The sequence below is a fragment of the Xyrauchen texanus genome, chromosome 39, assembly GCF_025860055.1.
Source record: "Xyrauchen texanus isolate HMW12.3.18 chromosome 39, RBS_HiC_50CHRs, whole genome shotgun sequence".
NCBI lineage: Eukaryota > Metazoa > Chordata > Actinopteri > Cypriniformes > Catostomidae > Xyrauchen > Xyrauchen texanus.
Genome location: NC_068314.1, coordinates 34,529,678 through 34,647,191, shown reverse-complemented (window position 1 = coordinate 34,647,191; position 117,514 = coordinate 34,529,678). Strand labels below are relative to the sequence as shown.

Sequence of the window (117,514 nt, the reverse complement as noted above, 5' to 3'; positions counted from 1 at the left end):
CCGGTCTTCCCGTGAAAGAAAAAAAGGATAAACGACCAAATGTTATATTTTTGGCCCATCTTAAATCACCACAGGAATCCCAAAAAGGAATATTTGCCCACTTTGGATTGAATTATTAATTTACAAAGCAGCAATCAGTCTTCTGTTGTGCAGGATGAATGTTCAGTAGGCCTAAATGTTGCATTTCCAACACACCTCAGTTATGTTTTTGTGATTTTAATGAAACTAATTTCATTTTAAAGAGTCGGGAATTGTTTGAATTACCGTTCTACATATGCATTATGAATATGTGCATGGTTCGCCTAAATTGCTGTTTTATCACTAGATATGAATTCACCTCTGCTCCTGTTCTCACACCTAATATGAGAACAAAGGGGACATTTATTTTTCACATTGGCTTACATCATAAATGCATTTAAAAGAAATATGTGTGACAAAGGCAACAAATACAATTTGCCTTTAAAGACCTCATTAAAGGAGTAATAAATGCTCCAATAATTATGCAACCAACAAATACACCACTGGAGATGAAAGAGTATTGGGTGCCAAAATTAAAGTCAGAATTTTGACCGATTCACTAAATGATGCTGTGATTTTAATTGTATTTCGTTTTTTTTTTAATGCATAGATTAGAGGCATATTTATATAAAATATTATTAAACATATCTCAACCTAAACCTATACATCTCAATGTTAAATCAAAACTTAAGACTTTGGATCCTCAGTTTAAATCTAAATATTTACTTATTATTAAGTTATAAATAAGCTCTACTGTGATATGGATACGATTATTTATTATTCATCTCATTTTTACATTCGGTGCTGATAACGTGAATAACCCCCCCAATCTCCCTCCTCGTCCTCCGCCTCCCTCTGTCCTCCTCCCCGCCTCTATGTTAATGAGATGTACCCCGAGCAGGGCTCCACCGGCACGGGCTTTGTCATGCGCTTCTGCCGCTGCGGCTGCTGCTGAAACCGGCCGGAAAAGTGCGCGCTAGCCCCGACTGTCCTTCTCGCATTTAAAACGGACCGTATCGACTCGTCGAAACATATAAACAGGATTCGTTGGTGCACAACGCAAATATTGTTGAAAGTTGGCTTTTAGGTGAGTTCCTCTCTGGCGTGTTTTCGAGGCTTTTGTCTCTGATGTCTGTTGCTTTGTTTTAGTGGCTTGTGCATTGAGGTCACATGAGTTTATTTTGAGTTTCTCTTCGCTAATCTTTTCTTCCTGATGCGATCATTTCAGGTTTTGCTGATGCACTTTTACTTTTATGTCTCTCTCTCTCTCTCTCTCTTTTTTCTTTTGGTAAAACGTTGATTTGAGCTGAGCTCAAAGAGTAAATATTTTTTTATTTTTGTTTTTTTTATAAAAAAATAAAAATAAAAATAAAAAGGTAGGTTGGTCTTTATAGATGGTAGGTAGACTATTTAAATTGTGCATGAACTAAAAAGTGCATTAACTGAAAAGTTGTATGTTTTGTGCTATGTTGAAATGTGTCATTTTGTTTCAGGAAGGACTGATTTAATATATGCATTACGTGCACAATCTTTGCCATTCACAATATTGATAAGATCTCACCATTCCCCATTAGAATGAATGAAAAATCCAGCTTTGAGAGGAGTTGCAAAGGAAAAGCTCAGACTGCTGTGAAGTATTTAACAGAACAGAAGCTGCACAAGCTTTTGTTGAAGTGCTGTTACTGTTTTGACCTCGGTTCCTCTAACAGATTGCATTGTTTCATTAAATCGCCTGGGGCTCAGGGAACCCTATATTCCCTCTTAACATACACACACACACACACACACACACACACTTTTTTGCCGTTACTCCCCCCACAACATGTGGTTCTAGTTCCTGCTGAGATGAAGCCGCAGTCAGCGTAGACTGATTGCTCAGGCGTTCAGGTCTGGTGTAGGGCGAAATGTAAATATTGTGTATGAGATGGAGTAATTAGACTAGTTTTCCCCAAAACGCCTTCTTTCCACATCAGTCGCAAACTCTCCCGTGGCCCAACGCCCCTTAGGTCCTGCACTCAGAGTCAGCGCTCGCAGGTCACCGGGTCACACCGCAGTAGGGAGTGGATCGCTCGCCTGTGTTTGTGATTCAGCCGTTGAGAAACTGTAGAAATGTGCTTCACTTTTAAACACAGTATTTGCTGACTGATTAGGGTGGGGAACGTTTGCACAGTTGTGGAGTGCTTTTGAAAATGCATCTGTTTTTCACGCCCATAGCGTGCATGTGTGTTTGTTCAATACGTTTGATTGCTCATGTGCCCACTCATAGTTGTAAGTCATTTGAATGAGAATCACCCACTCCCCAACCCTCCAATGAAAGAAAACACTTGTCCATTCCTAATACGCTTGTATTCTTCTCCTCATTAAACATCGGCGTGGCTTGGGCTTCATTTCTCTTCTCGATGCCCAGAGCAGCTGCCCGTACGACTCTGTGAAAGCTCCCAGATGTACTTAGCAAAGTCGACTTCTGTTGACCGCCTATCAGCAACCCTGTAACACAAGATGTTTATCTGATCGGACAGAGATGGCCCGGCCCATACAGTGACAATTATAAGGGGAATTTGGTGGCATTGGTGGGGTGCCCTCAAAGCGTTGGCTTGTGCTATTATACACCTTCAATGATGGATTGGTTGGCATTGAATTGCAGGTTTCTGATACTCTGTTAAAGGATTAGTTCACCCAAAAATCTAATCTTTTACTCACCCTCAGGCAATCCCAGATGTGTATGACTATCTTTCTTCAGCAGAACACAAATGAAGATTTTTCAAAGAATATCTCAGCTCTGTAGTCCTCACAATACTAGTGAATGGTGGCCAGAACTTTGAAGCACAAAAAGCACATAAAGGCAGCATGAAAGTAATCCAGTACGACTCCAGTATTTAAGTCCTCAAATCAATATTTAAGTCTGTTTTTATATACTATAAATCTCCATTTTCACTTTCACTTCCAAATTCCACACATGTATTTTTTTGGCTTCTGGTCAGGGCTGGTAAAATTTGGAGATTCATAGTAAAAAAGGACTTAAATATTGATCTGTTTCTCTCACAAACACACACCTATCTTATCACTTCTGAAAACAAGTATTAAACCACTGTAGTCGTATTGGATTACTTTTATGCCGCCTTTATGTGCTTTTTGGAGCTTCAACGTTCTGGTTACCATATATTTGCATTGTAAGGACCTACAGAGTGGAGATATTCTTCTAAAAATCTTCATTTGTGTTCTTTAAAACACATCTGCGATGAGGGTGAATAAATTATGAGAGAATTTTCATTTTTGGGTGAACTATCCCTTTAAGGGTTGGTTTTAAGGAGAGGGTAAGGATTTCCAAACATTAAAAATGTTGGATTGTGAGACATGGTGATAAATATTTTATTAGCACACTCTCATGGATGTATTTGATGAAATTACAGTGAATCTAAATATCTGATTTTCCGCTCCTCTTTTTGTTTATGTGCCATTTCCTTTAATATCTGCTGGTCATATCAAATATTATTTTTAGTGTTTTACAGCTGATACTTTTAACACTGCCTGAAAATACCTTTTTAAGAACATACAAAGCACTCTAATGATGTTGAATGCTACAAAAGAAATACAATAAGGTGCTCTTTTAAATGAGATTATGAAGTAGGCACTGCATTAAGGTCTGTGTTTTGAGCCAGCAACAAAATGAATAATACATTAACTTGCACACTCAAAAATGATTATGGGGAATTCTTTGTTGCTCTGAATGTGATAAAACAGACTTGGAAGGGAACCAGGAGAGAGACGCACACTGCAAATGTTTTATCTTTTTCAAAAATTTAGATGTGTTGATACAGATTTCCTGATTCGAGTTCATTTCAGTCATAATGTCCATTTTGCTTACATATTAACACAATTTAAATACATAATATATATGGATGGAATACATGGAATTTGTACATAAAAAAATTTAATAAAATAAAAAGCTAAATTGTGACCAAAACGATGAACAACTAATGTTTTTCTAAAATTGTAATAATTTATTTTTGCAAGCTATTATGTCCGTATGTCTGTATAATTTACAGCAAGCTGAAAATGTATTTAAATATTCAAAATTCCAATTCTAAAAAATTTCAGCTTGCTGTAAATCATACGGACATAATAACTGAAATTTTAGAAAAACATTAGTTTTTCATCATTTTGGTCACATTTTTGCTTTTTATTTTATTAAAATGTTTTATGTATAAATTCCATGTATTCCATCCATACATATTATGTATTTAAATTGTGTTATTATATTATATAAGAGGTTGCATATTGTTTACATGCATATTTCACACTATATGCAATAATTTTTATTGATATGCAGAACAAATGTTAAAATGGTGCTGTCGCTTTAAGAATAGTGGCAGTTCAGCGAGTGTCTCGCAGAAGTGTTTTGGTTGAGCTCACATTAACAAGAGTGGAGTCGCACGGTTACCACATCCGTGCTATGTGTGATTAAAATTTAAGGTTTGTTTTTTGTTGCTTTTAAACAACAGACTGTAAAGATCCGAAAGGATAATAAAAGAGTCATTATTCAATGACAAATGGATTTCGTGGATCTAGTATTTGGACACATTAAACAGAACGAATCACACTAAACTTGTACTCTTAGCATGCAGTGCGCTTTATTGCCAATATGTCACTCAAACACTGGTGAGTGAAATCTGAGCATTTACCATCAAGTGGCTTATCACAGACATTTTTAGTTGCATAGTGTGATATTTGTTTGCATGTGTAGTCCGTGGGTTCACAAGAGAGTCAAGTTTACATTTACATTTACATTTATGCATTTGGCAGACGCTGTTATCCAAAGCGACTTACAGTGCACTTATTACAGGGACAATCCCCCCGGAGCAACCTGGAGTTAAGTGCCTTACTCAAGGACACAATGGTGGTGGCTGTGGGGATCAAACCAGCAACTTTCTGATTACCAGTTTACCAGTTATGTGCATTAGACCACTACACCACTACCACTCCAGAGGAAGAGAATAGAGGAAGCCAGTGAACATCCAGACAGCCATTACCGGAAGCCAGTGATTATAGTTTATAAAGTTATAAATATGGATATTTTTCTTACAAAAATGCATCGCTTTGCTTCAGAAAGCCTTTATTAACCCCCTGGAGCTGAATGGATTACTTTTTTGAAGGATGGATGCCCTTTTTTGGGCTTCAAAATCTAAGGTACCATTCACTCCCATTATAAAGCTTGGAAGAGCCAGGATATTTTTAATATAATTCCAGTTGTGTTTGGCTGAAAAAGAAAGTCATATACAGCTAGGATGGTTTGAGGCTGAGTTAGTTATGGGATCATTTTCATTTTTGGGTGAATCGAGATCAAGATGAAGATCATGATTAGTTGGAAAATCTATATTTTACCCAGACTTATATGCAAAACTACATGTGCTGTTAAAGGAGTATTTCATTTAAAAAAAAAAAAAAGAAAATTGTCATGATTTACTCACTTTCAGGTTGTTCCAAACCCATTTGACTTTTTCTCTACCACGGAACTCAAAAAGTATCCTCAGTCACCATTCACTTTCAATACATCTTTATTTTTTCTCTCCATACAATGGTGACTGAGATTGTCCATATTTTGTCCTACTGCACAGGATGACTTTTTCCACATCTGAAATCTCCCATTGCCACAAAACAAAAAACTATTATATTCTCTGAAAATAAGTTTTAGTCTTGCAGTTTGTCTTATCAGATAAACAGGTCTTGTTTTAAGGATCTTTAGGTATTTTACTGGAAAACCAGACAAAGACACCCATTAAAGATGCCATTTTCTCTCTTTTTATTCTTTTGGTAATACAATAGCACTTTTTAGTTGTATCACGAGTATCATGATCAAATGTATTGTTTCCTTTTGATGATAAAATGCATAATTGCTCAATGTTATTTGTCGTTTATATTAAAGGTAGATGGATATATTGGTTTTACCAATTAATCTGTTAAAAACAATTTGGCAGATTAATCGGTTCTCTGCCTTTTCCACCACCTTAGTTATCAGTATCGGCAAAATCCACTAACGGTCGACCACTAGTTTATATGACCTGGACGCATGTTTCTCTCAGTGTTTTGTAACTTTTCCCATTTGTCCCTCTCTAGTCACCTTCCTGAAGACTTTTATTCCGAGATTGGGCCAGTCCAGTCTGCCCCGGCGCTCCATGCAGTCCCCGTACCGCCTGCCGCACCCCTTGCCACCTCTGCCCGTGCGCAAGGGGGTGCGAGGGAGGAGACCCAAGAGTCAGACCATCGCCATGCTGAAAGCAGCAGCCGAAGCTGCCGCAACTGCAGCCGCCATGTCACAGGACGGCCAAACGCAGTCTAACCAAGCCAAGAGTCACATGACCTCACTGCTCTCACCCAAACTTTATAAAAAGAGAGGACCCAAACCCGGCAGCAAGGTACAACTTGTCTTTTTGAAATTCTGCCGTGCTAATTCGTTTAAACGGGGATTATTATTTAATGTATTTATTTAGAACAGTGTTCCTCAACTGGTTTTGCTTAAGGACCCAGCCAGACTTTTACATCAGTTGGACATCGGTTGCGACCCTACATATTATTAAAATTAAGTGCACAACAGTAAACACAGATGTCCGCAAACATTAAAGGCCCTCCTCATACTTCCTACAAATCGAAGGACCAATGGGTGTGACGTCTTTTAGAACAAAATCTGGCCAAAACAAAAGTGTTTTTGCATATCGGTGGCTCGTAACAGCTCGCCAGTGCGAACGCTTAGGAAAACTTCTTGCCGGCTGCTGAACGCCTTTTTACTGTCATCGGTAGGTGTGACCTGGAGCTCCACCTACTTTGAGGCCAACAGCTGATTCCCGTTCAATCAGTTAAGATCTGTTAACAAACACATCGCCCTGCATTTATTAGCGAACTGGTGCAAATGTACCTACATCTGTACTATTGTTGCATAGACACATTTTCCAAGAACATATTGCATGTTTTTGTTTGTTTGTTTGTTTGTTTAATTAGGCTACTTCAAATCTAATCAAATAAATGTGCATTCACTCATGTGCCTACTGCAGCTAAAGCCATTCAGATATCTGTCCATTGTATGGTATGTCATCATACATATCATTATTCTTTTGCCTGTATTTTACACCCATCTTTGCAGTAGTATCAGTGCCATCATAAATGATAATAACAGAGTGTATTCACCGAATAGTATGGCTGTGTATAGTGTATTAGCGCATTAGCATCATGTATTCAGAATGTAAACAAGATACATTACACATTATCTTCTGCATATACATCATCAAGTGGTTAAAACAGCTTATTTACTTATCTCGTGTGAATTCTACACATAGAATGAGGCATTAAATCATTAATAACACATTTGAATTTCATATTAGTTGATGTTTTTCAAGTAGTCTCGAGTGTCCTCATATTTACGTAAATGTACCTCCCACAGTGGTGGGTTGAGTGTCTGAATGATGGAAAACAGTATGTCGTTGCTCAGATGTTTTGAACTTTTTGCCTTTGAACAAAGAACGAAGAAGCACTTTGTAAGTTTGCTTTGGCGAATCCTTTAGGGGCGAATACACTAAACAGTTGTGCCACATTTGCGTGTGATATTTCAGTACTAACCCCCAGCGAAGTAATTTAAGCGGGTGCAATCAGCACTGTAATAGCAGTGCGTCTTTACTATTTAAACTAAGTCATTGACATTTCTTTTTTCAAACACTCCTCCCTTCTATGGCTGGGTTTTATATGCACATTTTGAGAAATTCCATAAAAAGTCTGGATCGAAACACGAAGATGCACAAAGTTTCCAAAATGCACATGAAATGGTATATGATCTGCACTTATATAGCGCTTTTTTTAACCTTAGAGGTTACCAAAGCGCTTTACACTGTGTCCCATTCACCCACACATTCACACTCACACTCACACTCATACACCAATGGCAGCAGAGCTGCCATGCTAGGCGCTAGCCTGCCATTGGGAGCAACTTGGGGTTCAGTGTCTTGCCCAAGGACACTTCGGCATGTGAAGTCATGCGGGCCGGGAATCAAACCGCCAACCCTGCGATCAGTGGCCAACCCGCTCCACCACCTGAGCCACAGCCGCCCATATCCTCCCTTTTAAACGTTGACAAGCCTATTTATTTTACTATCCGATCAATACATGGTGATATTCCTTGTTGCATTTGCAGATCACTATGCAGCTTTTGTTTGATTTGAGGGTGGGTCATAAGCAATAATTCAAATGAAACACTGACACTTTCTCTTCCCCATGAACGGTACGTTAAGCATGCTGGATTGTTCTCGAGTCTGTCACAGTCAAGAGAAGGCCTTTGGAGTCATTGTTTCAGACTTAAAATGAAGGTGAATGATAGCGGGGTTGTTTATTCGTGTTTTATCTCTCATTCTCCATCTTCCTCCTCCACAGAGGAAACCGAAGTTTCCTCATTCACTCTCAAGCCCCACATTGTCCTCTTCAGTGTCAGATGGGAGACTGTCTAGTCTGCAGACGACAAGAGACTCGGGTGTCGTCTCCACCGGTAGGGCTTTATTTTACTGCTATTCAATGGAGTTAAATGTATTATGGGGTGATCCTCACAAAAACTGTCAAGAAAATGTTCTGGTCCTATATTGCTCCAAAATCAAAAGGAACAAATAATACGATTATATTCTGTATAAAGAAAATGAAACCTATTTTATGACCATTAAGATTTTTTTATATTGTGACATTGTTTTCGCAACACGTGGAGATCGAGAAAAGAAAACAGCGTTGAAGAATATTAGAAACACTTCATAAACGATTAAATTTTTACTGCTGGAGAAGTTGACTGGCAGTATTATCACATATACACAGTCTGAGGAGTGATTAGAAAGAATCGAGTGTTATTATCATTAAGAACAGGAGTGATTATATGCCACTGCCACACAAACTGTATAAACTTGAATGTTTAAAATCACTGCGTAGTGCACACTCATAATGACTGTTAAAACAAATGTTTAAAATACACTGGCAGCCAAAAGTTTGGAATAATGTTCAGATTTTGCTGTTATGGAAAGAAATTTGTACTTCTATTCATCAAAGCGGCATTCAACTGATCACAATGTATAGTCAGGACATTAATAACATGAAAAATTACTATTACAATTTGATACAAATGTTCAGATTAACTACTTCAAAGCATTCTAATTAAAAAATCCTCCATGTGCAGCAATGACAGCTTTGCAGATCCTAGTTATTCTAGCTGTCAGTTTGTCCAGATACTCAGGTGACCTTTCACCCCACACTTCCTGTAGCACTTGCCATAGATGTGACAGTCTTGTCGGACACTTCTCACGCACCTTACAGTCTAACTGATCCCACAAAAGCTCAATGTGGTTAAGATCCGTAACACTCTTTTCCAATTATCTATTGTCCAATGTCTGTGTTTCTTTGCCCACTCGAAACTTTTCTTTTAGGTCTTCTGTTTCAAAAGTTCATAAGTCCTCCTGAGTCTTCTCTTTACTGTTGTACATGAAACTGGTGTTGAGCGGGTAGAATTCAATGAAGCTGTCAGCGGAGGACATGTGAGGCGTCCATTCTCAAACTAGAGACTCTATTTTAGTTGCACATCTAGTCTTCCACATCTCTTCTGGCCTTGTTAGAGACAGTTGTGCTTTGACTTTGAAGACAGTAGTTACACCTTTGTATGAAATCTCCAGTTTGTTGGCAATCTCAAGCATTGTATCGCCTTCATTCCTCAAAACAATGATTGACTGATGAGTTTCTAGAGAAAGCTGTTTATTGATTTTTTTTGCCATTTTTGACCTAATATTGACCTTAAGACATGCCAGTCTATTGCATACTGTGGCAACTCAAAAACAAACACAAAGACAATGTTAAACTTCATTTAATGAACCAAATAGCGTTCAGCTGTGTTTGATGTAATGGCTTATAAGTGATCAATTCAGCATGATTACTCAAGGATAAGGTGTTGGAGTGATGGCTGCTCAAAAATGACTTTTTTCAGATAGTGTTGATGTTGTTTTTTTTACATAGTAATGTCCTGACTATACTTTGATCAGTTGAATGTCACTTTGGTGAATTAAAATCCCAATTTCCTTCTGAAACAGCAAAATCTGTACATTATTCCAAACTTTTGGCCACCAGTGTAAATGTTTGATTGTATCTTATTGTCGTGTACATCTACTTGTGTTATACATTTGTTCAAATGTATTGTTGCATGTTACGAATTGAAAGTGACGAGATCGAAACGCTCCAAGGGTCGATATAATGCATTGCACACAATAAAGCACAGATCCTAACCAACAAATCCCCTCTTCAGTCTAAACCATTATCAGATACTTTAAAACTTAACTGCTGTCAATGAGCACAGTAATAACAATTACGCAATTTGTTTGGGGGTGGGGGTGGGGTGGGGGTGGGGGGGGGGCACCACCACCACCACCACCACCACCACTACTACAAAGGCATATTGACACAAAGACATTTATACAGAATGCACTGCAAGTCACAGCAATAGTATTAATATTATTAATATTTGGCCAAAAAAAAATACAAAAAAACGTAAAATCCGTAATGTTGGTTAATATCATTTACATGTTAAGAGAACCCGTATAAGAAAATAATTTTCCGTTTTTAAGGCATTTGATGCTATTAAAATGCACATCCTCACTGCTGGTTCAGAATTTCTTCCTTCAATGTTTATTTCAGTTGCCAAATCAGCTTTCTGTGCTTTAGCGCCACCTGGCTTTGGTAACTGCTATGGCTTCTGACACGCGATCTAAAGCTCTTATTTTATTGGTCAGGGCATTTCATCACCTGGCGAAAATAAATAAATCTGCATGTGAATGATCGCTCCAGGTCTGAATGGCTTCTTACGAATCCATTGATTCAATTAAAAATGTTAACTGTGGTGAGAAATCACAGCGGAAATTTGCATTTGGTGTACAAAGGCCTTGAGTATCCTTAAAATAACGTCACAATGCTAAAAGTCTTAATGTTTTTAAACGTAGGCTTTATTCATTAATTATTCAACCTCATTCGTTAGCTTGAGAAAATGACCAGAGTGTAAATAAAATAAACTAAAGAGTTTTTTGTTGTGATGATTTACTATTATTACAACATATGGAAAATTGCAATTATATAGAGTGCCATGTAATATGTATATGTAATATGTGTTATGTTCTGATGTATTTGCGTTGTGTTGTACACTTTACCTCAACATCCACCCTCTCATCCGCCTCTCTAGTTTGCGTGTACGTAAATAAACACGGAGAGTCGGGACCGCACCTGGATCGCAAGCTGTTGTTGCAGCTGCCGGATCATTTTGGACCGGGCCCAGTGAACACGGTTCTGCAGCATGCGGTCCAAGCCTGCGTGGACTGTGCGTTTCAGCCCAAAGCTCTGTTCAGCTTCCTGCAGTCTCAGTCTGACGGCGGGGAGATCATCAGAGGTTCGTTTGAAATGTTTATGCAAACTGCTTTTCTTATAATCAAACACGTTTTAAGAAATGGATTTCATATTGACATAAGAGCTTTATTTGAATAAATATAATTGAATGATACTTCAATAGAGCGCAACTGGTTCTGGAAGTAAAAGTCCCATTACTTTTTTTTTCTCCATAGGCAAATTAATTATTAATGATAAATTAAAACATTTACATTTATGCATTTAGCAGACACTTTTATCCAAAGCGACTTACAGAGCACATATTACAGGGACAATCCCCCCGGAGCAACCTGGAATTAAGTGCCTTGCTCAAGGACACAATGGTGGTGACTGTGGGGCTCGAACCAGTGTCCTTCTGATTACCAGATTACCAGTTATGTGCTTAGACCACTACACCACCACCACTCCAAAACAGACCTAAAATCAGGGAACAATATAATAATTCTAGATACTAAAATATTATGCATTGGTAAATAAAATATAAATAATAATAATAATTCAATGAAATAGTGATAATTAGTATACAACAATAACATTATAACCTGTCACATAATTACACCAGTGGGTTATCATTTTGACTTTTGACCCATGTATACTAACATAGAGGATATTGTGTGTATATAACATTGTCTATAACATATATATATAATATTGTTTATTCTGGTCTTGTTTTATGTCTAATGACTTTTTCTTAATATTTATTGCTCTTTTATTTTTCTTCTAAGTTTATAAAAAGTGTTAAAATCAAGACAGGTCTACTTTGCACAATTTGATAAGAATTTAAATATCATATTTGCAATTTATTTAGTATTTTTCAGTGCAGTTTCGCTGTATATCAATCCTGCTGTGATAACCCCCACTGCAAGCATAATAGAGGACAATTGAGTTTTTATAAACTGTTATAGAAATAAAAAAAGTTTAGACATTTAGAGAAGAATGACTTGTACAGAGTTCGGTTCATTAGGTGTCATTACCAAAAACAGTTATTATTAAAATATGAATATAGTTGTAAATGTATATTAAATTGAAAGTTCTCTTGTGTTAACAAGATTAAAGCTTACACAACTTTTTTCAGAAAAAAAAAATTAAGTGAAAAAAAGTGAGAAGTGAAAGCATGGGTGTGTATGACCTGAAAAGAGAAGTGTTGTGTGTGTGTGTGTGTGTGTGTGTGTGCAGAGCTGATGTCATCAGACTGCGAGTAATAAGGGATGACATCTGTGTGTAACCTGGTTTTGGAGCATTTGATTGGGACGCTCCCCGGGGATGTAAGCGGGTTTTGTGTATGCGGGTCTATGTTTGTGTGTGCAGTTGGGGGTGGAGCCCACGCTGGGTCTGTGGGGCCATCTGCCGCGACACCCTGGCCCCTTAATCGGCACATGTTTAGCCAGATCAACACCCCCCCCACCTCACTTTAAAAATACTGTTTTGGTAAAATGCCAGCGTTTTGGGGGGAAGGGAAGTGGTTTTGTTTTTTTGTATAGCGTATGTTTGGTAATCATGTAGATGAAAAGTGACAGGGGAAGTAATATCGCCCAGAGTGAGAGTTTAAATATCAAAATTTTAAGATTTGTGATCTGTTACATGGATATATTCATGAAACGCTTACAACAGTATAATAAGCAATTTTCATTCCAAGTGGCATGTTTACAAGTATTGCAGTTACTTTTATAAAACAGATCGTTCTGACGAGTTCAGTGTTAATCTCGTCAATTAAATTACTGATGAAAATGTTCATTGTTCATTTTTGAAGAGATTGAAAATATGCATCACGACTAGAATCAAGCAGATTGAATCAAAACAGATTTTAACAATACTTGTAACGCATGGCCTTTGTTGCTTTTAATTAATTGCTCCTTTTTTGCTTTCTCAGTTCGCTCTGATGGAGGAATCCACTACGTCAAGCTCCCCACGGCCTCCAGTGCATCGTTTGTTCTGCGCTTTCTAGAAACTCTGTGTCACCACCTGCAGTGTGACAACCTGTTCAGCAGCCAGCCCTTTAGTCCACTTACTAACACACAAACGTCCTACGACAGGAGCAAGTCAGGTATGTGTAGTGTTTGAAGTATGAAATCCAGCGGTCTGCTATTGTCCAAGACAAACCCATAGACCACCTACAGTCTGAACTCTGACTGTTTAAAGCAAATTGTACGTACGCAAAACTGGAAAGCACTTTCTTGATCTTGCAAGCTCTGAACCGATTGACTGGCTTTATGCAATTTCTTATAGCAAGGGCACAAAGAGTTTTATTTTGGTACAGTGAGCATTTTTGAGGATGAATTAATCACTGTATTTGACAAAATTTGCCAGGTTAGTTGCACTTAGTAGCAAGTTAACTAGATAGCCACGAGCATAACAGTATGTTTTCAATGTCTGATAATCAATCAGAACTTTTGCATTGAAATTATCATCCAATTGTATACACATCCTAAATATTCACCTGTTTTTTTTTGTCTGTAGAAACCCAAAATAAGAATCCGAAATAGATCTCAGAGAAAAAATAACCCAAAATAATTGCAAGGGATGCAAACCGTTGTGATGGAATGCAAAATATTTTGCGAGAGAATGCAAACTATTTAAAGGGGAAACAAACTATTGCAAAATAATGCAAAATTCACTTTGAGGGAGTGCAAAACAAACTGCAAGGAATGCAAAAATTTGTGAGAGAACCTGATACTTATTGCAAAGAACGCCAAACCTATTGAGAGGGAACATAAAACCAATGCGAGGGAACGCAAAACCAATGCAAGGGAATGCAAAACAAATGCAAGGGAACGCAAAACTAATGCAAGGGAATGCAAAACAAATGCAAGGGAACGCAAAACAAATGCAAGGGAACTCAAAACTAATGCAAGGGAATGCAAAAGAAATGCAAGGGAACGTAAAACAAATGCAAGGGAACGTAAAACAAATGCAAGGGAACGCAAAACCAATGCAAGGGAACACAAAACCAATGCAAGGGAACGCAAAACTAATGCAAGGGAACGCAAAACCAATGCAAGGAAACGCAAAACTAATGCAAGGGAACGCAAAACCAATTCAAGGGAATGCAAAACCAATTCAAGGAATGCAAAACTAATGCAAGGTACGCAAAACCAATGCAAGGAAACGCAAAACTAATGCAAGGGAACGCAAAACCAATGCAAGGGAACGCAAAACTAATGCAAGGGAACGCAAAGGTTATTGCAAGGAAACAAAACGACTCGGTTACTAACGTAACCTCGGTTCCCTGAGAGGAGGGAACGAGTATTGCGTAAGTAGCTTACGCTATGGGAAAACTCCGTTTCTCGAGAAATATTGAAGTCTTTATGTAAAACGCATTGCAGCTGCACAGCAGACAGCAATGAGCGAGGCAGCTCGGTCATTGGCTGTGCTGCGGCAACTTGCTCGAACCAATGACGGGGCAACTCTGAACGGCGTGACCAATGAGCCGCTTCACGCCCAGCGCTCAGAGCCCGCCAATATTGGCGTGGCTAAGGCTATATATTAGGCGCCCGTCATGAGAGTTCTTTAGGTTCAATCGACTGAAGCGACTGACCAAGCACAAGCACGGCAGCTTACGCAATACTCGTTCCCTCCTCTCAGGGAACCGAGGTTACGTTAGTAACCGAGTCGTTCCCTCTCGAGAGGTCTCTCCTATTGCGTAAGTAGCTTACGCTATGGGAACACCATGCAAAACGCCGTGCGTGATGACTTCGCTCTATAAAGCCAGAGGCAGATGCCTGAGCCTTAAAGCAAAGTGATTATTCAACGAGCCGGCCAACGGCGAGCAATATAATGGGATAATACAGAGTGCCTTTGCCCCAAGGTGGCCCATGGTGGGGCGCTCATTGTAAAAACACACGCACATATCTTATGTACTGATTTTTCTTTTTACTGATATGCATAAAAAACTCCCTAAGTCAGTCAGAGACGGACCTTATAAGGGAGGAGATAATGCTCAGCATATATGTACTCCAGTCCATACTACAGTCAGGCTGCTAGAATGTTGGAATGCAATGAGGGGACCTGTAGGTTATAAAACCTGATAAATGTCGAAGGCGAGGCCCAGCCTGCCGAGGCACAAATATCCTAAATGGGTATCCCACTCGACCACGCCCACGAGGAGGCCATGCTCCTCGTAGAGTGAGCTCTGACGCCTAAGGGGCATTGAAGGCCCTTGGCTTCATAAGCCAGCGCTATAGCATCTACTATCCAGCGCGATATTCTTTGCTTTGAAACTGCGAGACCTTTCGTGCGGCCGCCAAAGCATACGAATAATTGTTCCGTCTGTCTGAACGGGGCAGAATGTTCCAAGTATACTCTGAGCGCCCTGACCGGGCAGAGAAAATTAACGTCGCTTTCGTCTGCTGAAGACGATAGCGCTGCCAGAGATATCACCTGTACTCTGAAGGGTGTGGAGAGCACTTTAGGAATATACCCGTGCTTTGGCCTAAGGACAACTCTGCAGTCGTTAGGTCCAAATTCCAGGCAAGCAGCGCTTGATGACAGCGCGTGCAGGTCGCCCACTCTCTTGACTGAGGCGAGTGCCAGCAAGAGCGCAGTTTTGAGCGAGGCACTCTTGAGTGTGTCCAGGACCGATGCCAGGTCCCAGATCGGTACCGAGGGGGGGCGAGGAGGGTTCATCCTCCTAGCGCCTCTTAGGAAACGAATGATTAGGTCGTTTTTCCCTAATGATCGTCCTTTATCAGGATTGTGTGACGCCGCTATGGCAGCCACATAGACTTTGAGCGTGGAGGGTGTGCGGTCCGCCTCCAGCAGCTCTTGCAAAAAGGCGAGTACACTTGGTATCTCGCACGATTTCGGGTTCAAGCTCTTGGTATCACACCAGTCACTGAACACTTTCCACTTTTGGGCATATAAGCGCCTCGTAGAGGGCACTCGCGCCTCAGTGATGGTTCTCAACACTCCGCTGGGGAGGTTATCCGGAACCCGTTGAGGGGCCATGCATGAAGGGCCCACAGATCGGGGCGGGGATGAAGAATCATTCCGTTGGCCCGCCTGAGGAGGTCCAGCCTCAACGGAATCGGCCATGGGGCAGATTGCATCATCTGCATCAGTTCTGGAAAACACGTCTGGTTCTTCCAGAGTGGGGCTACCAGGAGCACTGCACATTTCACCTCCCTGATCCGACTGATGACCTGAGGTAGCATCGCGATCGGGGGAAAAGCATACAAGGGGCGGCTCGGCCAGACTTGGGCGAGCGCGTCCGTGCTCTTTGAGAAGAAAAGAGGGCAGTGCGCATTTTCCCTGGAGGCGAAGAGGTCGACCTCTGCTTCGCCCAAGGTTTGCCATAACCACTGGACCGTCAGGGGTTCTCCTGGGAGAACCTTGTCTCTGGATAGCATGTCCGCTCCCTGGTTCAGGATGCCTGGCACATGCGCTGCTCTCAGCGAGCGCAGGTTGTGCTGTGACCATAAGATGAGCTCCCTGGCCATAGAGTGCAGGGAGCTCGACCTGAGTCCACCCTGGCGATTTATATATGACACTACCGTCATGTTGTCCGTTCGGACCAGGACGTGTTCGTTTTTCAGGTACGGAAGCAGGGCTCTGAGAGCCAAGGCGACCGCTTTCATTTCCAGACAGTTCGTAGGCGCTTTTCCGGGTTTGTCCAAAAACCGGAGACAGGCCTGCCCTCGTAAAGGGCCCCCCATCCTATTTTGGAGGCATCTGTCGTGATCATTTTTCTCTGCGTGTTCACGCCCAGACTCACGCCGGTTTGATACCAGTCAACGGCCTTCCAGGGCGTCAGGGCTTTTATACAGCCGTGATTCGCTCTGATTAAAAAGTGGCCCGAGCGCCACGCATGAGTGGGGACACGGCTCTTGAGCCAGCGTTGGAGAGGACGCATGTGCAACAATCCTAGCTGGAGTACAGCTGATGCCGAGGCCATGAGACCGAGCATCCTTTGAAATCGTTTGATGGGGGCGTGCGCGCCCACTCTGAATGATGTTGCAAGGCACCGAATAGTGAGCGTGCGCTCTGATGAGAGGTGCGCCGTCATCTGCACTGAGACTAGCACTATTCCAAGAAAAGAGATATTCTGGCTGGGGGATAGCACGCTCTTTGCAAAATTGATTCTCAGACCCAGACATTCTAGATGACTGATAATCCAAGATCTGTGCGTCATTAACTGACTCTCTGATTGTGCTAGGATTAGCCAATCGTCGAGGTAATTCAGTATTCGCACTCCCCGCTGTCTCAGGGGGGAAAGTGCTGCGTCCATACATTTCGTGAATGTACGAGGGGCCAATGATAGGCCGAATGGTAGTACTGTGTACTGGTATGACTGTCCCTCGAAAGCGAATCTCAGAAATGGCCTGTGATGATGCGCTATCGGAATGTGAAAGTAAGCGTCTTTCAAATCCACTGATAGAAACCAATCCCCGGGGCGAACTTGCGCGAGGATATGTTTGGTCGTTAACATTCTGAACGAGCGAATCATTAAAGCTTTGTTCAGATGTCTGAGATCTAGGATGGGGCGGAGGCCACCGTCCTTTATCGGGACGAGAAAGTAGCGGCTGTAAAAACCCGCCTCGCTCTTCTCTATCAGTTTGAGCACCTCGGTGCGTAGAACATGTGAAACATCTTTCCTCACTTTCGTCTTGACCACCGCTGAAAAGCGGGGTGGTCTGTGAACGAATTGAAGCGAGTAACCGTGTCTTATTATGTTCAAAACCCATTTCGGCATGTCGGGGATTTTTTTCCCCGGCTTTTGCTCGCACAGATATGGGCTGAATGCTGGCTGGGGGCGTGTCGCAGTGACGTATGGACCCTGCCGGCGAATTGCCTTGTGCTAACACTGAGCTTACAGCTCTCAGAGGCGTGGGAGCGCGCTGAGCAGCTTTGTTGAGTGCCGAGTGCAGGGGTGCGTGTGAGATTACAGGCATGCACGCTATCTCCGTAATTCTCGCAGCATGAGCTGGAGAAATGTTTGAAACTGTATAGACAGTGTTTACGGGTGGGGGTGCATACAATGTGATAGGCACCCGTGCCACTTTCATAAAGCTTCCCGTTCTTAGCGGGGAGTTTCTTGGCTCGCGCGCCGCATCTGTGATGCTCGCGGCATGGGCCAGAGAACTGTTTGAAACTGTATGGGCAGCTAAAAAAAAAGCCTCCCGCTCGCGGCGGGGGGTTTTTGGGCATGCATACAGTGTTTGTGTGTAGGGGTGCATGCATGACAATAGGCACACGATCTACATTTATGGGGCGTCCAGCTTGAGCTGGGGAAGTATTCGGCACTGTTTGGACAGTATTGATATGTGGGAATGCGCACTTTAGTGTGGACACGTGACCCCTTAGTGACACAGGCAGAAAATGACTCTTTTTGTGATTTCTGCGTGTTGCCGTTAAAACGGCGTTTGATTGCAGGTGACTGGCCCACTGACTGCTGTACAGACATTTCCAGCCGCTTGTAAGGGGACTGGGTAATGTTTTACACGTTTTGGAGAGAGTGGTCCGGCTTTTGCGAGACACGCACTCTCTCTCTTTCTTCCTATGGCTAGGAAGGCTTACGAGGCTCCGGGTTCAGCACGATCTTGGCCTGAGGTCCCCATCGTTCAGGCAGCTGCTTTCGGTTAGCGGAACGCGAGCGGCGTCGAGCGTCCGTTTCAGGTCTGGGCTGGGAGACGGGAGGCGCCGCCCTGGCTCGCTGCTGCAGCTGAGGCGGTCTCTGGTGGCTCTGTGACGAGCTGGAGCGCTTAGGCAGGAAGTGACGCATAGCCTGTGAATTCTTCTGGGCTTCAGTGAAGCGTTCAGCGAACTCTTTTACCGCCGGTCCGAACAGGCCGCTTGGGGCGATAGGCACGTCGAGGAATGGCGCCTTATCTGCGTCCTTCATTTCTGTTAGCGTCAGCCACAGATGGCACTCAAGGACAGACAGGTTAGCCATGGCCCAGCCGATGGATTGGGCAGTGGCCTTTGTGGCTCGCAGGGCTACATCAGTGGCGCTGCGCAGGTCCTTGAAAGCCTCAGGTTCAGGTCCAGATTCGTCCATGGTGTGGAGAAGTTTGGCCTGATAGACCTGCAGAACAGCCATGGAATGAAGCGCTGATGCAGCTTGGCCGGCGGCGGCATATGCGCGACCGGCGAGAGCTGAGGTAGATCTGCAGGGCTTCGAGGGATGAGAAGCTTTGACTTTCCATCCAGCGGTGGAGGGTGGGCACATTTGGTTGGCCATAGCCTCCTTGAGGGGCGGGGTTCCCTCGTAGCCTCTTTCTCTCGCGCCGTCCACCGAGGAGAGCGAGGAAGAGAAAGAAGGCTTCAGGTGAGCAGAGTGCGGGGCTTTCCACGACTTTGTGAGTTCGTCGTGAACTTCCGGGAAGAAAGGGGAGGGTCTCTGTCGAGGGGCCTGCCGGCGCCCTTGCAGGAACCACTCGTCTAGCCGGCTGCGGGCGGGTTCTTCCGGAGAAGACCAGTCGAGCCCGAGGTCTTCCACAGCTTTGGACAGTATGCGGACGATTTCTGAGTCCATGCTGGTGCCCCTGCTCGTGTCCGCTAGTGTCGACGACGCGGGGTCGAAGGCCGAGCCCGGCCAGTCGTCGGATGCAGCGTCAATGGAAAGGCTGTCATCCTTTTCACCGTCGTCCCCTGACGCGCCGAACGAGACGAGACGAGACCCAGCGCTCCAGAGGGGTGCTGGTCTCCCTGCGTGAATAGAACTGGCGGCAGGGAGTCCTCGGGTGGTGGTGAAGCACGCGGAGACTGGCCCGGCGTGACGTCACTGAAGTCCGCGTGCTCTGGCGGCCTCCGTGAGCGGCGCTTTTTCTTGCGTGGCTCGAACAGAGGGGATGGCAGCATGGTGGTAGCAGGCTCGTTCGCGGCGAAGGCGGCAAAGCGAGCACGCAGCTCGGTGAGGCCCAGGGAGTCACATTCGGGGCATCCGCCTCGAGTGAGAGCAGCTTCTGCGTGGTCAGGTCCCAGGCAGCGAGCGCAGATAATGTGACGGTCCCCGTCAGGAAGAGGGCCTCTGCACGAGGCGCAGGTCGAAGGCATTTTAAACAACGCCTCGAATTTGCTCTTTACTAAGGACAAAAAAGCGTCGCAGAGGCGAACACTTGAAAAGTTATTGCTTAGTAAAGGATATTAGGTGATGCGCGCCGGATGGCGTAGCAGAAGGCTTTGAAGGCGGCTGAAGGCGCCAGCGTCCTCGTAGCAGTCCTGCTGTAGGCTTGTCGACGGCGGGCGAAAAGACTCCAATAATCCAGAGGATCCAGCGAAGAGAAGGTCTTTGCTGAAGGAGATTAAATCTAAAGAACTCTCATGACGGGGCGCCTAAGATATAGCCTTAGCCACGCCAATCTTGGCGGGCTCTGAGCACGCGGCGTGAAGCGCACTCATTGGTCGCGCGTTCAGAGTCGCCCCGTCATTAGTTCGAGCAAGTTGCCGCAGCACAGCCAATGACCGAGCTGCCTCGCTCATTGCTGTCTGCTGTGCAGCTGCAAGCGTTTTACATAAAGACTTCAATATTTCTCGAGAAACGGAGTTTTCCCATAGCGTAAGCTACTTACGCAATAGGAAAGACCTCTCGAGAGGGAACCTGTTGAGGGGGAGCACAAACTGTTTTCAAGGGAACACGAAACTTAATGAGAGGGAACAAACGGTTTTTGAGGGAATGCAAAACTTTTTGCAAGGGAATATAAAACCTATTGAGTGGGAGCGCAAACTGTTTTCGGGGAAACACAAAACTATTGCAAGGGAACACAAAACTTCTTGTGAGGGTTTGCAAAATGATGTGAGGGAACGCAAAACCTATTGTGAGCACACAACTTTGCAATGGAACGTAAAACTTTTTGTAATGCAAAACCTATTAATGGTTTTCCAGTGGTGATTAATAACTATATCTACTATTTTCTTGTGTTTTCATTGGCAGTGAAAGAGGAGACATCAGAAGGTTTGTCCGTAGCGAGGGGTACGAGACGATTCAACAGAGATTCAGCTTCCTACACCGCCGCTCTGTCACAGAAACTACACAGAACAGAAGCCGTACCCTCAGAAGGTACGACCCGTTCGGCTATTCCGAGTAGAATATGTTTTTATTCCTGTCTGTGAGTGAATGATACAAATAGACTGTTTATGGCACACTTGCTGCAGCAGGTTCAGGCCGGTTGTGATTGGTTCAGTCGAAACAGAATGGAAGATGTGGCTTCCTTCGGGTGAAAGAGGCGTGTATTCTCTCATTAACAACCCTGCTACTGCACTTAATAAAACTCTAATGCAGACAGACTCCTTATTAAATCACCCATGTTGTTAACTAATTAAGTGTCTGATTTTTTTCAGAGGGTGATAATGAATATGTCACTTCAGGTTATTTTTACACCGGTGTGGGCGTTGCATCACGATTATAATTTGGCACGTGGGCGTCACAAAGTGAAGATAGAAATGTTTAATAATAAGAGTAGTGTTGCCATCATTATAGAATTACATTTCAGGTGTTATCACATTAATGAGAGGAAGATTATAGAAGATTAGAGGTCCAATCAGAGGCATGTTCCTACATGTTATATCAGATTTATATTCATGCAGAACATAGGACTCCTGTTCTACAGTTTATTTTGGTGTGGTTTTATGTGTTGGTTTAATACTGAATGTGTGTGTGGACTTTTTGTCTTGGGTATGCAAGCTTGTTATTCAGATAAGACTGCTATAAACCTCCTGCTAGTTGTCTCACTTTTTACTCTAGTGAATATTTCGCAGGGTCGGTTCATTTTTGAAAATCAATTTCTTCACTGACACATACCTTTAAGTCTTGGCTACATAAAGCTTTGAAAATGTTCACACTTTTTGCCCAGGAAAAGATAGAGTCACTATCGAAGTTGCCACTTAATCAGTACAGTAGATTTATTTGGGAGGTGGCGAGGGCACGTGTCACCACCATAACAACCACCAAAACAAAATCTACTCCTCTTAAAATCTGCATAAATAGCCTATTTAAAAAAAGTCAATCAGTTATGAAGCACAAAACTATTAATTATACAACAAATATAAATTTTAGACATTACATTTTAAATCACAGTTGACAACCTGCCCTTATAAAATCGTTACAGCATGCCCCAACCTGACTTTCATGAAAGCATGAATGTATGCCAAGGTGGTTTGATTATGTTCGCTTTTTGACACTTTGAAACTTATCCTTACAGAGATATAGCCATTGTGACAAATTGCCCCGGCCCCCGCTGCGTTTATGCAACTTCAGACTTTCCTGTGCTTTATGTTGTTTTACTTACCAAACCATTGCAATTACTAATAAAAATTGTGACCTTAAGGAGGAACTTAAAACCCTTACATTTACTCTTTGCAACAGACACTGTGGTACATGCTGAAAATGGTGCCATCACAGACAAGCAGTTCTCAGAGGAGACGATGGATTCTACCTCTAATTCTGTCGCCCCACGACCCTCTGCGCTACGGAGCACGTCTGAATACCACAACCCAGCCGGGAGCAGTCAGCACTACCCCGCTCACCCTCCACCACTCCGCAGATTCAGCTTCAACCCCTCTGAGCTGGGCTCCCGCACGCACGAACAGACGAGTGGAAGGTAGGCTATGTAAGAAATCTTTGTTTTAACACCTTCACATACGCTATTACTAACCATTTCAGATGCTTGTATATGAGCACTTTAGATAACTAACTTTCATTAGTAATCTAAATATGTCAAAGCTAATATGTGAAAGTTTTTTTAGATTTTTTTAGTCTCAGCTTAATAAACACATCCATTTGTTGGTTAATTTCCCTGCAAAGTGTAAAAAACATTGCTCTGTTTTTTTAGCATTCCAACCAGCCTGACTCAGCAACACCGAGCTCCTTAACATGGACACAAGAAAGTTGTTTATCGCGAGAAAGCTGCTTAAGACATGAGTTTGTGTTTACATGCACTGCCTTAGTGGTTTACTCTTCAAGTTTTTTCGTGTTCTGGATCGGCTCGCACCTGGTCGACCATGTTGCCTTTGTGAATATTCTCTTCTGACCGCGAGCGGATACAAATGCGTTTCATGCATGCCCACTGCAACTTCTTTGTGATACACTTCTATGATACAGTCAATGGCCGGCAAATGCGTTGACGATGCGCAGACGATGGCCGTGTCCGCGAGTCAAGAAAGCCTGGCCACACGGACTGGATTATGATGAAATTGACGTCACGAATACTATAGGCGGAGCGATCCGCAACGCAGACGTGCAAAGTATACTTTGATGTAGATAAGTAACATGGCATCTGGGGAAGACCATTTTTTGTTGCTTTGCTTCCACATGTCCCCACATTTGCTGCTGTTTTTGCTTTCTTAACTTTCCATCCCATTCCATTGCACTGCAGTCATGGAGTTTCCTTCTTATGTCAAATTCCGGGATTCCCCCGGCACATTTGAGCACATACTCACTCTTTAAAAACCTATAAGAACGCCGTTCATGCATTTGCATGGCTACGCAAGCTGCATTCTGTAGCAGAAATCTAGGTTTGTTAAGCCGCTCTCTCTAAATCCCTCTTAAACGGCATTCTTGTTTACATTACATTTACATTTATGCATTTGGTAGATGCTTTTATCCAAAGCGACTTACAGTGCACTTATTACAGGGACAATCCCCCCGGAGCAACCTGGAGTTAAGTGCCTTGCTCAAGGACACAATGGTGGTGGGGATCGAACCAGCAACGCTCTAATTAACAGTTATGTGCTTTAGCCCAATATGCCACCACCACTTCACATACATGACATTCTGCAAAAACTCTGGAATAAGTCTTTTAAGTGCATGAAAATGGGGTCATTTGCTCAAGCTGGGAAAGCATAATTTGGTGACACTAGTGTCACAGAAATTACACACTCTAGTTTAAAAATGAAATGTGTGTATTTCTGCAGCATTGCACCAGATTGAATGGTAAAAATTATTGTTTTCAGATATATTCCTCCAACATCTGCCATTGATTGATAAAACAAATAGTCCTTCCCCCAAAACTCATAAGCTGAGCCAGCTTATTTAAATGCACATTTAAATTGTTAGAAACAGGGACAACATTACAATTTGGTTTGTTCCAAGAAGAAACAGTATTTTTTCGTTCCTGTTCCGCTGCCTCCTTTCCAAATTGTAACTGGTTCGAACAAAATAAAAGAATGGTTAATTTTTTTTACTGGAACTGATATACAAGTTATAGTGTTCCCCGATCACACAAGAGACACAAGGCACCTGTTTTGGAAAAACAAGCTTAAAATAAGGGACATTTCCCAACCAAAATATTGGGTGATTTTTATTTTTGTTTTCCCATGTGGGGAAATTATCAGCATTGAAATCATAACAAGCATAGCATACAGTAGCCTATATAAAGTAATGTGTTTTCAATAAATGTATTCTTAATATTAAAAATATCCCCAAAAATATTTCAAATATTAATTTGGCCACCTAAATCTCTCTCTCCTGCATTTGGACTAAATGTCACCTTTTGCGGGCCGAATTATTTTGATTCTTTTAACATTGGTTTTTAAACAAGCGATGTCCTTCAGAATCAAAGCACTTGCTTCTGTCCTACTAAAAACAGAGAAAACATTTTCGGAACGAAATTACCACAATTTAGATTTAGAATTTGGCTTCCATTTACAGGCACGTTTTGCCAAAAATGTCATCCATTTTCGAGGACCGTACGGGTTCGGGTGGACCCGTGAAGACCTCTACCAGGGACTAAAATCGGTTAAAAAAACTAATTTTCCATATTTTAAACGGTCAGCCGGGTCCGGGTCGGGTCCCATTCTTGTACTTCGGGCCCCGGGTCTGTTAAACATCTGCAGTGACGCGATGACTTTAACAGTTGACGATTGGCTCTTTTATTTAGAAGGCGGGACTTATTCCGCCATATCGGTGTTTGACAGATGACGTAAACCAAAGTATATTATTGGCGTCGGTGCGATTTTTGAGATATTGTGGTTGGAGTTTGTTCGCTTTGTATATCTATAATCTATGGTCAGACACGTCTCAAAGAGCACAGATGTAAGCAAATTAGGGATGCTAACGTCAGCGGCTGTGGCACTGAATGAGCAACCGTTGTTATAGTTCAAAAGGGCAAACAGTGGAAGTTATTGTATTATGCGAGATACAAATTGCCCCATTGACTTCCATTGTAAGTGCCTCACTGTAACCTCCATTTTTGCTTATTTTTTAAAGAAAAGGAGGGACAAGTTGAAATTATTTTTGTGGTAATAAACATTAAGCCACAAATGCTGTTGATTGATTTCAACTTGTATTGAATGAAGGTTAATACCTCATTATAGCTATCATAAAGTTTCACTATTTTATACAATCTGAAATTTTTGGTAATTTATAGGGTTTGAGTTTTATTGTCCCCAATGTTTTAGTGTTGGTTGTCATTACACTGTGATTCAGTTATAAAAGCAGACCGAAAATAATTCTGTGATCGCTGCTTCTGTGATGTGGGAGTTTTGTTTTATTTTCCACCTTATAGAGTCCAAAGACAGTCAATGAGTGAATGAACCTCCTAGACCAGCGCTCCCATTCAGTGATACCTAATGCGCACATGTATATTTTGGGACATTAAACATCAGTTGATGCAGGCAGAGAATAGGACGAACCAAGACTTAATTACTGTAATTATGAAACATGCAGTGCTTCTTTACTGTGCAATTCCTCATAGACACTGCAGCATTCAGAAGGTTTTTGGCATCTAGGATGTCCTACTTTTAGTCTTGGTTTTGGAATAGCATTTCCAGTGTGATAAATTTACTGGAAAGAGCAACAGATGTGATTTGTATAATATTTATTCGTTCATTAATGAATTGGACTACCAAAAGATAGTACCCTTTCACACATATTTGGCTTAGGAATTCAAAACAATGCAAAAATGACCATCTCAGTCCTCATTATACTTCTTATTGCACAACTTCTTGCCAATTAAATAAGTAAAAGGACTGAAACATCAATTTGAGTTTATATTATTTTATTAGCTTACATTTAAAGATAAGAGTGATACCATTTTGGAGCTCGACCTGCAGCTATATCCTTCTCGTATATCATCCAAATGAATCCAAATCTGCCTAATCTTCCTAGAGCTCCATAACGTTTACCTGTGTTACCTATTTATTGAAGAACATCCTTGACTTTCAGTTTATATTTAATTATTCTTTGTTAGTTTGGTGCTGCATTGATATCACTCGTGTATCTTATGTAGTGTGTTGTTGTATCATCCAGCTGCTAGCTCAACCACTGGTCCAGATCATCAGGTCGTGGAGAGGGATATATCCAGATCGTCCAGTAAGAGTCCGTCATCTTGGAATATAGAGGAAGTGATGCAGTTTGTGCATGATGCCGATCCTCAGGCGCTGGGCCCGCATGCAGAGCTCTTCAGGAAACACGTGAGATCGATTTTTCGATTCAATCTCTTCTTAACACAAGCCGTTTGAATGCTAGTTTCCATTGAAAGTTTACATCTATGATGATTTCCTTCTCAATATTTTGTGATTGATGTTTCCTCAGGAGATTGACGGCAAAGCCTTGATGCTTTTAAGGAGTGACATGATTATGAAGTACATGGGGCTGAAACTAGGCCCTGCCCTCAAGCTCTGCCATCACATTGAGAGACTCAAACAAGTGAAATAGTAGTTGGAACTCCACCAGGGGGAAACACAGCAAAAACGCTGGTTACTCCATTTTTGAGTTGATACCAGAGACTTTACTGGAGATACATGGATATTTATTACTAGTGCTGCGGGTCGAGGGTCCAACGTGCTTACACACTTTACGTGTAGTCCTGTATTCCCATTGGTCGATACAGTGAAAAAGCTGACCTGATCTTTATTGTAGCCAAAACAACTTTTAACATTGTGAGATCTGATGGACTCTAAATTTGCTTGGACATTGTGTACAAGATTTAGGCATGATCACTGACTCTCTTCTAGAAGTCATCTCTGATACAAGTACAGTGTAAAACTGCAGCTACAGACCTCAGTACCTCAACTCATCGGCAGGCTCTACGAAGTTCTGCGTTGACAGACAATGGTGGAAAGCAGAATCCAAAGGATTACACTGTGTTGTTTATATATTGTCTTACATGCACAGACAACATCACAAATTATGGGAATACATTTGAATAGAGGTTTTTTGGAAATTAACTACAAATTGTTTTGGTGCCGTTCAATTAAATTTCATCATTCACCATTTGGCATAGTTCATTCATTTGATTCATTGGGTTGATTTAAAATCAAAGGTCATCTTTTTTTCTGTGGTGTCTATATTAGATTTGAAATTCATAATCATATTCGTATCAAAATGCCCTGCTGTTCCATAACATTCAACAAAATAATACAAATGTTCTTTTTAAGTGCTATAAACCAACAGCGGTTTTGTTATGGTCTATAATAGGCACCTATTTTAAAAGCACAAACCTGTTTCTGACTCTTGAAAATTACCTTTGCTGTTTAGCTCTCAAGATGAAAATTACTCAGGACACATGTGTACTTCATTTTCATTTATTAATGTTAAAACTGATTCATTGGAGCGACCCCCAGGAACATCCAGCAGTCCCACATGTGTACTGTATGTAGTTCTTTTTATTTGTGTATCATATAAATGTGCAACTTTTTGGTTCAGTATTCTATCATTCAGTGCATTTTGTTTATTTTTCTTATGATTAGAAACTGCCTTTTTGTAAGCACATTTAGTCTGTTGTTTATTTAATTGATAATATTCACAGATTTTGTTACTGTGGAGGATGGAGTCTTTTTTGATGTATACATCCATTTTTAGCTCCTAGATACACTGTATTTGCTTTGCTCTTTTACTCAGGTTAACATATATTTTTTGTACTTATTTGAACACTTTTCTACAATTGAATAAATAATTGCATTTATAAAATTGTAATTTTCGCTGCATTTTTTTTCAATGAAATTTGTGTGCAATTTCTGCTTCTCTGTTGCATTATATGGTGTCAGGTGGCGGTAACAAACCTCAAGGGGGCGATAGTTACCTTCAAAAGTTTGTGCCATTAATCTGGATGTGTTATTATAAAAGTACTGTAAGTTGCTGTAAATATACCTACTTCAACTTGCTCATTAATTTTCTCTTTGCATTGTTCCTCCGCCATCACCGTAGTTGAATTAAAAGGGAAAACTCACCGTAGAAGCGGATAGTTCACACTAATGTCTGCTACAGCATCCCTTGTGGCAGCGTTGAGAATACAACGTGTACTTGCTTGTGTTATAAATTACTTTGACCTTTTTTTGAAATGCAACAATGCACAAAATTGAGACTGCTTAGCGAGAAGCGCCTGCGTTCACATACATGCGTAGAGTATGCTTACGTCTAAAGATGTTCTCTCATTCGTCCAGATTCAATGTAAGACATGACCAAACAAATGTGCGAACCACTGGTTTACATGATTGATTGTAATATTCTTAAATTGCTAAGTTCGAAATTATCCTAATATTTGTGCAATAGATTCCATGTATTTTGCCTTAAATTAGAATTTTTTTCTGACCTCTGTCCATAATTAAATGTTGAGAGCACTATTATTGTTTTAAGCTGAAAGCAGGGACTTTTGCAAAATGTCCTTGTAAAGTGATAAGTGTTCATAATGGTAATCTGTGATCACAAATTCATTCAACAAAGTTTCACAAACATTAAGATGCATTCTTTTTTGCAGCTAGTTGCTGGGCAGAAATTAAGCCAGATGCTTCTGCTTGGATTGAGTTTGGGTTGCCTTCTGTGACAGCTCAAGCACCTCATCCTGGGAGTCCAATGGGGTAGGGGGTAACATTTGTGGATTAGCTACCAAAATAAGAGATAGTAGGCAAGTATTCATTGGTGGTCTGACTACTTTGTTCATCGTGGAACCAGTTCTGTGGTTTTGAACAGAAGCTTTTGAATCTGGGCTCTGGGGAGTATGGATAGGGATGAGAAATGGAATTGGTAATGACACTGGAAGTGGGACCACAATGGGTTTGACTGCACTGATTGTATTTTTCAGGATGCAGCCACAGACCTGGATGACCTCACAGACACTGTGATATTAGTTTCTGTGAGGAAATGTGCATTCCTACTAGGAAATTTGTATCATTCAATAATGATAAACCATGATTTACAGGAAAACTCAGACAGCTTTGTCATGCCAATGAGAATGCTTATAGAAGTGGGGATAAAATATTGAACAACCAGGCCAGGAACACACTTACTAAGGAAATCAGATTGGCTAAAAGAAGCTATTCTGAAAAGCTGAAGAAAAAAAAAATATTCAGCCAACGATCCAGCATCTGTGTGAAAAGGCCTGAAAAGCATTTCGAAGTACAAGACACCCCCCCCTTGCTCTGTAGATAGTCAACTGATGGACTCAATGTGTTTTACTGCAGGTTGAAAAGACCAATCTCACACCCCTCACTGCTCTGATATTCACTTCACACATATACACAAACACGTCCTAGAACCCCCCTCCTTACCCTCCTGCTAAGCAATTTGCACTTATGATCTTTTCCCTGCTGCTTCAAATGCTTGACCATCATTGCTGTCCCCTAAAAACACAAAATCACAGGACTTAATGACTACAGACCTGTCACTCTCACATCTGTGGTCATGACGTCGTTTGAGAGACTGGTTTTGGCCAACCTGAAGGACATCTCTGGACCCCTGCAGGACCCCCTTCAGTTTGCTTACCGAGCAAACAGGTCTGTGGGTGATGCTGTCAATATGGGACCGCATTATATCCAGCAACACCTTGGACTTATGCAAGGATCCTATTTGTGGACTTCAGTTCAGCCTTCAATACAATCATGCCTGATCTTCTCTCAACCAAACTGACCCAGCTCTTCATGCCCACCCCAATCTGTCGATGGATCACAAGCTTTCTGACAGATTGGCAGCATCTTGTGAGACTGGGGAAACTCACACCGAGACCCTCACTATTAGCACTGGTGCTCCTCAAGGATGTGTTCTTTCTGCACTGCTCTTCTTCCTGTACATGAATGACTGCACTGCAAAGGACCCCACTATCAAGCTCCTTAAGATTGCAGACGACTCCATGGCCATCTGCCTCATTTGCGATGGTTATGAGTCTGCATACAGACGGGAGGTTGGTCTGGCTGTCTGGTGCAGTCACAACAACCTTGAGCTGAACACGCTCAAAACAGTGGAGATGATAGTGGACTTCAGGAGAAATCAAACCATCACACAATGCTGAACAGCACTATGGCAGCAGTGGAGTCATTCAGGTTCCTGTGATCTACCATGTCTCAGGACCTGAAGTGGGACACCCACATAGACTCCATTGTGAAGAAGGCTCAGCAAAGGTTGTACTTTGCCAGCTGAGGAAGTTCAACCTGCCACAGGAGCTGCTGACACAGTTCTACTCCGCCGTCATTGAGTCTTTCCTGTGTACATCTATAACTGTCTGGTTTGGTTCAGCCACTAAATCAGACAAAGAACCTACAACGGACAGTCAGGAATGCTGAGAGGATTATTGGTGCCCCCCGCCACCCTCCAAGACCTGTATGTCTCCAGAGTGAGGAAATGTGCAGGTAGAATCACTCTAGACCCCACACACCCTGCCCATGCCCTCTTTGAACTGTTGCTCTCTGGCAGGTGCTACAGAGCACTGAGCGCCAGGACATCTAGGCACAAGAACAGTTTTTACCCTTAGGCTATTTTCCTCTTGAACAATTAAACTGCCTCAGGACTCCCCCATAGAGCAATAATGTAAATACATATCTCATTTACATGTAAATTCACTCATATTTAATTAAATAATGGTACATACCCCTACCTTGCACATAAACCACCACTTGCACATGTACATAGGCCAATCTGTTATATGGCCTATTATGTGTATGTCTATTTATACTCTTACCTTGTTTTATATTCTGTATCTCACTGTAATGTTCTGTGTGCATTTGCTTGTTTCTCCTATCACCAAAAAAAAATTCCTTGTGTATGTGAGAACACTTGGCAATAAAGCTCATTCTGATTCTGAAATTCACAATTGCATGCTAAAAATTTGCAATTCGTAATTGCAATTTTTTTTACCATGCTATTGCGATTATAGCCTGCACATGCAACTATTCATTTCAATTTAGACTTAAAACAATCTCTCTCTCAATTTTATTTCTCACAAAATCCCACTTAGTTGAGATGACAAGAAATGGTTGTAATTACGAAAAAAATAAATAAAACATTTAGAGATATAATTAAGTTGTAATTGCGTGATAAAACTTTATTTCTCACAATTTGAGTTTGTCACGCAACTGCAAGACTATATCATGCAATTGTACTTTAGATCTTGCAATTGCGATAAATAATGAGTGGTTGAGTGGTCATGGCGTAGTGGTCTAAAGCACTGAACTGCTAAGCAGTAGGTTGTATGTTCGATCCCCACAGCCACCACCATTGTGTCCTTGAGTAAAGCACTTAACTCCAGGTTGCTCCGGGGGGATTGTCCCTGTAATAAGTGGTGTAAGTCTCTTTGGATAAAAGCGTCTGCCAAATGCATAAATGTAAATGTAGATATAAAGTTGAATAACCTCTTGTATTTTTTTTATAAAAAACCTCCATTTTGAACATGTCTGTATGGGCTTGTGGTCAAAATTTAAAGGCTGAGCATTCAACCATGTGCGAGACCAACCAGCATGCTGAAAAACGAAAGATAGGCTTCCCTAGTCTCAGAATTACACCTCTTACCACATTTTTAACATCAAAAAAAATCTACGGATGCTGCTTTTGTTTAAAAGGTGATCTGAAGGACAATAACAAAGCAATTTTCTTCACGCAGATTTTTTTTCTCTCAGTATAATGACTCATATTGACTCACCATTTACATGCGTAACAGGAGCTAGCTGGTATGTAATAGCTGTGCGGTATGTGTAAACCTCACTCCCCTAGCCTCAAGAGGCACACTAGTGTCTGATGCTAGAGGCTATAGTCTTTGCCTCCTCAATAGTGTGCCTGCCTCCCATGCTGGAAACACCGTTACACAAGGATGACTGTTAATCTATTTAAAATAAGAAATCCCTTTACAATGAGATGCTGTTATGCATGTACATAAACTTAGAAATATCCTAGACTCTTACAGACTAGAGTTCTATGGATAGCATTTGCAGCTAAAGCTAAATTACTCTGAACCACCCTGATCCACATTGATTCAACTCCTCATTTTTTGTCTCTAGTGAACAGTGTACAGTTTCCATGCTGGAAACCCTCTCGGCCTCTCCTCTCCTTAAATGGAATCTGAGGAGGTTAAGCCCAAGATCCATATGGCACCGTATAAAGGAAATCTGCAGTACTGTAGTGGCAGAAGAGCTCGGAGTACATTTGCCTCTGGAGAACATATGTAAAAATATTCACACACAGGCAAAATAATGTACCAAAATAAGTGGGCTCCATGAATCCAGTATAATGCTCTAAAAAACAAACAAACAGGGATTTTGAGCAGGAAAGGCGACTGATACACTAACCAATGGCCGACTGATTAAACTTCAGAGACAGAACCTTACATACACATTAAAGTAAATAAATAAAATCCAATTGGAATCAGCATTTCCACACACGGCAGAAAATCTTTCTTATCAAGAATATTTTATGATTTTTTTCCTCTAAGAGACAGAGGTTGTTTCAAACATCTTATGACCTCTCAGTAGTTACGATCCTTTTTGTTATTATAATCTATGGGGGAGATCATACTCAACACTTATTACATATATATGATGCATTACTGTTATAAAAAATAATGCAATTCTGTCTCTTCTGATAATCTATATTTTACCATGACATTATGTCCTGTTTTAAAAATCAGTTCAGCAGATGCAAATGGAGCCACATAAATGCAAATATTGGAAAGGGTGTCCATATAACTTAAAACCATATAATAAAACAGTGTTTGAGAAACATCAAATCAGCAGATTTAGGATGTCCCTAGGCAGTGAATACTGAGAAATGTAATCCAGATTAGCACTAATATTATTGACTAACATTGACCAGAAGTGTTAAATTGCAGTGAACAAATCCACATGATTGCAAACTGTTGTGCAAGTCTTTAAACCTCTGTGCAATGGGAATTAATGCTATCATAATGAAAATTTTCCTTTATTTTCAATAGAAAATGGGTGTTTCCCTGTAGACTATAATGTCACATTCTACATTACATTTAAGTACGTTACTGACAATTACAAACTTTTACACTTTAAAATGCTCCCAAAATGACAATTTTCATATATGTAATACAGATTTTCCCAAATGCACACATACTGTACCTGACACATGCACTTTATGAAGTCCTACATATAATGTAAGTTGAAAACCATGTTCTTCGCTTCATGTTTGCCCATGTGCTTTAGAATCAAAATGTCACAAACGAATAGAGTAGTTATGTACATACAGTATACAGCTATCAGCCACAACATTAAAACCACCTGCCTAATATTGTGTAGGTACCCCTCGTGCCACCAAACCAGTGCCAACCCACATCTCAGAACAGCATTCAGACATGATATTCTTCTCAGCACAATTGTACAGAGTGGTTATCTGAGTTAGACTTCGTCAATTCGAACCAGTCTGGCCATTCTCTGTTGATGTCTCTCATCAACAAGACATTTCTGTCCACAGACCTGCCACTCGCTGGATCTTTTTAGTTTTTGGCACCATTCGGAGTAAATTCTAGAGACTACTGTGTGTGAAAATCCCAGAAATACTCAAAACAGCCCGTTTGACACCAACAATCATGCCACGATCCAAATAATTGAGATCAAAATTTTCCCCCATTCTGATGGTTAATGTGAACATTAACTGAAGCTCCTGACCAGTATCTGCATGATTTTATGCACTGCACTGCTGCCACCTGATTGGCTGATTAGATAATCGCATGGATGATTGTTGGTGCCAGATGAGCTGGTTTGAGTATTTCTGTAACTGCTGATCTCCTGGGATATTCACACACAACAGTCTCTAGAATTTATGCTATTTTTAGATGTTTTGGTGGCACGAGGTGGACCAACACAATATTAGGCAGGAGGTTTTAATGTTTTGGCTGATCGGTGTATGCTCACACATATGAACTATATTCTGATATTTGGCCATATATCAATTTCTGTATGGGTGTGATGGAATCGTTACCTAAAAGTGATCCCGTTGTCAAACCAAAGTGGATTAAACTACTATTTGGAATTTAATAGTCTCCATGTGTCAGGTTAAATGACACATTGAAACTCAATGATGTTTTGGGGTGAAAATGCTCCACAGATGTTTTAAGACCTTAATTATGTTATTATTATTATTATTATATTATATAGATAAGTGCAGGAGATTGCATAAAATTTAAGTGTGCCTTTTTTTTCTTCTTTTAAAATGAGATAGAGAAAGGTATATTGTGGATATGTTTGTGGATGAACAGATACAGTAAATTCCACTCTTTGTGCCATAATGGCTTCCATACAGTTCTCCAGCCTCAGTCAAGCCCACATCCAGTACAACCAAAAAACATTTTACCCGAACCACTGGGATAAATAGCTCATTTGTGGTCCCAAACAAATTTGCACTAAAGTGAAACACATGATATGATTGTAGTATTTTCATACTAAGCGAAAGACGCACTTTTAGACACTTTCTTAAGAGGAATAAAATGCCAGAGGACATTGTAAATACTTTGAAGTAAGAATGACAGGCTCTTTAAATTTCTATATGGTCATTTACGTTCACACGAAGGTGACATATGTCTGATGATGTATGACAACTGTATTTATCTCACACAGTTCAAGCAAATAATAATTTTGTTGAGAGAATTACAACTAAAAGAATGAAACTTCATATAATGACCGTTCTGCATTTACTCTCAGTTTAATAATTATCGATGCATTTAGATCCAATAAGAAAACATTAACCTTCAAGTTTAAATATTGATAAGGTCTTCTATGAGCATGTAAACCTTTCAGTTTTAAAGTTCTTTCAAACAATGAGACATTTCTACAAGATGTAACTGAACTAATGCGAATGCTTGATGTGAACAACATGGAAAAATGCATCAAATAATCTCTAGACGAGTTAAATAGATAAAAGTTAAATAAAGAGATTAAAATATATTATTAAGATATAGGACTATATATAAAAAGCTATTTTTACTCAACTAACACAATTTATATAAAAAACCATGAACTCTAGACAGAAACACTCTTACTTTGTGTTGTTTCCAACACCAGTTTAGATACTTTCAACATTGGTGTTGTCAAATGTTATTTTAATAGGCTTCAGTATAGTTTTTAAGTTCACAACTTGACAGAAAAGCACAGTCTTGCAGTCTGGTTGCTGCAGATATGTGACCTAGCAGCTTGATCTCAGTGAATTAAACTTTAGAACTGCCCCTTCTGCTGTTGTCCAGCTGAACATTATTGATTTGATTTCAAGTATCCCTGTTAAACATGACAAATGAAATTTAAAAATATGCCAACTGATTGTCATGATTTATTCCATAGTAGAGTGTTTAACAAAGCCAGTGGTGCACACAGCTTTTAATGTTTCTTTAATTACATTAAGGATCTAGGAGTGTTATATAGGAACAAGGACTTTGTCAGAAGTGATGGTGGTCTATTGCATCATGCCTTCTTTGGCCTCCTGGCTCTGAAAGACCCATTGTTCCATATTTATCCTCAAATACTGCCATGACCTTCTAAAACACTGAGCGCTAACCTCTGGGGCCAGAAGGTCTACCTCTGACTAACGGCCTCAGGTCATATCTGTCTGGCGCTTAATCACTTATCAATGGCTCCTGTCTAATCTCTTATGGAGGGTTCTGAAAAGCCTCACGCATCATGAGGGTTTTGTTTTCTTTGTTTCTGTGACATCTCACTAAGTTAGTGACAGATGGATACAAATATGTAGCTGAGAGTTTTTAATGGTAAATTCAAAAACAGTTCTTTGACTATACTTTAGCTGAAATCTGTCTGTGTTTACTGAAATTCGAAACACGACTCCCAGAGGCCAAAGCGGTAAGTGTTGTTGGGTGCATGGGCACGTGTGAGCTCCATATTCAGGGTAAACAGGGCCGGACTGGCAATCTGGCATACTGGGCATTTTCCGGGTGGGCCGACACACTTTGGGGGCGATAATGGGTGGACTGGCCAGCGGGAGAACCGAGCGAGCCGGTGGTGCGTCCGCGAAACGTGCCGAATGGGCCGCGATAGGCAAAAATGAGCCACCGTGTTATGCAGAACGAACCACAAAACGGCACCTCGATATGCAGAAAAGGACAGCGAGTTGCATGGCCAGTTGCCATGTAAAATCCTGGGCCGATTTCTCTTCCCAGTCCAGCCCTGGGGTGAAATGTCCACAGAGGGGCACCAAAAGCTGTACAGACTGTAATACAGTGAAGAGGAATGCTTCAAGTCCAAACCCCAAACCTAAACCTAACCATCAGGAGTTAAAATGTAATGAATATATAAAAATTCTACCTCCGAAATGCACTTGTCACTGATTATGCAAATGCAATAACTTCCTTGTCTCAAGGCAGTATTTGAAACTGTGTCCAAAATCATTCAGTCATTCACTATTTCCTATATAGCTAACGACAGTGAATGCACTATATCTCAGCAGTGAGTGAACAAAATGAGTGAGTGAATTCAGATGCTGACGTTTACACCGAGAGCTCTGGGGCTGTCGCAGAAACAACGTCACATATGAACGTTTAAAATATTGGGCCTTACTTGTTATTCTTATTAAATAATATATGAATACAATAAATCTTCATTCTGTTTGCCATTTTTAATATATATGTTAATATAAAGAGTAAACACATTTTAACAAATGTGCATTATTGTATTTATTTGTTATACTTAGTATATTTTAACTACAAGCTGGGTAGCATTTCTGGGTGCATTGTGCCCTCATCCGACCAAATTATCATAAACCGAATATTTAAATCATCCACAGAATTATTATTAACATTGTGTTTAGCTCTCCTGAGTTAAAATAATATCACCTCCGTGAGTTATTTAGTAAATAAAGAATTCTTCAGCTTAATGGCAAAATTCTGTATAAAATATAAATAAAGAGTGCATTTTAAAATGTATCTGTATGTTTGTTCTCACTATATTTTGTGTTATTTTAATAAAGTAATAATATGTCAAAAAGTTATTTAATACATTCAGCATTAAGTAAAACATTGCAGGAGTGAAGGAAGCAGTAAACTGGTGCCTCTTTCTCGCTGCTTGTTCTCCCAGCTCCTACGTTTTCTCCCGTGGGGTATTATGGGCAATTAATCGTTGTTGAGTGTACATCTAATGCACACTTGAAATTAGAGTGCATTGTGGGTAAGAATGAGTGAACAAAAGTAAGGAACGAGTGGCACACTGGGAATTCAAACACTCCTTCAAAATAGTAAACGCCTAAAATAGTGCACTACATAGTGGATAGGGGGCAGTTTCAGACACAGCGCTACGCCGCTTATAGAGCGTGCATTCCATCGCCCCACAGAGGAAAGCAAGAACACTAGAGCTGATGCACTTGTCAGTGAGTCAGCATAATGTGGATGATTCAAGGTTATTGGAACAATACTTCAAGGGGCGTCCCAAACCGCACACTTCTACACTATTTTACGTTAGGGCTGCACGATTTAGACTGAGATGCTGCTACCGCAGATAATAATAAAAAAACGCTTCACGCAGGACGCGCCAGTTTAGTGTAAATAAAGCGTTTAGTGCACGTAAGCAAACGGAACTGAACTCCAGTGTTGCCAACTTGGCGACTTTGTCGCTAGATTTAGCGACTTTTCGGACCTCTTTAGCGACTTTTATTCAAAAAAAGTGACTAGCGACAAATCTAGCAACTTTTTGGAGAAACCTTAACTACTTCCGTAGAAGAGACTTCATGGTCTTGCTTTCCTGCCCGGACTCGGAGACACACCTCTCTCTACGTCTACTCCGTTCGGTGAGAGTGGTGAGCTGGCGAGAAGGTGGAGCAGCACAAAGTTGACCGCACGGCAGCTGACACAGACGTGAATGAGCTGCGCATGTGCAAACAGCGTAGTCAAGGACCAATCACGAATCTGTATTGTTAGCTCCCCTTTAGTTTTACATTTAAAGAGTTTAATTTGACCGTTTATTTTTATTATTTTCATGCACTTAATGACGGGAGATTTTTAGACGGTTGTTCATTCCTGTTTCTGAACTCTCTGAATTCAGACACTTAGACAACTCTGTACAATGTACTTTATTCAAAGACGTAACAAACTTGACATTTTGCTACATTTGTATATAGGGAATTAATAGGGTATTGTATGTACGGTAAGCACAGGGAAGCAAACACATGTAAAGGGCGGACACTATGCAAAATGCAAATGAGACGCGGTGACGTCATGAATATGTTAATTAGCATATGACGTCATCTAGTGACATTTAGCGACTTTTCGAGCAGGCTTTAGCTACTTTCCATTGAAACTAGTTGGCAACACTGCTGAACTCAGACTACTTCTGTTACTCATGAGGGAGTTGTGGACCAAAGAACCGCTCTGAAAACACTGGAACAATGCGCTAATTTAATATAGACTGGACAGAGCAGCTCAAATAAACTTTGAAGGGAGCAGACTATTTATTTATTTAATTAAACCTTTGCAATTTAATAATCACACAAGGTCATATCGCGGTTTCGATTTTATTTCGATTAATCGTGCAGCCCTATTCTACGTAATTTTGAAGTGTGAGTAGTGCGATTAGTATGTTTACACTGAATATGCTACAAAAATAAGTTTATTACCAGTACCCGGATGAAGCACTTTTTCAACCGTCAAAACAGAGTGTGTCCCAAACGACACACTATGCACATATAAAATGTACTAGCCTATGCACTAAGTCATGTAGTGTAGGAATTTTCAAAGTGTAGTATCATCCCAAATGGAACACTTTTTGTTGTTGTTGTTGTTGTTGTTTTTTACTATATGGAACTAATATGTTTACATTTGACGGAAGTGAATCTGATGGAAGTGACATTTCAAACTGTGTTGCCGCTAGCTTTAGCACGCTATCATGCTCAGTTCAACACCTATATCTCAATAATATAAATATTCACACAGCATGGTATTATGGTAACATGTATAACTCACTTTTGTAAGGTACTGTGTTCACAGAAATTTCGCTAGTTGTCATCTTCTGCATTATTTACAATTGTTTTGCCGGTAACTCCGCCCCTTCCACTATGTACGGCAAGCCGCGAGCGCTGAGTGCACGAAGTGTCCAACATTCCACCCTCAGTTTTGACGGTTGGAAAAGTGCATCAACCGGTTCTCGTAGTACACTTCTTTTTGTTGCATTTTCAGTGTTAACATACTACTCGCACAACTTACACTTCAAAATGACGTAAAATAGTGCAGAAATGTGCGGTTTGGGACGCACCTTTGGATACATTGTGCACTGAGCGCACGCGGCTGGCCGTACATAGTGGAAGGGGCGGAGTTACCGGTAGCAAATGACGATCAGTCAAAACAATTGTAAATAATGGAGAATATGACAACTAGCGAAATTTCTGTGAATATAACACCTTACAAAAGTGAGTTAAATGCTTTATCATCATACCATGCTGTGTGAATATATATATTATTTAGATATAAGTGTTGAACAGAGGGTGATAGTGCGCTAAAGCGTATAGTTTAGAGATAAAGATTACATTTGAATACTACTAATAATATTTAGAATATTTAGAATTCATTCAACACTGAAATAGTTATTTAGAATTCATTCAACACTGAAATAGTTATAAAAAGTATATAAAAAGTTATGCACATTAAAGTATCGCTTCGTTCCTCGTGCATCTGTATTGATAGAGCACTACACCTAGGTTCCGGAAGTATTTTTTCCATTCATTTCATAAAATCCTCCATAAAAGAGTTGTAAGCCAAGAACCAATTAACCAGCTCCTAAGGGAATCACGATATCACAAACTTTGTTTTGAGGCAAAAAAGTATTTGAAAATCAGACAAAAAGTCCAAGGTACAAGACTGTGTACTTACCATCTTTATGAGGGATTAAGCTACAATCCCATAAAGCATTGTGTTTGACGTATTCAAATTAAAAATTATGGTAATATATAAATCTACAGATTCAGGTTGTTGATTATACATTTTACATTTACTGCTACATTTTCTGATGTGTCCAAATAAATAAGTAGTTTAAGGTGTGAAGGGAGATTAAATCGATTGTGTCATTCACAGTGTGTCATGCGAGTGGGCGGTCGCTCCTGGGCTGGTTTTGTGGGCTTTGTTGGCCGCTGTTCACTGATTGGTCAAACTTTCTCTGCTGGACCAAGGGTAATGTTTTTGTTCACCAGGAATTACGCTATCAAACACAATTTCTAAACAATGAAGTTGAAAAACACAGACTAATGGTTTCAATGGAAGCATATACCATCAACGAGCAACCTCTGAGGTCATGATCGGTCTTTCTTTAAATGTTATCAGTTATAGGATTGTTTATTAAACAAAGGAAAAAAAATGATGGTATTTTTACTTCTGGAACCAGACTGTTGCACTGTATTGCATATGTCAAGTCTCTTGTGCACTGATGACTATAAAGAGCATGCTAAATTGCTACCAAATTAGACTGCATTTCAGTTTCTATGGATTCTGCCAGAGAAGACAGCTGCCCTTGTAGGCAACTCAGTAGGTTTGGATCAGATCCACACTGGCCCCAACAAGTTGGCTATTTGGAGGTTTTGGACAATTTAGTCACTCTTGAAAATGTCTGAATGCCACCGAATTAGATAAAAAATAACAAAGCAAGTGGCAACTGCACACAAATGATGCAATACGTTTTTATAACTGTTTAAAGAAGTTTTTAACTACTTTAATAATAATTTTAATGGATGCATGACTTTAGTTTCATGCGTTGTTCATCACTTTTCTCTATGGACATGTTCCATCAACGTTTAACAACAAGTGTCCAAATACTTTCAGGGTCATTTTATGTTATTAAACATCTTTAATAACGACATAAAATATAACGCAATATGAGTTTTTGAGAGAGAAAGAAATAAAATCTCAGATCCCACCAGTATAAAGGTCTACTAGACTGCCATCTGGTGGATAAAATGATTAACACATTGACTTTCATTTTTTATTTTTTATTTTACTGGGGTCAGGAAAGGGGAACCCCAAGGGGGTGATATGGGGTCCTTGAAATAATTTTCAATATATAAATAGATACAAGTTTACAGTATTTGAAATTATTTGCATTTCATTTTAAACCAATGAAATTAATCAAAATTATTTCATTCTATTGGCAGACATATTTTGAAACCATAAGAAATAAAAACAAATCTGCATACAATTTTTATATATATATATATATATATATATATATATATATATATATATATATATATATATACTATAATCATATTTAGGAGTCATTTGCATCAAAAAGTTAAGCAGTACAGAATGGCATCAGATAGAATTTGTATTATCTGTGACTTTTTGAGTCTACTAAAACTGTAAGAGGGTTGACATGCTGTTTATGAAAATATAGATCATATTTCAACCACCAAGAGTTACTTTTCAATGCAGTCACATTTATTGGCTTTCTCTATGCACAGTTACTAAGCAGTCACTTGAGCTGGCAAGAAATGGTTCAAATTTACAATGGAATTCCCACAATGTTTACAAAAAAAATAAATACAGGACTGAGAGTGCACAGCTCAAAAATATACAAAGGCTTGGAATTAATGTAAACTTTTAAATCATTTTACAAAATGAAACATTTGTGTCATTCCTCTCTTTCTCTCTCTTTTTTTTACTTTAAAAAGATCATATGTACAAGTTTATACAAAAATACAAAATGGATTATAATATCGGAGCCTGGATGCGGAGTGAGATTTATTTCCTATTTATTGTAACTGAGTGAGATGCATCTTGTTCCAAGACATTTTTCCACTTTTACTATTTGTAATATTTGTTCATCAACAGACTTAATTATAATTTGTAATTATATCACACCAGTACACACCTGAAACCCTTTGGCAAATACAGACTGTGCTTCTCCATTAATGTAGGGTAATTAAACAACAACAATGTATCCATATAAAAAAAGAAATCAAACACAGAATCAGTCCAAGATGAATTATGACACTTCAGTTACAACAAAGGAAGAAAAAAAAAAATACCCTTCAACGGAGTGTCTTTTTTGTTTCTTGTTTTACAAATGATATTTCTTTCTTCATTGATATGATCGGTAAGTACCTTACATGTTTAAGACACTCCAAAGCTGAGTTGAGGTAAAATACCTATAACAAATGACCCTTTTTGTGATTTCCCTTCATTAATATTTAGACTAAACAGAAGGCCTAAACTGACTGGTCAGCTTCACTACAGGTAACACTAGGTGATGCCTCAGTAGTGTATGAAAGCTGAAATAAAAACAGAAAGACATTTACTGTACATTGCTACATATCTGAATTTTTGAGTTGTCACGAGTGTTGTGTAATGGTAATATTTTCTGAATGGCAACAATAACAGAATATGGCCTGGGTATAGAATCCAAAGCACCAACATTTAACTATAGTCACATAACCTAGTAGCTTATTTGTTAAGAATGCAACTTTACAGCTAATTAGAAAGGTTTACAAGTTCAGTATCTTCACCGTTGGCCAATATACAACCCTGATATGAAATATGTTCAAACATATTTTTCTTCTTATTTTACTTAAATAAAGCTTTATTATTATTCTTTTCCAAATTTATTAACAAAATATTTCTCTGGATAAAATATCCCATAATTAAAAATATTTTTTTTTCTTTATTAAATGTTGATGCAATCTAAAAGAAGACTTCATAGATTTAGTTCTAGTACATGGACACAAGAGGGGGGAAAAAGGAGGGAAAGTTTGCACGTCCAAAAGTCGTTAGTTATAAAGCAAAGTTAATTGCGACAACCATTAGACAGGGTTATATTAAAGGAGAAATAATGAAAGAATAGACGTAACCCTGATGCATTGCAACCCCTAAATTTCATGAGAAAATATCTGACAATGTCTCTTCTCGTAAAACAAAAATAATAAAAATTCAATTCTCGTGCCTCTTGGATAAACAGTTCCTCCACTTTAGGGATAAAGCTCAAACTGCGTATGCAATGATGTAAAACTGCTCATTTGAACAAATCTTATACATTTTGTACATTTACTGAACATAGATTTAACTATATAACATACTTAACAAATTTAACTGAAAGTGGAAATACATTTTTAGGTGGAGATGCCTATTTGGCATGTTCTAGTGTTGTATTGCATGCTGTACAAAGGATGAAGCAACTCAATTACGAAAAAGCGTTCATCAGAAACGGATGATCTTTTCACAGCTTGTCACCTTCCCTTTAGTGGCACAGTGTAGACTTGACAAATCTAGCTAATTCCAAGGAGTTTCCCAAAAAAAATTCCATTCTTCTTCAGTTGAACAGTATGTTTGATTGTAATGGTATTCATAGAATACATTGAGATCAAAGTTTCTCTGAAGTCCTCATTTCTTCTCAAGCACAAAATTCTTCCATGTTGGATGCTGGCTGTGAAAAACATGACAGAAATATACAACCCAATTTGGGTCTTTGAAGAAAAGGTAAACTAAACACAGGTAAAAGGGTATAGTTAGTTCTCATAACAATTGTTGGAATGCTGCAGGCTAGTGCAAGATAAAATAAACACACACGTGACAGATGCTCCATTTATCTAATCTGAACGCTAGAAATGGATTACTTACTGTTTGCCTTGATTTCTAGTGGTGAATCAATAACAGTATTCCATGCCAGGTTGTATATTTAAGGTATTATATTTAAGTGCAAAAAGAATTTAAGGTTTCTGCAAACCAGTCTACTTCTAGACTTACGTATGTTCATAACATCTCTGGCTTCATATTGTCTAAAAACCCTTCCCATTGTACACTTTGACACCATTCTAAGAAAGGCCATGGTGCGATTGTCCTCAGTAAAGCTGGCGTCACACTAGACGACTCCAAACAACTTGACTTTGGCGGAGGGTGTTACACTAACCAACTATTTTCGTGAGATCTCACACTCTTCATTTGGATTCAAAATGGTGGATGTAAATAGATTGCTGAAATAACAACAGGTGCACTGCATGAACATAAAAAATTATAATAGAGAGATTTAGGATGCGATCGAGTAGCAATACCTTGTAAATGTGTGTAATTGTGTATTTATCCCCTCGAGGTTCACCGTAGAACGCGCATGCGTAACTGGTCCAGCTCGAACCGCTCAGAGCAGGATTTGAACTGGCGTCAGCCGGCATGGGAGGCGGTGCGCTAACAAGGAGGATAAAGGCTGCAGCCTCTAGTGTCAGTGGCTAGTGTGCCTATTGAGGCCAGGGAAGTGAGGCTTACACAAACCACACAGCTATCACGTACCAGCTAGCTCCTGTTACACATGTCCATATTAAGCTTTGTTCAACATGTTTTGCCTCCACTTTCTTATTTTATTAGTCATTTTAGTGTAGGAGAACTCCAGAAAAATGCTTGAAGACAGAAGCACTATGGATTACAATGTGTTTGAGGGGATGTGCTGATGTAAATGCGATCACAGATGAAAATGTTCAGATCATCTTATCAGTCCTTCAGTAAAGAAAGCTATTTAGTCTTCTGACGAAACCGCCAGACCCTGGACAAGCAACAGAATAATTTTTTCTAACAAGGTTGTTCTAGTTTTTCAGTTCTCAGAGCTATTAACTCAGCAGAGTCCAGACTGTAAAGGGATTAATGACCTCCCGCTGGTAGATGCTAATCCATACTGTGTCTTTCACTGATTGGCCGGTGATTATGTAAATAAAGGTTATGCCTGAAAAATCGCTGAAAATATCGTCTAGTTTGACGCCGGCTAAATCCTAACTCCTACTGATGTATACCTATGAACTAGACTGTATATTGACTTTGTGGGTACCACAAAACTCTGCACTGGATCATAAAATACAATTCAAACAGTCTTTTTGTAACAGGATGATGGAAAATGATTTTCTATTATATTAAATAAACAATAAGTTAACTCTTTACAATAAAAAAAAAAAAAAGACTGTCATACATTTGATTTCACCTTTTTGGGATTATGATGAAAATAATTGTTCAATGACAATGCCAACAATTCACACAATTCATTAATGCAATTAATCTCTGTCCAAGATTTCAGTTGACCTCTAGAGTACAAAAGTAGTTAAAAGAAATCAAGTTTTTTTTTCAATGCAACACACATTTTAGATTGAAAACTAAGGTAGACCATAATAGATGTACAGCACTTTCATACAGTTCAAATAGAACTTCCAAAAGTTTATATATTATTAAAGATTTATCATTTTGCTAAGTGATTAAAAAATGGTTATGCAACTAAGAGGAGCGGTCATCATGTGGACTTCCATCCGAGTTCTCAGTCTCTCCTTCTGATATGGCCTGCATTGGGGCCGTGTAGAGCCGACTCCGCGTGCTATAGCGGCTGCTGTTTGCCGCAGGTGGAATTCTGGATCTTCCCTGTCTGGAGGCAGCTGACATGGTAAGTGTTTTTGGGGAGAATCCTTCACTGTTGGCTTTAGGGAATGGAGTCGGAAAGGGATCCCCACTGCAAGGAGAATCTTGTAAGGTTGAGGGGGGCTCTTCTAATTGCCTTACATCCTCTAATAGCAGCTCTCCTTGAGACTTGGGTGTGATGGGGCTCTTGAGGATCTCTATAGCAGACATGCGATAACTCGAATCTGAGCGACTACCCTTCTTCAGAAGCAAGAGTTTGAACTCCTCACTGGATGTGCTGGACTTTTTGGCACATCTGTAGATGGGTCCTGAGGCTCGTTGGGAGATGTTTGGAGGGACTGAGGCAGTAGGGGTGACCGGACAAAAAGGAGGATTACTGACAGTGGCTGTTGCAGGTACTACACCAGGCCGACTTTTTACACTCAGCTCTCCCGAATCTTTACGTCCGAGAACTTTCCGTTTAGATCTGAAATAATTTGGTTGATATGATATTTAGATGACATAAGGCCGAAACATACTCTATACAAGTACATGAATGCAGACACTTCTAGCTATGCAAGCTTGATGTGTCAGACCATAATTCATAACACAACATGAGTACGCATTGCATTATCAAGGTTGCCATAAGGGGCGCTATTGTGTACATTAGCATAACCTGTCCACTTCTAAAAAATAACGTTACTGACTTTATAGTTCAAACCTTTGTTTTTTAATCACCACATTAACACAAGAACACACGTTTTACCAGACCGTGCGTTGCCAAGCACTCACATCTGCGTACTTGCGTCAAGTATTCTGCCCATATTTCTAGCCATATTTTACTAGAGCATGTCAGAATTCGTTTCCATGGTTTATGCCATGCATGCATTATCAACCAAACTTTTAGCATCAAAACCATAAGACACAAGATTCAGCATTGACCTACATAATAAAACAATCAGGTTTACCTGTGTATCATAGCAAACAGATCTTCAGTTGTGCGTAGTTTGTTGGGGGATGGGAAAACACTATCATCATCATCAGGTTTTGAGTCATCAGTCAAAGGAGATGTTGAATTGTCACTTGGAGTTGACTCTGTTGAAGCATAAGCAAACCTCCAAAAGCTTTAATATACAATATGATAACAGTCTATTTAGAAATAATGCATGTGTATTAGCAATTAGACCTAGATCTGAATTTCAAATTCTGCTTGGTAAGACTAGAGGATTTTTGTTTACCCTTGCTAAAGTAGTCCTCTGTTTCTGGGGTTGACCCTTCCTCCCTTATGTCCTGTGAGGCACTTCTGGTTGTGACACCTGATGTCTCATAATCCTCCTCTCTGCCTTGTACATCGCTGATAGTGTAAGTGTGAGATGCCTCTTGAGTAGAAACAGGCACTTTGACAGGACTGTTGCACAGTACAAAATTGCTTCTCGGAATCTCACTGTAAGCTGGGGGTGGCATTGTGCTGGCCAAACACAAGGGCTCTGCTGAAGGGTCTGGCTGCGTTAGTTGACGAAGTACTTGTTTAAGTCTCTCTGGTGAAAATGCCAGTTGCTCATCTTGATACCTTCTGCTGTCTTGTTCTTGCTGAGAGTTGTGCATCTCAGAACCTAGAGACGATATGGTTGAAGGTTCATCTTTTTCAGGAGTAGGGTCTGCAGGTGTTCTGAAGGCAGTCATCGCCCAGTACGTACCAGGACCAAGCCTCTCCTGTCTCACTCTCACCTCCTCCTTCGGAAGAACAATGTTGTCTACCAGTGGAACCTGCGACTCACAAAGCTGCACCACTGGGGGTTTGTAGGCTGGCGGTTTCCTATTATGCCTGTTCCCAGAGGATAGGGGATCAATTACCATGGGATACTTGGTACGAGTTGCTTGATTAACACTGACCAGATCACACGCTCGGTTTCCTTCAACTTGTCTACAAATAGATCGCAATTGAACGGACCTAAGAACAGTCGGAGTGATGGTCAAATGGGATGAACCAGATTCTGCACTTGCTGCTTTTTCTGTAGAAGATGTGGCAGCTGAATTTCGAGCTTCTGCAGCAGCAGCTGCAGCTATTGCAGCTTTCTGCTTGTTCTGGTGGAGGATGTGCATTTGATTCCTGTGAGGAAAGTGCTTGCTTTGAAGAGCACTAAGGTCAAGGTGACTGGGCGGTATGGCCTGGAAGTCAGTTTCTCTCCTGCCTGGATCTCTGACAGAGAACTGTGGCTGTTGGAGGGAACAAAGTGAAGATTTCCTTTCTGGGACCTTGGGTTTCCTCTTACCACTGTTTGGAGACAATGGTCCCGGGAAGAATGCAGAGGGGAAGGAAGATGTAGGGGTCTCAGATTGGCTAGAATATCCACTGGAAGGGGATGCCAAGCCTGCCAGCTTTTCAGGGGAACTCAGCTTGAATTCACCCTCAGGTGGAGGAAGAGTTGGGGAAGTAGTTCTGGACCTGGATTGACGGGCATCTGCACTTTCTGGCGACTTGATGCATTCAATAATAGTTGTTCCCATAGCAGCACTAGAGTTAGACAGAGACCTGTAAGGGTCATTCGATTTCATGTCATTGTGGAGCCAGAGGTCTGCATAGTCTGCTTGCACAGCACCTTCATCCTTGAAGGAATGCGTATCAGAGGAACTAAACGGAGAGGAGCAGTCGAGTATATCTCTAACGTTCTCCACTCCCCATGCACCAAGTGACTCGAGACCTGCTGTCTCAAGATGCCCTGCAGAACCAGCCAAGTCCAGCTGCAATTTCATCTCTCTGGAAGACAAGGGCAGTGGCAGCTCGCTAGTAATCTTTGGTTCGTTCTGCTCTAGAACGTTCACACTGCTGCTTGTTTCCTTTAATGAAGAGCTACGTTTTGGTGGGGGTGGCTTGGCCTTTGGTTTTCTTAAAGAGAGACACGGTCTCCCCAGTGTCCTGGTGGTTCTGTATTCTGACTGAGCATATTCACCCATGCCAGGTACTATATTCCCACTTCGGCCACAGTCAGGGTCAATGGCTGCATAGTTGTAGTAGCTTCTGCTACCCTTAAGACCACAATCAAAGTGCATGGAGGAATAGAATCCTTCAGTGTCAACGATGTAACGTGTCTCTGATTTCCCCATGGATGGTTGTTCACTGAAGCTCTCATACGTTTCCCCACTGGAATAACTGGGGCAGCTGACACCACTCTCATCTTCTCTTGAATGCTTTGGGCTGAAATCTTTGGGGCAGAGCTGATCCTGTGTGTCCTGAGTGAAATTCCACTCACCATCACTTGCAGTGCTGACTCCTGCATCATCCATCTGATCAGTCGCTGATGAGGTAAAAGAATTGGACCTGTGCCCCTGTCCTTGTGGCTTGTCCAAGTGGTAGAGGTCAATTATAAAGCCAGTTGTGTCATCAATAACATGGGAGCCAGTATTGAGGGAAAGTTCTGAATCACAGTGTGAGGATCCAGTCAGGGGAGGCGAGGCAGCAGGCGGGATAGTCTCGGATGTCTGCGATGGGCATGTGGAGCTGCTTCCACTCCAGTTGCCACTTGAGGACTGGTGGTCCTCTTTATGGTCGATCTGGCTACCTAGCACTCCTTTAGTGGAGGCAGAGTGGATGGGGCTGCTGAAAGTATCTGAGCTGGAGGAAATCTCACAGCTACCCATGTCAACTTTTCGTGGGAGCCTGGATCTGCCTCTCTCGATCCATGTGTGGTCAGGGCTCCCGGAGTGCTGCATATGCTTAAGACTTCCAAACTGGAGCTCTGGCATGGCCTGGTCGTCGGTACTCTCCTCCTCATCTTTTAGAATTCTTTGTCCTGGGCCTGGCAGGAAGTCTTCAGCCTCATAAGGAGAGAGCTCCTCATCTTCATCTTCGTCATCATCATCGTCATCACTGTCATCTTGGTCCTCATCTAGAAGCCGGCCACCTTCACGGGGTAAGCTCCTAGAACGGACTCGCATCACTGATGCTGCAGCATACACCGCATCAGAGTGATCCGGCAGGGAGGTGATGTTTCCTGTGGAGTGTGAAAGAGAGGCTGGAATTCCTTGACCTCTCTGGGCACGAATACGCCTTCGGGATGGGGCAGCAATCAGGAAGTCGTCTGTCTGACAGCCAGAGTCCTTGGTGTGCAATACTCGGCCGCTCAGAGAGTGCTCCTCATGCCACAGTGACTTGTGTGGGTTGGCATGGATGATAACTGTTCTCTCTCTAGCCACAGGTGATTCATCAGAGTCTACAGGTAAATCAGAAAAAACAATTATTACCCAATAAACTTTACGAAAAGTCTTTAAACTTGAATTAATTAGAATTTACAGCTGTTGATGGACTGAAACTTTAGACGGAAATTATCAGTTGGCCATACCCATGTCTTGCTGAACTCGTTTGGGGATGCCAGTTATCGTTTTTCGCCTCCTGAGTTTCCGACGCCTCTGTAGAACTGACTGCGAGTGAACAAGTGAACAGCGAGCATTGGCTTCTCTGTCAAATCCAACACCTGTGGAGAATGAGCATATATACTCCCTCAGAACTAGGTTAGTATCTGTCATGTCATAACTGTATCAGTGAGACTTCAATAGTGAGCGGTGACTGCACAGAGATAAAATCCTGAATCTGCTTAGTATATTAATATCACATTCTCTTAAAAAGCTTTAGTATATTTCAAGTCTTTCAGTCCTTGATTTATTGTTTTGTTACAAGGAATAGTTCACACAAAAATGAAAATACTCTCATAATTTACTCCCCTTTATGCCAGATCCCAGATGTGTATGACTTTATTTGTTCTGCTGAACACAAACAAAGGCTTTTAGAAGAATATCTCAGCTGTGTAGGTCCAAACAATGCAAGTGAAAGGTGACCAAAACGTTGGAGCTCCAAAAAGCACATAAAGGCAGCATAAAAGTTATCCATGTGACTCCAGAGGTTCAACCCATGTCTTCTTTTGGATGAGAAAAGATCAAAATGTAAATATTTAAATAATATCTGTATAACTAAATATCCTGACATCAGCAGTCTCATTGGCGATCATGATTTAAAGCTCACACCTCCTAGCACCATGTAGCACTCGGAATTGTTATCGAGCTTGAAATATTCATGATCGTACCTAGAGACAAAAAGCAGTTACATTTTGGTCTGTTATCGCCAAAAACAGATTAGAACGCTTCAGAAGACTTTTATGGATTATGTTTATGCTGCCTTTGAGTGCTTTTTGAAGTTTACATTTTTGGGTTATTGTATGGTCCTGCACAGCTGAGATATTCTTCTAAAAATCTTTGTTCTGCAGAAGAAAGTCAGTTGTACACACCTGGAATGAGTAATTGTTTAGATAATTTTTATTTTAGGTTGAACAATTCCTTTAAGTGAAATTAGCATTTAATCATTTTTTTTTTTGTACTCTGTATTTCTTAAAGGTATATTTCACCGAAAAAATGAAAATGTCATCATCTACTTACCCCTCATGTAGTTCCAAACAGGTACAGCTTTCTTTCTTTCTGAACCTCAGTCACCGTTCACTTTCATTGTATAGAATAAAAAGATGCAATAAAAGTGAATGGTGACTTTGGCCAACTTACTATCTAACATGATGACAGCAGTTTCATTTTGTGCGAACTATACCTTTAAGTGTGGACAGAATCTGATGCACTGTTTCTTTACCAGAGACATTGATGGGAATGATACAGGATGAAATCACTTGAGAGTCATTCTTCATTCTCTCTTCTGGTGAGGGAAGAGGAAGGGCTTTGGGCCAGTTGGTCTGTTTGTCCAAGGTGGTAGGGACGTTGGGAACTGGACATTTAGGCCTGTGGCTTGGCACTGGCATTTCTCCATCTGTCTCCGTGTTGGTGCCCGCCTAATATGGAACGATGTTAGGACTGTTAGCTATATTCACAATACGACTGATGAATAAGTAAATCAATCTAAGCACATATAATGTAAATAATTAAATGTAAGAATAAATTGTTATCTACAGGATAAGAAATCTATACATGCAATGGCAAAGAAATTCGTATTTTCTGTATTGATAAGAAATGCAGAACGAGGCAGAAGGGACAGAGAGATGAGAGGAGCTGCACAAGTGGCAACTTTGGGGGTGTGTTGAAGCCTGTTTCGCCCAGGGCGCAAAACAAGCTAGAACCGCTACTGACTAGAGGAAGTCTCGCTCAAAATATGTTAAAACAGAAAGGAAATACAGAAACTGTTAGTAAAGTTTTAAATGAGGAGAAGGTGAATCTTGCATTATTAATCTGCAGATTTTAAGGTGACAAAATACCTTTCTAATCCAGGGTATGAAGAAACAACACTGAATAGGGTAGGATGAACACAAGCGCTGGTGCTAAATGAAACATGGAAAATACAATAACAACTAAAAGATGTATGAAAAAAAAAAGTAATTGATGTCATAAATCACATATGGAAAGTCTGATGTGATGTCTCTAATACATTTATAGATTGTGCATGATGGGAACAGGGACAACACACACAAAATAGACATAACTCCCCCTAGGACGCCCGCTTAGGATAAACAGATAGGATTTCTATGAATAAACTTTGCAAAGACATGTCTTTGCTTAATGTCTAATACACATATTTTGAAACAGAAAGGGCTAGTTTCACTGGAGAAGGAATTTACTGAATTTGATTGTTGGATTGTTATAGAGGGATTCGATCTGATCTGACATCCAACCGATGTTCTTGAAGAAGTCTGTACTTTAGAAAACAAAGAACGAGGTCATGAGACCTGCTTTCACATTCTCTGTGATTACCTTTCTGAGGACTGGCTTGAATTCAGCCTCCTTGGCTGGCCTCTCCTGCAGCAGTTAAATGAACGGAAAACTCTTTTAAACAACCAGCTGATTGAAATATTAAAAACAAACACACATTTCAAATGGCCACAATTAAAATCACATGCAGCGTTTGCACATTTAAAGAAACAGTTCACCCAAATATGTCAATTCTGCCATTATTTACTCCCCCTCATGTTTTTTGCACATTTTCCCTTACAATTAACGTAAATGGTGACTGAGCAGGGCTGGACTGGGAAGAGAAATCGGCCCGGGATTTTACATGGCAACTGGCCCAATTGTTGAGCGGGGGGGGGGGTTATTGCTGCTTATCGCGGCCCATTCGGCACGATTCGCGGCCAAACCACCAGCCCGATTGGTTCTCCCAATGGACATTCCGCACAGGATCGGCCCAAAAGTGCATCAGCCCACCGAGAAAATGCCCGGTATGCCAGATTACCAGTCCAGCCCTGTGACTGAGGCTAACATTCTCCCTAGCATCATTTTTTATTTTTGTTCCACAGAAGAAGAGAAGTCATACGGGTTTGGAACGACATCATGGTGAAAATTTGAAATTGAAAACTTTTAACTGTTACTTTAGCCCTTGTCACCTTATGAACATTTATAACATGAATTCTTTACAATGTATATAAAAAAAGAACGGATGTTCAAAAAGATTGAAACAAAGCCAGAAATACAAAATATATTATAATGGAAACGTAAACACAGAGGATGTTTGACGCCACACTGTTTAAGCAAACACAAAGTCTTTACCTTCCTCTGAATCGTCTGCGCATCACTCTCTCTCACGCTCCTCTCCTGGTGTGCATGGCAGGAGAGAGTGAACTAGTTTAAGCCAAAATGAATGTCACTTTGAACCCCTCTGAGAAGCCACTATATGTCTGTCTTCTATGTACGTAACGTATTCTTGATTTGTGAAATGGAAGGCGGATAGTCAGGGATTGTAGAACTACATTTGGGTTGATGACAAATAAGGTTGTCCGAAATGTGTAAAATGCTAAATCTTTAAAAAATATAGTTTTATCAAGTTTGTAGAAATGGATCTGTGTAACTACTATCGAGTGTGCACTACTTAATTCATTAAAAAAAGTTTCAAACATATTTAAATTTTTTTTTGAAGGTATTTGTATTTATTTATTTACAAACAATTGTGAATTTTTGAGTCACAAATTACCTGAACAAAATGTGCACACTTTCATAAAAATGTCAAAATATCAGATCATTTTTAAAAACGTTGCGCACAGAGTAAAGGGGTCATTTTTTCTCACGACAACTGAATAGCTACCTGAAAATTGGTTACACCACCTGACTTTGATTAGATTTGAAGCTTTTCAAGAATTAACAACATTTTAATATTCATAAAAAATAATGAATATCATATGAATAACATTTTAATAAACAATATATTTTTTTTATTAAATAATAATAATTACAAAAATTAAACTACATATACCAAACCCCCCCCCAATAATTTCAGCTTTTATAACACTTACACATTAATCCTTAGAAAATATCAAAACAACGTTTTGAACTCATAAATGGAAAACATGTTCATCATAGTCATTTTAAATAACCTGAAATATCACATCATTGATCCATTTATAGATTTACAATTAGTAAGCAGCAGTTATAATATAATGCAGCAGACAGAAGTGGTATACCTAACAGTTAAAACTTGATTGATGCTTTAAATCAATCATCAACAAGTATGTAACTGAGATAATCTTGTTGCATCATCCCTCAGCTCTTAAATCTTAAAGTAGCAGTACTGGGCTCTTATAGCCCACTATTGTTTTTCCCATCAGTTATGGACCTGCTTTACATATATAGACGTTTATGGGGATTAAAGGTTGTATGTCTTACCAGACGTGAGTGTCGGCCCTTCTGCTCACGTCTTCTGAGTTTGTGAGTTGAGGGGTAGGTTGGCATGGGCGGAGCCACAGATATTGATATGGTGACCCGGCCACGCTCTCTGCTGGTTGAACGCTGATGCTGCTGCTGGTCTGTAAGACACACAGACACACTCTTCAGTTCACATAGCTTTTATTGTAAGTATCAATTGTAGTTTGAAGTATAACTGCTATGTAATAGCATTTAAAGACTGCCAACTGGCTGGTAAAAAATCTGTAGTAGGCCTCTAAATGATTTGTTGCATACTGACAATGTCTAATCAATGTTCTGGTCGTATTCTGTGTAGTTGGTGGAAGTAAAATTGATTCAAGAGGAAACTATAAATTATACTTTGATGTTACACTTGAAGTATTGCCTCAATTTCATCAGTTAAACACAAGGAGGCAGCATGAATCAGATATTCAACAACATGCACTATTTACATTCTTTAGCTTCTGTGAGCACTCAACTTCAAACTGACTTATTTAGTACTCAGTTAGTGTCTATGCTTTTTAAAGGTCTGGCTGTGGGAAAATGGCATGCGTTTGGTTGTTATGTAAATGTGGTTGAGAATGAAATGTCTTCACAGGCAAAGACTTTCAATATATACTGAGAAATGAAAAGATCTCAAAGGCTAAATCCAGCTAGACACTACTGACTATGATGATGGTAACTACAACTTTAGATGACTTGCATACACATATATAAAGCACACGTAAAAAATAATTTTTTAAAAACGTTTATGGTGCTTTTTTGTCCTTTTTGAGACTTGAAAGTTCCAGTCCCCTTCCATGTAATTGCATTAAGAAAAAAGAAAGAAACAAACAAACAAACATTTATTGTCCCATGGAAGAACGAAAGTCATATGGATTTGGAACTCAGCATGAGGGTCAGTAAATGATGACTGAATGTATTTTTGGTGGAAGTATTCCTTTAAGATATATATATTTTTTTTTTTGTAATTTTTTTTTTTTAATGAAAAGTATGTTAAACAAATCAAATGACCATTCTGACACATCATGGTCTTGAACAAAAAATGCAGTCCAAGAGAGCGTCAGTACCTCTGTGCAATGCCCGCAGGTTGAGCTTGGCATGTCGGTGTAACTCCTCCAGGCATGGTGGCCGTGTACACGAGTGGAACAGATTGTGCTGCTGATGCCATGGAGCCTGATAGTGCGACGTTAGTTTACTCTCAAGGTCCAGATTTGATACAGCTAGAGAGAAAGACAGAAATAAGAGAAATGGTGAGGTTAAAATTCTGTTTTGGAGAGATTGAGCAGGCAGAATGTCCTAAGAATAAATGGAAATCTCCATATTCATAATGTGGCAGGGCGGAGGGCGGGGCCGGGTCGTGATCCTACACACCCGGTCCCGTATTAGGCTAATCAAGCCTTCGAGAGGGATAAAGGTCGACTGCAGAGGATTGTGCGGGAGAGAGAGATCGTTAACGGACATGTCCGTCATGTGTGTGTTTATCTTTTAAGTTTATCATTAAAACTATTATTTATATTATCAAGCCCCACACAAGCCCATTATTAAGGGGGCACTACAGAGTCCCCATACACCCCCCACCACAACTTTGCCCAGCCTTAATGCCCAACGACTCTAATGTGTGCGCAATCTTTCAAGAGAGTTTCCATGCATGTTAAGTGCCCCAAAGGTACCGAAAACCTTGAAAAGAAGAATAATCTTTAGAAGATCTATAGGGTCTCCACACTTTTAGTACTTAGGCCCTAATAATAATAATATTAGTCCTTAGAAGAACAATAGGGTCTCTGTACTTTCAGTGCTTATTCCCAATAATGAAGCAATATCTCAAAAGCAAGAATGTTGTTAGAATGTAAACAGGGTCCTATAAAATGCATACATGCAAATATACAAATACACAAATACACATTGTATGTTTGTAAATAAAATATATACAAATATACAAATACACATTGTATGTTTGTAAATAAAATATATACAAATATACGTGTGTGTGTGTATATATATATATATATATATATATTATCTGGTTCTCACTGATATAAAAAAACATGTCACATACTTAATTTCATAAAATGTAATTGTATATATTTTTTTTACAAATTTAAATTAATAAAGCTTTTCAATACAATTTTAAAACAATTCAATTTTATAGAATGAATTTATAAAATTCTTTAAATATTGATTTTTAATGTGTAGAAAACATGTCACATATCATGAAAATATTACAAACATATTTAAAAAAAAAACAAAAAAAAAAAATGTTGGAATGGAATGTACTGTATGCATGCATGTATATGCTATATGGCCACATTTAAATACCAATATTTGTTTTTGAAAAGTAAAAAAGAAAAAAATATTGCATGTATGCACAAATGTGAAATCAGTGAAAACCATAAACACGTATTATAAATGTCCATGTATGCATTTAACATACAGTACTTTGCCTAACATATATCAGACTTCTATATGAGTAAAAGGTGAATCAAAAGACAGCTTCATCAATATCTTTCCCTTCATCTCTTATTCCCAGCTTCCTGTCTCCTCCTCTCCTTTACAAAAGGAGCATCTGCCCATCAGTATTCAATGTGCAGTGGTCCTCTTGAACTACCCAGAGTCATCTGTATCCAAGCAACCCTTCATATCTAATTTACAATGAATTAGCAGATCCTTATCAGGCTGTGATCAGCAGAATAATAGCAGAAATGCTATTTCTTGCCTTAGAAGACCAGGGCCTGTATTCACAAAGATTTGTATCTTACCACTAGGCGTTCTCCAAAGAGTTCCTAGCTAAGAGTCTTTGCTTAAAAGTTTTCCTAGGGAAATCTTAATTTAAGAGTAAGTCAGAGTTCACCTTGTTGCTATGGATGATGTCACGATTTATGAGCGTGATCTTTTAAAACGGCCAAAGTGATTGGTTGATAGGAAATAATATTTAACAAATATTAGATAAATAGATAGACAGACAGACAGACAGACAGACACTGTCTCCTCCCCCTTTAGGTTATGTTGATATAGGACTCGTTTTGCTGTGGATATAGATACTTCTCTACCTTTTTCCTCCAGCATCTTCACAAGGTCCTTTGCTGTTGTTCTGGGATTGATTTGCACTTTTCGCACCAAACTATGTTCATCTCTAGGAGACAGAATGCGTCTCCTTCCTGAGCGGTATGACGGCTGTGTGGTCTCATGGTGTTTATACTTGTGTACTATTGTTTGTACAGATGAACATGGTATCTTCAGGCATTTAGAAATTGCTCCCAAGGATGAACCAGACTCGTGGAGGACCACAATTGTTTTGAGGTCTTGGCTTATTTATTTTGATTTTCCCATGATGTCAAGCAAAGAGGCACTGAGTTTGAAGGTAGGTTTTAAAATACATCCACAGGTACACCTCTAATTCAGTACACCTCCTATCAGACGCTAACTGGCTAATTGTCTTAAGGCTTGGCATCATTTACTGGAATTTTCCATGCTGCTTAAAGGCACAGTTAGCTTAGTGTATGTAAACTTCTAACCCACTGGAATTGTGATAGTCAATAAGAAGTGAAACAATCAGTCTGTAATTGTTGGAAAAATGACTTGTGTCATGACAATGTAGATGTCCTAAACGACTTGCCTAAACTATAGTTTGCTAACATTAAATCAGAGAAGTGGTTAAATCTTTTTTTTAATTTCAACCTAAGTGTATGAAAACTTCTGACTTCAACTGTGGATGGATGGACAGACGGACGGATGGATGGATGGACGGACAGAGAGATATTTTTTCAGTTGATAAATATTGCTTCATCATGTGTTGGTGCAATTAAACAAGCGTGCGTCCCAAACCTTGTAGCCCAGCAATGACTGTGAATGCCGCCTTTTCTCTCTGCAACAAGCGCGCATCCACAATAAAACATATACAATGAATTGTCGGACGATGTGCTGTCTGGAGAGGGCATATATAGTTTGATAGATGATGCTGCTGACATACAGAAAATCACTATTCATCCACACTTCACAGTTTAATTTTGCTTGTGGCCAGACAGCGCAGAGCTTTATCTCCAGGGCAATTGGGTTGTTTCAGTTTGTGGGCGCGCTAACTGAGTCTCTAACTAACTTTGCAATAATGAAAACAACCTCGGTTTCAGAATATACTCTTTTTTTTTTTTAAATCTCAATGTTAATATTATAATGTTTAGAATATTATAATGTTATATTATGAAAATTATTGGACTCAATTGTGATTCAGGCAATATCTTTCTAAATTGATGACAGCAGGCACGCTTCGGATCATTTGTGAGTCTCTCTTAGGGATTTAGGAGTCCTCAGGACGACTTCTAAGCTGTGGTGGGTTTAGGAGTTACTTTTAGCTGTAAAATAGTTCATGAATTACTCTTAAATGAAAATTAGGAGTGACATGCCTTAAGATTTTTTGTGAAATTGTGCCCAGAGAGACAGAGTAAAGAGCTGATGACGATGATGGATGCTTGAAAAACAGAGAATTTTAAAGCAACACACCTCTATTGTGTGTTTGGAACAAAATCCATATGGACAAAATTATCAAATCCTATATAGGAATATGATGCAGAACAGAAATGGCTTTTTAAAGCAGAAGTATGGCTTTACTAAGTATTATCGGGAAACCTGATTTAATGTAACCCCCTTTCATAACCTGAACTCTGACCACAACCAGACATGGGGCGTGGGAGACCACTTCTGTTTCCCGAGAAAGCGGTGGGGCGTTCCATCCACTAGGGGCTGGAAGACTGGCTCCGATCCATCCGGGGAGGCATGGCTGTCGTCCGTTGGAGATTGGAGGAGTGGCAGAGGACCAAGCTACGGCATATAGGAGAACCGGCGAGTAAGTGATTTCTCTCTCTCTCTCTCTCTCTCTCTCTCTCTCTCCCACTGCCGCTCCGTGTTGGCCTTTCCCTCTCTTTTTTAAAATGTTTTGTTGATTTGGCATGATCGGCGTTACGGGGTATAGGTGCCACATTTGTTGTTTCCCTCCCCTTGTCCCCTCCCTTATCCAGGTAGACAGGAATGACCTGCTGGCAGATAGGGCATTAGGCATGCCCTATCTGCCGTGATGCCGGGTGCTCCCCGGCCTGAGAGAACAAGGGAGGAATGTAACAGGGTGGAGGGCGGGCCGGGTTGTGATTCCACATACCACTGGCCCCTAATCAGGCTAATTAAGCCTCAGAGAGGGATAAAGGCCGAATGGAGACTGCAGTAGGACAGAGAGAGAGAGATTTACGGACAGCTGTCCGACACCTGGTTCTCGCCGCCTCCTTTCCATTAACCCCTTTACAGAAGATCTCTGTTTTTATGTTAAGCTTTCATGTATTTGGCTCTTGGGAATCAAGTTCACTTAAGAAGTAATACATTATAGAACACATTTTCTATTTAGTTACCCAGTGGCAACATAATCATTGTATTATTTATAGATTTACATGTCATCTTAATTTTTCAGACAGGCTTCAACTACAAGGCTCTTTGAAGATATCTGATTGACACATTAGTGATGGGTCCAGACCTGAGTCAGTGTGAGGAATTTAAAACTGCATTAAGTGCATGCATGCTTCAAATCAAACTTTAAATCCCACTTACAGTAAATCTACAAATTGGTCCTATATGTTGTATTTGGAGACCTTTTGGATGTCTTTATTTCAGTTACATGAGTTAAAAATAACTTGCATGTTATGAGTGCTTAAAACTATGGCTTAAAATAAAAAGTCCAGATTGTGGAAATGCTGAGAACTATGTATTGGTTTCTAAACAAATATGGGTAGTTGTCACATGCTATACGCCATCTAAAACAATTTAACAACATTATATATCTACACATTTCTGAAAGGCATAAACTAGACATGGGTATCTAACTGAAGAGCCATATGTGCTGCTTATTCTTAATAATGGTGTATTTTTGGACACTTTGACACAATCAACATTTTGACTATTGCTTTTATGAGAAAAAATAAAGGTGTATTTCTAGTTTCAACATTATTTGTAATTCAGACATTTGTTGAACAAGAAAAACTAGCTTGTGTGACCAACATTTGGTTTTCGCCCATTGAAAAGGGTCATAATTTGGCCATTTCTTCATGGAGCCACATTGACAGCCCCATATGTCTGGGATTTAACCATATAGGGCCTTAAAAATTAAGACACAAAAAGTAAACTTTGCTCTGAACCAGAATCTAAATGGATATTAAGATATCCTTAATACGTCTGGAGTTGCAGGAACTTCAACTTTGTAAAAACAACACAAAAAAGTGTTTTTTTCCCCATTTTGGACTCACACCATTGGCATATACTGCAACATGGGGTGTTGAAGTCAACTGAGTTTAGTAATAGACCTAGCTATCTTTGTGTAAAAATAAAATAATGACGTTACCACCTTTCTAAAGTTATTTTTTCTCCCAAATCATAGGCGAAAATAACCATGTTGACCCTGCTCTACAAAATAATGGATTACTCTGCAAATTCTGATCCTAGGTATTTAATATTTTGATTATTTGAATTTCATTTCTGTTTATCTTTATTCAGAAAAAAATTGCAACTCATTCCTCTGTTTGGACGGTGCTGTAACACGGTGTGAATGCCATGAACAGACTATATTGCTCAGCTCTGCTGTTCCTCTCCTTTCTGGCCCACAACATCAAGAACTGATGCTCATGTGGCTCATACATACTGCACATACATACCGTATGTGACCTCTACCGTGCACACTGACATGTCATTCCATTGTATGTCGTTCTGCCAAAGACGACGTGTTATGCATGTAACACGTTTTTCTTCCATTCACAAAAATCTGAAATTTTCACCATTTCAACGCTATTCAAATTCCAATTACAGACGATTTCTATTCACCTAAGGAGCTTGACGCTTGTGAGACAGCGGGATATTGCAATATAATTGCACCAAAATTTAAAGCGATGACCGTCATCTACATTCTAGTTCCCGCACAGCGGTTGCAAGTACTGTTATTTTCACCTCTGCAGGGAACCTAGATTACTACTCTTGTCTGAAATCTAGTTTTCTTACCTGCTGTGCTTGCTCTCTGGCCTGCATTTTGACTAGCCCTCTTTATCCTCTTTCTCTCTATCAAGCCGCAGTCAGGTATCTTCTGATGGGAGTTACCCATCTCTCCCTGGATGGCTCTTTCAGAATGAGGGAGTGACGCATATACTGATATTAAAGCTAAACTGAACTGAGGGAGCAGCTCTCTCTCACTTTATTTCATTCTGTCTCCAGCAGGTGCATAGCCAGCAAAATGAGTCAGACTGTGCCAGCAGCAAGGCAAAGACATGTACTGGCCAATTTCTAATAACTACTACAGAAAGGTAATACATCTATCTAATTATAGTAACTATGTGGATCTACGTTCACACCGGACGCGAATAGCGCGTCAAATTCGCGCCTACCGCGTCTAGTTATACGCTTGACCACTTTGAATCCATTTGCGCGTCAAGAGCGAAATTGACGCGCGTAAAAAACAAAAGTTTGAAGCAAAATAGTGACGCGCGTCGGAGGCGAAATCCGATGACGGCCATCTTTTTACAAGATGGCTGATTTTGATCGAGCATTCGTGGAGAGAGTCACCGCTCTGTATTTGCTCTGGAGAGCAGAACAGCGGCGTATGGGTCGTCGTCGCCGTACTTGGGTCCACCAGCGAGGGGCGCGGGACATGCTGGAGAGGAGCCACTGCCAGGTCTGGGTTGGGTTGCGGCCAACAACTCCTCCAGAGAGGCACTTCGGGTGAGGGATGTCTTCATGGCACACTTCTCGGCGGAGGGAGCAGTACCATGGCAGCCGACGGAGTAGCGTTTGAAGTCCTCCTCATGACTTCCCCACAACGGCTCTTTTAAGAGCCACCCACAAACCTATAAAGAGCTAAACTATCTAAAAAATAGTCCATTATTATTATATTTTGTATTTTTTTTCCCAGGTTGTCAGCCCCAGTTCCAGGATGTCAGGTCCACAACATGCACATTTATTAAGTTGAGACTTTTTAAAAATGTCAGGTTTTCCATGGTAGTATATCAGGTTAAATTATTTATTTATTTTTGTTTTGATGATAAATGGAGCCAGCCTCCAAAAGTAATTAACCTGTCCTGTGTTTTTTTCCTTATTCAACACTGTCCAGACACTAATGTTGGTTGTCTTTACATTACAATAATAATGAAAGTTTATGTCACTTTACCTCCTGAGTGACAGCAGGCAGCTAGGCTCCTGATTGGTTAACGCGGCGCGAATTGACGCCAAAGTTCAGATTTTTCAACTTCGGGCGGCAGACGCGAATTCGCGTCAAACGGCGTGAATGCACAAAATGCACCATTCGCTAGCGTCAGACGCGCTATTCGCGAACTTGACGCGCGAATGAGTCGCGTCTACCGCGCCGCGCTCTACGCCTCATTCGCGCCGCAGGAATTTTTTTACACGCGTAACGCGTCTTTGCATTGACTTAACATTGAAATCACTCGCGCCTGACGCGCTATTCGCGTCCGGTGTGAACGCAGCATTAGAATCTTACAAATGTATTGTAAGATCTCAACAATTCATACACAACATCCTTACGTACAGTTTTGAACAATTGGGTAGACTCGTACAATATTAAAGGTGCAGTATGTAAGATTCAGAAACCCTTATTACTAGTGACACCTGTGGCCGTTAAGTGAACTGCAGCCAGCTACCTGTTGCTCGCGCTCGTGCACACACTCCGTTTGGACACGAGCGAGCGAGCATCGACCAAAACAATGATGTAACGTACAAAGAGACTGAATGTGATTCACCGGCATCATGCTGACAGATGAGGTAGCATAATTAAAATGACACAGTTATGATTGTTTAATTACAAACTTTGAGACTTTATAGAATCTATTATTATAAAACAATAGCGCATCGTTATATGACAATGACAGTTGTGATGGAATCACATCAATACTGAATTGTGTCAACTTATTTATAATGTACAGTCTATTTTATTAACGGCTACTGTCATCATCCATCAAATTTAGCTAACAGCTATCGATAAAGCTGGCTAGCTAGCTAACGCCGACATAGGCTATTGTCTAAATGCAGTCAATGTATCATGCAAAGAAAAGTGATTATTTCAAACTACAGTCTTGCAGAGTCAAACCTATATCCACACTTTGTTTTAGCCCTGTTCCAGCACTGGAGATTCTTTTATTATATTTTATATATTTGACAAACAGTGTGTGTGTGTGTGTGTGTGTGTGTGTGTGTGTGAGTGAGTGAGTGAGTGAGAGAGAGAGAGAGAGATATGGAGCATGTGTGATCACCTGTTGCTGTTGTATGTTGGTCAAATTTCTGCAGATAATGTAATTTTGGTGAAATTCATCCTATTTTTTCAGTGGAAAAAAAGCCATCCAAATGGGGGTATTCCTCCCTATTTTGCTGTAGCTGGTGCGCAAGAGTCTTTCACTATAGAAACCACAATGTTCTCCATCATTTTGAAAAGTATGTCCACTAATGTGTAAACTCCAGTAAGAGGTAAGCGCCTTCAGTTCGTGTAATTAATCAGTCTGTTGTGTCTCTTAGCTGTGATGAGCCTTAATGCTGAAGTTGTTCGTTTAAAGCAGTTTAAAGCCATTTCCTAGCTTTACTAGTACAGTAGTAATCCAAGCGATCACATAGTGCTGATGAATGGAAACACTGAGTGACACTGACTCACTTCACATCACCAACTGGCTCAAATTACACAAACAAAATGGTTGGCTAAACCACCTGTTGGCTAAAATATGTAATGTTACAATATTAAATGTAAAGAGGCAGATAGTTCTTAACACATCTGCACTGCTCTTACACTTTAGTTTAGAATGGCATGAACACAAGTGGTGTGACACACACACAGTGAAGCATCCGAGTGCTGATATTGTGAGACCACCAGTGCTCATGGTACGTCTCTCGTCCAATCAGATTCGAGGATATCACCTCAGACAACCTTATTTATCAAAGACCCACTCATTGACAATAAATACGATAACATGAAATGACTAATTCCATGAATTCAGTTTATAAACATTTATATGTCTCTAAAGTTGTTCATTCCTAAAATCATTACATTTTAGATGCTGTCAACAAGGTAATATTTTATGTTTCGGTGTCTATGCAAGCATAAGCAAATGTAGAACCACTCTTTATGTAAAAATACATACGAATACTCAAGAGGCGACTATAAGTTAGCCATTTGTCGGTTGATTTCCAAGTGCTTACCATCTCCATATTAGTGCAGCCATTAGGAACATTTTATGCTGGCATTTACTGATGTATAATTTAAAACCTGAATCAAATCAAAATCACTTTATTGTCACACTACCATGTACACAAGTGCAACAGTAGGTGAAATTCTTGTGTGCAGTTCTGAGCAACATAGCAGTCATGACAGTGACGAGACATTTACCAATTACAGTAAACAACATACTTACACAACACAATAATTATATACAATGTACAGTAAACAATACACACAATATACAATACAATAAGTAAGGAGTATATGAAATATATATATATATATGAAGTAGTATATTGAGGAGAATATGTTGACAGTCCAGTGTGAGATATAAGATTAATAAAGTGCAGTGCTAATTATTGATCCTGATAGATCAAGTGTTCAAAAGTCTGATTGCTTGGGGGAAGAAGCTGTCATGTAGTCGGCTGGTGTGGGTCCTGATGCTGCGATACTGCCTGCCTGATGGTAGCAGTGAGAGCAACCCATGACTCGGGTGGCTGGAGTCTCTGATGATCCTCCGAGCTTTTTTCACACCGCCTTGTATATATGTCCTGGATGGAGGGAAGCTCACCTCTGATGATGTTTCTGGCAGTTCGCACCACCCTTTGCAGGGCTTTGCAGTTGTGGGCGGTGCTATTGCCGTACCAGGCAGTGATGCAGCCAGTCAGGATGCTCTCTACAGTACTGGTGTAGAACCGTGTGAGGATGTGGTGGTTCATTCCAAACTTCCTCAGCCGTCTCAGGAAGAAGAGGTGCTGGTGAGCCTTCTTCACAACGGCCTCAGTGTGGATGGACCATGTGAGTTCCTCAGTAATGTGGACACCGAAGAACTTGAAACTGCTGACTCTCTCTACCGGTGCTCCATTGATGGTGATGGGGCTGTGTTCTCCGTCTTTCTTCCTGAAGTCCACAACAAGCTCCTTGGTTTTACTGACGTTGAGGGAGAGGTTGTGCTCCTGACACCAGCGTGTCAGAGTGTGCACCTCCTCTCTGTAGGCTCTTTCATCATTGTCAGTGATCAGACCTACCACCGTCGTATCGTCAGCAAACTTAATGATGGTATTGGAGCTATGTGTTGCCACACAGTCATGTGTGTACAGGGAATACAGGAGTGGGCTGAGAACATAGCCCTGTGGGGCTTCAGTGTTGAGGGTCAGTGATGAGATGTTGCTGCCCATTCTAACCACCTGACGTCTGCCTGACAGGAAATCCAGGATCCAGCTGCACAGTGAGCTGTTTAAGCCCAGAGCCCGGAGTTTCACATCAAGCTTGGAGGGCACTATGGTGTTGAATGCTGAGCTGTAGTCTACAAACAGCATTCTCACATATGTGTTCCTTTTGTCCAGATGGGAGAGAGCAGTGTGTTGTGTAGATGCAATGGCATCATCAGTGGAGCGGTTGTTGCGGTAGGCAAACTGCAATGGGTCCAAAGAGGTGGGCAGATCACAGCAGATGTAATCTCTGATTAACCTCTCAAAGCATTTGCTGATTTTGGGGGTCAGAGCAACAGGACGCCAGTCATTTAAGCAACTCATTGTGGCTCGCTTCGGTACAGGCACAATGGTTGACGTTTTAAAGCATGTGGGGACTACATACAGGGAGAGGGACAGATTGAAAATGTCATGAAAAACACAACATTCTAGAAAAAATTAAATAAACAATTTTATAGCACAATTAGACTGGGACCATTCAAAGATGTCTTAATAAAGAGGAAGTGTTTTGTACCAAAAATTCTGGTTTCATTAATACAAATGTACAAGTCATTAGCAGTCAGAGCGCTAGCATAGCTAAATCTACTGCAAGTTGCTGAGAACTTGTTGGTTAAAAATAAATCAAATTTTTTATAGAACTACTTGGAATTAATTAATTAATTAATTATAAAGCAAATAAACAGCATTAAATGCGAAACATGGCAAACCCTGGTGCACTGGATATGGATAATGTGTAGTAACTGATCGATATATTTGTTGCCTAAATAGAGAGGTACAGATGAAGACTCTCTCTCTCTCTCTCTCTCTCTCACAGATGGGAACTGGGGACTCTGTCTCACAGCTGATCCCTCTGCAGCAGTGCTCAATACCCACTGATATACACACCACTATAATGATTGACTGTGCATTTGAAGTCTAGGCATTCGATTTGACTCATGCTCTTAAGAAAACACAGTTTCACAATTAATATGTCATGCTTTGTATGTCATAAAATACAGTGTCTTACGTCACATCCAATATTGCAACAATGCTCACAAACTAAGACACGAAAGCCACCAACAGAAACATAACATAATATTCAATGCAGAAGTTTAATAAACTAAAATATTGTAAGAAATCGAAAACTAAAAACAAAACAAAAATGCTTGCTCTCCTGTCCTTTTAATACATTCGGAATGGTCATGCATCTCTTGCACTGATGTGAACTTCTAATTACAAACAACAATTCATGCAGCATGATCACACAAGAAATCAGCACGTTGCTTCCGAATGTACTTGTACCCTGAAATTAACCACATTCAGCCGATTCACTGTCAAGCATTATCCCCTATCAGACATTTTTTCATCAATTCAAACGCATTAGGCTTTTTGCACAAACAGCCACTGGGGGCAGTGCTTTTAATTTCAGTAAGCACGGACCGATTTCAGCTGAGGAACTTTCGATCGACTGTCACTGAATTCACAGTGTTATAATTCTGCTTCATGCAAGCTGGCATATAAATTACACACTTTAGCTCCAACTTGCTCACTTATACTATAAATACTTGTTTTATTTATATCTCAATGGTGAATGTTAGTCTTGGGATCGATACATTTTGCACGCATTGATAATCAGAAAATGTTCCTGATGATTATCGATCTACATCTGCAGTTTTTTTTAATCAGATATAAATAGGGGTAATCGTTGCACAGCAGTTTTTTAATCTATTTCTCAGCATTGGTAAAGTGTGGGCGGCAGAGTAACTAAAAGGGGGTCATGTATCAGTAAGAAAATGTTTAAATAAGTCGTAGCACACTATCCAGCTACGACTTCGGAGGCTGCTCAAAATTCTGCAGTGCCGCGGTGTACAACTCATTCACTGAGGTTCACAAAACCTTTTCAAGGCTACATGCAGAGAAATTGCATGATAAATGTCGCCATTTCTAATCGTTCAGTTTGCGCAGTTAAACCGGTTTCATACACTAACCTTCAAACTCATCAATGTCACTGTTCATTCTTGTAGAAGCACAATAACCTTCGTAACTTTTGTGTGTATGTGACTAGATTTAGAACTCTGAACTGCCACCTGAACCACAGTAAATGTTTTATCGCCCCCTTGTGGTCTCCCAAAGCTATTACGCCAGACTACATTACACGGAAGGCCAACTCACTGTGAATTGAAAAGCACACAAATTAGGCTTATCATTTAAATGTCTGCTAATATAAATATATTGATGCCTCAAAAACTTATCAAGAAAATAATGTGCTGATCAATAATTGATGTATCAATATTTTAACATTCCTAGTAAATGTTGATGCGATGCTGGCTTTTCCTAAACTCTTGAAAGCCTAACACCACCCTCCTTGTATGGGGGGTCTCTGATGAGATAAGCCTGATTTAAGGGAACTGTGGGTGGCTGGAGTGTGAAGAACGTTGGGACCTGTTGAGACTTGACTTTTAGACCTTTACAAATGAGCCGTAGCAGAATCACTCAAGCATGACGACTGACTGTACTGCTGACCACTGAACTGATCTGACACACACACACGCACACACACACACACACACACACACACACGAAAACATTGTTGAATGGGGATCAAGCATCGTTTTTGGAATACTACTTATTCATCAAGCACCATTATTCTGAGCCCTTTTCTCCTCAAACAATCGAGGAGAGTAATACACACAGAGTTCAGATAGAGGATAAGCAGATCAAATGGGTTGTTGAGTTCAGATGTAGGGCAGCCATGTCTCTTCTCTCTCAGACACACAGATGAAACCCTTTAATAAACTGTTCCGGCATTTCAGAGATTAATAACGGATTGGTTGAACCTTTACGTTGTGTTCCTTTTTGACCATTTCCACACACACACACACACACACACACACACACACACACACACACACACACACACACACACACACACACACACTGTGTTGAACACCCTTTTGTGCATCATCTTTCCATGTACACTCTTTGAGGAATATTTCAAGATCTACTGATCATATTATGTTGTGTTTGGTCTCGTTTGAATCAGGATAGTCGGCTGTAAGTTACGATACATCACTATCTAGGTAATATGTATGTTTCGGGAAGTAATAAGGAAAAACATGGCAAAAAGCCACTTCGGTTTATTACAATTATGTGTGTCTGTGGGAAGTTCACACTAAAACTAGTTGATTTTACCAACTCTGTATATAATTGTTGTGATAACAAATTTGCAAATGACAAGAACGAAACAGTTCTGATTTGTCAGCAAATTAAAAAGCATTATTGAAGAATTGGTAGGATCAGCTATAAGCATTGTAAAGACCAGATTATAGGCTTTAAAGTTACACATATTTTGTTCAGATCAAGCAAGAGGTTATTAATTATGTAATTATTATTATGTATTTTTTTCCGCATGGAGTGCCGCCAACTGACCCGGTAATGAGCTCAGTTCAATGAATCATTCTGTCAATAAAATAGAATGCAAAAAAGTACAAAAAGTTGATAATAAGATCTAATGTAATAAATTGTGATAATATATGCAATATGAGAGATTTATAAACAATCTTATTAACAAACACAAAATGTGTTGGCATGAAAAGAACACAACACAACGGTTAAAGGGACATTTAACCCCCTCTCCAACTCGATCTAAAATAAACACTTGGTAAGCAGCAAATGTAAAAATGGCCTTTTGTGAGTAAATAAAATCAACTTGGTCACCATACATACATTTTTGTGAAACAGCTACATTTGCAATCATGTTTCAGCATGATCAAGATGCAAGGAAGCTCAACTGATAGAGGGTTGCACTTGTGATGCAAAGACGAGGTACGAGTCCTGAAGAGTACACCAGACGAGACGTGAGTCTAAAGTGTCAAAGCAGCAGCACAAAATGACGCCGTTGCTTCAGCAATTATGTTTTTCCATCTCAAATGAGCTTTTACGGACACTATCGGTTAGGTTTAGGTTTAATGTTTAGAATAGGATAGAATTTGTATTTTTTTTTAAACCTGATAAGAGTATTAACCTTAAAAACCTCATATGTTTGGGAAAACATTTAACTCACTTTTAGCGCCACACAGTGGACATTTCACCTCAGAACTGTCGCCATACAAATAATGAAACGTGTAATGTCCGAATGGTGGAACTGTACAGCCAAAAGTAACTTTCTTTTTGTAATAGCTTTTTTGTTGAAGGAGATAGAGGCACGAAACTAACGTCATTCAATAGAGAAGGACAGTGCACGACTTCTACAACCATTCGTTGTACCCCTAGTGGATGAATAGGGAACTGCAAGCCCAAAATTAACTTTCTTTTTGTAATAGCTTTTTTGTTGAAGGAGATAAAGGCACAAAACCAACGTCATTCAATAGAGAAGGACTGTGCACAACTTTCAAAACTGTTCATTTTACCCCTACTGGTTGAATATGGAATGGCATGCCCAAAATTCTTCTTCTTTTTGTAATAGCTTCTTTGTTGAAGGAGATAGACACATTAAACCAATATCATTCAATAGAGAAGGACAGTGCACGACTTTTACAACCATTCGTTTGCAAAATAAATTTCACCACGTTCACATGATTTTCATGAGATCAGCCTGAATAAAATGGATAGAATGGTTAAAATAAAACAGTAACTCCCATTTGGTCAGTAACTTTAATCACAAGAACTACAGTCTGACCCTCACTGTTTTTTAAAATCTGACGCAAGTGACATGAGATCAGTGTCTTTTAGCAAATTTAACTTCCAAACTCCATGTGACGATATGAGCAAACAAACATGTTTTTGCTACAGCCACTTTCACTGCAAGACTATATATGATGCTGCAGGTCCCACAATGACCGCCGCTTTTTGTCACAAATATGAAATGGACAAAACCAGCTAAATAATCCTGATGAGATCGGCACAAAAATAAAAAGACAATTTTAATAAAAAAAATTTAAAAAAGCTAAATACTGTTCAAGGCTGAAATATTTATGGCTGATAACTGTTCTCAATTAACCCGCCATTGGCAGGATTGGTAAAACGTTCATTTTGGACAACATGGGGAGTGACCATGCTACACAGATTGCAGAATTTCTGCGACTACTGCAGGAGTTTGGATAGAACAGAGGGACTGAACACCAGCTGTCAGTAGACGGCAACTAAAGCTTCAATGACAAAGTAGGGAAACAGTCAATCATTGTCGCTAACACTGTAATTCAGCATGCAACAACACAGCGCTTTACAGATTTAACAACCGCGTGCTCCAACATGTCACACAGGCAGACCAAACAAAGCCAGCCTGTGACAGAGACATCATCATCACTATGGCAGGCTTAGCTTTTCTAGTGCTGTGAGATTAGATGCAAATATCATTCACTTATATTAAGACTTAAGCATGCTATCTGCTGAGATTGACTGTATGCTCTGAATGAATGCTTGAAAGTTACATTTATATAGCGCTTTTCTGACACCACACTCAAAGCGCTTTACACAGTGAACGGGGGACTTTCCTCAACCAACACCAGTGTGCAGCATCCACCTGGATGATGCAACGGCAGCCATAGTGTGCCAGAACGCCCACCACACACCAGCTATTGGTGGAGAGGAGAGAGTAGAGTGATATAGCCAATTAATGGATGGGGATTATCAGGAGGCCACGATTGAGAAAGGTCAATGGTGGGAATTTGGCTTGGGATTTTTAATGACCAAAGAGAGTCAGGACCTCGGTTTAATGTCTCATCTGAAGGACGGTGCCTTTTTACAGTATAGTGTGCCCTTCACTATACTGGGGCATTAGGACCCACACAGACCGCAGGGGGATCACCCCAACTGCCTCCCTAATACCTCTTCCAGCAGCAACCTTAGTTTCCCCAGGAGGTCCATAATACAGGTAATGACCAGCCTCAACCCTGCTTAGCTTCAGTGGGCATCCGGTCTTGAGCTACAGGGTGAAATGGCTGCTGGCAGAGCAACAAGTAAGTGTTTATGAATTGAAAATCCGCAGTAACTATGAACTAAATTAACACTTTTACTATAGCACGACTTTGTAAGCCAGGCTGGACCGGGAAGAGAAATCGGCCCGGGATTTTACATAGCAATTGGGGGTTGTTCGCTGTCCTTTTCTGTTGCGCCTCATTTTAGATTATCATGGCCCATTCGGCACGTTTCGCGGCCGAACCACCGGTCCACTCGGTTCTCCCTATGGCCAGTCCGCATCTGATCGGCCCCAAAGTGTGTCGGCCCACCGGGAAATTGCCCGGCATGCCATATTACCAGTCCAGCCCTGCTTGTAAGGCAATACATTTACAAGCTTATATGGGTGTGATGGTAGAACAGATAGAGCCTTCCTCTTATAAGATTAAATTCAATTTGAACCATAAGAACACACTTGCAGGATAATGGCATTCCTGATCGGATGAATTTAAAGGAATGTTCAGTGCGGTCCTCTGGATTCCTCTGGATCTGACTGAAACACAGCAGGCAAAAGCCATTGTTGGTGTCGGACAGCAATGTCCAACAGTGCCTTATCTAGCTCGTCTGTCCATCAATACTCACTCAGTCTTCCTCATTCACACACACACACACACACACACACACACACACACACAGCTCACCTGTTACGGTTTGCAGCCACCAAGCCACATACACACACACACTAAAGTAGAGCCCTCCTGCAACATCTGCAGTTGTACTGTCCCATTTATACGGGTCCCCCTTTTACCTAGAGAATATTACATGTGTTACAATCCAGTCTGCACTCCGTCTGCCCTTCATCTCCTTGTGGGCCAGTGTAAGAGATGGCCCGAATGGGGATGACAATCAGTAGTACAATAGTACAATGGGTCAGTCCAAATGAATATTGCACATGTGCACCAGGGGCATTGTTTTCGGTCTACAAATACACTAGTGGGGAAGACGATACACTTTAAGGACTAGACCACTCAATAATTGTACTTCTTTCATCATTTAATCACCCCATGCTGTTCCAATCTTGTAAGACTTTCTTTCTTCAGCAGAACCTAAATGAAGATATTTTGAGGTGTTTTTGTCTATTCAATGGAAGTCAATGGGGACTAAAACTTTAAAGCTCCAAAAAGCACATAAAAGGCAGCATAAAAGTAATCCATACGATTCGAGTGGTGCATTCCACGTCGTTTGAAGAAATTTGATAGCTGTGGGTGAGAAACGGACCAAAATTTTGAGTTCTTAATCACTATAAATCTTGACTTGCATTTTTTTGTTGTTGGGAAAAACACCTCATACATTCAAAATATCTTTATTTTGGTTTGGCAGAAGAAAGTCGAACGAGTTTGGAATGACATGACGGTAAATAAATGATGGGGGGAAAAAAATATTTTGGGGTGAACTATTCCTTTAAAAACAATGTGCATTTACCTATAAATTTGAACATATGTACATGAGTTTAATTGGAATTTAGTATGCATCATCTAATACATTATTGGGTCAATTCACAAAACCTTATGATAAATCCAGGGCACATTTGACCTCTTTTTTTTTCTCTTTTCATTACTTTGCATAAAGGAAATGCCATTTACTATCAGGACTCTTTCTGCACATTAAAATTACGTAATGGCCGACAATTACAAATAAAACTCTAAACATCGTAAGATTACATCATAGTAATTGCATGTCTCTCTGTGTAGACATCAAAGTGAATGACAGCCCCCAAGTGTACATATTTGAGAAGTGAACATGGGCATAAATCCTGTGTGCATTTGTATGCATGTGCGAGCGGCACCGGGAATAATACAGCCCTTAATGTTAATCCCCGTTAATCTGGTCATCCTGTGCCTGTGACCTTGGCATCAAATGGTCTGACGATGGGTGAGTGTTTAGTACTGACAGAGTCACGTTGGCAAAGAGGACCAGAAGCTTGTGGCTCAGCAAGCTCCTCATTAACAGCGCAAATTCACATGCCTGGATTTGGGGAGAAGCCAACATGGCCACTGCTAAGGCAAGGCCTCTGATTGGCTCATGTGAAAAGTCAGTTTGTGCTCAAGATGTTAAGAATCAAAGCAGATCATGCTTAAAGGTTTAGTTCACCCCAAAATGAAATAATTTACTCATCCTAATGTCATTCCAAACCTTTATGACTTGCTTTCCTCTGTAGAACACAAAAGGAGAAGTTTAGTAGAATGTCCAAGCTGTAAGTAGATGGGGATCAGGGCCTGTAAAGATTTTAAAAAGACGCAAAAGTACCATAAAAGTGGCCCATGTGACTTGTGCGCAATATTCCAGGTCTCAGTGTTCCTACTCTCATTGGCCAGATTTGTCCATGATTTTTCCAAGCAATTACAATTATTGGGTACAGGTTTTTAAAAACAGTTTCAATTCAGACCCGTTCGCTAAAGCAGTGGTTCTCTTCTTTTCATTTTAACTTTTTTTCGGAATAAAGTCTTAACCAGTTAATTACCTTAATCACTGATGTGGATATAAATTAATGTGGTCAACTTTAAGATGATGCACGAGCTCCGATGTGAAATAATCACTTCAGGTCAGGAATTTAACATCGCACTCAGGTTTAGGCTATAAATAAAAAGGAGTTGTGGTGGCGTAGTGGGTTAAGGCACAAAACGGGTAAGCAGAAGGTTGCTGGTTCAATCCTCACAGCCACCATTGTGTCCTTGAGCAAGGCACTTAACTCCAGGTTGCTCCGGGGGGATTGTCCCTGTAATAAGTCACTTTGGATAAAAGCGTCTGCCAAATGCACAAATAAAAATAAATACACAAGAATCACATGTGAATCGTGTGATACATTAACATAGACATTTCAAGACGTGGAAAGTGTACATGATGTCGTATCTTAGTTAATGTTACACTTGAAAAGCTCCAGACGCGCATAATAAACAGAGACCGCAAAGACTGCGCCCATCCGAGGGTTTGCACTTTAGAAATATTGGCAGCACAGATCCATAAATTCATTGTAATTTTGTATATGTTCATTTAAAATGTCGCTTTATCCTTGTGTTTTTGGATAATCAGTAATACAAATATTTTGTATATTTTTTGGATGAATCCATTATTAGGAAATGGAATGCGTTTATTGACACTTTTCATGGTTAATTAAATGCACGGCTGTAATTGTAATCTCAATTATTTTATTTGATTAACCCTCATGCACTGTTTGGTCATTTTTGACCGAAATCAATTTTGTTTCTTCAATCAAACTGATTTTCTTTATCCGACAGATATGAGACTTGGTGACTTTTTGTCCATTTGATATCTAAACACACACAAAGAAATTGGAGTTGATTCAATCAGTCTAAGTGATAGGAAAAAAAAAGTTCCCGGTCAAAAGTGACCGCCATAGGAATGAATGGGAAACACTAAAAATTACAGATTTATTTTCTATATATACATATATATAAATAGCCACAATGCAGAAAAACACACACGGACATGAAGGGGTGAGACTAATAAACATCAACAGTGCAAAACACACACACACACACACACACACACACACACGCACATGCTTGGACACACACGCATGCACGCACGCACCTTGTTACAAACAGGGATAAATAAGGTTATTATTTGTTATTCTACTCATTTCAGGAGTGCAAAAACTGTAAAAAAAAAAAAAAAAATGAACCTCAAACAATTAAAACAAAATGCTAAAACTTTGACAAAAGTATGTTTAAATACATACCTAAATGCAGAACTTGACAAAATCAAGTTAAAAATAGAAATAATGTTCTCTTCAACCAGGGGTGAATGAGTAGCTCTCTGCAGCCATCTAGTGTTTATACTTGTAATTTCATCTGGTTTTTATTCTTTAAAAATGGACAGCCCAGTTTGATTCTTGAGACTTCAAGCTTTCAAACGGTATATCATTCATGAGAATTGGTTCAGTGTGAGAACATATTCATAAAAATAGTAAAGAAATAAAATAAAATCCATTTTCAAGCAATAGATCAATGTCAAATAGGTAAATGAGTAAATCAAAAAATAATAATAAAGTCTAAATGCCCCCAAATCCACCCAAAAAAGCACAACTTTAGTGCTTTTACATGATTGAATTTAGAGTTGTTACATTTCTTTCATAAAAATGAGAAAGCCTGTGTCACTTATTAGCAAGTTCATATTCTTATTCTGCTGTTGAAAGTAATGAAGAGCACATCATTTTATCATTTCCAAGCAATCTAGTAACAGCTGCGCCCTGTTTGATTGACAGGTGGTGTATGTGTCTGTGCTGAAAATGCTTGCGCTAATGCAAAGCTAAAATCTTGCTTGAGTGCGATCAAATTGTGCGGTAGCTCAACTGCTAGAGCATTGCACTTGTGATGCAAAGGACCCCGGGTATGAGTCCTGAAGAGCACGCGAGTCAACACGTGAGCCAAAAGTGTCCTAGAGACACCACAAAATGATGCGGTAAATTGCGTCTTTCATCTCACATTTGCTTTTCTGACATTATCGGTTAGGTTTAACGTTTAGAGAAGAGAGGCTGGTTATGTTGATTTGAAACTCAATAGCGCGTAGACCTTAAAAACCTCATCTGTTTGGGAGAACAACGCTTTTAACACCACACAGCTCACGTCAGAACTGCCGCGATACGTGTAATGAACCCTGTACAAACATGTTGCATCAATGTTCCACAGTTACATAGTTTGCATGAGATCTAGCTGGTCTATACACAGACAGTACACACTGCCAACGCATACATAAACTACAAAACCCATCCATTCACTGTACACACGCACAGCACACATATGAGTCACAAAAGATGCTGACATGGTGTGTGACAAACAAAGGCGAGCGGCAGCTCAACATAAACATAGGCTCTAACATGAATAGGTCGCTATGATAAAAAGAACTCCTGAACTCGTTTGTATTTAGAGGACACAAAACTTGGTATCCTAAGATCAAATATACTTTGGTCTGTTTGTGTGCAAGTGGGGGGGGGAGGGGGGGGCACTTCAAAATACTGTCCAGAGTACATATACAACATGACGCAACTCATTTCTCCATGTGGTCTACGGCAACCGCAGAATAACAGAGAACAGGAAGGAAGGGACAGATGGGATTCTTTAAAGAGTCTTTGTTACAAATGCCTTCATTTCATTTGGTCACAAAGGAATGCAGCGTCACAACACACACAAGCACACCTGTGTGATTCAACATTCAAGCTCTGTTTGGAAGCCCCAAAATGGCAAAAACCGCAAGGTTCACAAGCGATATCCAGTGTTTTAAACGGTGCCCATATTCATATTTGTGGGCCATTTCAACAACAACAAAGAATGGCATGGTTTGCAAATGCTCTAAAAGAATATTACAAAACTCACAAAGCCCACAAATTAACTTAATAGATAAAAAAGATCTACATCCCAAATACAGTATAAGCTTGAGTATCCTGGTGAAATTCTTTCACCATTTAACCACGACCAGGCTAATACACTTGTGGCTCATTCACCGAAAATGTTATTAATTACAGCATACTTTGGAAACTGATGAGGTTAGGAAACTATAAAACAGATTAGTGGATGTGGTCTACAACCCCAATTCTGAACAAGTTGGGAAAGTAAGAAAACAATTAGTAATTTGTAAACTATATTCACCCTTTGCTGTATTGAAAGCACTACAACTACGCAATATATGATGTTTTACCTTGTGAATTTCATTGTTTTTAGGAAATGTACAGTACTTTCACAAATAATTGGCCCCATTGACTTCCATTGTAAGTGCCTCACTGTAACCTCCGAGTTGTGTTAATCAACATTATGCCACAAATGCCTTTGATTGAGCGTAACCAGTATTGAACCCGGAATATTCCTTTAACTATCTGGACTTTATTTATTAGGCATTAAAAATGTCTGTCTCAGGCCACGTTCACACTAATCTATTTCATTTTGAAAACTTTTTGTTATCCCAAAGGCGTATTAAATAGTCTCTGTTGTGTCGGTGGAGGAAAGTGGTGTTCTAGTGTGGATGGGAGGCGTAAATGTAGCCAAATCAATGCGTTTTTCCAAACAACAATGTATTATGTGGACGTGGCTTCAGACAAAGTTTCTCCATTATTCCCTGTTAAATGAAAATTGTTTCATTCTTTGACTTAAAGCCACATTTTGGAATATTAGCATTTTTTTAAACATGAATATGTAAGATCTGTGCGTATGATTTAGGTTGTATAATTTTGAGACAGGCCGTTTGTTAGAAGTGGGTTAACGTGGGGGAATAAAGCTCGTCATGCACACGTGTGTGTGTTTGTGAGAATGTCACTGCAGCAGGGTGGGGTGCAGCCTTGTCGTGCAGTAGCACTGCAGAACGCATGGGCCAAGGAGAGTGTGTGTGTGTGTGTGTGTGTGTGTGTGCGCGCATGGGAAAGTGTGTGAGATAGCGGTCTGGTGTTCACCAATTCTGCCTGCTATCACCGTCCGAAACGTCAACACTGTCACAGAGTGGGGTGGGGTGGTTTCCATGTGTGTATAAGAGCGTGTGACATTTTGTGTCAGACGTGTTGGTGAATGGTACAATAAAGACGTCGCCCATGTTATTTTTAACTCTCTGTCTCCATGGAAACCAGCAAATATGCTGGAAGCGTTGCACCCTGCTGAGTGTGTGTGTGTGTGTGTGTGTGTGTACTGGAGAAGCAGCAGTTCATCTTGCTTCATCTGGAGGAAGCACACACACGCGTTGTGCATGCCTGCCGCAGTGTGTGTGTGTGTGTGTGTGTGTGTGTGTGTGTGTGTGTGTCTTATGAGTTCAGATCAAATCAGAGAATCACGTGTGATTAATCATATTGAGTGTAAGTAATCTGGCGAATCAGAACCAAGAAAACAGTACGGAGGGAAACACAGACCAGTTGCTACATCACATGTGCGCAATTTAGATATGTAATAGTATCACATCATCTGGTATTTCCCTGTAATTTACAGCAGGTTTTTGCCATGAACCAGGACATGATGAGCCAGTTGTGAGGGATTCATTAAAACTAACTAACTTAATAAATACATTTTCATTCAATCCTTTTTCTTTCTTTCAATCTTTTTGGAAAACATGCCAGGTACTTCATTGGAGTCGATGTGAAGGGTGAAGTCACAAAGAAAGTGGCCAGGACACCAGTGTTACACCCCTACTCTTTACGAGAAGTGTCCTGGGATTTTTAATGACCACAGAGAGTCAGGACCTCGGTTTAACATCCCATCCAAAGGATGGTGCCTTTTTACAGTATAGTGTCCCCATCACTATACTGGGGCATTAGGACCCACACAGACCATAGAGTGAGAACCCCCTGCTGGCCTCCCTAATACCACTTCCAGCAGCAACCTTAGTTTTCCCCAGGAGGTCTCTTATTAAGGTACTGGCCAGGCTCAACTCTTCTTAGCTTTAGTGGGCAACCAGGCAAGAGCTGCAGGGTGATATGGCTGCCATTGCCATTTAAACAAACGTCATACAAGTGCAGCTCCAATATGCTTGAATGGGGAAAGATCGAAATATCCAAAATGGTTGGTAAACATTACGATTATTTACGATATTTCAAATTAGCAGTAGAATCTGAAGAATTGCGCTTCTTTACCGCAGACTACGCTAAAAAACAAACATTTCCCGGCTTGTATAACTAATGTGCATGTGCATTCTCCAGCTGATTGACAGGCAATGTCTGTATCTAAAAGGTGATTGGCTCGTTATCTTTAAGGCGGGACTTCCTTTCTATATCCGTTGACCATGTAAATATTCAGCTTATAAAATTTCAGGTTCAAATTTTGAGATTCAGAAGAAACTTCAAGTACCGATCTGAGACATCCAGAGTGTAAATAAACTAGGCCAAAAGTCAAGCTTCCGTGTATCACAGGGGAAAGTAGAGGCTATTCGAATTGTTGAACTTTGGCATGTTGGCTAATCAAAGAGGTACCAGAATTCTTTGGGGCAGACCAATGTTAACATGAACTACAATGAAACTGTAACAGCATTTATTAATCTTAAAACAACCATTCATTCCCACTTGCATGCTTATGTTACTATGGTAACCGCTTAAAGTTTAATGCATTAGTTACATTGCCATGCACGGTGAAGTTTTGTTTTGTTAGTGTTTCCTCCTTGAATTGACTCAGAATATAATGCTCCAAATTTAGCGACTTCTGCACACAGAAATAAACACATGGTTTGAACCACAACAAGTGAATTCGGTGTGATGCAGGCAGAACCTCGCCCACTACTTTCCTCTCCTTTCCCCACTGAGTCCTGGTGGTACCCTATAGAGAGCTGGAGGAAACAGCCAATAGTAAGGCACCACCACATGCTCTCGGCGATGATGCGTTCGAGGCAGTTATATGCTTGGAGAATGTAGGTCAAGCGCAAGAAAGAGACATATACACGCCCTGCTAAACATAGCGCAGACATAATTCACTTTCAGAAGGCCAGAGTGCTAAACAGGGAATGAATCATTTAAAGTGTGACCTAAACCCACTTCACAGAAAAATGCATCAGCAAAATGCATGTGCATGCTGTAAACACATGAAGTCACAAAGATCACACTTGACAAGATATAGATTTAATTGCACAAGCTACGACAGTAGCCATGATTCACGGTTCTCTGTTCAGATTGAATTTCAGTTGACACAAAAATGGACATTCTGTCATTTACTCATCCTCAAAGCCACAAAAACACAAAAAGAGATAATACAAATAATTTACTCTCATTTTTTCCTCATTCTTTCTTATGTGGAACACAAAAGGGGGTATGTTTGGCGGTATGTTAGTCTCAGTCACCATTCACTTTCATTGCATCTTTTTTTCCATACAATGAAAGTGAATGGTGACTGAGACTAACATACTGCCAAACATGTCATTTTGTGAGATTTTTATATGCTTTTTATTTTTGGGTGAACTATCCCTTTAACTTGGTTTACATTAACACGCTATATTTTCAATGCATAAAAAGGGGCAAAGAATTCATTTGAATGTTGCAATGAGATTTGTGTCTACAGTGGCCATGAGGGACAGGTTTCCCTTTAAGCATTTCACGTCAGGCTTCTAGCCAATACAAACACTACATGGAGAATCATTTATGTGCATGTGTGTAAATGTGTGTGTGTGTGTGTGTTTTCTACCTCCTTGAGCATTGCACAGTGACCTATATATCCTCCTCTCTGCTCCTGCAAAGCACTCAACTTCAATTATTCATAACACAGAAGCGCACACAAACATTTCACAACAAAGCCGAATGTCGTGGAAGAATTTGGACCATTACATAAATCATTTGTGCCTGTCGCGTGAAATGAGTCAGTTCGGAATCAGAATCGTCAAAAGGGATCACATTAACGAGAACCAAATTGAAAAAAAGCTGAAAAAGTAAGAATCTGTTTGCAATTTGGGAAACCAATGCGCAAGAATGCGTGAATTTTCAATGAAATGACCTCAGTTCCAACCTGGCTTTATAGAATCACATTACTATACCTACATTTTGAAACATGATTTTTACATGGCTCGTTGTATGTGTTGAGGCGGTTTCCTGACAATGACTCAAATTCACACAAATCACAAGTAAAATGGCAGATTATCAGTTTATACATCATGCACATTCATGCACGATCAGATTACGTGGTAGCTCAACTGTTAGAGCGTTGCACTTGCAATGAAAAGATACCCAAAGAGCACATGAGTTGACGTGAGCCAAACCACTCATTTGCTTTTCGGAGACTATCGTTTAGGTTTAAGCTTAAGGTTTAAGGGTAGGGAGATCAGTTTTGTTCATTTAAAACTCAATGGAGCATTAACCCTTAAAAGCCAAATTGTTTGGGATACGCTTTTAGCACCACACAGAGGATATTTCACCTCGGGACTGCTGCAATACATGTAAAGAACCACCTTTTTTTTTGCAGTTTTGCAAAATGTTGCCATAGTCACATGAAATCTGGCTGATCGGATCACTCTGTTGACATGGTGGGTAAATGCAATTGAAACTCCAATGGGGAGCCCACCATCGCCGGGTCAACAGAGCAAGGTTTCGCATAGCATTACAAATATTCATTATCTTATACCTAAAAACCTTAGAAATGAATAGTGAGCAGGGCTGTAACCACCAAACAACGTTCCCCTTCCCGATCCTGCATATGTGCTTACATTCATAATGGTGGGTTATTAATATGCAATCAAAACAAAACTCCATTCATACATGCTCAGTCTACCAAGCGATAAACATTTTCTCTCTTCCCAATCTTTGGAAGGATTTCCATTTAAAGTGCCTGCCAGACAGACCTGCTGTCCAGCCAGGCTTTTACACAGCAGGACTACATATGCTCAGTCCTGTCCAGAAACCCTGTAATTCCGGCCCACGGTTTGCAAATCGCTCTCCGTAGCACATCGAGTAGTGAGACCAGGGTCACAAATGATCTGATGGTTCTCTACTCAACTGTTCTGTTCGACTTTGATAACAAGTTGTTGTGAATTGTCTTTACCAAACATGAAAATGTTTTTTATAAAAAAAAAAAAAAGAAAAGTGCTATAAGTGCTTTGAGTCATAATTAGGAAATTTGCCTTGCAATTAATTGTAATGCAAATAACTGCTATTATTAATTTCATTGTCTGTTTTAGGGCTTGTCGCGATCATGATTATTGGTTGATGATTATTTGTCGTACTAACTGTCATACTTCTTAAGGTGTATGTGTATTATATTATGCTTCCACTATAAAGGAACAAAAAGACCCTTTTAATTATTTAAAAATAATTTTCATGTATATGTTTTGTTCAGTGCAAGCTTAATATACATTCACCTTAAGACGAAATCTATTCATATTTAACTTGGTATACTAATAAAACAGGAATGTATGATTTCCTTTAAGGGTTAGTAAACTTCAAAAATATGAAATAGGTGTACAATGACATTTCCAAATACTCCAAATTACAGGTAGAAGATATATCGGTTTTACCGATGGATCGGTGCCGATAGTTGCTTTTTGGAACTATCAGTTATATTTCTCTGTGTTACACTGTGGCCAGCGCTGGAGGATTGTACAGTTCTCATAACAGTGGCAGAGGTAAAATAATAATTGTCAAGCAATTCTTTGACTGTGCGTTTCCCCATGCTTGAAGGAGATAGGTTCTCACTATTTGAAGTTATAAACTGGATTCCACTCAACGATTAGGCCTTGTGAATTACTTCCATCCATTTATTATAGAATTCATGTAGGTAAAAAACCTTCAAAAACATAATCATACATACAGTGTTAATCACAAGGAAACCCAATAAAGTGCATAAGTTAGCAGGTTTAACATGACTTATTTTTAACATTTTTGCGCAGCACTACAAATACATCAGTACCTTAAGTTAATGAACCATTTACCATGAACATTCCACCAAACCTAAATATATTGGACAAAGGTTGGTAAATATTACACATTCAATTAAAGATGGTAAGTATTATACAGCTCAATAACAATAAATTACATCCGTAATTTACCCTACATTATAAAGTACAAAATAAATGCATTAATAGCTTTTACACATTAGCATGGTTTAAATTGACTACACTTTAACCACAAAGGCCATGAAATAACCTATGCTTTTAACCATATTTATAAATGAATTGCCATTAAACATATAATGGCAATTCTTATGCAAACTACCGTAATAATTAAACAATAATTAAACAAACTACTGTAATTTCCGAACTATAAGCCGCAACTTTTTTCCCACGCTTTGAACCTCGCGGCTTATACAATGACGCGGCTAATATATGGATTTTTCCCGCTTTCAAATTTTATAAAAAAAAAAAAACATTTTGTGATGTGCTCAGTTTTTTGGCAGTGTGAAGCTTTCATTAGACCAATTGAAATTGCCGAACGGGTTAAGGTCAAAACAACTTTTTTTGTTTACTGTTTAGATTAAATCGAGCGCGCTCAAACTTCCCATCATTCTGATTACGGTAGTAATTTTGTCACCCTCACCATGGCAAAGACATGGAGAAACGCATATGATGCTGCTTTCAAGTTGAAGGTGATTGATCTGGCTGTTGCACGGGAGCTTGGTCTTAATGAGTCGATGATAAGACGTTGGAAACAGCAGCGTGAGGAATTGACTCAGTGCAAAAAGACAACTAAATCTGAGGCTATTCAACTCCGACACCGAAGGAGATGACTTCAGTGGTTTCAGTGCACAGGACGAGGAAGATAGTGACCAATGACTTTCTTGGTAGGCTACTATTTACTGCAAATGTTTTATTACAAGCCGTGTGTGGCAGCGGGGGCGTGGTCAAGCGCCCGTCCGGGAGAGAAAAGATGTAAGGCGCTTACACCTGCGCTAAATTATGTCTAACACCGGTGTCTAATTTCAAGTGCCCTGCTTCACGTGTCCTTCTTGGGAAAACTGTCACACGGGCACCAGTGTGACAGTTTTCAGCAGGGCACTTGACGTTCCAGGTAAGGCTTTTAATGGCCACAGCAATGTTTACAATCAATTTTATAAAGTTTCTCAATTCTTCTATGCGCCAACACTAGACTGACGTGTGTCACTCTCTCAGCTCTGTGGCTGCTGCCTTTTTATGCCGCTCTCTCCATGCTTACTGAAATTAGACGCCAGTGTTAGACATAATTTAGCTCAGGTGTAAGCGCCCTTACCACTTTTCTCTCCCGGACGGGCGCTTGACCACGCCCCCGCTGCCACACCGTGTTTCGTTAAAGCCTATTTATTTTTGTTACAAGCCGTGATTCGTTAAAGCCTGAGTAAAGTTCATTTGTTTCAATGTACCGGTAGGCACCTGCGGCTTATAGACAGGTGCAGCTTATTTATGTTCAAAATAATATTTTATTTAAAAATCAGTGGGTGCGGCTTATATTCAGGTGCGCTCAATAGTCCGGAAATTACGGTATATGCAATTATATAGTCAAATCACTTAAGTTAATATTTCTATTTATCAAATGGGTTTAAGCAGTATTCCATATGATTTGGACAGCTGTTAAATATTTCAAACACCGTTACCAAATCAAACCAGGCAAACTAAGTAGATTCATTTAAATATACACGAATAGGCACATTTTAACACACTACACCAATAAACACCATATATTAAAAATATGCAACTTAAGAACAATGACGCGATTTACAGAGCTTCATTGAACGCTATATTCACACGCTGATAACAGCAATTAGCAAGCATTACAAAGTTCAGTGTTTTTCAACCAGCAGAGCTTCAAGCTTACCGGCTGTCACTTCAGAGTTCTTTGGTGAGTACACGATCCCGCACAGTGTTCAAAACAGACATCAAGCTCTAATACTCGAGCCAGCGCTGCTGTCTGCCGTAGCGTCAGCTCCCAGTGCACACAAACAATAGCAACGGTGCGTTGCCTTATCCGGCCTGGGCACGCGCAACTTATTGCGGATTAGCTTCACCTGGTACTAATGAGGGAATGCGGGGTGACGGGCGGTTTGCCGGAACAATAATAATAATAAAAATGTAAAAAAAATTGCTGACACCTCGTTGGGATCACTGACAATATTCATCCATATTTTGATCCTCTCTTCAATGTATATTTGGTTATTTTGATTAGATAATCAAGTGTTCTAAATTGAAGCCTGCAAGAAAAATGTGAGTATACGGAAACGTGCCCAATTCCCACTACTTAGTAGGTCCTCGTAGTGGCACGGTTACACAACTCAATCCAGGTGGCGGAGGACAATTCTCAGTTGCCTCCGCTTCTGAGAGCGTCAATCCGTGCATTTTATCACGTGACTCGTTGTGCATGACACCGCTGAGACTCACAGCATGTGGAGGCTCATGCTACTCTCCACGATCCACATACAACTCACCACACGCCCCATTTAGAGAGAGAACACCTAATCAAGACCACGAGGAGGTTACCCCAAGTGACTCTACCCTCCCTAGCAATTTGGTTGCTTAGGAGACCTGACTGGAGTCACTCAGCATGCTGTGGATTCAAACTCACGACTCCAGCGGTGATAGTCATCGTCAATACTCGCTAAGCTACCCAGGCCACTCAAATATGTTTTTTATTTAATATTCATGACATGCCTACCCCAACTGAAAAGTTTTAAAGAATACAATCATACAGACTTATTGCTATGTGGAAAATAAAGAGCAAAAAAAAAAAAAACCTCAAGCTTGTGAGTTAACTGGAAAAAACATAACAAGAAATGTTACGTGTTACCATTTATAGCTTTGGATTAATATGACATAAAACATAATTATAACTTATAAGTCATTATCATAATTATAGTTAAGACAACATTGCTTTGTTAAACAATCTCATATTGTAACACACCAAATGTCAAATGTTTAAAAGAGAAACTGTTATTTCCAGGTAAACACCAAACATGCACTAAACATGTTTCAAAAGCATAAACATTTTTTTTATTTAAAATGGTAGTTAATTTAAATGTCTAAAGTACCCTGTACGTCTATAAGACAATATTATTAAGATCTAAGATTTGTGAAAACTCAAATGCTAATTGAAGTTTTCCTTATTCAGTTTTATGCCACGTCCGATAATGCAAAACAAATTTGCTTTTGTGTAGCGAGTAGCTGGACATTAAAAGTATGCGATGGTCCAGAGATAATCTACCAGACTGCCTAGAAATGTTTGTTAGGGTTAGAGATACAAACAGATTAAAAAAGCAGGGAAGGATTGCATGAAGGGTGTAATCCCTTCAGATAGAGCAGATATGAGCAGAAAGCGGGAAAAGAGATTACAGGCTATATTTGACCATTCGTTTTTTTTGGGTGTACGCACAACTTTTCCACAACAATGCAAAAAATTTAGATTTTTTTAATTTGCATGAGTGCTTTGGTTAATTTGTTAACCCAATCTCAAATCGTAATCTCGATCACCACAGTTTACCACAGGAACAAACTGGTGGTAATGGTGTGGTGCGAGTGACAGAATGGTCACAATAAACAGAGAAAGAGGGGAATGAAGGGCAATGGAAGGTTAGAAGGGGTGAAACGAATCACTGCTTCACTGTTATTTCAACAATTTTCCTGAGCAACCACTGGGCAGCACCATGATCATTTAAATTGTCTTTTTTCTGTTTCTGGTCTCGAGACGCAATGTAAAAACTACCAAAATGAGCAATCCAGATGGAGAACAACAACCATTAAAGTGTTATTTGGGGTAAAATTAATTTCAGGCTCAACTTGAGATACAGATGTTGGCTGTCATAACTCCAAGTAATTATTGATATCAACGTAACTAATCACGGACCATCGACACACTCAGGTAAGGCACTGTCAATAAAAAAAACTAGCACAGTAGAAGTTTATCAGCTAAGTGCTAGCAAGTCTAGCATGTTTTAAATAATACAAATTCTCCCCAATATGGAACGGCCAATTCCCAATGCGCTCTAAGTCCTCGTGGTGGCGTAGAGACTCACCTCAATCCGGGTAGCTCAGTTGCATCCGCGTCTTAGACCGTCAATCCGCGCATCTTATCACGTGGCTTGTTGAGCGTGTTACCGCGGAGATGTAGCGCGTGTAGATGCTTCACGCTATTCACCGCGGCATCCACACACAACTCACCACGCGCCCCACTGAGAGCAAGAACCGCATTATAGCGACCACGAGGAGGTTACCCCATGTGAATCTACCACCCTAGCAACCGGGCCAATTTGGTTGCTTAGGAGACCTGGCTGGAGTTTTGGATTTGAACTCAGCATCAATACTCGCCAATCTACCCAGGCCCACTTATTTGAGCATCCTTAAAATCAGCATGAAATGAAAATTCACCCTATCTATTTTTTAAATGCATGCTATCGATCATGTTGTGAACGATTCATCCATGCATATGTTTTATAGAATTTTTCTATAATTTTTTTGACCTCGTAAGCTTTAATAAAATGTCATAACTCGATCTTTCGGTGAAATGACAGACTTCTTTAGCGTGATGTATGCATGACTTCTCCAATCATTTAAACTATTTAAACCCCGCCCCCTTTCTTATAAATACCACAAACTCGCATAGAGTTGAATGAAGCGTCAATCGCACGCTGGTGAAGGTGGCAAGGTGTCAAAACTATCGTTCCTTAACCCAGACTTCCTTGGTTACGGGTCAGCTGGCTTGAATTTATATTTCGAATGATTAGGAATAACGGTAATGGTTGTGTTCAAGACATTTCACGCCTGAAATGCTGAGGTGACCACTAATGAATACAGTGCTTCGGATGCCTCTGGAGTTTATTTATATTTTTGAATGCAGTTATCTTGGGATGCACAGCACGAGTAAGTGTTTTTTTCCTTTATATTTAGTGTATTGTGATTCAAAACATTAAAATATGGTTGTCTTATGTTTCTTTCCCCTAGAAAGGTACGTCAGTATTTAATTTTCACAGAGATTGGTCTATTACTAAAAACTGTTGACTTTAACACCCAACGTTGCATTATATGCCAATGGTGAGTCCAAAAATTATGGCTGTAATTTTTTTCATTTTACTCATTTTAAATGGCTGAAAACCAGATGTGGGTCACATGGAATGAAGCTAGTATTTCATGTCCAATAAAACAGGGCCCAATGAAATAATGCACCAGAATAGAGCACTATGTTTGGCTTGTGTGTGCGTGCATAAAAAACAGAAAAATAATATCAATGTTACATGCATTATAGATCTGATATGAATACAGAATAACAGTGATTTGATGCAAACACACAAACAAGCAGACAGAATGTAAACCGTGGAATAAGCATTACAGATGTGCATATCATGTAACGTTAACATTTATTGCACCGATAAATGCTTCATTGCCCATGTTTAAATCAAACAGTGTCATTACATTAAAAATACGATCTATTTGAAGCATGTAAAGGTGGTTAAGTTCTCTAATTTTCAATAAGAGAAGCGGCAGAACGGAGGCGGGCACACATACTGTTTATGTCTTGAGGCTATCCTTTTGAAAGTAATATTTGAAAGTGTATGGATATGGCCTGAAACGCTACTGATTTTATTGGAATTTTCAACCTATATACTTTTGGATTTAATGCTTCCAAAAATGAAATTTCAGCTAAACCTCATCCATGTCAGCCAGCTAGATAACACTATCTTGGTGACATTAGCAATGTTAGACAATTAACAGTGTTCAACACATCACAGAAAAGGAAAAGTTTTGTTTCCAGGTCATAAAAACACATAATACGTAATCAAGGAATGCAATGGAAACTGAAACGTAAGGACTGGCCCAATAGGGTAAGTAGTGACAAATCCATCACAGGCCCGAAATTCTCAGACACTGAACCCCAGGCCATCCTTGTTGTTGAGCCCTGATTGTGTAAATATATGTGGAACAAAACACTCCAAGGATAGTTCTAAAGTCTGTGCAAATGAGCTACGGATAATTAGCTTTTGCAAAGGCCCAATCCAATGCCATACACCCTGAAGAATAATCTGATTGGTACGCTCAATCGCCTCCATCTAATCTGGAGATCTGCATGGATCGGATCAAGCCCATGCTGGTAAGTGGCTTAGCACCAGCACATCTAATGACAGGGCAGTGCAGAAGACAGGGCAGAGTAAACCCTGGAACCCAGGTCAAGCGGACAAACACTCACTATTTTATATTCAAATCACAGGCAAAAGAAGCTCTGAAGACTTCAAACTGATCAAGATCCACTAAACAAGCAATTGGAATGTTGAAAAAAAAAAAAAAGTTCTGCTTTTTGAAGTTTGTGAAAAACAAATGAAATGCAAGTAGTAAATAATGTACACAGAGCTTGTTTTGAAGGCCTTCATTAAGGCCACACTGAGGTCAAAACTAAATGAAAATATAATTAGCCATTGCAACAAGACTAGAGTTAAAAAAGCAGCTTAAGGGTGTTTACATTAAAGGATTAGTTTACCCAAAAATGTATACGTATATACGTGTATACGGGTTTTGGAAGAACTTAAGGAACGATCATGAACTATCTCTTTAAATGTTGAATACATTTCCTTTCACAGGTTAATATGAAGATACAACTAAAAGTAAGCCATTTGTAGGACACACTTTCAAAATACTGCGTTGTTTAAGCATCCCACCCAGACAGAAACAGCAACATTGACTCAACCAATGATGTGGGTTTGGGGCGGGACTATCTGTTTTGGTCGACCAATGGAAGCTAGGGGGAGTGTTCAGGAAACCTGTTTGAAAACAATTGTTTAGCATTTGGTAATGCTAGGGACACAGAAAATACACACTTCAGCATTAATTTCAGAGGTCCTATAACTACTGGCCATTTTCTTTCATTTTTACAACAAGCAACATTCAAAACAACAATCCCTTTCTCTACGCAAGACGTATCCTCTCAATCAGACTGTGCTTTAAAATCTGTAGATTCAGGATAATCTAAATGGAAAACAGCAGATGGTGCCACAGATAGAGAAATAATGACATTAGTTAGTTTCAGGATCACTCGCCTTGATCTAATAAAACCATATGGCTGATCTGCACTTCACGCCCAGGGAGAGTAAGTCAGCCCCTCTTCTCATGTGTAGGGATACATCCCAAATACACTACAGACACACACTACTGAGTGAAGGAGGGGGTAACCCTATGGAAATTACAAGGCATGTTAATTGCAGTTTGGCACAACTGTAATTATTCAACTGAGTAAAAATAGTCGCCTTCAATTATTTGATCATAGAGTGGATGTAGATCTGGTTTTATCAGACAAATGAGGCTCTTGTAGCTTCATGCTCAAATTGTCAAAGGATTGCATGATTTAGTTGTGATATAGATGAACTCTTCCGTGCATCTCGTCTCATCGTTTCCTCTCTCTTTCTCTCCTACAGCGCCGCTGGACAGGCCGCCTCCGCCCTGCATGCCATGGCCCTCCTGCAAGTCCACCAGGCCAAGGCGCTAAGAGATCTGCACTTGGGTAGTCCTGATCCTGATGTGCTGCAGGAACTGCGCTCTGTGACCGAACTCGCCCTCGGGGCAACCAAGGTCACGGCGCATGCACTCAGACAGGCGATGGCTATCCTCGTGTCACCTGTGGCGGAATATGGTCAAGATACGGGACCCTGACAAGGCTGACGAATTAACGCTCCCCGACGTGAAGTCACCTGCTCCCCCCTGCCACGAGGCCTCATCTCCAGGTATGTCACACGTGATCGTCCCCTTAGTGCCCCTCACCCGGAGCTTGGACGCATGGCTTACGCTTTCCAACCCGTCACGGTGGCTAGCCAGGACCATCCGACTCGGCTGCGCAACTCAGTTCCCCAGGTGCCCCCCCGTTACAAAAGTAAGGCCATGGGGAATACCCACAATATCCTGGCTTTAATTATTTAATTACTGTATGTTTCCTTGGTCAGAAGGAACATATGTGTGCATTACAAAATGTGTTATTAAGAATCCGTAGAGGTTTTAGCTCTTTTGTATTAGTATTGATGTTATTTTTTTGCAAATAGTTTCATGTGATGTCACCATTTGGGTGATCTGTGTCCTCTTTGGTCAAGTTGGACCTTGTTTACACTATCCGAGTTCTCCTTGTACATGTGCAACTGAAGTACAGGTGTCTATGCATTTCTGTGGAGAGTGAAGTTTATTTACATCCATCCGTCCATATTCTATCGCAATATTTGCAAATTCAAGGGTCCAGCCAGGTCTTCTAAGCAACCAAATTGGCCCGGTTGCTAGGGAGGGTAGAGTCACAAGGGGTAACCTCCTTGTGGTCGTGATTAGAGGTTCTCGCTCTCAATGGGGCACGTGGTGAGTTATATGTGGATCGTGGAGAGTAGCATGAGCCTCCACATGCTGTGAGTCTCCGCTGTGTCATGCACAATGAGCCACGTGATAAAATGTGCGGCTTGACGGTCTCAGAAGCGACTGAGACTTGTCCTTTGCCACCCGGATTGATCGGAGTAACCGCACCACCACGAGGACCTACTAAGTAGTGGGAATTGGGCATTCCAAATTAGGAGAAAAGTATGATGTAAAATGTAAAAAACTGAACATATTGTTTTATGTAATAAACAGCCTCGAGCTACATCCATTAATAGAGTAAAACAGTAATATATTCAGTATATTCTCTTACATTTTGCATGGCATTGCAAGGCAGTCATATTAAATGCTCCAATCTTCATTTGCACAGAACACAATGAAGGAAGAATTTGAGTTTGTTTTTGTGTGGTTTACGATAGGAATATTCCGGGTTCAATCAAACTTAAACTTAAACGACAGCATTTGTGGCATAATGTTGATTTCCACAAATGTAATGACTCGTCCCTACTTTTCTTTAAAGAAAGCAAAAATCTGGGTAGCAGTGAAGCTTGTACAATGGTAGTCAATGGGGCCAATCTGTAAACATTCAAATACTCACTGTTCCAAAAGTATAGCTGCGAGATGTAAACAGTATGCATGCTAACACGACTTTAGTGCGATAAATCGCTTACAAACCTTTTTCTGTGTAAAGTCATATCCAATTTCCAACTTTGTTCCCATGATGATGCAACACTATAAACATTAAAACCCCAAAACGGCTGTAAAAAAAAATTATGATTTAAATAATTTTACAGCTCAAATAATACACAAGTTTTGACCAAATAATTAATGCAAGTGCTTTAATTAAATAATCAGCTTAAAATTTCTACCTTTTAAACCATTAAAAAATTGGCCCCATTCACTTCCATTGTAAGTGCTTCACTGTGACCTCGATTTTTGCTTGCTCTTGACCTCTAGTCTTGCATGTGTAGACCTTTGACTAAACATCAAAAGGTCTGGTCCAAATTGCAGCTTACTCTGGTCAAGAACCGCCTGCGTAGACGAGAAGATACCAATCGAGCAGTTGTAATAAAGAAACCTAGATTTCAAATTAGGGTCAACTCAAAATGAGAATTCATACTGACTTATTTAGGGGGAGAGATTACTGGGATTGATCCCCTCAAAGTCCTGGCTAGAGATTGCTTTAATTTGTGCCCCAGTAACGGAGCACTAACGGTTAATTCCTGAGCTAATGAGCCACAGCTTTGCTTTTGGTGTCTGTTCTGCTTAAGCTCTTGCTAATCGGTTCATTCTGATATATCCCTACTGTATCTCTGCCCAGATATGATGTCTCTTTCAGGAACAGCATGGACAGTTGTCCTTCAGACTGGGAAAACAGCATTGTAAGATGCTTAACAAAGACAATCTTTTGAGAGATTGGTGTGGTTTAAGACACACACACACACACACACACACACACACACACACACACACACAATATACACTTATGAACTACAGACTCTCTATCTTTGCTACACAAAGAATCTAACTCTATCATCAACAAACAACTTGCTTACCGATACAGATTTTTCTCCTGAAACCTAAGCAGTGAGGAGAAAAGAAACAAGGGATTTGTTATAAATAAAATCAAAAGCCAAACTCTACATGTGTACAATTGCTTATTTGAATGCCACAGGTCAGAATGATTGTTCCTGGCATCTTAAATCAGATGTTGTATGTTAGAGCTACATGTCTTTGCATTTTTAGTCAAAGCACTCTAATGCTGCAATTTACAGTGCAATGGTTTTTGGATATGGTCAAGACGTTGAAGTTTATTCCATAAGGCCCTTACAGTCTGAACACAAACCTCACTTTAGAACTATTACATAAAACAAAGTTGTTTTCCTGGCTCACTTTCCACTCTCCATGAGGCATGCGTTTTTGTTAAAGGACAAAATTAGCAAACAAAAGCTTGCCCAGCTCCTAAATAAATAATTTTTCAGGGAACACAGTATGTTTACATGCGTAGTAATAACAGAGTTACGTCAAGGTACAGTCTGTATTTTTCTGTCCAAGTGCATGACAAAATGTGTAATCAATCTGTACAAACAGTATTACAATCTGTATCATTAATCTATATTACAGCTGAAAACAACTGGCTTCACAACTCGCTTTTGGTGCCCCTCTGTGGACATTTCACCCAGAAAATGGAGCTCAAACGTGACCATACGCCAAACAACACTTACCGCTTTGGCCACTGGGGGCAGTGTTTCACATTTCGGTTAGCACAGACCGATTTCAGCTCAAGTAAAGTCAACCAAGTGTTTCTGATTTCAATGTGAGATCAGACTGTTTAAATTAGAGCTGTCACTGAACTGAAACAATTAATCGTAATAAATATCATAATATGTGCAAAAACATAAAAAATACTGGGCAGAGGTAGATTTCTGCCAGACTAACAATCTGCCTAACATCTCCTTTTATGTTCCATGGAAGAAAGAAAGTCATACAGGTTTGAAACAACATGTGGGTGAGTAAACAATGACAGAATTTTCATTTTTGGGTGAACTATCCCTTTAAATTATATATATATATATATATATATATATATTTATATATATTTATATTTATTTATTTATTTTTGCAGCTGTTATGTGTTATTTATGATCCCTGCAACAAACCATTGATCATTTTAAGTTAAAACCACATGCACATATGAACTTTTACATAAAATATAAAAATGTTAATTCATTTGTATTTGTATAGTGCATTTTACAATGCATAGCAGCTTTACAAAAATAGACAAAAATATTTTTTGGAGTGTGCAACAGTGCTCAAATACAGCAGCACAGTTCACATTTATAGCTACGATGCCATGTCATCATCCAGCCCTCTCTCTCTTGCTGTCTTAATTATGGCTATTCCCTCTGTTGAGACTCACTCAGCCAAGATTTTCCTCTCTGTTTTCCCCCAGTCTCTGTCTGTCTGTGAGAGCGAGCCCTCTCTTGAAGCACACACAGCCAAACAAACACTTCTCCTTCTGTTCCTCTGACAAATATTACAAGCTTTTCCTTCAGTCACTGAAACTGAGGATTCCCACCCATTTTAAAGAGACAGGCAATTCACGATCTTAAAGGTGAAGTGTGTCATTTTGGCCACTCCAAACAAATTTGCCAAAATAATAATTGTTTCCGAACAAGTTCCCCAAATATTATACTGCTCCTTTCGCTCAGCTCCCAGACAAAATTGTCCAGACAAACTAGAGAATAAAACAGCTAAACAACTTAGAACAGGTACATCTCCAAATTCACACGTTAGGCCACTCAAACAAACAGAGCAATGTTTAAAAAGCGCCATGGATCCATAGTGTTGACCAGACATTAAATAGCCTAAACAATGATAAACGACGTCATAATTAATGAAAAAGCTAAATTGTAAAAGGTAACAAAAAATAAAAATCTAACCATTGTTAACGATATTGCGACTAATGAATTGCACAAAATATAGGGCAGTAAATAGATCGAAATTTGTAATCGAATTAATTAAATGACACTTGGAACGTCTCAGTTTGGTTGCGTTGCATCGTAACAGCTTTTTTAGTTCGCCGTGTCCAGTCACACTTTGAAAAACAAGTGTTTCTCAACTGGTGGGTCGCAGGTCTATTCGGACTGGGTCGCAGGACAGCAGGGAAAGAACGATGCCATAGTTCTCCCGTTGAAGATATTTCGGCGGCTGCCCAAGTGACTGAACATTAGGAATGCCCAGGCAGATTTAATGATAAACTTGCAATCAGCTAAAGACTTCTCATCTGCACTTTCACACGAGTGTAACAGAACCAGCTCGCGATCATGATCTACTCTTCTCTCTGGCACGTGCGTGCAACAACCGGGCATCCCTCGAATTTGTGGAGCACAGACCTCAAAGTCTGATGTGACCAATTTCAATTCTAGTGAGACTTTCTCTACTCAAACAGTAGGCCCCCCTGACATGCCATCATCACCTTTACAAAATTGTTTCATGATTTTCCATGAGTAAAAGTAACTGTTATATTTTGATAAATGTTATAGTTTCATATGAAATAATCTAAAGGTAGAATCTATTAGACCTCATTTTATATCAACAGTGGCAGCTGTAGTTAAAGTTTCAAGATGTGTTTCAGCTAGAATAGATTTTTTCATAAATACTACAATTTGTTATAAGTTATGTTTGAAATTAGGAAACAAACGGGATAATAATGGGCTCATATAAGTAAATATGCTCTTAAATTTTTAAAAGGGGGGAGAGAAAACCTACAGTATATGTTAATTGAGCAATATCACACGAGCAAGAGTGCGATATGGCCCTACATCAGCACTGCTGAGATTTGGCTGCAGGTCGAGTGCCGTAGGTAATCACAGCAGTGCTGATTTAGGGCCATATAGCACGACTGAGAGGGTGATATTGCTTATATACAACAGTTCAATGAACAAGTCCATTTTTAAAAATGAGGAAAAACGCAGTACGGTCATAAAAACGCATTTGTGCATGGAACTACTTTCGACGGATCAGAATCGGCCGTTGCTGGTTCAAAACAAATGATGCGTCCAAACCTCTGTTAGCAATTCAAAATGTTCACTTCAGAAATAGTATCACGGCTTGTGCTGTTTCTAACAAGTTATTGGATAAACAAGGATGGATGTACATTTGTGTGTGTATGTATGTATGTGTGTGTGTGTGTGAGAGAGAGAGAAAGAGACACACACACACACACAGAGCATGTGCGATCACCTGTTGCCAATCTCTAGCAGAGATGCTGTCAGCTTTCTGAAGGTCAGCTTTCTCAATGGAAAAGTAGCCGTCCAAGCGAGCATTTCTCCCTATTTCGTGGTAGCCGGTGCGCAAAATTCGTTCACTATAGAAACCTCAATTTTAAACAGCACGTCCTGTCCAATGTGGAAAGTCCGGTAAGAGGTAAGCACCTTGAGTTTTATAATTAATCAGTCTGTTGTGTCTCTCAGATGTGATGAGGCATAATGCTGAAGTTGTTAGTTTAAAGCCGTTTAAAGCTATTTACTAGCTTTAGTAGTAGCTATACAAGCGATCACATAGTGCTGATTAATGTAAACAACATGTGCATTCACTTCACGTCATCTAACTGGCTCATATTACACATAACAATGATCTTTTACCACCACCTGCTGGATAACATATGTAGCTACAAACAGTAGCTCTTAACAGATCTACACTACTCTTACACTTTAGTTTAGAACGGCACAATTTTTTTTACGCGTACTTTCAAGTTTCAATTATAATAATGCATTTGTTCAAAAAAAAAAAACTCCTTTAAGTGTCATTGTAACTGATAATAATAATTGTGTAATACCATATATCGTGAAACCGTGATATTTTCTGAGACGGTTATCGTCATGACAGACACATCTCACACTCTGTGGAGCAAAGCTTTTCTCTGAGAACTCGAGTCGAACTGCTGTTTAAACCATCTGTACATCCAGCCAATCGAAGGAGGTGGTTAATGCTTACCCATAGTGTCCTCTTGATGCGTGAAACTTTTTCCAGATTCCTGACAATGACATGTTTTGTGAGAATCCAGTCATATATACAGTATATATAGGGAGAGGGAGGGATGAAGAGCGATACAGACTGACTGAAGTATAAGACATGCAGTTCACATGTATAAATTCCACTTGTTTCATCATCATAGATAGCACCATGATCAAAGTTATACCGAGATCAGTGGCATTTCAATAGCCTGATCAAAGGAGGAAGACTAAGTAAAAATGCAAGGAGTCTCTGACCAGATATTTCCCCAGATATGTCTGATCTAACGTGATCTCATGGAATTGATTCTGCCATTCTGTAATTCAGAGTTAAGTATTACCAATATGATCGCATCGCATCAGACATTTTTGCATTCATTCAAATGCGTTTAACTTTTCCATGTGATGCTACTGGAACCAGGAAGTAATCTCGTTCACATAAACAATCTTGAGCGTGATTCTGAGGGTGCATTTTCGCTCAAAAATTACATTTGACTCTACAGACGGTTAGGTTTAGGGTATGGGTTTGGGCATATGGTTAATAAAATATGCATTCCTATCTGCAAAGAATGCAAAAGAAGTGCTGCACAGGGTGTAAAATCTCGGTGCTCTTTGGTTGCTTGGGATAATTAAGCTCAAAAACAAAAAATAAAATATTCCAAGGCACTCGAATTGTGTAGAAAAGTTAAAAAGCCTTTATTAAATCATGGCTTTTAGAAGTAAAATTGGTGACAGATACACCTACGCGTTGCGGCTTATGCCTTCGTCAGGGTGTGTGTGTCAAAATATGCATTCCTGTTGACTGTATTACATCATTTTCAACTAAAAATACAACTCGCTTTTGGCGCCACTCTGTGGACATTTCACTCAGAAACTGGAGCTCAAAGAGCGTTTTAGTGGGCTAGTTTTCTGTTTGGCTAATGCACAGCACTTTTTGCTGTTTACAGAGTCTAGCGCTGCCACAGAGACAGGTGTGATTTCATGTTCCCAATATTTTTGGATATAAATAACTTGATATAAATAGTTAAGAACGGCTTAAAAGAATTATATACTGTACATTATAATGCATGTGACTTGAGTGCACTTCAAGAAGTATATTCTACCAATACTATTCTCTTTATGTGAGTCATGTGACTCTCTGCAGATGTGGAATATGGGACCCTTGAGTTTGAATGCTTTGGAAAAGAAAACCAGGCGGTTGTACTTGATTTTTGTACAATTCAGAGGCAAAAAAAAAAAAAGTAACATAAAAGAATTCCCACCTCACTCAGCCCCTATAAAATAGAAAAAGACCCAAAATGTAAAATGAGGCTAGTACTGTATTACCTTGATTTAGTTATGGTGGCAACTCCCAGCTGAGAATTGGCTGTATCTATCTATATTTTATCACAAAACATATTCCTATCACCAAGTCTAATAGCATTTCTGGGAATGAGCCTCGAGTGGAATTATTTGTGGAAAACGACATGATAATTGCTCACCGAGTCGAACTGACCTAGCTGAGAGGGCAATAGGTCTTCAGACATGGTGTCTGGTGCTTTGTGGCTTATAATGAAATCTGAAATAATAACAATTACATATTAAGTATTCATTAAACTGCATTCTAGATACAGTATAACTGAACTACTAGACTTTCCTGATTTGTGACAATTCCTAAGAAAACACCTTACAAAACTGACACTAAAAATTTAGTGTTCAAATTACATAAAGAATAAGCCTATATCTTTAAAATAATAATGAATATAGGCCTTTATATAGTCTGTTATAATTTATAACAATTGGGATTTTGGTGATTTGGTGAGACGGGCCACTTCTATTCAAATTAATGGGAGAAATTGGAACGCCCAACCAAGAAGCTTACGCCCAACAGTCAACGAATGTAGAAAGTCCCGCCTTACAGGTAAAAGAGCCAATCATTTTTTAGATGCAGACATCTCCTGTCGATCATCTCGAGAACGCGCAGGCGCTGTAGCTATACAAGATGTGAAAATGGCATTTTCTAGAGTAATCTGATGTAAATAAACACAATTTATGATACCAGCATTGGCAGATTTTAATGTGGATTTAAAATATGTTCTTTGATCATAATCTTGACCAATTGTATTTGAGGTTTTGGTGTTCCCCCATTCAAGTAGATAGGAACTGCACTGTCATGGCTGGAAATTGCCTCCCAGGAATATTATAAAAATGGCCAAAAGTGGACTGACTTGCTAGATATATTCAGTTGATTACATTGAAAATCTGGTATCAGAATGTAATTATAAAACAATTAAGCAAATGTGCGACACTGACCATGTTCACTCCTTTCTACAAAAGGTCAGATTTCCTTGCTTACATTTAAAAAACAAAGATGCTCTATGGATATTTCTCATTCCACGCCAGTTCGAGTGCATGCTGTCTTTAAAGCAAAAGGGGGACGTTATAAAATGTTCTATTCAAATTTTCATAAGAAAATCTTCATTACAATGTAAAAAATATATATATCATTAATGTACCAACCTACTGAAACTATACCAATCTGCTCTTCAATTTTAAATGTACTGTTAACCACTAAAAAAGTGGTTTGCCTCTTATTTAAAAGGAAGAACACTTTTTATTAACCTCTTCATCGGCTCCTCTATTATGTGGGGTCCCACAAGGGTCGATTCTAGGACCCTTACTATTCTCCATGTACATGCGCCCACCAGCCTCAATTTTTCAGAGATATGGTATGTCTTATCCTGCTATGCTGACGACTTCCCAGCATGCTTGGACAAAAACAATCATCAATAGAGAATGCCCTAAAATGCTTCGCTGATATTAAGTGCTGGCTGGCAGACAATTTCTACAGTTAAATGAGAGCAAATCTGAAGTCCTGATTTAGTCCTGGGTTATTAATACAATTATTATTTAATTACTTATTTTTAAAAACGATTAACAATCGTATTTTATCTAATTGCACAATGATGATTCATCGACATTATAGACATTACAGTTCTATAGTCTGTTAATACCTGATCTTCTGTAAAGCTGCTTTGAAACGATGTGTGTTGTGAAAGGCGCTATACAAATAAAATTGACTTGACTTGACTCTCAGCCCCTCCAAGTCCTCTTTACCTGGACTGGTCGACCAGCTTGTTCTGCAAATGAGCAAGTTCATGAAAGGAGCGTTGGAGTGATCTTGAACTCATCGCTACTTTTAAATAGACAGATCAGTGCTGTTGTTAAGAACAGCTTTTTCCATTTGAGATCAATTGCAAAAGTAAAACACTATCCAGTAATTGTGATTCACTCGCTAATATCGTCAAGGTTAGATTACTGCAACTCATTGTATACCGGACTGCCTCAAACTGCTTTGTCCTGTTTACAGTTGGTCCAGAATGCAGCCGCTAGGCTCCTTACAGGGTCTAGAAAGTCTGACCACATTACTCCAGTATTAGCATCCCTACACTGGCTCCCCATAAAATGGAGGATAGATTTTAACATTCTGCTATGTATATAAAGCTCTATCTGGTCTCGCACCTCAATATATCTGTGACCTTCTTGTCCCTTATTCTCCAACTAGAGCACTTAGGTCAGCTGACCAACGTCTGCTGAAAGTTCTTCATTGTCGCTACAAATTGAAGGGCGATCATGCATTTGCTATTGTAGGCCCCAAACTTTGGAACAAGCTTCCGCTTCATATCAGGACAGCTCCGACACTCTGCCTTTTAAAATCTGCTTTTAAAAACACATTGTTACTCATTTACTGTATCTGAGCTTTGTGATTTGAGCTTAAGTAATCGAGTCATCAACTTGTTTTCTAAAGAAATTCTGCCTCTCTCTTCCTAATAGTGATAATTTTTGGTCCATATGATTAGCATCAAGTACTTTAAATCATTTAACAGTTTGACTGTTTCTCTGCTCGACCTTCATATTTAAGGCTTTGCTGAAGAGAATGCAGTTTTCTCTTCCTTCACGGTGAGCAGGTCTCAGACAGCCCTCATAGAGAGCCTTCATGTGCCTCCAATGAAAATAAAACTGCATTAAATATTAAAAGCACTGTCAAACCCAGAATCAGACCAACTCTACGGAAAAACTAGAGCACTGGGAAGGCTGGAAGGCAGATCAAATCTTGACTCTAGAAGCCTTTTTTTGCGCTTTTATTTAGCCGCATACTCTAAAATGTAAATAAACATGCATTATAGACAACTTCTATAATCTATAAGTATATATATATCTCTAGACTAAGGATGAGCAAAACTAAATGTATGCCAAAGAAACGGGTCGACTAATTGGTCTTAAGGAAGCCCTGTATAATTAGGTTGGTTTCAGGTTTAACTGACCCGGATTCATTTCTTAGGAGGCGTTCACAAAAGATGTGTTCATGTGTTTAAAAAAAGCTGGACATGGTGCAGAGGAATGGAAACTAGACAAACTAGTTTACCTTTCTAACCATCCCTATGCTTCACCGCTTTGAATGATATGTGATTGTGAATAAAAGATTAGACAAGACAATACACCCAAACATAAAAGAACATTCAAGCTTTACTGCAGATTATACGGGTAACCCAACAGAGCGTGCCAATCATGTACCTTAGCAGACAGAGACAGCACCTGCCACAAACCCACACACACAGGTGCTCTCTGACTCCAGCATTTGTCTCTGCTCAGTGGGCCGTTCTGTTTTGTGGAAGAGCTTTTAGGATGGGGGTACTGCTGAATGAGGGGGCGGGGGGCTTCCGCTGAGTTCAGAACAAGTCTGGGCACATGGCGGATGGCATGTTGGTTTTGAGATTAATACACTGTGGCCCTGATGTTTGAACAAAGTCCTTTGGTTTAATTTGGTCACCCATTTAATTTACATCAAATAATACTTCAAGATAAAATAATGTGTGGGGAATGTTCACAATCATCATGTTGTTCCAAACCCTTGTGACTTTCTTCCTTCCGTGGAACACAGGAGATGTTAGGCAGAATGTTAGCCTCAGTCACCATTCACTTTCATTGCATCTTTTTTCCACAATGAATTTGAATGGTGATCCACAGAACTAGTGCTGCAATGACTAATCGATAAAATCGATAATGAAAATAATCTATGACAGATTTCATTGTCAATTCGTCTCGTATATGTCGCATGCTTTTGTTTTTCGTAATAGTTTGATTAAATGAGTGGTTTAAATAAAAAAAAAAATTTACATAATGTATAGCATCCGACATTAACATTTTAATAGAATGCAAGAAATAAAATTTGGCACTTTTTACCCAAATAATTGATAAGTTTTCATTTGAAAGTTTAATTGTCAAAATGATCGCTGGTTGCAGCATTACACAACAAAGCCAAATGGGTTTGGAACAACATGAGTGCGAGTAAATGATGAACTAAGCTTTGGCTTCAAATTTAAATATAAATGCCGGGGAAAAAAAAGAAAATAAATGAAAACTATCCCTTCAACCCTCAATTGTCTCTCCCTTTATTAATATTAAATACTCTGCATCCAAAGACATTAAAAGAAGTTGAAGATCCACGCTGGCCCTGCTGTCCTAACTAATTATTCCTGAGGTCAACTCGCTTTCATTAAACAGATGTTAAGATGAGTGACAGCAGGGGGTGCTGCCCTTATAATGAAATATACATTACATACTGTACCTGCATATATACATAGATCTACAATTTCTATAGGCACGTGAAGTCTTTGGAGACTTGATACACACAATTAAGAACACACATTAAGCCTATTATAGACTTAAAATAGAACTAGAAAATCAAATATAGACTTTTAATAACTTTTTGGCCAAATGTAAAATATTTAAATAAATATGAAAAACAGTAAAAAAACAAAAAGGTAACATAAAATGATCCATGTTATTATTTTTCTTAAATTACATCATACATGTGATGCATGTGACAACTTCCCCAAAATGACGTATGCTATTTATGAAAAAATAAATACAAATACGTTTATTCTGAGAATACACAGTGCGCACAGTTTAAATGAATAGTTCACATAAAAATTATAATTCCCTCATCATTTACTCACCATCATGCCCTCTCAAAGTGTGACTTACTTTCTTTTTCTTCTTCTTCTTCTCCTTTGCAGTATGTATGATGTGTTTATATCCAATGCAAGTCTATGGGGCCAAAACGCACAAGTTCTTAAAGGCAGCATAAAGGTAATCCATTCGACTCCAGTGGTCTTCTGGAGCAACACAATTGGTTTTGGGTAAGTTAAATGCAAAAATGTTACTCCTTTTTCACTATAAATCTTGACATTTGCAGTCTCTTTGGTGTTATCATGTAGTAAGCTCTGTGCATGCGTCAAATGCCTGGATGTGTAATGTTAAGCTCAGCCGTTTTTGGGTGAACTTCCTTTAACTGTGTTCACTTTTTAAGCTATTACAAAAATATGATGATAGATGAGTATTTTAGTTATATATATATATATATATTAGGGCTAAATTTGTAATCAAATTAATTACATGGTGTCCCGATTAATTAATCGTGATTAATCACATTTAAACACATATACAAATATATGCTGAGAAAGCCCTCATATAACAATATTTCAATATATATTGATAAATAATTATACATAGTTATCTAAAAACATTTGCTGGGGCAATCAGAGGTAAAGGTCAGCTTAAATCCCTGAGAGTAGCCCAAAGCCGCAATTAAACCATAAAATGTATATTTCTCCCTCTTACCCTATATTTGAAGTAAATTATATGCTAAAGGTGTCATTCTTCCTTTGTGTGCCCCATAATAAATTACCTGAAAGGAAGTGGAATAACAATGCTTGCCTTTCAATTGTGTTAACCCCCATGTTAAAGACAGCACAGCCCCAAGGCAAAGAAAACAACACCACAAATACTTTCGGCATCTGAGCTGTTGGAATTAAAAAATTGTATCATTCCACCCATATATTTTAACGTTGAACAAGAACATCAGAAATTCCCATCTTTGAAACGGTTATCTAACTTGCACAACTAACAACTTGTTGAAACTGAAATAATGAATTGCATATTAATTGCCACAAATTATTACCATCTGAAACACAAAGCACCTTTATTCTTCTTTTATGCTTTCTATCCAAACTTATGCAGAAACGGCTATAAGCGAGTCATTCATAAGTTCCAGTGTTTCCCCTATATGCATTTTGCAGCGGCGCTGCACCACTGATGAATTATGAGTGCCGCTGTTGGGATTTCACATGGTTAATTTAATATTCTTGATGCAACATAACGCTTGCCAGTCCCAGTAGCTGCTTTATACACTGCATAAGGGGCCCCACCACACACAAATACACGCACTTACTCACAGTGACGTCGCCACATAACAACACGTATCAAACTCGCTTCATTTCAAGTGGCCCGCGAGCTCATTTCTGAAACGTAGGATGGCGGGGGATCACAACATTTCACTGAACAATCAGTTAGCGCTTTCCTCGTAGATATAAACGATCCTTCCCCTGTCATCTGTATATTTTTTGGAGTGCATTTTGCTCAGTTCAAAAGTGGAATGAAACAGCGTTACACAAACGGAACAATTATCAACACGGCTTAATCATAGCAGCACGAGCGCAGAGCAGGTGCAGTAATCCACAGACTGGTCAACCGAACAACTATTTTAATTGCACATGTGAACCTGTGAGATGCGTGGCAGGGATCACTGCCACTGATCAACTGAATTGTCTTTAGCAAAACTCTTATGTCTCGGTGTTTTAAAACAAACAGCCTCCACATCGTAAACAGCACAGACAAAGAAAACAGGAGAAAAGGCATTTCAATTCTCAGATCACAGCGCTTACAAAACTTTACCATGAATTTCCTGCAGTAACACTATCTGTACTGTATTACCTATGGTAGTTGTGGCAAAAAAAACGTTATAAATATACTTAGACTGCGTTTTTTTAATAACAAAAATGCCATAGTTCTTTATATAGAAACCATAGTTACTAACCATGGTAATGAGTAGCCATGCATGGTTTTATGGTTACCATTAACTATTACAAATATCATTGTTAAAACTATAGATCCTATGGAAGAACTATGGTGCATTTTCATAATTATGGACCAAGTTATCAGTTTTCCATCTGTGTAAAATCTGTACATTTGTAATAATCTCTGATTGTAGGAAAATGTACGTTTTTTTGGTTTACCGTCAGAAATTCCAAGTCTGTAGTTTAATCAGTAGGATGAAAGGAATCTGTAAAGACCCAATTTATTCACACTCTCAGCATATTTCAGTTTAGCCATATAAAAATAAGGTGTTCATAAAAGCACTTTACCTTAAAAATGACCTTGACATGAAGTTTGCCCCTCTTTGCAGAATATGCGCTCAGGAATGGCTCCTACAGTCAAGCTAATGGCTGGCATGTGTGTGTTTGTGAGGTGTGTGTGTGGGGGGGGGGGATTCAAACCGTTGAATCTTTGATCAAACATCAGCTTAATTCCATCAAAACTTAAAAAAATAAAAATGCATGTATGCATGTCCTCGTAGATGACCAGAGGCAACACACGAGCACTCACAGTAAACTTGTTCTCTATGACTGTCTGTGAGTAAAAATGGTGGGTGAAATCTACAAGTACTTAAACCATGGGCTGCAGCAGTCCCAGAAGTCGACCAATCAGAGCTGAGAGTGCAGTGGCCTGGAGCTACGAGGATGATGTGCTGTCCAAAGCTACTTTAATTCCAGGCCACTGAGACTCATTTATCTATGATCCTCATCAAAATGGAAAAACCGAGAACTCTCGACCTATTATGAGACAAAGAGAGAAAGGAAGATGTGTGTTTGTGTGCACATGTGCATGTGTTCACATATCCTTTTGCCATATCTTTCATATGCATATTTACTGTTGTATTTGTGTCTGTACAAACAACCAAATGCTTCCTTTTCTGTTCATGCATAAATGTAAACAAATGCAGCGGTTCTCAACTGGTTTTGAGTCAGGATCCAGGATATTTGACATTGGATATTTAATAGCTACAACACATTGCCAAATTGATTAGTCACATTGGTTCTCAAACAGGGTGCCGGGAGCCATTGGGTGAGCCACAGCAAACTTCCCAAAGACCAGCAAGATGACTCAAAATTATTTAAAATAAGTTATATTAATATACCCAAACTTAATTCAATTGCAAATAAATAAATAAAAAAATGTAAATGCATGCCTACAACTTGTAAAGTGACTGCTCCTGAAACTTCTGGAATCACTCAATTAATTCCGATTATTATCTGAATCTACTGACACTTCTAGTTTTCGGTTGGAGGGGGCCATTACATATTTTCTTGCACTATGGAGGCCTTGGAGTCAAATGGAAAGAATACCACTGATTTATCATACAAAACTAAATATTATATAATATTTAGTTTTGTATGATAAATCATACAAAACTAAATTTTTGAATTATTATATATATATAATATTTAGTTTGTATGATAAATCAGTATTCTGTATTTACCAAAATGCAAAACACTGCCCCCAGTGGCCAAAGCGGTATGTGTTGTTGGGCGAATGTACACATGTGAGTATAACCGGTCCTGCTCGACATGCTCCAAGCAGGATTCGAACTGCTGCCAGCCAGCAAGGGAGATGGGTGTGCTAATGAGGAGGCTAAAAGCAACAGCCACTAGCGTCAGTCGCTAGTGCCCCTCCTGAGGTTTACACATACCGCACAGCTATCACGTACCAGTTGGCTTCCGCGTTGTGCGTATGGACATATGTGAGCTCCTTTTTCTGGGTGAAATGTCCACAGAGGGGCGCCAAAAGCGAGTTTTGAAGCCAGTTATTTTCAGCTGTAAAGGGTATCTAAAAAAAACAGGAACGCACGTTTAATAAACTTAAATATCAGTGGAGTACAAATGTAATATTAGAGGGGAAAATGCAACCTCTGAAACGCTCTCATCACTGATTATGTGAACTCAATAACTTGCTGGTTTCAACAAGGGATCAGAACCCAGGTCTCTCATGCTCCTGAAGCAACACACTTTCAGTTGTTGTTTCACAGGGGAAGGTAAACAAACTGGAGCTGATGTAAAATGTCTAATTAGAGGTGGCGCTTGTCGGCGAGTTGGCATAATGTGGCCCATCCTAGGGTACCGGAAACAACGTGATGCGTGATCACATTGTAGTCCTCTAATTATGCTCCCTAGCTCCCTATGTCATAAATCAGAATTTAGTCATATATAACATGAATTCGAGACAAGTATTGGTGTTCATCCACTGAACAATGGGACACTGATGACCAAATTACCTGCGACACATATTACAATGTTGCACGTTTCAATGCAGCTGACATTAATCAGCAACATCGCTGTATAAATGACACTATTGTGCATTTTCATTATAACAACTATAATATTGAAAAGATTGTTTCCCTTTCATGGAGTTAATTCCAATTTTTATTATTATTATTATTGTTTTTCAAGGTTGACGCATGTCAAGCAACCTGTCCATGTTGACATTGGCTAATTTGGCTGGTTTCTACCAAGTGATGAACTCATGCCAAAATACGTCAAACGTTGAGTTTGAGAAAATGCACGGTTTAGATGTCAACAACAAAAGATACAGAAAGCAATTATCTACACCCTTTTAAAAGTCTATTTATTTTGCTACCCAAAGGTTGAATTATGCTTAGTTGCATTTTATTATTTGCATTTAGCATTGTTTTTCCTTACTGTCCGAAACAATCAGAACAGATCTTCGACCCATTTTTAGGTTGTGACCCACCTTTTGAGAATGACTGCACTAGTGTGTGTGTGTGTGTGTGTGTGTGTGTATAGAGAGATTGGCTTTTAAACCTATAAGACAATGAATTTGGCTTCAGGGGCTCTTAGAGCATATACAGAGGACGCTGCAGTGGGCTCTGTTAAAAGGTTAGAACCCCCTCTCCCTCAGGACTCTATTACCATTCAGCTTCTGTGTGCTGGTATGACCAAGGCTGGGTATGACTGCCCACAGCAATGGCCTAATCTAATGCTGCATTCACGTGCTTGTTGGAAGATCCTACTTCCCACTTCTGAAGTCGTAATTATGAAAAACGTCACACTTAAGCTTTGTGTGGAAAGAATAGGACACATGTGGATAGTGGAATTTTTTATCAATAAATGCAAATACAAGTGAAATATGCATATTATGCATACTGTAAATGGCTGTACAATTAACCAAATAAATAACTGAGATTACAATTATAGCTCTAACAATTAACTAATAGTGAAAAGTGTCAATTACAGCATTCCAGGTGTCCTCCCACCACATCAAAATTTTCTATTTAGTATTTACAGCATGTTTTTATTTTTTGGTAGCGGTTGTGCAGTTGTTTGTAGCCCTATTTGCAGATACTGTAAATAAATGTACAGCTCTGGAAAAAATGCAAGTAAAAATAATAAATTTCTTTGGATGTACTATTTATAGATATGTGTTTAAGTAAAATATTTTTTAGTGTTTTTTTTATTATTCGGATGAATCTGCCTGATTCAAGCCTCAGTGAAGCACCCCCAGATCATTACCGATCCACTAGGCAGGAATCGGGCAGATTCGTCTTTGCGAAGGATGCATGAATCAAGCCACGTACAAGGTTATCCTGGAAGAAAACTTGCTTCCTTCAGCTCTGACAATGTCCCTCAACTCTGAGGATTGTTTTTTCCAGCAGGACAAATGCTACACAGCCAGGTCAGTCAAGGTGTGGACGGAGGACCAGCCAGCCCAATCTCCAGACCTGAACCCCATTGAAAACCTCTGGAATGTGATCAGGAAAAAGATGGATGGCTACAAGCCATTAAACAAAGCAGAGCTGCTTGAAATTTTGTACCAGGAGTGGCATAAAGTCACCCAACAGCAATACGAAAGACTGGTGGAGAGCATGCCAAGATGCATGAAAGCTGTGATTGAAAATTAGGGTTATTCCACCAAATATTGATTCCTGAACTCTTCCTAAGTTAAAACATTAGTACTATATTGTTTAAAACTGAATATGAATAGCAAGTATTGACGCTGACTTCCACCCTTGGAGTCGCAAGTTCGAATTCAGGCTTTGCTGAGTGACTCCAGCCAGGTCTCCTAAGCAACCAAAATGGCCCGGTTGCTAGGGAGGGTAGAATCACATGGGGTAACCTCCTCGTGGTCGTGATTAGCAGTTCTCACTCTCAATGGGGCGTGTGGTGAGTTGTGCATGGATCGTGGAGAGTAGCATGAGCCTCCACATGCTGCGAGTCTCCGCGGTGTCATGCTGTCACGAACCCCGCTCCCTCGCTCCGCCCCCTCGAGCTTCCTCGCTCGTTTTGCTCCCTCGGGCTACCACGCCCGTTTTGCTCGCTCGAGCTTGCACGCTCATTTTTGCTCCTACGAGCTCACACGCTCGTACACTATCTCCCCCCTCGGGCTCACATGCCCGCTCCCAATGGCCAGAACATTATGTACACCTGCGCCCGCTCTCAGTCACCACATTAGTTTCACCTGCACTCGTCTCATCACCTATCATTGTTTACACCTGCACTCGCCCCTATATATTTCACAACCCGTTCGTCTCACTCCTGTTGGTTATTGTATTTAGTTTCCCGTGTCTTTGCCCCCCACTAGTCTCGTCTAGTTTTGACCTCCTCTCGTTCACCTCTTAGCTTGCCAGCTCCCCTTGTTTCCCTGTCTTTTGCTCCCACTAGTCCCGTCTCGCTGATCCTGTTTACCCCGGCTTTGACCCTCACTCCCCTCTACTACTCTCCCGGATTTGCCCCTTTACTCTCTTTGATTCCCCGGCTTTTGACCCTACGCTTCCCTCGACAACTCTTCACTGGATTTACCCTTTTTCTGTACTTTTGCCTGCCTGCAATAAAACGCAGTTTGACTTACATTGTGACTGTCTCTTCTTGTGTGGGTTACACATGCACAACGAGCCACGTGATAAGATACACAGATGCTCTAAATGACAATATTTTTATTTGGAATTTGGGAGAAATATTGACACTACTTTATAGAATAAAACAAAATGCAAAATTAATGTGTTTTAATTCATGAGTGGATTTGCTTCAATTCTTACAGACAATGCAGATTTCTTTCAGTACAAAGGTGGGACTGTTCCCATTACAACCAAAATTGGCATGGGTGTTAAATGTAAGAAGTCAAAGGTCTTTCTCCAGTCATTAGGAGTTGAGTCCTCTCACTCTAACGTTTTCCATTCATTAGAAAAACCAGCACACTGACGATATACTCCAGGAGAGATCTTGTCTAATTAAACAGGACCGGAGGCAGGCAAGGTAATTCTCTACCCAACCCAGTTTATCCTCGCTGGGGAGAGCAGATCACAGGCATTCTTACTTCCAGAGTGGAGAGAGAAAACCTTCCCAGAATGGATTAGAACCAAGACTAGACAGAATTCAAATGTAATGTTGTTATTTCATGCAAGTCAGTGATTTGATGAGACCCTCCAAACACTTTTATCTGACCTTTCAAATATCTCAAACACTCTCTCTGTGCAAAACTCAGCGGTGAGTTAAACAACACTACATTAGAGCTAGTCAAGTGAGTGCATGTGTTTAAGCTTGTCTGGGCATAGTACAGTTACTCTCTTCTCCAAAACATGAACCAGCGACTTTTAGGTGAGCATATTTTATCACATCTTATTCACTCAACAGTATTTATGCAAATTGTTTAGCTGCTAGATGCAGACAAAACTACAGACTGTTAAAGAAATGTCAGTTTATATGCACAACCCAAAAGCTGAATGAAATCTTATTATAATAAGCCACGATAGGCATTTTCTTTTTAAACACTTTTCTACGTGGGGATAACGGTTAACGTGCAACTTTGCGCTTTGCATTTAGATTCTGGGCTCATCTGATTACCTGTATATAGTATGTGTAATCAATCATGTGTATAGTGAATTTGGTCTTCAAATATCGTTTTAGTACTTTGAGCCATGTTAAGCGTTTTTCACATTAAACATTATAGGATGTCCCAGATTATGTGAAGCGTCACTGAGCCTGCCTATAGATATATCCTGACAGTAGGTGGGTTTCTATCCAAATATTTATGCACATTTTGACAGTGGCGGAGCTAGGGGGTGACCAAGGATGGCCATGGCCACCATGGACTGAAGCCTGACCACCCCATTGGCCACCCCACACACAATTGACGTTTTTGAGCACAAGACTTAACATGTACTGTACTAAAATTCCTGTGCCACCACAGACTGATCGCTGGCCCCAGCCCAGCCACCCCTGTGAAAAACTCCTAGCTCCGCCCCTGCATTTTGAAACTGCGTATAAGAAATCACAAATGGCAACATTCGATATGCGAATAAACGTTCTAAATTCGCTTAAAATGTAATGCGTTAGGAGGAGGTGGATTTTCTAGAGTTTCGTATTAGTTAAAATGCGCATTAAGGTAATGGAAATGGTTTATCCGCAAAACGATGGTGTGTTTTGACCATTCGTGCATGTGTTATAAGTGTGCAATAGCTTGATGTGATTAGCCCACCGAAAGGTCCGACCTTGGCACACAATTCTTTGAACATAGCATTTGTCATTCGGAAGCGTTTAACCCACAGCTGGTCGATAAAGTGGGTCCTCACAATCCGTCAGAACAGTTTTGAGAGCGGGCGCTCCCAGGTATGCGGAAACTGGCGGTGTGTGAGATACTTGCTCCAATCTTGCAAATAAAACTCTTCCTGAAGCAGGTAGGTGATTCAGCTGCTCCATCATGATGAGACAGCTCCCTCATGATAATGCGCAAGTTTTGTGAGGTTGGTTTATTACATCTGTTTAAACGAGATATGTGCATATTAGCAGACGGTATATGATATTAGTTTTATTGATATTTGCCTTTTTATCATTAGACAAGACAGTTTAAAAGTTACCAGGAACTGTTGAGGAGAGAGAGGGAGAAGGAAACGGGAGAACACTTTAACATTATGAGCTCAAGCGCATCTGCCGCGGCTCTGATATGCGGACCGTTTAAATGAGACTGTGTTGCACACCAGTCTATTATTGTAGTAACACGTGGCATGTACATGCATGTAACAACAAAACTTAGGCCTTGTTCAGACTGCCACTAAAAATCAGATTTTTGGCATATCCAGATCGTATCCAGATGAGTTTTTGATAGTCTGGACAGCATAAAAACACACGAAATCTGATTTTTCCAAATTTGATTTAAACAACATTGGGAGGTGGTTTCAAATGCGATAGAAATCAGATTTTTTTCAGATGTATTTATGCAAATTGTTTAGCTGCTGGATGCAGACAAAACTAAAAACTAAGAACAAAATTGAGGCTATGGGAGTATGGGAAATGCATTATGCTTGAATTATTTAATTATGTTTCCTTGGTCAGAAAGAACATCTGGGGCATTTAAATAGCTGTTAAAAAGAATTAAGAGGTAGTATTTTGTAGTATTATTTATGTTGTGTGTTAAAGGGTGATCTGTATTCCCCTCAAGTTGGACCCTGTTAATCTCAGTTCTCATTGTACATGTGAAACTGGAGTACAAGCATAAATGTGTTTTTGTGGAGAGTTACGTTTATATGATGATTGACCTAGAATCAGTTATAATCTTCATTATTTAAGATGGGTTACTGTATGACCTAAATTTGGTCCCATTCGATTAAAATTATTAAGTTGAAGCAACAAAACCTAAACAGCAAATATAAGTTAAGTCTACTTGCATCTAGTTACCTCAACTTAAATAATTAGGTTCATTCTATATGAACACCAAGTTATGTGAACTTAATTTAGTTTTGGAGACACCATGACTCAGTCCATTTGAGGGAAGTTTACTCAATCAATTAGTACAGTCAACTTATTAGGGTTCAGTGGCAGAGCTAGTTGGTGACCTGTCCCATTGACCACCCCACTCGCAATTGCTGTTTTAGTAATTGTTTTGGTCATTGTTTGGCACAATTTAGTTCTTTAGAGGTGACATCATCTCTGTACAAATGTGCGCACACCAAGGTCGCCAAACCTCTCTGTCCTGGGTGTCATTGCACCAACCCACAGTCCGACGATATAAAAATGCTGCCCGCACATTTCGGTGCCACCACAGACTGATCGCTTGCCCCTGCCTGGCCACCCTTTTGAAAAACTCCTGGCTCCACCCCCTGTTAGGGTTTTCAGTGTACCATATGTAAACTAATGTACTGGGTTGGGACAGTGCTTTACAGTGAAATGTTTGTTCCCTACTTTATAATAGATATTGTTCTCCTTTCATCAGGCTCTTGTGAAACTCTTTAATTCTCTGAATAAAAAAACGTAGTACTACCCTGGAGGGGAAGGGTCCAGTTTAGTTATGTAGGTGAATAAAACCAGACACCTTTCCGATTTCACATCATTCTGCCCAGCTCACAAGGACATTACATGCTTTGAACTCTGTAACATAACAAATAGAGACAAGTCCTCCAAAACTAGACTATTGCACATTGATTCAGTAACATCATGAGAAAGTTGTAGGGGTGAAGTAGTTTTGGTCAGATGGTAATAACCAATGTAGAGGGAAAGTGATTATTTCAGCAGGTCCTAACTTGACCTACATGCCTTAATCTTTTTGGGTCAAATCAGTTTATTTTTGAACGTTGTACGCATCGGCAGCAATGGAGTGAATTCTCCACAATTCGAACTAATATGCTTGTGTGCCTCAAAGCAGAGGGAGAAATCTCAGCATTTAACACCATATTTCTAGTGCTGTATCCATGCACCGGATTATGCCCCACTGTAGCTTAATATCCTCTTATAATTAAAGCTATACAGCAGCAGCCAGTGCCAAGGCTATGGTCCATATGAGGCAATGATCTCCTCTGAGGCTTGACAAGGATGCTGCATGGGGATTCTGTATTTATTTCAAAGCATGGGCCTCATGTCATCGGCCCATCCATCTTTAAAGGAATATTCTGGGTTCAATATAAATTAAGATCAATCCACAGCATTTGTGGAATAATGTTGATTATCACAAAAATGTATTTCGACTCCTACTTCTCTCCTTTATTTAAAAAAAGCAAAGCAACATTCTGGGTTCCAGTGAGGCACTTACAATGGAAGTGAATGGGGCCATGCCTTAAATGTTAAAATACTCACTGTTTGGGGCCTGAGTAGCTCAGCGAGTATCGACGCTGATTACCACACCTGGAGTTGCGAGTTCGAATCCAGGGCGTGCTGAGTGACACCAGTCAGGTCTCCTAAGAAACCAAATTGGTCCGGTTGCTAGGGAGGGTAGAGTCACATGGGATAACCTCTTTGTGGTCGCTATAATGTGGTTCTCGCTCTCGGTGGGGCGTGTGGGGAGTTGTGCGTGGATGCCAAGGGGAATAGCGTGAATAGCTATGTCTCCACGGTTACGCGCTCAACAAGCCACGTGATAAGATGCGTGGATTGACGTCTTAGACTCGGAGGCAACGGAGATTCGTCCTCCGCCACCTGAATTGAAACAAGTTACTACATCACCACAAGGACTTGGAGCGCATTGGGAATTGAGCCTTCCAAATTGGGGAGTATAGCCACGGGACGTAAACAATATGCGTGTAAACATGATTTTAGTGTGATAAAACCGCTTTACCTTTTCTGTGTGAAGATATGTAAGAATTTACAAACTTTGTTGCCATGACGACGTAACGCCGTTAACCCTATAATCCCAGGAATTACTTATTAGACATGTAAAGTTAAACATTTAAATAATACATGAGTTATAACAGAAGAAATAATGTAGCGCAGGGCTCCAGACTGCGATTAAAATGGTCGCAAATCGACCAAAAATAATTGTGACAATTTAAAATCTATTCTCCACTGGCGACAGTCGGGTTGTGTGCATTCGTATGCGGTTTCATCAGATATCATCTTGTGAGTTATTGAAAATATTTTTACAACGCGCACCGCCAGTGTGTCTCACGCTGCTTTTCACCTGTTCTGTTGTGATGAGCACGCTGCACCGCACGCAACAACAAACCCAGCGCGTGAGATTCGTGAACAAATGACTCTTTTGAACCAGATCTTTTTCATGAATCACCCGAAAAAAATGGAGGGTTTGAACTCAGGAGCTCAAGTTAGCAGTTTGAATCAGACTCACTTTCTCAGCGAATCAGACATCAGTGAGCTCACAACTGGGAGTGCAGACATTTCAAAATAAGAGTCCCAAGTGAATTTCAGGCTTCTTTATAATTAAATGTCTGTTATTGTATACCACTTTTTTTTCTGGTAATTATGGATTGGGATTGGAGAAGCACAATAAACTGCACCTGGGATTTAATTCAATTTACACTTTTGTAGTCTCTGTGTCTGGGGCCATCCGGTAACAGTAAAGAAAGACTAAGGCAATATAAAAAAAATATATGTGCAAACATTCATTGATGGTCAAGAAGACTACACACTACTATATGCATACTATACCATATCTGTAATGTAGATTCTGAAAGGCAGTACTAAATAAAACAAATCTTTTATCCCTTATATTTGTATAAATTATTAAAGGACTGTGAACATTTATGAGACAAATGGGAATGCAAACTTATCTTCTCAACTATACATCCTGTTTATTGAACCTCCAATTAATGGGTCATAAGTTGACTTTTCTTTGGCTTGTTTTTGAACAGCAATCTAAATAGAGAAAATCTTTTTCCAAATGGTTTACAAATTATTTTTTTTTAGTCTGGAGCCATGTAGAGCATTTATACAATTTTAAGCATCACATTTCTGCCTATAAACCTCCCAAATATTAGCCCCATTCACTTCCGTTGTAAGTGCCTCACAGTAACCCAGCTTTTTCTTTTTTTAAATCACATGAAAAAAAAAAGGCACATGCTGCATCCAAGCATGCATGTTCAACCAGCATACTTATATTCTCTCCAAACCCATATACAAATGTTTCATGTAAAATGTCTCATTTCATCTTTAAGCGAGAAGGACAAATGTTTAAACGTCACATCACAGATAACCCTTTGGTTTAGGTTTCTCTCTTACCTTTAATTCTGATACAGCCTCTGGGTGAGTGCAATTCCAAAATACATGATTTCATATTAAACCAGCTTCACGTGCGCTCCCATAATAGGGATGTGCCAAAATAAACATAATAAATAATGTGTAAATCAATGCTCGTGCAACCAAATGTGATTATGCAACCATACGTTTTAAAATCTAGTTTTTAAGTTGTTTTTTTTTCCTGATAAACACGCTTATATCATATCTGCATAGATAGCTGTTGCGTTTATCCATGTTAATAAGCATGTGAGCATTGGAAATAGCGGACCGGAGCCATGGCATCAACACGCCCCTCTCTTTAAACAGCTGCTCAAAATGACCAAGACTCTCTCCTAATAGCGTTAAAAGCCCAGTGACCATGCATATGAACGAAAACATTATTCTGCAACAACTGAATAGCCTACTGTGTTGAAATAGGCCTACGTTTTTTCGGTTGGCAGCGAAAAGCGCAACCGGTCACGGTGCAGGTGTTGGTTACGCATACAGGCGTGTGACACATTATAATTTGGTCGGAGGCAGTTTCTAAATGCGAGTTGATACATAAAACCACCACATTCATTCATTGTTGCACCACAAACATCTCACGATCAACTGTGCAATAATTTACGCGCAAACCAAAATGGTACTTACGCACAGCCTCCAGTTTCGGATCCAGCGCACTGGCGGTTTGCTGGATTTTGCCTATTTTGATCTGCAGTGCCCAGACCCGTTGGTTTGTGCAGACGATTTCGTTCTCAAGCTCGTGAAATAAGGAGCAGGCGCTTTTGGCCAGGTCGGACAGCTGCCGCAGGGTCCGGGATAGAACCACATTGCTGATGGAGCGCAGATCCTCGAACCGCAACCCTTCATCATTGGGGATGGGATGTCTGCACAGCAGCTGAGGCTCAACGATCCGTTTGGCAAATGGCATTTTGAAGTAGATACATGCAAATCCCCCATATATAAATGAATCAACTAATCCAACAGAAGATTCTGGTGCCTGTCAAGCAAAAATCCATGAATCCTCCGCGCAACCCGCCATCCCTTCAGCTCTCCCGTCAGAGGAGATCACATACGGATGGAGGTTTCTCAGTGAAAATCTCTGCTCCTCTGAATCTGAATGACTTTCGGAAAGGCTACTGTTTTTTTATTTTCTTCCCAGGGCTTTGAGGCTGATGTTCAAGTGGATGAGAGAACGAGGCTGTGCAAAAACACGGACTGGTCTACTTGCGTCAGGACGGGAGTTCTCCGTTACAAAACTACAGTCGGTAGATTCACCCAGCAGCAAAAATACGAATACTACTATGGTACAGGCGTACATTTGTATTATTACAACAATAATAGTAATTATTATTATTATTAATATTAACAGTGTTTTTTTTTTTGCTTGTTTTTTTTCCAAAAAGTTTAACACCGGCCTATAATTCTATGTAATTTACAAAATGTCATTTAGAAATGACATATCTTTTTTTTTTTTTTTTACAGAGAAATAACTTTT

General features: G+C 39.9%; 2 protein-coding genes across 2 annotated transcripts in view; one reads left to right on the top strand and one right to left on the bottom strand.

The window, feature by feature from the left end:
* Positions 1-28,250, top strand: part of LOC127632764 (polycomb protein SCMH1-like) — a 36,905-nt gene extending 8,655 nt beyond the window's left edge. The window contains 9 exon segments of the mRNA XM_052111523.1: positions 6,133-6,431; positions 8,431-8,542; positions 11,252-11,455; positions 13,322-13,495; positions 21,320-21,445; positions 22,751-22,959; positions 22,961-22,994; positions 26,633-26,796; positions 26,918-28,250. Coding sequence (XP_051967483.1) covers positions 6,133-6,431; positions 8,431-8,542; positions 11,252-11,455; positions 13,322-13,495; positions 21,320-21,445; positions 22,751-22,959; positions 22,961-22,994; positions 26,633-26,796; positions 26,918-27,040 — 1,445 coding nt within the window. The 3' untranslated portion in view covers positions 27,041-28,250.
* Positions 28,251-41,814: 13,564 nt separating this feature from the next.
* On the bottom strand, positions 41,815-116,947 carry nhsb (Nance-Horan syndrome b (congenital cataracts and dental anomalies)). The gene is made up of 11 exons (XM_052111525.1): positions 116,664-116,947; positions 55,610-55,806; positions 54,522-54,661; positions 53,412-53,456; positions 52,620-52,664; positions 52,127-52,189; positions 51,511-51,706; positions 50,222-50,353; positions 47,120-50,092; positions 46,850-46,976; positions 41,815-46,368 (listed from the first exon to the last, which is right to left on the bottom strand). Exons 1-11 carry the CDS (start codon positions 116,945-116,947, stop codon positions 45,765-45,767), a joined length of 4,806 nt encoding a protein of 1,601 aa, XP_051967485.1. The 3' UTR covers positions 41,815-45,764.
* Positions 116,948-117,514: the final 567 nt, after the last annotated feature.

What these genes read in the sequence shown, in the direction of transcription:
- nhsb (XM_052111525.1), bottom strand. Translation starts at nt 116,947, where the DNA reads ATGCCATTTGCCAAACGGATCGTTGAGCCTCAGCTGCTGTGCAGACAT. An exon ending in CCTGCGGGCATTGCACAGAG is followed by an intron (nt 54,662 to 55,609) that starts GTACTGACGCTC and finishes TGTGTCTTACAG; the next exon opens with ACCAGCAGCAGCATCAGCGT. An exon ending in AGAGGACTACTTTAGCAAGG is followed by an intron (nt 46,977 to 47,119) that starts GTAAACAAAAAT and finishes ATGCTTCAACAG; the next exon opens with AGTCAACTCCAAGTGACAAT.